Source organism: Marmota flaviventris, chromosome 12 (assembly GCF_047511675.1).
Source record: "Marmota flaviventris isolate mMarFla1 chromosome 12, mMarFla1.hap1, whole genome shotgun sequence".
In the NCBI taxonomy this organism is placed as follows: Eukaryota; Metazoa; Chordata; class Mammalia; order Rodentia; family Sciuridae; genus Marmota; species Marmota flaviventris.
In genome coordinates this window covers 20,989,706-21,115,404 of record NC_092509.1, presented here as the reverse complement: position 1 = coordinate 21,115,404, position 125,699 = coordinate 20,989,706, and the positions used below count along the sequence as shown (strand labels likewise).

Below are 125,699 nucleotides of genomic sequence, written 5' to 3'. Positions count from 1 at the left end.
TAACCTGCCGCTGCAAGGAGCCCAGAGACTCAGCACTGGTATCAAGCGCTTCTTGCAGTTTTTGTGGAAGGTCATTGGATGCCCATAGAGCATGACCTATAGCTCCACCATAGAGTCCGAGACTCACCACTGAGTTTGTTAAAGTGAGGCCTACCAGAACCAGCAGAAAGTCTCCCCTACAGGTGCGGGAAGATAGGGCCAACTGTCGGAATTTGGTGGGAGTATACAAAGACAGCTGAGGAACTACAGTATCCAAGAAACAGGTGCCAGAGACATTGGTCATTGAGGTACTTAAAGACCTGTTACACCAGAGGAAATGTCCAGGTTGCAAAAATGCAGGGCTCAATGGGGTGCTATAGCTCAAGGAACAAATGGGTAAAAGATTCCTTGTTGGCAGGTGGAAACAGATGAAAGGAAATGAAGTATTGGTGGAATAACTTTCCCATAGTGGGATACGTGCCATATGTAGGGGTTGTCCTTTCTTAGAGAAATTGTAGGTTTTTGCTGAAATATTTTCTGCTGCTAATGGGACTACTGCTAGAAGTGGATGACTAAGTGAAGCACAGAGGAAGCACTGAGAAGTAGGCACAGAAAGAGGGGTGGAGTTTAATAATCGAAGAGTTTGGTGTAACAAATTGAGCCATGTGGGAGGGGGGCCTGAGGGATTTGAAGACTCTGAATCCTCTTTGGATGGGCTAAGGATAAGATCTCGAAGTTTTGATTCTGACTCCTTGATGTGTTCGACTACCTGGATGGTTGCCTTAGGTGGCGTTATCAGGGAGCGGCCAACAATCATCCACCCTGTGGGTCTGACTGAGGTTGTCTGAGCATAGACAGCAAACTCAACCTAGTCCCAACGTTTGGCCTTGGGGTCAGGTATATCTAAAGTATACCATCCATTGTTATCAGATGAAGAGCCCTTATGCCATTTGAGGTAACTAGAAGTCCACCCTTCAGGGTAGCCAAGTGAGTGGTAAGAATAACTACCATGTTCATCATGGAGCCTACATGACCAATAGGGGCACCCATTATTTTTCTCAGGCCACCAGTGGCAATAGTCTTTGGTTTGATCAAAAAGGAAGCAAATAAAAGGCCAGTTCCAGCTACCGGGAATGAAGGTCCTGGAAGGTGACAATTTTAGGGAAACAGAGGTGCAGTTGTGGATGAAGCAAGTAGTTACATCCACTATGCGGACGTTCTGCATGCCATGTTCCGAGTATCATTCCCGAAGAGTGAATTGGTACATGGTAGGAGAGGAGGGTAAAGACCAGTCCCGACAGAGCACAGAAAACAAGCAGAGCACAAAAAACAAGCAGAGAGAGAGGACTAGGGTGTCGGGAAAGCTCATTGTGCCTTCTTTAAGAGGAATTGGGCTGCGGGGAACACTGTGTGAGCCGCAACTTAAAGGGGTGAGATTGGTGTGGAGAGCAGGAGTAAAGGGGAGGTTCAGGAGGTGACTCTTGGAGTTTCTCTGGGGTGGTCCTGTCTTCAGCAGGTGGGGCCTCTTGGTGATATAGCTTCAACCTAGAAATGTGAATCCAGGGGGTGAGATGGTTGTCTGGTAAGGAGAGTTTGGCGGCGGTGGGGGTACAGAGAATGGCAGGATAGGGGCCTTCCCATTTGGGGGCAAGAGGCCCTTTCCCCTCTGGAGTATTATAATAGACTAAACTCCTAGGTGTTAAGGGAAGAGTGTTTGGAGAGGAGTCTGGGTCCGGAAGAAGCCAGTCCTGATATTTCCAGAGTTCCGAGCGGATATGAAACAAGAGAGCCAAAGACAAATCTCGTGTGAGAGGTCCTTGTGAAATGACCAACCCAGGTGGTATAAGAGGTCTTCCATTCATTATCTCAAAGGGAGACAGTAAAGATGGTTTCTTAGGGAGAGCTCTGATCTGAAGCAAAGCCAAGGGAAGGAGTTTGACCCAGTCTAAGTTTAATTCCATTGTCAATTTGGTAAGGACTTCCTTCACAGTCCAATTTACACTTTCCACATTCCCTGAAGCCTGGGGGTGATATGGACAGTGGAAATGCCACTTGAAGGAGAGGGCTTGAGAGACCTTTTGTGTGATCCTAGAAATAAACTCAGGGCCATTGTCGGATTGTAGGGAAGTGGGCATACCAAACCTGGGGATGATGTCTGTCAGTAAGATTGAAGCTACAGTGGAAGCCTTTTTATTGGAAGTGGGAAATGCCTCAACCCAACCAGAGAAAGTGTCCAAAAAGACAATGAGGTATTTAGTGAGCCGTACTGCAGGCATGTTGGTGAAATCTACTTGCCAGTCAGCAGCAGGAATATGTCCCCGGGCTTGGTGGGAGGGAAACGGTTTAGGCCTTAAAGGAGTATGAGGGTTGGTCCGCTGACAGATCTGACAATTAGAGGCTATATTCTGTAGCATGGCTTTGTCAGAGGGGGTGAGGGAGAAGAAGCTCTGTAAAAAGAGGGTCAAAGACTGAGAATTGGAATGGAATAGAGTATGGAAGAACTCGAAAAAATCCTTGTTCTTACTGGAAGAAGTAGGGGCTTCAGATGGACAGTCTAAAGTGGCCATTATATGTCCCCCAGGGGGGTCATAATTGGAAGTGGTAGCAGCCATCCGTGCCGCCTGGTCAGCTTTGGTGTTGCCCTCAGTGATAAGAGAGCCGTCCTTCTGATGGGACCTACAGTGGACAACTCCCAACTGGATGGGTAAGTGGGAGGCCCCTATCAAATTGGTTATAAGAGCCGAATTAGTGATTGCATTACCTTTAGTGGTAAGTAGGCCTCGCTCCTTCCATATTGCAGCATGGGATAATAGAATATGGAAGACATATTTTGAGTCAGTATAAAGGGTGAGGGATTTGCCCTGTGCTAGAAGGCAGGCATGAGTGGCCACTACAAGTTCGGCCTGCTGGTTGGTACTTCCTGAAGGCAGAGCTTTGGCCTCTATAATCTCAGTGGCCAAAACTACAGCGTATTCAGAGTAATGAGTGCCATTCTGCCTAAAGGAACTGCCGTCAGTGAACCAGATAAGGTCAGGCTTGGTGAGTGGTCCCTTAGAAATGGAAGAATGACAGGGGAGGAAATCATCCAAGGTTTCCAAGCAATTATTAGCTGGTGTGTCTGGTGTGGGGAGCAGTGAGGCAGGGTTCAGTGCAGGGCAGGGGAAGAACATAATATTAGGGTTTTCCAGAAAGGAAGTGAGGAGTGACAGGACTCTGGATAGGAAGGGTTTGAAGGCCCTTATAAGCTAAAAGATCCTTCAAATGATGTGGGGAGTGGATAGTTAAAGGGGCCCCGAATGTCAGCTTAGAGGCTTCTTTGTGTAAAATTTGTCCAGCAGCCAGAGCTCTTAAGCAAGGGGCCCACCCACAGTGCTGCAGTCTGGCTGGGCACAAAATCACGAGCCACTCACAGCCTTGTAGATTCAAACAGCAATTCTTTATTCCCGAACTCACACCGGCACTCTACATGTACGTTCTGGGCAAAATCCACACTTCCACTGGGCTCTGCATCCCAAAATACTCTCTGAATCCCGGGAGAACTCAACGGGAACTCAAGGAGCTGGCGGGTGCTTGAGGCAGCAGGATACGCCCTATTCCCAGCAGGGTCCACCTTAAACCTGGAACCGCCCTAAACCCAAGGAGCGGGATACTCCCTATTCCCAGCAGGATACACCCTAAACCTGGACCCACACTAATCCATCAGGATCCTCTCCACTGCTAAAGCCTATCTTCTTAAGCTGACAAGTCATGTTCCCACCCAATATTACATTCTTGACATTTCTCTTTGTACTGGTTTAAGTTGGTTTTAGTCATTGGATAAGTGTATATACATAAAAAACAGCTATTTCTGTGGTTTTAATATCCTGTTAAAAATTTATAGATTAGCGGCCTCTTCTAAAGTAATGCAACCCACCAGACCTCAGCACCATGGTTACCTTGAAACCGATTATGCAGCATGCCCACAAGGATCCAAGCTACTAGCTGCATTGAGGTGAGGGGTGAAGGGTCTGTGCTAGGCCAAAGGCAGGGGGTGGCGATGTGGCAGAGAAGTCACTTGTGGGGAGACCTTGCTTTAAACAGGTTCTGGAAAAGCTAGGGAAAACTGGTTGCCCACTTTCCCCCTTTCCCTCCCCTCAAACACCACTTGAGATCTGGGCTTTTTCATAAGCTGCTATAAAAACAGCTATTCAAATATTAAGGTAAGCCCAGGAGCATTCTTCTGGATGCTGCATGCCAGAAGGTGTTGAGGCAAGTCCTCATTGCTAATAAAAATTAGGTTGAGGCCAAAACCACTCTTATTGACCTTAGTATAATAGCGCTTTGTTGTCTTTCTTGCCACAGGAAGGCTCCAGTTGTCCTACTTTAAGCCTTCGATGCCTTAGTGAGGGGTACCTGAAAAATCTTAAAAAAAGGCTTAGTGCCCACCTCACTCCTCCACCCCCAAGGCCAACACACAACTTGATCACATGCTACTGACTCCAGCATAAAGCTGAAGTCTGTTCAACACTGAGTCATTTACCCATAACTGATCTTTGTATGTAAAAATAGAAAAAGCTTGTTCACCTGTTGTCCTCAATTTGTCCACTGGTGAAATCAACTGGATGTTCCTTTTATAGTCTGAAGAATACTTATCATTCACCAAGGAGCTGTTCCCTCTGCATCTAGGCCATCATACTGCCGGGCTTGTTATGACTCAGTGGATGTTATCTGAAAAAAGTCTATAGAAAAAAAAAAGGTTTCCCGCCCTTCAACGAAAAGCTTTTTTTTTTTTTTTAACTCCACTAAGAAGCTTTGTCTCAATCTGCCATGTACAAATATTTTTTTCTTCTTTCTTCCTTTCTCCAGCTTTTAAAGTAAGTCTAGTTTCCTCAGAATCTTTTTAAATGGCATTTTACAACTTTTTACTTTACCACACAGAGATTATCTCATCTAGAAACATTTCTTTTTCCTTTAACCTTTTATATTAAAATATATTTCCACATCTTGAATCTTTTTATATCTCTTTTTTAACCGTTAACCCTTTTTATAAATTCACATTCTGAAAACAACTCTTATAAAATTTCTGATTTAAAATTTCTTTAAAATTTCTGATTACTCCACTTTAATAAGATGAAATACTTTCATGTTTTTTTATGGTACTATAATACTATAATTGAAACCCAAGTAAAACTTCTTATACTCTTTGTATATAAATTACACATGATAGAATTTTAACTCTTAGTAACCTTGTTTTAGCAAAGACACAGACACAAAGCAATATTAAACATTTTTTCCATTTACCAATTTATGAAAACACACATAATGTTTAAATATATTACCTTATGTAACTTAATAAGTAAAGAGTACTTGATTTTATATTTAGTGGTTGATATTTTAACACTTTAGCTTTGTAAATTAATCATATGTCTGTAAAAACCAAGATCTTAGACAAGTATAGTAAACAGAATTAGCCATCTTTTTCTGGTTGAAGAAAAATCCTTCTATAGGATACCATGATGGTCCCATTGATATACTTAATAACTTGTCTTTAAAAAGCCATAGGCTACATTTTTGTATTGTATCAACATATGCCCTTATTGTTCTTGGTCTTACTGGGGTGTCTCCTTCCTCTAACAATTTCTCTTCCTCGGGGGTAAGCAACTTTAAACCTTGAGTCAACCATTTTCCCCAGTTTGCCTGAGAAAGTTCTAGGAACAGGCAACTTGAAATAAAAACAAAATAAATCAAAACAAGAACACATTGTTTTTTGAAATGGTCACCCATTTTCTCGCCTTCCCTCAGGGGTGAGCAATTTCACTTACCTCCAAGCTTTAGATGTTCCCCGCACCAACCACCAAATGCCACAGTCTGGCTGGGCACAAAATCATGAGCCACTCACACCACAGATGGTAGGGTCTAATTGCTTGGACAAATATGCCACAGGTGCAAATGTAGGCCCATAGTTTTGACCCAAGACCCCAAGTGCTTGCCCCCCTTTTTCATGGACATATAGATGAAATGGTCTTGAAAGATCAGGAAGGTGAAGGGAGGGTGCCTTTAAGAGGAGTTGCTGAAGTCTGCGGAAGTGGTAGCGGGGAGAGGAGGCAAGAGATTCACCAGGGGGTCCCTTTGCTAGGTCATACAGGGGTTTGGCTAGAAGAGAGTAATTTGGGATCCAGGCCCTAAAATAACCTGCTGGTCCTAGGAATGATAGTATTTCGGCATTCGTATGAGGCACCGGAAGATTAGAGAGGAGTTGCCTCCTATCCAGTGTTATTTCCTTTTTCCCCATTGCAAGGCAAAAACCAAGGTAGGTTACAGTAGACTGGGAAACCTGGGCCTTGTGGGGAGACACCCTATATCCCTTATCCACTAGGAAATTGAGAATCTGGGCAGTGTGGGATTGAGAGTGTTCCAAAGAGGGACTACATAGAAGAAGGTCATCGACATATTGAAGGAGAGTAGAGTCAGGACAGGTGGGTTGGAAGGATGTGAGGTCCTGGGCAAGAACTTGGCCAAAGAGATGGGGAATATCCCAGAATCCCTGCGGGAGGACAGTCCAGGTAAGCTGACGAGAATGACGGGTGCGAGGATCAGTCCACATAAAAGCAAAGATATCCTGAGATTCTGAGGACAAGGGAATAGAAAAGAAGGCATCCTTTAAATCTAGGATTGAGAAGTGGGTAGTAGTAGCAGGGATCTGAGAGAGGAGGGTGTAGGGTTTGGGCACTAGTGGGTGGATGGGGACCACAGAGGAGTTGACGAGGCGAAGGTCTTGAACCAGTCTGTAGGACCCGTTAGGTTTCTTAACTGCCAGAATGGAGGTGTTGAAAGGAGATTGTGTAGGCCTAAGATACCCCTTCCATAATAAATCCTGGATGATGGGTTCTAATCCAAGGAGGGCTGTTGTTGTAAGTGGATATTGTGGTTGACTAATACTTCTTGAAGGGTCCCGTAAGACAATATGAATAGGACCGCATTTAGCCATAGAGAGTGTAGTTGTGTCCCAAACCCCAGGATTAACTGGTTTAGATAGTCGTGGGAGAGTGCATGATGGAGGTGCATCTGTCCCTAGGATCATCATGAGGAAATGAGAGGCGGGGGAGATGAAGGGTGATATGTGAATGGTGACCTTCAATAGTGAGAGTATGTCCCTTCCCAGAAGGGGAATGGGGAAATGGCTCATAATGAGAAAGGAGTGTGTGAAGGACAAAAGGGATCCCTGCATATAACATGATAATGGGGGGGGGGGGGTTCAAGGAAAAATCAGTTTACCTCCTACCCCGACAATAGGAGTTTTTGAGGGTGTGGTAGGACCCCAATATTCCCTCAAGACCAAAAAAGTGGCACCACTATCAAAGAGGAAGGTAATGAAGCGTCCATCCACCAGGAAGGTGACCCTAGGCTCTTGCTTCTTGATGGTAATAGTCAGGAGGGAAGGCCCAGGGTTCCGTCAATCCTACTCTGCCAAGCCCAGGAGAGGCTGGGGTTGTGGGGTGGCTGACCAACCTCCCCTCCGGGTTTTTGGGCAGTCTGCCCCCCAGTGCCCCCTTTGCTGGCATTTTGGGCAGGAGGTGGAGGGTGTCCTAGGCGAAGGACAAGCCCTGGCCCAATGTCCCTCCTTACCACATTTGAAGCAAGCTCCAGGGGGTGTCTTATTAGGACTGTGTGGTGATGAACTTTTCTGAATGACCTGGGTCAACATTTGGAATTTGGTGTTTTCAGCCCTCTGCCTATGGCGTTTGCTTTCATCCTCTCAACCATGGAAAACCTTGAAAGTGACCATGAGGATTTCGGTCTGAGGAGTAGCAGGGCCCTGTTCAAGCTTCTTAAGCTTGGCTTTAATGTCAGGGTAGCTTTGGGCCAGGAAATATGTCATTAAGACATGACAGCCATCAGGGGTTTCTGGGTCGAGGTTTGTGTACTGTTGGAGGGACTTGGTTAGTCTATCCAGGAATTCTGAAGGTGTTTCTTCCTTCTTTTGAATGACCTCCTGCACCTTTTGAAAATTAACGGCCTTGCGTGTGGCCTGCTTCAGGCCCACCAAGAGGCAGGATGCAAAAAGGTCAAGAGACTGTAAGCCTCCAGGGGTGTTGTAATCCCATAGTGGATCCTGCTCCGGGACAGCGTGTGGGCCCGTGGGGTGGTTGGGATTGGTTCTATGATTTTCATAAGCATGGGCTTGTGCTAGTTCCCAGACATTTCGCCTTTCCTCAGGGAGAAATGTATTGACTAGGAGCATGTAAATGTCGTGATGAGTGAGGCTATATGCCTGCAGGACCCACTGAAACTCCCAAATGTATGTGGTAGGGTCAGTGGTGAATGAGCCTAACTTCCTCTCTAGCTGAGTAAGGTCTGACATGGAGAAGGGCACATGTACTCTGATAATACCCTTGGGACCAGCAACCTCATGAAGGGGTGCGATTGTCATGGGGGTGGGAAGGAGTCCCTTAGACCTGGTAACAGGAGGACTGAAAGAGGCAGTCAGCGTCGGACAGGAAGAAGAGGGAGGGGAAGGGTATATCTCTGCAGAGGAGGAGGTGGAGCGGGCGGAAGAGGGCGGAGGGGAGGGGGATGAAACGGAAGGCTGAGGACCCATGGAATCGGGTGGAGGAAGAGGAGGAGATGGTGGGAGAGGAGGGGCAGATAGGGCTGGGGGATAAGGTGGGGGTTCATCTGCCGGGTTAAAGGAGAAAGAATCTGCAAAGTCTGGAGTAGAAGTAGGGGAAGGGAGGGGTTTGCAAGCAAGGAGGACTTAAGAGGGAGAACAGGAGGAACACAGAGCAGAGTGTTGTGCGAGAAGGCTAAAGCCTTCAACGTAGGGAATCTCCCTCCACTTTATCAGACTATGGCAATAGTTAAAAAGGTCCTGGAGGAGATTTGGATCTAACAAGCCTTCTGGAGGCCAATGATTGCCATTATCCACTGGATATGTAGGCCAATCTTGGGTACAGAATTTAGTCAGAAGTTTGGGTTTAATATCTGGTGTGAGAGAGAGTGTGGTCAGATTTTTTATTCGACATTTGAGGGGTGAGGTTTCAGGTATAAATGAGGAGGAAACCATGGTCACAGGGAGAGATGGAAGAGAGAGAGAGGAGAGAGAGAGAGAGAGAATAAGAGTAAGAGAGAGGGACAAAGAGAAAACCCGGGCTGGAATAGCTTCCTGGAGCTCAGGACAAATGGGGGATCAAGTGGGCGTCCCCAAAATGACCTACCGTTGTGAGGAAATACAGAGGGCACTACCTGGTCATCACCAGTGAAATGCGATCTGTGAGACCCAAATTTGGCCAGAGCCACGGGCAACCTGACGTCAGGAAAGTTTTTGACTGGAGCGAAAGGGTCAGGAATGAGAGGAAAGGAGCTCTGGCGGAATGCAGTGCCGGTGGAACGCAGCTGCAGCGGGACGTAGCTCCGGCGGAGGAGGAAGAAACCCAGAAGCCTCTCGTCCAAACCCAGAAGCCTCATGCCCCAAAGGGAAGAGGATGGCCAGAGGGTCCACTGTAGCCTGTGAAGGTCTTAGTGGGGTGGGTTGCCTCCTCCCTACCGGGTGTCAGGAGTGTGCCTGACGATCACGGTTACAGTTCCTACTGTTAGCCTGAAGACAGTTGGCGAGCCGGGGAGGGAGAACTTACCTAAGCCAGATCAGTGGTGAGTGCAGGGAGCCAGCGTCTGAAAGAGTGGACCAGGGCGGAGTGTCTTGGTGGAGCTGGGGACGGGGCCTCTTTTTAGAAAGAGCTCACCCGTATCCCGGGTTTTGGCACCAGAATGAAAGAATCCTCCATGCAAGACACTTTGCCGGGGAGAATTCCAATTTTATTGCAAAAGACTGTGTGCTTATATAGATCTAAGGAGAGATGGCAGGGCTTAGATAAATGGCAGGCCACCCGTTTATTGGCAAGTTCTTCCAGATATCAGTTCCGGAGCCCAGGAATTAGTTCTTATTGGGGCTAAGGTTCTCCGCCAGTGAGATTTGAAATTGGCTCCGGCAGGAGAGTTCACACCTGCGGGAACTATTTGTGCCAATGAAAAAAAAAAGGGGGGGAAAGTAGGAAGAGAAGGTCCTTAGGCGCCATGTTGGGGTTTTTCTCTGGGGTACGGCTGCCGTTATACTTTTCCCAACACTTGTTTCCTATTATATTTTAAGAGGTAATGATTTTCTGTTGTATTATTTCTAAATTATAGAGATCTAAATAATGTATGGTGAACTCTGGGGATTTGCATGTATATCTTATAAACAACATTCTTTCATTATCTGAATCTAACACCATATTGTGTGTGATGGGCAGTGAGCAAATAATTAATGAGTTAGTTAAATGTAAGTGAGATTGCTAACAATGTACTGTACAACTAAAATAACTTTTGTACTGGTCAATATGTGAATTTATCCTTATACTAAACATGGCATAAATGGATGTGTTTTCCTCCACAAAGTAAGTGAATCAACGTGGTACTATCTGTTTTTGCTTTCACTGAGAATTTAAAATAAGAAAGGAGTTTTTGATTTGGTAGATTGGGAGCTAAGGAGGAGCTGAGTGAATTCTTTCTCTGTCAGTTCTTTATGTTCTGTTCTTGGCAGGTGAGTAGAATTTGAATAATTTAGTTATAACTAAAAAACCATCTCCTATAAAACTACGTTCATACACGAGAAATGGCAGATTCTACAACCACTCAGGAAATATAATGGAGCTCTTCTTTATCCTTACAGAAATGGAGTCACTGAGTCTATGTTATATATTTTTCTTTCTCATTTTAGTATTTCTGACCACCTAAATTATCCATTTTCTGATGAATATTAACATGGACACATTTGAAATGACCTCTATTTGTATCCCTCACATGGATAGTGATGCAGGAGACAGCTACTGATTGGATACATCACTTCTGTTGTTAATTCATCCTTCCTATCAACTGACATTCAGCTACAGCAAAGTTGACCAGTCCAGTAAAAACAGCACTCATCAATTTTTGGAAAAAAAGTTTATTTTCTCAAGGTTCTGTATTCACTCTTTTATGTTTATGATTAGTTTTTTTTACTCATTATAAACAAAGACTAATTTGGTACCAGCTTGTAAGCTGGGGTTTGGTGATGCTAACACATTCCTGGGGTTGGAAAAGATAAGATTTCTAAGACTTTAGGAAAATACAATTGATATTTATTAGTCAATGCTTCTCTAGCCCATGGAATAATCAGAAAACACATTGCATTTAGATGATGGTTCTTAGTCTGCAAGGTGAAGCACACATGGCAGAGAGGAGCAGCAAGCCAAGGGCTCCCTTCCTGCAGCTCAAGGACCAGAGCTCCTGGAAACTGGGGAATGAGATTTTCCTTTCACTTGGTTGTGAAGAAGGCAGAGGGGATCCATCCTGGAAGGAGCATGAGGAGTCAGATTGAAGAGGATGAGTTGGGCACTTCTCTGCTTGGAACATACAAAGTTGTTTTTCTTTGTGTGTGTGAATATGATTATACATAATATTGGGATTCATGATGCCAAATTTATATATGCACATAACATTTGATCAATCTCATTCCTAAATCCTTTCCCCATTCTTTCTCTTCTCCTTCCTCAGATCTGTTTGATCTATTGTCCTGACCTTCTTTCTATTATTGTTATTTTAATTCAGATAGTCTATTTGTACATGTATATATGAGGATGATTTGATGTGTTGATTTACTGTCATATATGTGTACATGGAAATAACATAATAGGGTAGAGTTTATTTCCTAGTTACTTTCCCATGCCTTCTTTTTTCCCGCTCTTCTTCCTCTTGATTCCCTTTCTCTACTCTGCTGTTCTTCCTTCCACCAAATGTTCTTTTGATAATTACATGCTGTAGACAAAAAGGAATGTTTGAGTACTCCATAGCTGGAGTCATGATTAGCATTAAGAAAAAAAGCAGAAACAATCCTAATTACAATATATTTGTAAATATTTATGTCAATGAGGATACATTCATAGAAAAGAATCTCACAAGTCACTTGGAAATGTAGAATATAGAGTGATGTGAGAAAATGTTGGATTAGAAAATCTCTAGTTTTCCCATGGAAACATCAAAAAAATCATTGAATTTTGGTGAATTATCACTATACAAGTTGTAAAAAAAGTCAATTACCTAAAGCACCAGTGAAAGCATGCAATGGAGAAACCAGGATTCAGAATGATAGACAATTTCAGTGTGTTTTTGCCCACCATTGCAAATGTTGCCTCGCACAATTTGGTCTTGGTCCATGGGTAGTGTACAAGAACTATCAATTTCTTTCTGCAAATCAAAGTTACAGTACTAAATGTTACATCAAAAAAAAAAAAAAAAACCCCAATAACCCAATCAGTAAGTGGGCTAAGGAACTGAACAGACACTTTACAGAAGAAGAAATGTAATTGGTCAACAAATATATAAAAAAAGTTCAACATCTCTAGCAATTAGAGAAATGCACATCAATACTACACTAAGATTTCATCTTATTCCATTGAGAATGACAATCATTAAGAATATAGGCAAAAGTAATTGTTGGCCAGGATGTGGTGAAAAAGGAACTTTTCCATAGTGGATGCTTGTGGGACTGCATCCACTATGGAAAGTTGTATGGAGATTCCTCAGAAAACTTGGAATGGAACCACCATTTGACCTAGGTATCCCACTCTTCAGTTTATACCAAAAGAACTTAAACTTCAATGTTTATAGCAGCTACTGTCACAATAGCTAAATTATGGATTCAACCTAGGTGTCCCTCAATAGATGAATGGATAAAGAAAATGTGGTTTATATATTTAATGGAATATTAGTCAGCTTTAAAGAAGAATAAAATTATGGCATTTGACATTAAATGAATGGAGCTGGAGAATATCATGCTAAGCAAAATAAGCCAATCCCCCCAAATCAAAGGCAGAATGTTTTCTCTAATATGCGGATGCTAATTCAAAATCGGGGTGGGGGGCACTAGAAAAGAATAAAGTTACTTAGATTAGGTAGATGGGAGTGAAGGGAGGGGATGTGGGGATAGGAAGGATAGTAGAATGAAACAGACATTATCACTATGAATGAAACAGACATTATTACTATGTATTATTGCTATGTATTACTATATATATGACTGCATGATCAATGTAATTTAACAACATGTACACTCTGAAAAATGAGAAATTATACCCCATCAATATATGATATACCAAAGTGCATAAATAAATTCTACTGTCATATATAACTAACTAAAACAAATAAAAAATTTAAAAAGCATCACTGAATCTTATCTGGTCACAACCCTTAGAAGATACATGGTAACAAGTATGTGCTTATCATATCTAAGACACCTTGTTCATCCTCCCAGCCAGGCAGGCAGCTGAACTTCTCAGATAGTTTCAGAAATTGATGGCAGCCCTCAGCAGATCAGAGAGGCAGCTTGATACTCATAGTCCAGAAAACACCAGATTTCATGGCACATGAATAGACAGAAAATAAATTCTAGGGTACATAAAAATGATGCCATTTTGGTTAGGTGACACTTTTATTTTCCTTAGAAAATGGCATGAAATCTTTCCTTGCAATAGAAAATAGAAGTATCATTTTTTTTCTTTTAATTTTTTAAGAAAGTAGTTGAACACCAGTAGTCTTTCCTAAATCACGGAAAATAGACCATGGCTCTGGAAGAGTAGAGGAGAAAATTGAGTGCCTTTGTGAAATTGCTGCTACTTCTGTGCATACCATGGTCAGCCCTTAAAAACCAAGGGGGCTCCCTTATGCTCTATAGGAGAAATCAGCAGTTTTCAAAGATTCTGAATGGTCTTGTATGGAGACAAAATGCAGTTAGTTCAGAGGTTTCAGAGAGAAACTTGTTATCTTCAGTGGTTGCTGTCATTTGGCTACAATGGGTCATAAAATCTTTCAAAAATATCATATTGGCTGAACCTACACAGGTTTACTCCCCAAACTCAAAGCTCAGAGAAATAATGAGCTTTGGGTATAGTCCATGTGAGTCTAGAAATTATCCCATCTGCTCCTGACTCTTCTATCCTGTATGTTTTGACATCATTTGCAGCTGGGAGCAGACAGTCCAGCACAGCAGCACAATATCCAGATTAGGATGAGGAGTCAACTCTGTTAAAATAATCTTAGAAAAGAGGGATACTTACACAGAATCCCCCTGCAGTAACATTCTCATGTGGCATTGGCTAGGACTAGACCACAGCTCCTTTCTCAAAATAGGCTAAGGAACTGAACAGACACTTTACAGAAGAAGAAATGTAATTGGTCAACAAATATATAAAAAAATGTTCAACATTTTTCAGTGAAATTAACATGAATGATTACTGACCCTGACCAGCGTGGGCAGCTGAACTAAGATCTCTCATGTGAATTTGCAGGGACACAAAATAAAACACAGACACAATTTACCTTTTCATAAGCTTCAGGATAGCTTTCCTGGCTATCAGCCTCAGGCTCCCTAAAAGGGAGAGCAAGAGAAAGTCATAATAGTCTGAGAAGAGAGAGAGGGAACACATTCAGAAGTGAGCTTTTATTGTGGGGACACTTGTTCTTAGAAAGCTCTATCCAAAAAAGTCAGAAGGGGCAGAACTACAAGGGAACAGGTGAGTGTAACTCAACCCTAGGGGCATGCCCCACAAAGAGAACCGTCTTACTATCTGAGCACGGAAAAGACAGAGTCATGAGTCATGGCACTACTGGGCCAGACTACAGTGACCGTTCAGATCCCCGCGGTGCATAAGGGCTAGAAGGTGTGGTTACTCAATGTGGCTCCCCACATATTCCCCCTTCTTTCTTTGAAAAAGCAGGTGATGTATCACTATTTTGAGTCACCGAATTCTTGTTCAGAAGGCACGACATCCTACAATCACAACACAAGAGAGAGCTAGTAGCAATGAGAACAATACAAGGATATACCATGCAGAATGTTCAAGAATGTTACAGGGGTTAAAGCCATTTAACTCTGAAAGTATTTGATCAGCTAAAGAAGTAGAATCTGAAAAATCAATCTTACTTTTTTTTGGTATATCTTGGATATAATGATGTAACTCCAAAAGATACAAGCTGTTATCATTATTCTGACAAATACCTAACAAATGGTTTTTAACTCTCTCAATCCCATTGGGAAGCATTGTATTTGGCAGCAGTAATACATACATATTTATAATCAGCATGACACTTAAGTCTTTCTTTGAATTTCAAAGCTGAAAGTTCAATACCAATATTTATGACAGTAGCTTCTAAGGCATTTATTGGGAGTCAGATCTGGCATCTGGCATCTCTGGATCAGTCCTCAGTCGTTTGAATCTTGGTTTTAGGTTCTCCATGTCTGATGGCATGTTCAGGTTACACAAACAGGACAAAAAGCACCTTCTGGGAAAATACATGCATGACCTCTGTCCCACATAATCAATGGACCTGGTCCTCTCCATTGGCCAGTCTGAAAATCTTTCCCCCAAACTCGACCTAAAGTGCCTGTTGCTGTGGAAGAAATGTGTTCCTCAGCTGCAGTGTGAACTTCCGAGTCACAGTTTAGAAAATTTAAAATGAAGAGAGAATGATTGAGGTTGTTTTGGAGGATCCTATATCCCCTTTTTTTGTTCGTATAATTGTAGCTTAATAGATAAATGAGCTCATTCATCAATAAATTTACCTTGAGGGTTGTAAAGAATACCTGTTTTATGGTCAATACAAAAGTCTTTGCAAAATTGCTAAAAAGAAGAGCTAACATAAGCTAATGCATTATCAGTTTTAATCTATAAAGGACATCCTAATACCACAAAGGCAGCTAAACATATGAGAAATAACATGTTGACTATTTTTTTTTGTATGGACTGTAGCAAAGATAAATCTAGAATAAGTATCTACAATTACATGTACATAACATTGTTTACCAAATTGAGGAATGTGAGTTGCATCCATTTGCCATAATTGATTTGGTTTTAAACATCGGAATTTACCCCATATGGTAAAAATGGAGTCTGTATAACACACTGGGGGCAGTGACATAAAATTTGACAATCTTGCTCTCTAGTAATATTAAATTTTTTATGCAAACTAGAAGCATTTTGATGATGTGAAGAATGCGAACCATGCGCACAGTCATACAAGACATTTGCTGACAAACAGCAACCAATTCATCAATCTTATCATTACCTGATGTTAAAGGCCCTGGAAGATTAGTGTGGGCCAGTATGTGGCCTATAAATCATGGGTGTTGTTGCATTTGCACCGTTTTTTGCAGGATATGAAATAAATTGAATAACTCTTGTGATGATGTATACTCAATAGTTGAAGTTTCAGTATTCTTAGTAACTCCAACTACATATAAGCTGTCAAAATATATATTAATGTTCTCATTTGCAATATGACGTAAAGCACTAATGAGAGCTTGAATTTCTGCTCATTAAGCAGAAGTATATGAGGTTTGTATTACCTCTGTATGAGTGTGAGTATAAAAACCTGATTTACCTGAGCTTGAGCCATTGGTGAATACCATTAGTGCTCTACTTATTGAGCATGTACAATTTTGGAAAAATAAAAGCAGTTACCAAGGCAAATTGAATAATTCTATCATGAGGATAATGACTTTCTATCTGACCAGGAGAATTAGCAAAAGCTATTTGCCAAGTATTAGAAGTTTAGAAAAGCCAGTCATACTATTGAGCAGAAAATTGGGTTGATTATAATATTAGGTTCTGATCCAACCAGCTGTAAAACTCGTGTTCTGCCCTTGATAAATAATTGAGCAACAAAATTATGAAAAGGAGTTAATGAATTTTGAGGAGAGTGGGCTAAATGAATCTACTCAATAACTCCCAATTCTTGACATATTGTAGGAGCATAATCAGTGGGGAATATCAATAAATATATAGATTCTTGTGGATTAATTCTAGTAAGTTGAGCATTTATAATAGCAATTTCTTCTTTTCTCAAAGCTGTTCTCACTTCTGTTGTGAACTGATGAGAAGAAGTTGGAGAAGGATCTCCCTGTAATGTTTGAAATAAAGGACTTAAATCTGTGACTCAGTACTTAGATTTAAAGATGGCATCAGCCAATTTATATCACTTAATAGTTTTTGAAAATCATTAAGAGTATGCAATTCCTTGACTCTTATTTGTAAATTTTGAGGACAGATTGTGCGTCCTTCAATTACATGACCTAGATATAGAAAAGGAGATGTTCTCTGCACCTTTTCAAGTGCAATGCCTAAACCCATTGCTGAGTGAAGTCTGTAATTGGGCAAAGATTTCTAAGAGTATGTCTGGATTAGCATCAAGTAAAAGTATATCATCCATTAAATGAATAATATATGCATGAGGGTATTTTCCCCTCACAGGTGTGATGGCCTGTGCCACAAAATTTTGACATAGGGTAGGACTTTTAAGCATTCCCTGAGGCAGCACTTTCCAGGACTATCTTTTACCTGGTTCTTTAAAATTTATTGCCAGGACACTAAAGGCAAACTTTTTACAGTCGTCTGGCTTCAAAGGTATAGAAAAGAAACAATCTTTTAAAGCTATTACTATTAAATGATAATCCAAGGGGATAGCTGTAGGAGAAAGAAGCCCTGGTTGTAAGGCTCCCACAGGCTCCATAACACGATTAACTGCCCTGAGATCTTGTAATAATCTCCAGTTGCCAGATTTTTTTCTTGATTACAAAGATGGGTGTGTTCCAAGGACTGAGCTTGGGTTGTAAATGGCCAGGCTGAAGTTGTTCTTGAACTAGCATGTGGGATATTTTAAGGTTTTTCCCTGTTAAGAGCCTCTGACTAACCCAGAGTGGCTCTTCTGTGAGCCAATTAATTTTTTTCTGCTGTTCTATGGGCCGGGATAAAGTCAGGGCCCTTACCAAAATTTGGGCTGGGTGTATTAATTAATCTCTGTTGGGAAGATTGGGTTATAGGTAAATATCCTTCTTGTAAATTTCCCTCAATTAATCTAGGAATACATTTTGTTATTAAATCCTCAGATGACATGATAGAATTTGGAGTTATTAATAACAAACCTAGGCATTTAGACTATTTCAGCCCCACAAATTTCCTGGCGAAGTGTCTAAGACATAAGTCTTAAAAATCCTAGAGTTACTATCTTTATCTTCCCAGCGAAGATACTGAGCACTTTGTGCAGGCTGAGGGATCTGACCTAACCCTCCAAGTTGGCAGATGCAATATGCAAAGGGCAGCTCTTAGGCCAGAATCTTCTAGATAGAACAGATATCTATCAGCCCCAGTATCTATGATACCCCGAAAGTTATGATTGATTTTAAGATCCAGTAGAGGGCGCTCCTGCCGAACTAACTGAGGTCTGGACACTTGGTCTGGGGACCAGGAAGTTGAGCTCTCACCTGGGCGTCCTGGAGCCACAAGGCAGGAGTACCAGTTGTGCCTATACCTGTCTTGAAAGGGAGCTGAGTGGCGTGGTTGGACTGAACAATAATCTCAATTTCATCTCTAAAATTTGAATCAATCACTCCTGGTAGCATCTGAATTCCCTTTTGAAAATCACTTTGCCCCAAAATTAGACCTATGGTATTTGGAGGTAAAGGCCCACAAACCCCAGTAGGGATCTGTTGTGGCCACATTAGGCATTAGGGTTACTCCCAAGGTTGGCTGTAAGTGTACTGACTCAGTTTGTTTATCTTGAGATGGTAGATTCTTCACCTAATATTTGTCAAACATTATCCAAGTTGCAATAGTCTCAATATAATTGCTTGTAACAAAATAAAGAGCTGGGATTACATCTTACCTGAATTTATGGATGTAAATTTATATATAGAATATAGGAATAATTCACCTTCACCATGTTTATTCCAGCATATGGTTAAATTACTCTCAGTGGAGGCCTTGTGGGATATATTTTAGATACAGAATTTTTCTTTAGAATTCATCATTTGAGAATACATGAGATTTTTATGGATTAATACAATCTCTTTATATGATATGAATATTTATATATGGCCATAAGATTTTTTTCCTGTTGTAATCTAATCATTTTTCTTTTTCTGTGATAATTGTTTTTTTTTTTAATTTCTCAACAAACCGTAGGACTCTATAGATAAGTAGAGCTCACACTGGAAGTTGGGTGAGGTTGTTGACTAGTAGGTGTGGTGGATGTGGGGCAAAGGTATTCTTCCTTGTGTCCAGGACATTCAGGTAGAGTCTTGGGTACATGCTACCATGCCCAAGTAGACCCTCTTGAGGCCGGGATCAGTGCAGAGAAATATTTTGATATTTGTCTGAGAAAGAAGAGAGATGGAGACAATGTTCAGGAATTGAAACTCAGGTTAACTCAGAGATACTATAATCCAAATTTGTATTTCATGGGTTGGGATAGGCAGAATTTTGACATAAGAGGAAAAACAGGAGTGAAGAATGAGTACCCTCAGTGAGGTTTGTGCAATGAGGAACACAGTTTGAAAGAGAGTTTACAGGACTTGTTTTCTGTCAGGAAATTCCTTCCTATTTAATTTTCAGGGTTAGAAAACTTTCACGTTGTATAAGTAAACAGTTTTTTTAGATTATAAAAGTGAAATAGTAATTGTAGAGTTCTGAACAACATGCAGAAGATTTAGAAATCTCTCAGAATCCCACTTTTCAGAAAGACTTCCATTGTATTTTGTGAAATAATGTTTCTAGACCTGTCAGTCAATCACCCTTCACTAAGCAGCATGATATAGCATCTTTTATAGTTCAGATTTCTCAGGATTTCACACCTTTCAACAATGAACATTTCATTAAAAGCCAAATGAGAACACTTATAAAACATATTGCCAATGAGAATGTTATAAAGGCTATTTTTTATTTGTTCTAATTTATTGTAGTGTGACTCTGTCATATACAACTAGTGAAAGGAGATTTTTTTTTCCCAGGTTTAACCTTAGATGCTTATTGTGAGGGTCAAATTTAAAATGTGCTCAACAATCCTCTTAAATCCACTGTGTGTGCTTGCATGTGGGGTAAGATAGTTCATTTTATCAAATAATGTGTGATCAAGAAAGGGCTTGATCTCACAAAATCTAAACCACAAGTAAATAGGATTGTATATAAGGCAGAGCTTTTCAATTTATATAAGAAATGCTTTTTCAAATTCTAAAAGGGGCAAAAAAAGTGCGGGTGATTAAAAAGCATGTAGGAGATCAATGATAATCCCACTATGCAGAAAGAATGACTACTTACAGTTTGTAGTTGTCCTTTTTTATCACGTATCCTTTATGAACATATTATGTTGTGATTATAATATATTAAAACTCTTATTTCTCTCTGTAATAATTTTTATTGGTATATATTTATATTTGACTCTTAATTGCTTCAAATATTCTATTTCATCAGTGTATTAAAGTTCATACAACGATTCCAAAACTTATAATGATTTAAGATTCTTGTGGTATTTATCCTTTATGGATAATTTTGAACAAGAAAATAAATAACACAAAATGTCTTCATTTTGCATCTTACATATGGATTATTTTCTGGTAGTAATCTTACAGGTGAGAGCTATCCTAAACTTCAGCCTCTGGTTACCTAGAGTAGAAAGACTTCCCAAGGCTGTAATCATCTGTCTTCCACCTAGCAGAATGTCACAGTGCGTGCAGATGTTACTGCACAGTTGTTAGGATTGCAACCTCTTGGGACTTGGTAGTCAAATTATGGAAAATATTTTACCAATGAGAAAATTAAGAAGGCTAACTTTTTTATTTTAAACATTTGTTTATTTTTCTGAGACTCAAAAAAATGGTTCATAATCATTTTGTAAAATTCCTTTGTGTTTGTTGAATGACATATGATATATCCATCATTTCTAATAATGTATGACATAAAAGGCTTTGTCATGACAAAAAAACAAAACAACAATAAAATACCCCAGTACAAAAACCAAAGAACATGCAAAAACAACAACAATAAAAAAAAAAACAAAAACCCAGGGATGTGAGGTTTCCAGCTTAACAAATGGACAATAAGGATTCAATCTCTTATAATAACTCATGATAATATTGTAAGGGGAAAATTTATTGAAAATGAACACATTTTTATGACTATGTAGTAATCTGCTTGAAATTTTATTCCTGTATGAAAAATGTGAACTGGTTCCAGTCCTCCTCTCACATGTAGAATGTTACTTTAACCTCACTCTGCCTGAATAAGTTTGGCTAAATATGAGACAGCAAGTACATTTGTGTGGGAGTAATTCTGGGTTTGCAGCCAGCAGCTACAAGCCTTCTGAGAAACCACATTCTCAGTGACTGAGGTCAGCATTGCCACAGAACTGAAAGACAAGGGCCTCAGGGCATGATTCCCCCAACTCATAAGGCTCCTTTTCATCAGGACAATGATCCTTCCCGTCTGCCTTCCGCTGCGTAACAATATTTAGAACTTCCTCATAGTGGGGTTACATTAAGATGATTGGCTTCTAGATGTTATATAACCTGTTTGCTTATTAATGATTGGAGAACTGTGCCCTCCATCAACTGTAACCACTTCCGCATTAAATGAGCTTGCTGAAGTCTGCCACCTGCCTGCTCTCACCAGCTCCTGGTGTTTGTGTTTTGACTCCACTTGCCCCACACCCTCTGGGACTGAGATAGCTGAGTGACCCACAGCAACAGTTTTGGTTAATCATTAGACAAGCAGCTGGGACTGTGAATTTTATCTACTAACTTGTAAAGGCAGAAGGAGAAGCAGAACCTGCTTAGGCTGAGGAGTGACAGCAATGAATTCCAAACATCAGTTTGTGCAGCTCAGTGATGGTCACTTCATTCCTGGACTGGGCTTTGGCACCTATAAACCTCAAGAGGTAACAGTAGGGGGTTGGGTTGAGGGTTCAAACAAACTAGACATATGATGAATGGAATCCAATCTGAGTGGTTAAGTTACTTGCTTCCTGTGTGACTGTGGGGGCTCATGTGCTACTGTTTCTCCAGGCTAGAGCTACATCATGGACAGGAGACAAAATGGTCAGACATTGCTCTGCATCATTGTCTGATGGTGCGGTCACCTATTGAGTATTCTGGGTACTGCTCCACCACATTTTAGTCTATTTACCAACTTGGTAAAATGATGAATGTCAGCAACTGGCTTGCACTGGGATTAATTTCTCTCTTCATTTGTATACTTTGGGAACTTTTTGTGTTGCTAAAAGTACTTGAGAAGCATAAGAATAAATGATGGGAAATACTTCCTTTTCACTATGAGGAAGGTTTCAGTATCTCACAGAAAATGTTGGACCTTGGCTGAGTAGAGTTTTAATGTGCTCTCACATGGGGGAAATTCAGCTGAATGTATAATATAACATCCTGAGAAGTCGAACAGGAACTTAGGAAGTGTATTTGTCATTTTGGGGTCATTGTTCATGTGTGTTGTATTGACAAATTATAATCTAAAGTAGAGCGAGCCAAGTTCACTAGATTGGAACTAATTTTGTACTCTGGACACTTAATTGTGTGATATGAGATTAGTTTCTGAACTTTGAATATAGCATTTTTTCTTCTGCATGACTTAAGGAAAAATCCAGAGACCAACTGTAAGACACGTGAAAGGAACTGGTTACATTGTAGGGTAAAGTGGCATGAAGGAGACCACTAGGACTTCCGCTGTAGTTCACATGCCCTTACACCTGAGAAATAATGGCTAGTATTAGCAGTAAATGGTAGGGCTGAGTATTGCAATCAGTTTGATTTCATGGAAAAAGAAAGCTTCTGAAAATTGTCAGATAGAAAACAACATGTTTGATTTGCCTTTTACTCTTGAACAAATGAACTTTCAAAACATCATCCAAATTTTGTAGATGATGCAATATTTTCCATTTCACTCTATTTTATCTTCCACAGAGAGTGAGCTTCAAGGGCTAATGCTTATGTGAATAACCCCTTACAAGATGAGTATAATTTCTTCTCTGTGAGTCTATATCCTTAGAACATATATTTTTTTTTTCTGGCCAGTGTCTAGTTCTGTCATACAGACATACAAATGTGGACCAGAGGTGACACAGCATATTGCTGTTTGTTCAAGAGCCTATTATCAACCTGGTCCCTGGTTACCTCTGGAAACTTTGATTCTTCACTTTTTTATAACACACAAGGATTCCTGCTGTCCTTAAGTAATCTAAACAGTGGTGTTTATTTATATATTCTGCAGTCATGTTTATAGTCCTGATGTTCCAGGGCAGTGGCATAGATTGCCATAAGACCAGAGAAAATACCTGCAGACTGCGTACAAGGCACTAGTGCTTATTGAGGAGTCTTTATGGGGAGGGTCCAGCAGTGACCGGCTGAACCACAGCACCTGCCTTCATACTGCTTTGCTAAGCAGGGCTTCCTCCTCCTCATTACATTTTGTTCTGTGAACCCTGTTTGGATGAGTGACACTTATCTTCTCCACAGTACCCTCAGTTCTATCCTAGTTACCACAAACAGAGGGCTTTTAACCCAAGTTTTTTATTTGTTCTTCTTAATTATACATGAAACTAGAGTGGATTTTGAGATATTAATAAAAACATGGAGTATGTCTTATTCTAATTAGAATCCCAGTCTTTTAAATGTACATGATGTGGATATTCTCTGTGGTATTGAGAGGTGTCTGTTTAATTCCTTTGCTCATTAATTTGTTGGGTTTTACTTACTTTCTTTTCTTGGTGTAAGGTTTTTGATTTCTTTATATATTCTGGAAATTAACACCTTTTCTACACTGTGGATGACAAAGGTTATCTCCAGTTCTGTAGAACCAAGAATGTTAGGCTGCAGAAGCAATGACATCATCAACATTCACTTCCTTAATTTGCTTATATCACCAACATGCCAAGGAGCAACTGTCCTGGCATACAAGAAAAAAAGCATGTTTTCACAGGTAACATTACCTTGCCCTCATTTCCAATGTGCAGAAGAAAAAGTCAAGGTTCTTAGAGATAATAAATATCTGGGAGAAGAAGTCCAAGCTTGCTCTCATTATTTCATAATTTGGCTAGGATTTTGGGAACAGAAACAGATATTCAGGCAAATAGTTTTTTACCCTTTTCTTTAGGACCATATATATGTATATGTATGAACCATATATATGTATACACACACACACACACACACACATACACACATCTATATTTCTTTGAGAGAGTGGAATTGTGTTGTGTCCTAGCATAGAGTGTCAATTTAACCAGAAAAAACATCTCTTGATTCTACAGAATTAGAGATAATCTTTACCACCCACAGTGTAGATAAGACATTAATTTCAAGAATATAAAAATAAATCAAAAAACTTAATGCCAAGAAAAGAAAGTAAGTAAAACCCAATAAATTAGTGGGGAAAGGAATTAAGCAGACACTTCTCAAACAGGAGGAACAAACAGTCAACAAGTATATGAAAATCTTAGAAAATGAACTCAACATATTTTCTTGTAGGAAATATTTTCCAAGTGGTTCAAAATTCACATTATTAGGAATTTAATATAATTTGTGTATCTTTATTTAGAGATGATTCATAGAACCTTACATAATATTTTTTCTATAATCAATCTCATGCATTCTTTCCCTGTATTAATTTTCCTTAGTGATTTATCAAATAAATGATAACATGTCTATACCTGTATGCTGGGTTCTGTGAATTCTCCCAGAAACTTAAGGAACTTGAGTCACTCCTAGGGTCCTCTGATGTGAGGGTACTAGGATTTCTGTATCTGAAGGGGCTTGTGGGATGCCAGATTCTTGTATTAACTAGTAAATACCCAAAGTGATTCAGGGACATTACCCCAAATACAGAACTAACACAAGACATGGGCAAAAGTTGAGTTTCAGCAGGTCACTGTTTTGGCCCAAGATATTCAATTTTGTACTTTGGCTATTTCCTTAAGTATTATGTAAGGAAAAATGGGCATTCAAAGTTCAAGGTACTAGCACCTTATCACATAATTAGGTAGTCTGAAGAAAACATTGGGATATAAAATTCCTTCCAGTCTAGCAACCTGTCCTCTTTGCTCACTATGAGTTAACCTGTCATAATATGACTCTCAAATACTTTTGGTTGTTACTCTAGGTTCCTAATAGTAAGACAATAGAGGCCACCAAAATAGCTATAGAAGCTGGTTTCCGCCATATTGATTGTGCTTATGCATACGAAGTAGAAGAGGAGGTAGGACTGGCCATTAGAAGCAAGATTGAAGATGGCACTGTGAAGAGAGAAGACATATTTTGTACTTCAAAGGTATTGTGTATACAGTGTAAGAGGCTTATAGCATGCCATATTCTTGTATTAACTAGTGTAAAAATTATTTTAATGTGATATAAAGATGTGAAAATTATGTTGGGTTATCAGTTGTATAAAGTGATTATTTGTACAATGGGTATTTGCATAAAAATACAGTATCAAAACCAGAAAGATTATGAATTACTACTCACAATCTATAAATTTATGACTTTAAAGTTCTTAACTTTTCTGATTCTCCAATCAATGGTATGATTTTGTATTGGTAGTGGAATCAGATAGAATTATGACCAGATTATGGATTCATTATCTTCTGATTGACTTTTTAAATTTTCCTGTTATGCTGAATATCAACTTTACATTCATTATTATCAAAGAACAATTTGTAGTAAATTGTTAGCTAAATTGTCTTGTTTATTAAAATGTTAAAAATGTGTTTGCCTTCAGATCTTTAAATAAAAAATGCTAATTCTTATGTGTTGAATAGATGAGATAGTCTAGCTATAGCTTTGTAATCTCTATGAGCCCAATTTTTATCAAATGATGTTATTGTTTGATAAAAATTATATGTCTTCTATAGTTCCTTCCATAGTTCAATTGATTGACTAATAATACCAAAAATATAATCCAGTTTACATGAATAGGTCACATCAGTAGAAATCCAAGACCTGAAGAGATTATCTTCCCTGTGATCAACAGTTTCCAATGAATAGACAAATAAATGTCTCAATATGAAATTAAACAAATGTTTCAAATACTCATGATATTTTAATCCTGTATAATTTCCTTTCTTTAACATCTGTAGCTTTGGTCCACTTTTCTTCGACCAGAACTTGTCCAATCTTGTTTGGAAAGATCACTGAAAAAACTTCATCTTGATTATGTTGACCTCTACCTTATTCATTTCCCAGTAGCACTGAAGGTAGGCAATTTGCATCATCAAACCTATTTAATTTCAGCCATGACCATCATTATCATTGATGTTTGAATTGAACTTCTGTGATAAATTAATATAAACAATTTATACAAATTATAGAAGTTCTGACTATGGCTAGGTTTATGATTAGAAGGAATCCTCAGAAACGTCTCTGTTTAATAATTCATTATGTCTGCATTGCTAGAGGTTTGCTTCGTTTTTGTCCTAGCCTTTCCCCTGGTGGTACATATAACTTTGAGGTAGTTCAAGTTTCATGGTCATTAGTATATGATAGGGATTCTTCATCTTCTTGCATCAATTCAAACTTGAATTGAAACTTCCATAACCATCTTTGCTACATATACACAACCTTAGATCCACATGTGTCCAGGTAGAAAGAGACCACTCTTTAGCCTGTATCATCACTGAAATCCATCATTGCTGGAGATCAAGCCCATGCAACCAGTGACTTACACAGTGAAAGAGAGACACTTCCCTAGGGGAATATATAGGGACAGGAAAAATAACATAAGCCAACTAGAAGACCCAATCCTGAGACCTGAGATTACCTTATTTAATTATATATGAGTATATATGTATGTGTGTATAAATATATATGTAAACGTAGAGATAATTTGGTATAAGAGAATATACAAAAATGAGCATCTAAATGTACTTCTTACTCGTTCACATGTAAACACTTTCTAAATAGATGAATATAGAACAATACTCCCTTTATTTCATGGAGGTTTAGTGTCCCATCTCTTAGATATACATTTTAATCCATAAGCATGAATTCTGCAAGATTGTTGTGATGATCACTTCTATTGCAGCCAGGGGAAGAGCTTTATCCACTAGATGAAAATGGAAAAATTATATGTGATTCAGTGGATCTCTGTGCCACATGGGAGGTGAGTGCCTGAAGGAGTGACCTCACAGGAGGCCCACAGGGTGACAATCACGTCATGCTTTCTCCTGAAATTGTGGGTCTAGAAATCATGTTTAAAAGAGGTTTAATGTTAGGGTGGTGGGGAGGAACGCATTCCATCAGAGAAGGACTGAGGACACCAGCTCCTGCCTCCACGTGCAGTGGTGTCTGATTTCCCAAGGACACAGGAATTCTTTCTCTGGCTCTCAATACCTTGCCCTATTATATTTACCATTTTTCTATTGTTAATAACCAATTTGTAAGCTTTGTTGTCATTTCTTGACAGTGCTCCTCTTAACAGTTCTATCTTGCCTTTATATTGACATAGTCCATTGTACAAATGCCTCTTCCCAACCCCTTCCTCCCAAGGTCATGGAGAAGTGCAAGGACGCAGGATTGGCCAAGTCCATCGGGGTGTCCAACTTTAACCGCAGGCAGCTGGAGATGATCCTGAATAAACCAGGCCTCAAGTATAAGCCTGTCTGCAACCAGGTGAGAGCCCTGAGCCTCTTCACCATCTCTTATTCACTTCCTTGTTTCTGAACTGGTGCCAGGGGTTCATTGGTTCTGTCCCCCAGTTCATTTGCTTTGTGGAACAGAAGAGTGTAAAATCAGTGCCACTGTCTTGGAGTGTGTGGAGGATTCTCAATTGTATCTCTGCTGGTGAAAATGAGGGAAAGATCTTAGTGTTCAGTTTATGGAGACATCAGGTGATGTACAGGTGACCAAGGAGGAGGTTGGTTGTTTATCTGACTTCAGGGGCAAGGTGAACTTCTTGAGCAATGAAGGATGATCAGAGCCTGGATGGGTGAATGTGCTGTGGTGGGAATTGTGTGTAGGAAAGAAGGCCAGTACATAGAAATGGGCAGTGAGCAAGAAAAGACTGAAAATCAGAGAAGATCAGTGGTCAGGTTTTGTGTGGAGATTGGGTACCCTTGTTATCTCCCATTTCAGCTTTCTGGACCCACAGGAACACTTAACAGGAAGAGTAAAGTAGAGCTTGTTAATGGACTAGAGGAAGGTACTTGTGTATGGTGCTACTGATGGTAGATGAAATCCACATTCAGGAACTATTAGCTTCTTATACAGTTGGCCTTGTGCCTGAGCCCCTCTAAATTTCTTTCTTCCCTGCTTTCAGATATCAAATCAACTGTGTAATCATAGGTACCCTGTGCGTGGTTCTGTGCTCTAATTTAATTTTGAAGACTTTCAGTCATAAAGTAATGGGTCTCTGATTGGAACACAGCTCATAAAATTTATAAATACATATATATATATATATATATATATATATATATATATATATATATATAAAATACTCTCTATGTATATGAATGTACACATATGTATATGAATGTATATTTAGAGAAAGATCAGTATAAATTTCTAATATAAATCATGAAAATTGAATATATTTTAGAATTATTGTTACCCAAGTTTTTTAATCAGGAAAATTTTCAAACATACAAAAAAATTGAGAGCATAATACCAGACATCCATATTTTTCACCCTGTATCTAAGATTGTTCACTTTGGGATCACTATGAAATGTTGATTTATGTGGGTATATCTGCATACTTCTCTTTAATATTTTGCTGAATCTCTTCAAAGTGCATTGTAGACTGGATATTCACTTTTAGAGAGCTCAGAGAACATCTCCTAGGAACCAAGATGATCTCTCATATACCTTATTTTGAATACTATATCCAATACTAAGTTTCTCACATGATCTAAACCCAGTCTATGTTCAAGTTTCTCATTGCTTTTCTGAAATAGCTTTTATAGCTTTTCCCATTTTCCCAGATGTGACTTGGATTCACATGTTACTTTCTGTCATGTTTGTTAAGCTCTTTTAACACAGAATATTTGCCCAGTGCTTTTCCACATGACACTTTCCAGGGCTTTTTTTCCCCCAAACTGTCTTATTATGTCAGCTAACTTGCTATACATTCCCATTTTCAGTCAGTTAGGAGGTAGACTTGAATCCCTTCTTATAGATCAAGGGTCTGCCAAAGAGCCAAGGCAGACAGAGTGGTCCACAGTTACTGGGTTTTGCATCACACTAGAACAACACCAGACATGTTACTCAGAGCAACAGGCATGGGGTGATTAGGAAGCAAAAAGGTGAGACTCCCAAGATGTGCATGCTATCCCTCTCCTCTCTGTGAAGAGCGAATCTTCACAGAGAGGAGAGGGATGGCATGCACATCTTGCTTTCCAGTTTTGTTGGGTGTACCATGGAAGTTTTTAGAGTTATGCCCAGGTTCACCTCTGACAGTAGGGTTTCATCAGATTTACAAGTCTCCATTGTCACTGCCCTGTATAGGGGAGATGTTCAAGTCAGAGTCACTTTGTCCCACACTGACTGGTTCAAATTGGAACTTGTTATTACAGATTATGTTAGGGGGAATTATTCTAAGCTCCCTGAGTTCTAGAATCTGGTTTTATTGCTTTTGATGAACAAATTCACCAAAATGCCACTTATAAAATACCCACAAATGTCTTCCAAAACTGTCCTCATGAGTCTTTGTACAAATTCTTGATTGATGACACAATTTGAAATCCAACTTTCATTTTTTTAAAAAAATTCAGCTTCTTTTTATTGGCATTTTGTTTTCATTAGCATTGAGTAGAATGAGATACCTTCTATCTTGTCCACTGCAGGTAGAATGTCATGTTTATCACAACCAGAGGAAACTGCTGGACTTCTGCAAATCCAAAGACATTGTTCTGATTGCTTATAGTGCTCTGGGAACTCAACGAGAAAAACGATGGTAATGAGAACATCAGGGAGTTTACCTCAAATGCCATTGTTGATGAACTATTTATAGTCGTAAGCCTCAGATTTCAAAAGGTCACTCTCACTGACATTGGGAGAGGGGAGAATTTACATTTCTGGGAAGATCCCATAAGACACTGGTGGTGCTGGTACAGGGACTGCTTTTGAGGATCCCTGTTTAGAGTGGTCCAAAGAGACCTGAGTGTGTTTTGCAAGTAGGTGCAGTGGTGCTTGGTGTAATCCCAGGGACTTGGAATGCTGAGGCAGGAAGACTGCAACCTTGAAGCTAGCCTCAGAAACTCAGTGAGACGCTATCTCAAAATAAAAATAAAAAAGAACTAGGCTTATGGCTCTGTGGTAGAAAGCCTTTGGGTTCCATCCCCAGTAAACACATCATCCCCTAAAGAGAAATACATGACTTGGCCTTAGGGCTTCAGCATCTCTGTGTTTCCTTCCAGGGTTGACCAGAGCTCTCCAGTTCTCTTGGATGATCCCGTTCTTGGTGCCTTGGCAAAAAAGCACAAGCGATCCCCAGCCCTGATTGCCCTCCGCTACCAGCTGCAGCGTGGGGTTGTGGTTCTGGCCCAGAGTTTGAAGGAAAATGAAATAAAAGAGAACATTCAGGTAGAGAGGAGGGCTGGGAGAATATGGTTTCTTACACAGTATCCTTCACATGTGTGCTTCTTTGAAATTTGTAAGGATGTTATTGGGGTCAGTCAATAAATATTAATAAATATTAAAGATTATACTCCATGATTGTGATATGAGTTTCCCAATGTTTAGCTAGTCTTTAAATATACTGCAGTAAACTGATCCATGAAGATATTTGTATAAATTCTGATAGGTTTATTCATACAGGAATGACAATTTTGATGATATTTAAATAACATCCATTTTCATTTTGAGACTTTCCAAATGTACAGAAAAGTTCAAAGAAGGATGCAGAGAATGCTATTTATCTAATTCCTCAATTGTTAAACAATCAACATTTTACTCTTTTACCATTTCTTAAGGCAATTACCAAGATTTAAGTACCCATATGTTTAAGTTTGTTAGCAATTCATGAAAACTGTTTCTATATTTTAAATGACTCAAATTTAGACAAGGTGATTATTGGAACTAGATTCTTTGCATTTTGAAGAGGATATAATTAATACTTTAACAATTCCTGACTTAAAAATGTTGAAGAAAATCATTATCAGAGTTTTCACTCTCCACTTATAGGACATAGAAATCAGACTGTATCCTTGAAAATTATTAAATTATCTTATGTATTTCAAATTGTTGCCTCTAGATTTCTCTGGGTCTTTTCAATGCATGACACTGTAATCTTGTAGTAACATTAGTTTATTTTTCTATACCTTCTTTTTGAGGTTTGTATTTGTCCATAGTTGTATTTGCGTGTAGTTTCCACACAATATATGTCAGAAGTGATTTTTTTTTTAAATTTCACCAGATGTTTATTCATCATAACTATGTTTTTCTTGATGTGTTTAATAACTTTTGGAAACTTCTCACATATTTTAAATATTTCAGCAACAATATGATTTCATTGAATTTCCAGGATTGGAAATATGCAGTCTACATAGGCTAAAAATTCTCTACTTGTGTGATAGGTTTTTGATTTTGCATTGACCGAAGAAGACATGAAAGTCCTAGATGGCCTGAACAGAAATTTTCGATATGTTACCTTTCATCTGTAAGTAACTTTGATAGACATGTGGCCTTTGTTTGTTTATTTTCAAGTCTTTCCCTCCTTTTTAGTGCAGTTTCGATCAGAACCCAGACAGTGCAGTTGTTTGTCCAAAGGCTTCCTTTGAGCCTGTTGGGAGGACATTTGGTTTTGAATTAAAAACTATAGGTGTCTCAATGCAGAGGATAAAGTAGTTTTTGAGAAGAGAGAATCAAAAGAAGGGAAGAGTGTGCAGAAAAATACCCTGTTGAAGAGAATTGATAATCACCAGAAATCTTTACTCTTTTTGGATGCTTTATGGTAATAGAATCTGGCATTGAACATACATTAAAAGTGAGGATAAACAAGTAATATATGTCCCTTCTGTCAGAATTTTACTTCATAATAGTAATAAATGAGATGATGTTTGAAAGGGGATTAGACAATCCATGATTACATGTGCTTAAACACTGGCAGGTATAATATTATCATTACTAATATTTTTGTTAATATTGATATAAGTAAATGATGAAGTAGGAACATAATGTCGAGAGACAGTGGTAAGAAATTGGCAATTCCTGATACTTATTAAATATTTCCAGAAGTAAAGGTTTTGTGTTGTATTGTTACTAAAGGATAGAGATCTTAATAATATATGGTGAGCTCCTGGGATTTGCAGGTCTATCTTATAAACAACCTTCTTTCCACATCTGAATCTAGCACCATGCCATGTGTGATGCGTGGTGAGAAAATAATTAATGATTTAGTGATATGGAAGAGAGATGGGTAGCTATATACTGTACACCTAAAATGTTTTCTGTATTGGTCAATATCTGAACTTGTCCTTATTCTAAACATGGCAGAAATGTATGCGTCATCCTCCACAAAGTAAGTAAATAAATGTGGTACGGTTTCTGCTTTCACTAAGAATTTGAAATAAGAAAGGAGTTTTTGATTTGCTAGATTGACCAATAGAGCTAAGGAAGATGAATATGAGTCAATTCTTATCTCTGTGAGTTCTTTGTGTTCCATTCTCAGCAAGGGAATAGAATTTGAACAATTTAGTTATAACTAAAATACCATTTCCTATATGGCAATGTTTATCAAAGTAGAAAGGGTAAATTCTACAACCACTCAGGAAATATAATGGAGCTCAGTAGGTATCACTTCTTTACTCCTGTAGAAATGGAGTCACCGAGTTTATGTTATATATTTTTCTTTCTCATTTTAGTATGGTGGACGATCCGAATTATCCATTTGCTGATGAATATTAACATGGACACTTTTGTCATAACGTCGACTAGTAACCTCACTTTGATTGTGAGGCAGGAGTTAGCTCAGATGGTCCTGATTGACACATCACTTCTGTTGTTAATCCATAATTCTTAGCAACTCATATTCTGCCAAAGCAAAGTTCACCAGTCCAATAAAGAAAGCACTAATTTTCCAGCAATTTTTGAAATAAAAAAATAAAGTTGTTTACCTTAAGACTCTTACCTTCCACTGTCTCTATTACATTTATGTTTTGTTTCAATTTGACTCATGAACAAAAACTAACGTGGCTACCAGACTGTAAGCACAGGTTGGTTGTGCTAATATATTTCTGGGTGAGAATAGGGGTTCTCAGGCTCTAGGGAAGTAGCAATTAATGTTTATTAGTCAATGATTCTCTAGCCCATGGAGTAACAAGAAAATATTTTGCATATAGATTATGGTTTTTAGTCAACAAGGTGAAGCACACATGGCAAGGACGAGCAGCAAGCCAAGGGCTCTCTTCCTGCAGCTCAAGGACCAGAGGCTCCTGGAATCTGAGGAATGAGGTTTTCCTTCCAGGTGGTTGTCAAAGAGATGAGAGGATATTTGGCCTTTCCTGAGCACAAAGGGTCAGATGTGTGAGGTTTAAAAAGGGCAGAGTTGAGTACTTCTCTGCTTGGGAAATATGTTTGGAAGAAAAAAATTCTTTTTGGTGCATTATAATGAGACATGACAGCAGGATTCATAATGCCAAATTTATGCATGCTCATAACATGGATCAAGCTCATTCCTGAATAGCTTCCTTGTCCTCCTCCTTCTCATCTACTTGCTCTACATTCCTGATCTTTCTTCTATTATTGTCATTTTAATGAATGTGATATACGTACATGTAATCTATGAGAATGATTTGGTTTATTGATTTATTGTGGTATGTTTGTACATGAAAATAGCATAATAAGTAGATTTCATTCCACAGTTACCTCCCCATGTCTTTCTTTTTCTTTCCCTTCTTCCTCTTTATTCCCTTCCTCTACTCTGCCAGGCTTCCTTCTACCAAATATTCTTTTCATAATTTTATTCTGCAGACAAAAAGGAACTTTTGGCATGTTTTATCCAATGCTATAGCTGGAGTCATGATTAGTATTAAAAAGAAAAAAACTGAAACAACCTTAATTACAGTATGTCTGAAAATATTCATGTCAATTAGAATGCATTTATAGAAAGGAAATCTGTAAATCACTTGGAAATTTAGAATATAGAGTGATGTCAGAAAATGTTGGACTAGAAAAGCTCCAGTTTCTCCCATGGAAACTTCAAGAAACCATTGGAGTGTGGTGAATTAACACAATATAAGATTTGTAAACAATCAGTTGTCTAAAGCACCAATGAAAGCATGCAGTGAAGAAAAATGGGATTCCAAGTAGACAATTTCAGGGTGTTTTTACCCACCATTGCCAAAGCTGCCTTGCACAGTGTGGTCTTGTGCTGTGGGTGGTGTCAACAGAGCTATCAATTTCCTTCCTTAAAGCAAGGTAAGTGCACTGTGTGCATCTTATCTGCTCACAACATTTGGAAGATACCTGGTAACAAGGCTGTGTTTATCATCTCTAGAACACCTTGCTTCATCCTCCTGGCCAGGCAGGCAGTTTGCCCTCTTAGATAATTGCTGAAATTAGATGACAGGCCTCAGCAGATCAGTGAGGCAGCTTGATACTCTTAGTCCAGCAAACACCAGAATTCCTAGCACGTAACACGAAAAAAATAAATTCTAAGGTACATAAAAATGGCATTACTTTTGTTAGGTGTCATTTTTATGTACCTTAGAAAATGTTTGCCAGATAATTTTAGTGTATCATAGAAAATAGAAGAAATTTTATTTCTTTTTTATTCACTTTTAATTGAAAATAATTAAAATAACCACCAGCAGTCTTTTGCAGTGCATGGAGAACCAACCATGACTCAGGAAGAGTGGAGAAGAAAATTGACGCCCTTTGCGACATTGCAGCACATTCTGCACATATCATGCTTAGTCCTTAGAAACCACAGGGACTTGTGCTCTCCAGGGTGTTTGAGCAGTTTTCAGAGATTCTGAATGGTCTTGCATGTAGGCAAAATGCACTGAGGGCAGGGTTTACAGGGAGAAACTTTTATCTTCAGTGGTTGCTTTTGTTTGGCTACAATAAGGCCAAAAAAAAAAAACCTCATAAAAATATCAAATTAGCTTAATCCCATAGAGATGTTTATTTCCATAACAGAAACAGAGAATGAATGAACTCTGGATATTGTCCACATGAATCTAGAAATTCTCCATCTACTCCTGGCTCTTGCCTCTTCTTGTGTTGACATCATCTAAATAGCACAATATCCTGTTTAGGATGAGCAGTCAACTCATAAAACAAAGGGATACTTGTAGAGCAGCTCCCAGCAGGATTCTTCTCATGTGGCATTTACTAGGACTGGGTACAGTTTTTTTTCATGACCTCACGCCAATGAGTGACCCAAGGAAATAATCTGGAAGAAAAGGGATATTGGGAGACAACCATCTCAGTCATTGAAATCATAATGAATATTCAATGATTTCTTTACATTCAGTACATTCAGTGATTCCTGTCTTGCCTAGACTTTGACCTGCTGGGCAAACTTAAAACCCTATAATATTGAAAGTATCATTTTACACCAAATGAGTATGAGTCTTTGGTGTCAAGACTCAATTTTAAGAAATGGGTCATTGTAAATAGAAGTAGAGCAATAAGTTCTCGGTATAGACATGTTTCTCCTAGATAGTGGGTACAAGGACAGACAAAGAGGTGAAAATGACAGGCCTCACCCAGCATCTCACCCAGGTCTGTTTGAGGAGAAATGGGGAGACAATAAGAGGAGTGTGGCCAACTTTCACTTCCTCTTTTATTTAATGCAATGTGAATACATCAGCTTGTATGCAAACTTCACAGAGGAAAGAAGAGAGACCCAGTGACTGCAGCTCTGGTGGATCAGGAATTTGATGCATAGAGATGTAGTAGAAGCCACAGAGCAAGAGGTCTGCTTATTGGATAGTTAAAGTTAAGATTTCATCTTAGGTACCTCAAGTATAGTCTAGATATCTGTAGAAATTCTGCCAAAAAACTGGAGAGCTTCTGTTATTACTTCTGCATGAAGAATAACAGGTGATGGCAACATCACTTTGGCAAAAATTAAACTAAGGCAATGAAAAGAGTGTACCAAGAAATGGTACCAAGGTCTTTGCTCTAATCTTTATAATTGCTTATAATAAAATAAAGGAGTGGTTAAGATAACAGAGTCAAGATTGTAGCAGCCTTAAAGGACCAACTTTGAGATGTGATATTGCACCTTGGTATCTGAGATGGAAGTTTGGAGTTTCTGGGCTTTGTGATATAGTTATTCAAGGTCTCAAAAAGCAGAAACGTCTCAAATAAATGACGTAGTACTACATTTTTCTAAAATACATATATATCATAATAATATTCCTAATAGAATGATTGGGAAAGTAAGTATTAGTTTCCTCAAAGTAGTGACGAGCATCAATTTCCTCAAATTTTAACACAAGTTGAGTTGAATTTTCTTTTTCTTACAACTGAAAGGATCCTAACCTGGCATTTTTCAGTACTACAGTGTTCAGAACTCTATGTAACAGTAAAAGCAGCTTGTGCCTTTTTTGTTATTGATCTGTGTAACAGCACATGGTTCTCACCTAGATTAATAAGCCTTCATAAATTCAATATTTTTATTGTTGGATTTATAAGTTTATGATAGAAAATTTCCAGAGTTAGGAGAATAAGGGCCTGCTGGTCATCAGACTTTTCTGCAGCATAATTAAAAAGAACAACAAAGACAGAGCAATCTCTACAAAGGAAAGAATTTTTGTCTGGCCTACAGCTATGTCTAAAATGCTGGGGGGCCAAAGATGAGGGCTCTGTAGGATGAGTAAATATCCCACTGACAGCGGAGGTATTCAAATAAGTTACAAGCATTATGAAAGCAAATGTTTTGGACACAAGCATACCGAATACAAAAATTTAAAAAAAGAAAAGAAAACAGGCTTGAAACATTCCTATTTGAGGGTGCTCAAGAGGGCATGCAGGCGGGCTTTCCACTATTTAATGCCACCTCCTTTGTGACCCTCGACCTGCATTTCAAAGGTCATGAAAAGACCATTTAAAAATTAAGCATGTGTACAGCCAATAGATTGTGGACTCTATTTCCTATACAGCTTGTGTTAGTGACAGCCTCTACACAATCTCAGAACACTAGTCCTTTTCTCAACTTCTGAATAACTTTGGAATTTACAACTACCTCACCTCACCTAGTTACACACCACATTATGTGACTTGAGTTACAAATAACAAACCCTTACAACAAACAGTAAAGATATTACTGTATTCTCAGTGAATATGCTAAGCTTTGAAGTATAAATTTTACTTCTACACCAGCCCCTATAAAGACATTAGGTGTTTGAAAAAAAGTTTAAATGTGAAACACTGCATTTAGTTTTAGGAACTTGGCTATGAATGAGATCACTATTCATTTAGTAGTTCCCCAAAGGAGTTAGAAGAATATGTAAAAAGAAAGGAAGGTCCCTTGGAGACTTGAAATTCTGCAGTAGCACAATCCCATCTTCTTTGTTCAAGAAGACTGTAGTTCATTTTCAGAATTCACTCCGGAATCCAGTGATCTTGGGATGTCAGCAAACCCATCAGGGCAAGAGGTATAGGAAGAGGAACAGCACCTCGCCCAGGAGCACGAAGAGCCAAAGGTCCAGGCAGTACAAATGCTTCAGTGCTTCCGCAGCCCGTTGTTCCCGGCCTGCGGGGCCCCGTGTTGGCGCCATCCCCCGCCATTCTCTGCGCCTCTCCATCCTGCGAAGAGCTCCTGGACCATCCGTGCCTCTCGCGACCGCTCAGGAAGCCCGACAGGGGCATTGGAACGCAGCACCGTGCCTCAGCCCAGGGCTGCAAACCAGTAAACACTTTTTCAAATTATAAAAGAGACCAAAAATCTAGGTGATTAAAAAAGCATGTAGGAGACCAATGCTAGTTTCACTATGCAGAAAGAATGACTACTTACAGTTTGTAGTCTTTCCTTTTTGATCATGAATCATTTATGAACATTCGACATTGTTGATTAATATAGTTCTCTTTCAATTCAACTAAAACCTCTTATTCCTTTATGTAATAATTTTTATTAATAAATATCCATGTTTGACTCTTAATGGCTTCAAATATTCCATTAGTGTATCAAAAGTTTATACAACTATTCCAAAATACATAAATATTTTTCCAGTATTTATCTTTTATGGATAATTTTGGACATGCTAATAAATAATATAAAATGTCTTAATTTTGCATCTTACATATTGATTATTTTCTGGTAGTTACCTAACAGGTAAAAGCTATAATAAACTTTAGCCTCTGGTAGCCTGTTGTAAAAGGATTTTGCACGGTTGTAATCATTTGTCTTCCACTGAGCAGAATGTCACAGTGAGTGCAGATTTTACTACATTCTTGTCAAGACTGCATCCTCTTGGGACTGCGTAGTCAAATGATGGAAGTTTGACGTTTTACCAATGAGGAAACTAAAAAGGCTAACTTTTGTTCATTTTAACATTTGATTATTTTTCCGAGACTCCAAAATATAGTCCATAATCCTTTTTAAAAAATTCTTTGTGTTTTTGTGCATGGTGTGTAATAGTTCATCATTTCTAATAATGTATGATCAATAAGAGGCTTCATCATGACCAACAAACAGAACAAACAAACAAACAACAACAAAAACCCAGTACAAAAATAAAAGAAAATCCATAAAAACAGGGATGTGAGGTTTCCATTTTAACAAATGGCCAATAAGAGTTCAATCTCTCATAATAACGCATGACAATAATCTAAGGGGAAATTTATTAAAAACTAACACATTTTTTATGAATATGTAGTAATTTACTTGAAATGTTTTTCCATATGAAAAAAGTGATCTGGTTCCAATTCTCTTCTCACATGTGGAATATTGCTTTAACCTCACTCCATCTGTATAATATTAGCTAACTATTAGACAGCATGTAGAATTGCTTAGTCATTAGATAAGCAGTTGGGACTGTGAATTCCAGTTATTTATTAACTTCTAAAGGCATAAAGAGAAGCAAAACCTGCTTAGGCCGAAGAGTAACAACAATGAATTCCGAACATCAGTATGTGCAGCTCAGTGATGGCCACTTCATTCCTAGGCTGGGCTTTGGCACCTATAAACTGAAAGAGGTAACAGCAGAGTGATGGGTAGAGGGTTCAAAAGAAAGTAGACACAGGATTACTGGAATCCAATATGGGTTGTCAAATACTTGCTTGTATATGACTGTGGGTGGCTCACATGTTTCTGTTTGTCCAGGCTAGACCTATTCCATGGACAGGAGAGACAATGGTCAGAAATTGCTGTATATTATTGTCTAATAGCATGGTCACCTATTGACTAATCTCAGCACCCTTCCCAACCCCACATTTTAGTCTATTTACCAACTTGGTAGAACGACAAATGTCAGTAATTGGTTTGCACTGGGACTTGTTTCTCTCTTTATTTCTATACTTCAGGAATTTTTTTTTTTTCCTTCTAAGAAGGCAAGATCCAGAGACATCTGTGTTGCCAAAGGTACTTGAGAAGTACCTTTAGCAAGAAGTCATGGCTAGTATTAGCAGAAGCGGGTAGGACCCAGGATTGCATTCAGCCTGATTTCATGGAAGAAGAAAGCTTCTGAAAACTATAAAATAAAAAAAAGCATGTTTGATTTGCCTTTTTGCTCTTTATCAAATGAATTTTCAAAACATCGTCCAAATTTGTAGACCATGAAATAATGTTCAATTTCTCTCATTTTATATCTTCCACAAAAGAGAGTGAGTTAGCTTTAAGGGCTGACACTTATGCTAATAATCCCTTACAAGATGAGCACATTTTCTTATTTGTAAGTCTATATCTTTAGTATAGAAATTTTTTAACAAGCCAGTGTTCAAGTCTGTCATAGAGATTCAGCTGTGGGCCAGAGGAGACATAGCCTATTGCTCTTCACTCAGAAGGCTATTATCACTCTGGCCCCTGATTGGCATCGGGAAACTTTGATTTTTCACTTCTTTATAATTCACAAAGAGGGTGATGTTCCCTAACTGGTAAAATAGTGGAGTTTATTTATGTATTCTCCAGTGATGTTCATAGTCCACTTGTTCCAGGGCAGTGGGATAGTTTGCCAAAGACCAGAGAAAATACCTGGAGACTGCATACAAGGCAAAAGTCCTTATTGAGAAATGCCTATGGGGAGGGTCCAAAAGTGACAGGCTGAACCACAGCACCTGCCTCCCTCACACTGCTTTGCCAAGCAGGGCTTCCTCCTTCTCAGGACATTTTGTCTTGTGAATCATGGCCGAATGAATGACACTTATCCTTTCCACGGTGCCCTCAGTTCTATCCAAGTCACCATGAAAAAAGGGTTTTTTTTTTTTTTTTAATTTTTTATTGTTGGCTGTTCAAAACATTACATAGTTCTTGATATATCATATTTCACAATTTGATTCAAGTGGATTATGAGCTCCCATTTTTACCCCATATACAGATTGCAGAATCACATCAGTTACACATCCATTGATTTACATATTGCCATACTAGTGTCTGTTGTATTCTGCTGCCTTTCCTATCCTCTACTATCACCCCTCCCCTCCCCTCCCCTCCCCTCTTCTCTCTCTGCCCCCTCTACTGACATTCGTTTGTACCCCTTGTATTATTTTTCCCCTTCCCCTCACTTCCTCTTGTATGTACTTTTGTATAACTCTGAGGGTCTCCTTCAGTTTCCATGCTTTTTCCCTTCTCTCTCCCTTTCCCTCCCACCTCTCATCCCTGTTTAATGTTAATCTTCTTCTCATGCTCTTCGACCCTACTCTGTTCTTAGTTACTCTCCTTATATCAAAGAAGACATTTGGCATTTGTTTTTTAGGGATTGGCTAGTTTCACTTAGCATAATCTGCTCTAATGCCATCCATTTCCCTGTAAATTCTATGATTTTGTCATTTTTTAATGCAGAGTAATACTCCATTGTGTATAAATGCCACATTTTTTTTATCCATTCATCCATTGAAGGGCATCTAGGTTGGTTCCACAGTCTAGCTATTGTGAATTGTGCTGCTATGAACATCGATGTAGCAGTGTCCCTGTAGCATGCTCTTTTTAGGTCTTTAGGGAATAGACCGAGAAGGGGAATAGCTGGGTCAAATGGTGGCTCCATTCCCAGCTTTCCAAGAAATCTCCATACTGCTTTCCAAATTGGCTGCACCAATTTGCAGTCCCACCAGCAATGTACAAGTGTACCCTTTTCCCCACATCCTCGCCAGCACTTGTTGTTGTTTGACTTCATAATGGCTGCCAATCTAACTGGAGTGAGATGGTATCTTAGGGTGGTTTTGATTTGCATTTCTCTGACTGCTAGAGATGGTGAGCATTTTTTCATGTACTTGTTGATTGATTGTATGTCCTCCTCTGAGAAGTGTCTGTTCAGGTCCTTGGCCCATTTGTTGATTGGGTTGTTTGTTCTCTTATGGTCTAATTTTTTGAGTTCTTTGTATACTCTGGATATTAGGGCTCTATCTGAAGTGTGAGGAGTAAAGATTTGTTCCCAGGATGTAGGCTCTCTATTTACCTCTCTTATTGTATCTTTTGCTGAGAAAAAACTTTTTAGTTTGAGTAAGTCCCATTTGTTGATTCTAGTTATTAACTTTTGTGCTATGGGTGTCCTATTGAGGAATTTGGAGCCCGACCCCACCGTATGTAGATCATAGCCAACTTTTTCTTCTATCAGACGGCGTGTCTCTGATTTGATATCAAGCTCCTTGATCCATTTTGAATTAACTTTGGTGCATGGCGAGAGAAAGGGATTCAGTTTCATTTTGTTGCATATGGATTTCCAGTTTTCCCAGCACCATTTGTTGAAGATGCTATCCTTCCTCCATTGCATGCTTTTAGCCCCTTTATCAAATATAAGATAGTTGTAGTTTTGTGGATTGGTTTCTGTGTCCTCTATTCTGTACCATTGGTCCACCCGCCTGTTTTGGTACCAGTACCATGCTGTTTTTGTTACTATTGCTCTGTAATATAGTTTGAAGTCTGGTATCGCTATACCGCCTGATTCACATTTCCTGCTTAGCATTGTTTTTGCTATTCTGGGTCTTTTATTTTTCCATATGAATTTCATGATTGCTTTCTCTATTTCTACAAGAAATGCCGTTGGGATTTTGATTGGCATTGCATTAAACCTATAGAGAACTTTTGGTAATATCGCCATTTTGATGATGTTAGTTCTGCCTATCCATGAACAGGGTATATTTTTCCATCTTCTAAGATCTTCTTCTATTTCTCTCTTTAGGGTTCTGTAGTTTTCATTGTATAAGTCTTTCACCTCTTTTGTTAGGTTGATTCCCAAGTATTTTATTTTTTTTGAAGATATTGTGAATGGAGTGGTTGTCCTCATTTCCATTTCAGAGGATTTGTCGCTGATATACAGGAATGCCTTTGATTTATGCGTATTGATTTTATATCCTGCCACTTTGCTGAATTCATTTATTAGCTCTAATAGTTTCTTTGTAGAGCCTTTTGGGTCTGCTAGGTATAGAATCATATCATCTGCAAATAGTGATAATTTAAGTTCTTCTTTTCCTATTTTGATGCCTTTAATTTCTTTCGTCTAATTGCTCTGGCCAGTGTTTCGAGAACTATGTTGAACAGAAATGGTGAGAGAGGGCATCCCTGTCTTGTTCCAGATTTTAGAGGGAATGCCTTCGATTTTTCTCCATTCAGAATGATGCTAGCCTGAGGCTTAGCATAGATTGCTTTTACAATATTGAGGTATGTTCCTGTTATCCCTAGTTTTTCTAGAGTTTTGAACATAAAGGGATGCTGTACTTTGTCGAATGCTTTTTCCGCATCTATCGAGATGATCATATGGTTCTTATTTTTAAGTCTATTGATGTGGTGAATAACATTTATTGATTTCCGTATATTGAACCAGCCTTGCATCCCAGGGATGAATCCTACTTGATCATGGTGCACAATTTTTTTGATAGGTTTTTGTATCCGAGTGGCCAGAATTTTATTGAGGATTTTTGCATCTAGGTTCATTAGAGATATTGGTCTGTAGTTTTCTTTCTTTGAAGTGTCTTTGTCTGGTTTAGGTATCAGGGTGATGTTGGCCTCGTAGAATGAATTTGGAAGTTCTCCCTCTTTTTCTATTTCCCGAAGTAGCTTGAAAAGTATTGGTATTAGTTCCTCTTTAAAGGTTTTGTAAAACTCTGCTGTATACCCATCCGGTCCTGGGCTTTTCTTAGTTGGTAGTCTTTTGATGGTTTCTTCTATTTCCTCAATTGATATTGGTCTGTTTAGGTTGTCTATATCCTCCTGACTCAATCTGGGCAGATCATATGACTTAAGAAATTTATCTATGCCTTCACTATCTTCTAATTTATTGGAGTATAAGGATTCAAAATAATTTTTGATTACCTTCTGTATTTCTGAAGTGTCTGTTGTGATATTGCCTCTTTCATCCCGTATGTTAGTGATTTGAGTTCTCTCTCTTCTTCTCTTCGCTAGCATGGCTAAGGGTCTGTCGATTTTGTTTATTTTTTCAAAGAACCAACTTTTAGTTTTGTCAATTTTTTCAATTGTTTCTTTTGTTTCGATTTCATTAATTTCAGCTCTGATTTTAATTATTTCTTGCCTTCTACTTCTTTTGCTGTTGTTTTGCTCTTCTTTTTCTAGGATTTTGAGATGAAGTATGAGATCATTTATTTGTTGGTTTTTTCTTTTTTTAAGGAATGAACTCCAAGCAATGAATTTTCCTCTTAGAACTGCTTTCAATGTGTCCCATAGATTCCGATATGTTGTGTCTGTGTTTTCATTAATCTCTAAGAATTTTTTAATTTCCTCCTTGATGTCTTCTATAACCCATTGATCATTCAGTAACCTATTGTTCATTCTCCAAGTGATGTATGCTTTTTCCTTCCTTCTTTTATCATTGATTTTCAGTTCCATTCCATTATGATCAGATAGGATGCATGGCATTATCTCTACTCCTTTGTATTGTCTAAGAGTTTCCCTGTGACATAATATATGATCTATTTTTGAGAAGGATCCATGTGCTGCTGAGAAAAAAGTGTAACTGCTTGATGTTGGGTGGTATATTCTATATATGTCAATTAAGTCTAGGTTATTAATTGTGTTATTGAATTCTATAGTTTCCTTATTCAACTTTTGTTTGGAAGATCTGTCCAGTGGTGATAGAGGTGTGTTGAAGTCTCCCATGATTATTGTATGGTGGTCTATTAGACTCTTGAACTTGAGAAGAGTTTGTTTGATGAACATAGCTGCACCATTGTTTGGGGCATATATATTTATGATTGTTATGTCTTGTTGGTGTATGGTTCCCTTAAGCAGTATGTAGTGTCCCTCTTTATCCCTTTTGATTAACTTTGGCTTAAAATCTATTTTATTTGATATGAGTATGGATACTCCTGCTTGTTTCCGAAGTCCATATGAGTGATATGATTTTTCCCAACCTTTCACCTTCAGCCTATGTATGTCTTTTCCTATCAAATGCGTCTCCTGTAGGCAGCATATTGTTGGGTCTTGTTTTGTGATCCATTCTACTAGCCTGTGTCTCTTGATTGGTGAGTTTAAGCCATTAACATTTAGGGTTATTATTGAGATATGGGTTGTTCTTCCAGCCATATTTGTTTATTTATGTTACTAAACATGGTTTGTTTTCCACTTTGATTATTTTCCCCCCTTTAGTGTCCTACCTCCCACTGTTGGTTTTCATTGTTATTTTCCATTTCCTCTTCCTGTAATGTTTTGCCAAGGATGTTTTGAAGAGATGGTTTTCTAGCTGCAAATTCTTTTAACTTTTGTTTATCGTGGAAGGTTTTAATTTCATCTTCCATCCTGAAGCTTAATTTCGCTGGAAACACAATTCTTGGTTGGAACCCATTTTCTTTCAGTGTTTGAAATATGTTATTCCAGGATCTTCTAGCTTTCAGAGTCTGTGTTGAAAGATCAGCTGTTATCCTGATTGGCTTACCCCTAAATGTGATCTGCTTCCTTTCTCTTGTAGCTTTTAAAATTCTCTCCTTATTCTGTATGTTGGGCATCTTCATTATAATGTGTCTAGGTGTGGGTCTCTTATGATTTTGCACATTCGGCGTCCTGTAGGCTTCTAGGATTTGGGGTTCTGTCTCATTCTTCAAGTCTGGGAAGTTTTCTCGAATTATTTCATTGAATAGATTGCTCATTCCTTTGGTTTGAAACTCTGTTCCTTCCTGTATCCCAATGACTCTTGAATTTGGTCTCTTGATGTTATCCCATATTTCTTGGATGTTCTGCTCATGGTTTCTTAACAGTCTTGCTGAGGTGTCTATGTTCTTTTCAAGTTGAAATACTTTATCTTCATTGTCTGATGTTCTGTCTTCTAAGTGTTCTACTCTGCTGGTAGTATTCTCAATTGAGTTTTTAAGTTGGCTTATTGCTTCCTGCATTTCTAGGATTTCTGTTTGTTTGTTTTTTATAACCTCTATTTCCCTGTATAGTTGATCTTTTGCTTCTTGGATTTGTTTATGTAATTCATTGTTGAAGTGATCTTTCATTGTCTGATTTTGCTGTCTGATGTCTTCCTTGAGACTCCAGATCATCTGAAGCATGTATATCCTGAATTCTTTATCTGACATTCCATCAGCTGCAGCTATTACCTCTTCTAACGTTGAGTTGACCTGCAATGCTTGTGGTCCTTTCTTTCCTTGTCTCTTCATACTGTTCGCGTTCCTTTCTTCTTGGTGAAACTGTTGTGCTATTGAATTTTCCCCCTATATATTTATATTGGTCTTGTATAGTTGCAAAGTCTCCCTCGCAGGCGCGGGCGGCGGCTCTGCCCCTCCTCCAATTGGGGCAATGTGCCTACCACGCCGGCAGGCCACTGGGCCTGCTCTGCCAGTCGGTAGCAGGTCCGCCGACCTTGCAGGCGTGGGCGGCGGCTCTGTCCCTCTGCGGGCCGCTAGGCTTGTTCTGTCGGTGGTCGCAGTTCTGCCTACTTTGCAGGCGCAGGCAGCGGCACTGCCCCTCTGCAGGCTTCTGGGGCTGTAGTGCCAGTAGGTCGCAGGTCCGCCTACTTTGCAGGCGTGGGGGGGGGGACGGCTCTACCCTTCCTCAGGCCACTGGGCCTGTTCTGTCTCTCGGTTGCAGGTCTGACCTGTTCTGATGGTGGTCTCAGTTCCGACTACCTTGCAGGTGCGGGGGGGAGTGGGCGGCTCTGCCTCTCAGCAGGCCGCTGCTCCTCTTCTGCCGGTGGGTCGCAGGCCCGCCTACCTTGCAGGAGTGATTGGAAGCTCTGTCCCGCCGTGGGCCACTGGGCCTTTTCTGTCGGTGGTCACAGTTCCCCTACCTGGCAGGCGCGGGGGGTGGGGGGCGGCTCTGCCCCTCAGCAGGCCGCTGGGCCTGCTCTGTGTTTGGTCCCAGTTCCCTCTACTATGCCGGTGCAGGGGGAGGGGGCGGCTCAGCCTCTCAGCAGGCGGCTGCTCCTCTTCTGCCGGTGGGTCGCAGGCCCGCCTACCTTGCAGGAGTGATTGGAAGCTCTGTCCCGCCGCGGGCCACTGGGCCTTTTCTGTCGGTGGTCACCCTTCCCCTACCTGGCAGGCGAGGGGGGTGGGGGGCAGCTCTGCCCCTCAGCAGGCCGCTGGGCCTGCTCTGTGTTTGGTCCCAGTTCCCTCTACTATGCCGGCGCAGGGGGAGGGGGCGGCTCAGCCTCTCAGCAGGCGGCTGCTCCTCTTCAAAAAAAAAAGGGGTTTTAACCTGAAAATTTTATTTGTTCTTTGTAGTTATATATGACAGTAGAGTCTATTTTGACATATCTATACAAACACAGAGTATATCTTATTCTAATTAAAAAGCCAATTTGTGGGTGTACATGATGTGGAGATACACTACGGTGTATTTATATATGTCAGCCTTATCCCACTGTCTTTCTATTCCTATTTCCCCTCCCTTTTTCTAATCCTCTGACTGTTCTTCTATTCTTCCCTTCCCTTCCACCTTGTTCTGTATTAGCATCCATATATCAGAGAGAACATTCGACCTTTGGTTTCTTGGGATGGGCTTATTTCACTTATGATAGTTTCCAGATCCAGCTATTTTTTTGGCAAATGTCATAAAGTCATTTTGCTTTATGGCTGAGTTATATTCCATTATGTATGTATTTCACATTTTTGTTAACCATTTATCCTTTGTTGTGCACCTAGGTTGGTTCTCTAGCTTAGCTATTGTGAATTCTGCTCCTATAAACATTGATGTGGATGCTTCTCTGTAGTAGGTTAATTTTAACTCCTTTGGATACATACTGAGAACTGGTATAACCCAGTCCAATGGTGGTTCCATTCCTATTTTTTTTGAAAAATCACCATGCTGCTTTCCAGAATGTTCTATCAATTTGCAGTTTCCCCAGCAATATATTGTATATCTTTTTCTTTACATCCTTGCCAACATTTATTGCTATATTATTATTACTAGTAGTAGTAGTACTGGGCATTAAACTCAGGAGCACTCAAACTCCAAGCCACATTTTCAGTCCTATTTTTTGTATTTCATTTAGAGACAGGTTCTCACTGAATTGCTTAGAGTGCCTCTCTGTTGCTGAGACTGGCTTTCTCCCCATTATCCTGTCTCAGGCTGCACTGCAGAACCACTGGGATTAAAGTTGTGTGCCACCATGCCCAGCTATTACTATATTCTTTTTTAATAATTTTTTTAATATTTATTTTTTAGTTTTCGGCGGACACAACATCTTTGTTTGTATGTGGTGCTGAGGATCGAACCCCGGGCCGCACGCATGCCAGACGAGCGTGCTACCGCTTGAGCCACATCCCCAGCCCCTATTACTATATTCTTCATATCTGCCTTTCTGAATGGAGTCAGTTGAAATCTCGGTGTAGTTTAAATTTGTATTTCTTGAATTTCTAGAGATTTTGAACATTTTTTATATACTCATTGAATGTTTGTATGTTCTGTTTTGAGAAGTGTCTCTTTATTTCCTTTGCCCATTAATTGACTGTATTTTTTCCTCCTTTTATATTTGTGTGTTAAGTTTTTGGGTTCTTTGTATATTCTGGAAATTAATGCCTTATCTTCCAGGTGGGTGACAAATATTTCTAATATTCTGTAGGCTCAAGAGAGCAGTTTTAGATGTTAGACTTCAGAAGCAGTGACATCATCAATATTCACTTTCTTAATTTGCTTATATCATGAACATGCCAATGAATGACTGTTCTGGCATATAACAAAAAGCATCATGTTACAGGTGACATTAGCTTGCCCTTGTTTCCAAAGTGCAAGAGAGAAAGACAGGGGCCTTCAAGATAATGTGTATCTGAATGAACATGGCTAGGCTTGCTCTCATTATTCCATAATTTGGCAAGGTTTTAGTGAACAGAAATGGACATTCAGGGCTATGCTGCTTTACTATGCCCTTATCTTTAGAATGATATACCTAACTTTTTTTTGGAGACTGGAATTGTGTTGTATCCTAGCATAGGGTATCAATTAACCAGCCCCACTGAAAACCATAGGAAATTATCTCAACAACTTTTGTTGTAGAAAATATTTTCCATGTGGTTTCAAAATTACTTTGTTGGGAATTAATGTATTCTGTGTGTCTTCACTTGGAGAAGATTCATATGAGCTTGCATTGTATTTCTTCTGTAATAAATCACATGCCCTCTTCCCCTGTGTTAATTTTATTTAGTGACATTATCACATAAATTATAATATGACTATAACTGTATGCTGAGTCCTGTGAGTCCTTCCAGAAATTCACTAAACTCGAATTGCTCCTAGGGTCCTCTAATGACAGTGTACTGGGATTTCTGTGTCTGGAGAGGCTTCTTGGATGCCAGATACTTCTCACTAACAAGGAAATACCCAAAGTGATTTTAAGGACATTACACCAAATACAGAACTAACACAAGATATGGGCAAGAGATCAGTTTTGTGAGGTCACTGCTTCTGTGCATGACATTCAAAATAATTCTTTGGCAATTTCTTTATTTCTTACAGAAGAGAAAAATGGATATTCAAAGTTCAGGGTACTAGCACCTTATCACATAATTCAGTAGTCTTAAGAAAACATTGGGGTATAAAATTCTTCCAGTCTATTGACCTGTCCTCTTTGCTCACTATAAGTTATCTCTAATATTATGGTTCTCCAAGTACTTCTTTTGGTTGTTCCTCTAGGTTCCTAATAGTAAGACAGTAGAGGCCACCAAAATAGCTATAGAAGCTGGGTTCCGCCATATTGATTGTGCTTATGTATATCAAGTAGAAGAGGAGGTAGGACCGGCGGTTAGAAGCAAGATTGAAGATGGCACTGTGAAGAGAGAAGACATATTCTATACTTCAAAGGTATTGTGTACACAGTGTAAAAATTATTGCAATGTGATATAAAGAAGTGAAAATTACGTTGGGTGAAAAGTTGTTGGTGATCAGTTGTTGTGGAAAGTGATTATTTGTATAATGTTTATTCACATAAAAGATACAGTATCAAAAATAGGGAAAGATTATAAATTCCTACTCACTGTCTACAATTTTATGACTTTAAACTTCTTTATTTTTTCTAATTCTCCAAACAGCAGTATGATTTTGTATTAGTTATGAAATCCGATAGAATAACATGACTATAACTGTATGCTGAGTCCTGTGAGGCCTTCCAGAAATTCACTGAATTCACCAGATTAATGATTCATTATCTCCTGGTTGACTTTTTAAATTTTTCTATCATTCTGAATATCCATGTTACATTTGTCATTATCAAAGAACAATGTAGGACTTTTCTATTTGTAGTAAACTAGATATAGCTAAAGTGTCTTGATTATTAAGATGTTCAAAATGTGTTTCCCTTCAGTTTTTTAAATCAAAATATACTAATTTTGAACTGAATGCATGAGATAGACTAACAATAGCTTTGTAATATCTATGAACATTAATCATAGATTAAATAGTGTTATTATTTGATAAAAATTATATGTCTTGTGTAATTCTTTCTATAGTTCAATTGGTTGACTAATAATAGACAAAGATATAATCCAGTTTACATGAATAGGTCAGATCAATGAAAACCCAAGACCTGAAGTGAACATCTTCCCTATGATCAACAGTTTTCAAGGAATAGACAAGTAAATGTCTCAACATGAAGTTAGTCAAATCTTCCAAATATGGGTAATGTATTAATCTAGTTCCATTTCCTTTTTTATCCTCTGTAGCTATGGTCCACTTTTCATCATCCCAACCTGGTCCAATCTTGTTTGGAAAGATCACTGAAAAAACTTCGTTTTGACTATGTTGACCTCTACCTTATTCATTTCCCAATAGCAATGAAGGTAGGCAATTTGTAGCATCAAACCTACTTAATTTCAGTCATCAGCATGACTGTCATTATCATTGATGGTTAAGATTCTATTATAAATTTATATAAACTTAATTTATATGAATTATAGAAATTCCAAACTATGGTTAGATTTATGATAATAAGTTATCCTCAGAATCTTTTCTGTTTATTTATCCATTGTGTCTGCATTACTAGAGATTTGCTTGCTTTTTGCCTTAGCCTTTTCCACTGATGGTAAATATGACTTTGGGGCTGTTCAAGTTTCAGGTCATTAATATTTGATAAGGACTCTTCATCTTCCAGCATCAAATCAAATTTGAATTGAAACTTGAATGACCATCTTTGGTACACGTACATATTCTTAGATCCACATGTATCTGGGTAGATCAAGACCACTCTTCAGCCTGTGTCATCACTGAAATCCATCATTGCTGGAGATCAAGCCCATGCAACCAGTGACTTACCCAGAGAAAGAGAGACATTTCTCTAGGGCAATATATAGGGACAGGAAGAATAACATAAGCTACTAGAAGACTCCATTAGGAGACCTGAGAATATCTTAATTGATTATGTGTGTGTGTGTGTGTGTGTGTGTGTGTGAGAGAGAGAGAGAGAGAGAGAGAGAGAGAGAGAGAGAGAGAGAGAGAGCGAGCAGTTAAACATGTAGATAATTTGATGTAAGGAAATACAGGAAGCTAAGCACCTGAAGGTATTCCTTACACCTCTGCATGTAAAGAATTTGGAAATAGATGAATCTAGACTGCTGTTCCATGTGTTTCATGGAGCTTTAGTCTCCCATCCCATAGATATACCTAGCAGCCTTGTTGTGCATGGACGTATGAATTTGGCATGATTTCTCTTAGGATCACTTCTCTTGCAGCCAGGGGAAGAGCTTTATCCAAAAGATGAAAATGGAAAAATAATTTATGACTCACTGGATCTCTGTGCCACGTGGGAGGTGAGTACCTGAAGGAGTGACCACACTGGAAGTCCGGAGGACTAAAGTAAAGTTATGCTTTCTCCTGAAATTGTGGGTCTAGAAATCATTAAATTTAAAATAGATTTTTTTTTTTGTTGGGGTTGTGCGGAGTTATACATTTTTTTTTAGTTGTTGAAGGACCTTTATTTTATTCATTTATTTATGTGTAGTACTGAGATTCGGACCCAGTGCCTCACACATATGAGGCAAGTGCTCTACCTCTGAGCACAACCCCAGTCCAAGGAGGTATGCATTAATGGAATGTAACAGAGGGACAGAGAGGAGAAGAACTTATGACAATGAGGAAACGCAACTGCTGCCTCCACACGCAGTCATGTCTGATGCCCTAAAGAGGACACACGAGTTCCTTTTCTGGCTCTCAACAACTTGCCCTATTATCTTTACCATTTTTCCCTCTTTACAATCAATTCATCAGCTTTTCAGCTTTGTTGTCATTTCTCGACAGTGCTCCTCTTAACAGTTCTATCTTGCCTTTATAGTGACATAGTTGACTGTACAAATGCCTCTTCCCAACCCCTTCCTCCCAAGGCCATGGAGAAGTGCAAGGACGCAGGATTGGCCAAGTCCATCGGGGTGTCCAACTTTAACCGCAGGCAGCTGGAGATGATCCTGAATAAACCAGGCCTCAAGTATAAGCCTGTCTGCAACCAGGTGAGAGCTCTGAGCCTCACTGCCATCTCTTATTCATTTCCTTGTATCTGCACCACTTCCCAGGTGTCTGGCCTGTACTGTCCCCCTGTTCATTCACCATGGTGGAACAGAAGAGTCTAACATTATCCACTGTCTTGGAGTGTGTGGAGGATTCTCAATTGTATCTCTGCTGAATCATTAGTGAAAATGAGGGGAAGATCTTTTCCTAGTATGTGGCAGAATCTGGTGATGTAAAGGTGATCAAGTAGGAGGATGGTTATTTATTTGACTTCAGCGCAAGGTGAGCTTGTCCTTGAGCAATGAAGGAAGATCAGACATTGGATGGGTGAATGTGCTGTGGGGGGAACTGTGTGTGAAAAAGAAGGTGAGTACATAGGAATGGGCAGTGAGCAAAAAAGAATGAAAATAGATCAGTGGTCAGGGTTTGAGTGGAGTTGGGTGCCTGAGTCCCTGCTATCTCTTATTTCAGCTTCTGGATCCAGAGGAACAGTTAACAAAGAGAATAAAGCAGATCTTGTGAAATTTAAATGACTGAGAGGAAGTTACTTATTTATGGTGATACTGATGGTGGATGAAATCCACATTCAGGAACTTTTAGCTAATTATACAGTTGGCCTTGTGCCTGAGCCCTTCTTACTTGCTTTTCTTGATGCTTTCAGATATCAAATCAGCTGTGCAGTCCCATGAATTGTGTGCATGGTTCTATGCTCTAACTTACTTTTGACAAGTTTCAGACATGGTGTAATAGTCAGTGTTTGGAACAGAGCTTACAAAAACAATGAGTTCACATATAGAGACTAAGCACTATATATTTCTAATAAGAATGTTAAAAATTAAAATATTTTTAATATTAGTTTTACACCATTTTTTATCACAAAATTTTTTCAAACATACAAAAAACTTCAGAGCATGATACTGGACATCCATATTTTCCACCCTGTATCTAAAATTGTTGACTTTGTGGAACACTGTGAGATATTTATTTATGTGGGAATCTTTATAAATATGTGTGATATTTTGCTAAATATCTTCAAAGTAAATTGTGGATTCACTTTTAGAGAGCTCAGGGAACATATCCTAGGAATGAAGATGATCTCCCATGTAGCACATTTACATTACTACATCTAAAGGTAGCAGTAAGTCTCTCACATCATCTAAATCCAGTCTATGTTCAAGTGTCCCATTGCTTCTCTGAAATATCTTTTGTAGTTCTTTCCATCCTCAGGATGGGACTCAGGTTCACATATTCCTTCTCTCATGTTTCTTGACCTCTTTTCACACAGAAAGTTCAGGTTTTCCACATGATATTGAACCAGGTTTTTTTTTAACTGTCTTATATATCATTTAATTTGTTTTACATTCCCATTTTCAGTCAGTTAGGAGGCAGATTTGAGTTCCTTCTTATAGATCAAGGGCCTGCCGAGGAGCCAAGGCATCCAGTGTGGTCCTCAGTTACTGGGTTTTTGCATCACACTAGAACAGCACCCGACATGTTGCTCAGAGCAGCAGGCATGGGGTGATTAGAAAGCAAAAAGGTGAAACTCCCAAAAAGAGACTGAATCTTCACAGAGAGGAGAGGGATGGCATGCCCATCTTGCTTTCCAGTCTTGTTGGGTGTACCATGGAAGTTTTTAGATTTCTGCCCAGGTTGACCTCTTGAGTGTTGGCTGACAGTGAGATTTCTTCAGATTTTTCGAGTCTCCACTATGCATGTTACTGCCTTGCAGAGGGGAGATTTTCAGGTCAGGGTCCCTTTGTCCCACATTGGTTGGTTCAAATTGGGACTTGTTAATAGAGATTATGGTTGGGGGGAATTATTCTAAGCTCCCTGAGTTCTAGAATCTGTTTTTCTTTTTCTTTTGATGAATAAATTTACCCAAATGCCAAACTTGTTCTGTGAGTCTTTGACCAAATTCTTGATTTATGGCACAACATTAATGTCCAAATTGAATTTTTTTAAATTCAGCTTCTTTTATTTGCATTTTTGTTTTCATATTAACATTAGAACTATATACCTTCTACCTTGTCCATTGCAGGTAGAATGTCATGTTTATCACAACCAGAGGAAACTGCTGGACTTCTGCAAATCCAAAGACATTGTTCTGGTTGCCTATGGTGCTCTTGGAACTCAAAGATACAAAGAATGGTAATGAGAACCTCAGGGAGTTGACTTCAAATGCCATTAATGATGAGCTATCTATAGTCCTACAAGACTCAGAGTTCAAAAGGTCATTCTCAACTGACCCTGGAAGAGCGGAAAATTTACATTTCTGGGAAGATCCCATAAGACACTGATACTGCTGGCACAGAGACTGCATTTGAGGATCCCTGTTTAGAGTGGTCCAAAGAGACCTGAGTCTCTTTTGTGGGTGGATCAGTGGTGCTTACTGTTATCCTAGTGACTCAGAATGCTGAGGCACGAAGACTTCAAAACTTGAGGCTAGTGTCAGAAATTCAATGAGGTCCTGTCTCAAAAATAAAAGTAAAAAGGACTAGGCTTAAGGCTCTGTGGTAGAAAGCCTTTGGATTCAACCCACATCCCCCCCCAAAAGGAAATATATGAAATCCTCCTAACCAACTTGGCCTCAGGGCTTCAGCATCTCTGTGTTTCCTTCCAGTGTTGACCAGAACTCCCCAGTTCTCTTGGATGATCCCGTTCTTGGTGCCTTGGCAAAAAAGCACAAGCGATCCCCAGCCCTGATTGCCCTCCGCTACCAGCTGCAGCGTGGGGTTGTGGTTCTGGCCCAGAGTTTGAAGGAAAATGAAATAAAAGAGAACATTCAGGTAGAGAGGAGGGCTGTGGGAATGTGGGTTGTTATACAGTGTCCTTCACATGTGTGCTTCTTTGAAACTTGTAAGGATGTTATTGAGACCACTCAATATCCGCGGCATGTCCTCTGCATGTAAGATTTCATGTTTTCAGAAGTGTGTTCTTTTACTCCACAATGGGACATGCAGTATAGCCATTTAGAAATAAGATTGGATAAATCACAGAGGTTTGGTTTTCAGCATGTCTGGCCATGTATTATATAACTCTGTGCAAGACAACTTTGTATGTTCTTTTTACTTATTTTCTGAAATGAGAATTTGGATTGGGTGATTTTTATTCTATGAATTATGATTTTATTTTACATTTCCCCAATTCCTCAATGTATATTAATATTCATATATTTATTCATTTTTAGCTTTTATACTTGTCTACTGTCAGTTTATGTACTGCCGTTTAATTGGTTTTCTTTTCTTTCATTTTCAATAGGAGAACAATTTTTGAATCATCACTAGAGCAGTTACAAGAAAACCTACCCAATATTGAGATTAACCCAAAGAATAATTATTTCTAAGTTTTCTCTCTTTGCCTTGGCTCAGCCTGAACTCAGTGAATGTCTTCCAGCTACCCAGGCTACTCATGTTTTTGCAATCAACTCTGATATGCATCTGCAGGACAGTGTGGTCCCTCTGCTGTAGTCCTGCTTGCTCTGTTTTCTGGGGGTGTCTCAGCTCCTCTCCATGGTACTTTACATCCATTAGTGGACAACCCAGGCTTCACCTCATCACACAGCACTCTCCCTAGGCAATGAATGGAATCTCCCAGAGCCTTCTCATGCCTCAGCTCAGAGTAGCTTCTACCATGTTCTAATGGCCAATGAAAGTTGGCCAATGAAAAAGACAAGGCATGACTCAAGAGGTGCAGAAATAGACACCATCTCTTAGTGAAAGAAGCTTCAAATTCACATAGGAAAGAGATTGAAGACTGGAATATATGAATTATTGGGGAGAGCATTCTTGCAAACAATTGACCACATTGGTATATTCTGGATATTTTTTTTCAGGTGCAATTGTGTTGGTTGAAATACATTCTCCTACATTCTACTTGTGCTTCCATTCTCCTTTGGGTGTATTTTCATGAACAAAGTTCCTTCTCTAATTGGTGTCTTCATGCCTGGACTTTGTGGTTAATGAGTGTCATATTTTTACTTATATTGGCAAATCTAGTATTTTATTACATTTCTTTACAAAATTCTTACAGTCCTTAACTCCACATATAATTCAATATCATTTTTTAAACATTGTATGAAATAAAAATCCAAATAGACACATAATTTTTAAATGACTAACTAAAACTTCCCAGCAACAGGATTACATTTCGGACTACTTTTCTATTATAAAGAACATAGAATCGCTGTATCAATCTCTATGCAGATTGTCTCTGTTTGTTTGATACTGCATTGGATTGCTTAATAAATTCAGAGAGAAACTACTTTTTGAATTATTAAAGATTCTACTCCATGATTGTGATATGAGTTTCCAATATTTAACTAGTCTTTAAACATACTGCAGTAAACTTATCTATGAAGGCATTTGTATTAATTCTGTTATATTTATTCCTACAGTAGTGACAATTTTGATAATCTTTAAATAACATATCCATTTTCATTTTCACTTGCAACTTTCCAAATGTACAGAAAAACTCAAAGAGGAATGCTGAGAATGCTATTTATCTAATTCCTCAATTTTTAAATAATCAATATTTTCCTCTCTTACAATTTCTTAAGAAAATTACCAAGATTTATGTATCCATTCTTTTTCAGTATGATAGCAATTCCTGAAAATCTTTTCACCTATAAAATGTCTCAAATTTAGACATGGTGACATGGTGATTCTTGAAGCTAGCTCCCCCCGCCCTGTCTTTTTTTTTTTTTTTTGAAGAGGATATAATTAGTACAATTACTGACTTAAAAAATCTGATCAAAAATCATTGCTTGAGTTTTAACTGTTCATTGATGGGATATAGAAATCAAACTGTATCATTGAAATGATTAAATCATCTTACATGTTTCATGATTTGCCACTAGATTTCTCTGGGTCTCTTAACTATATGACACTGTAGTCTTGGAACAACATTATTTTGCTACAACTTCTTTTTGAAATCTCTTTTTGTCTGTAGTGGTGCAGTTTCTGTATAATACATGTCAAAAGTGATTTCTTTTCAATTTTCACCTGATATTTATTGACCATTTGAGTGTTTTGTTTGATGTCTTTAATAACTATTGGAAACTTTTGAGATATTTTAAATGTTTCTGCAACAACATTATTTCATTGGATTTTCATGATTGGCAATATGCAGTCTAAATATGCTAAAAACTTTCTACTTGTGTGATAGGTTTTTGATTTTGAGTTGACTGAAGAAGACATGAAAGTCCTAGATGGCCTGAACAGAAATTTTCGCTATGTTGCCATGCAATCGTGAGTAACTTTGATAGACATGTGGCCTTTGTTTATTTATTTTCCAGGCTTTTCCCCTTTTCAGTGCAGTTTTGATTAGAGCCCAGACATTGCAGTTGGTGTCAAAAGGCTTCCATTTGGGCTATTGGGAGGACATTTGGTTTCAAATTAAAAACTGTAGACATCTTATTGCAGAGGATAGAGTTGTTTTTGAGAAGAGAGATTCAAAAGCAAGAGAAGAGTGTGCAGAAAAAAACAACCTTGTTGAAGAGAATTAATAATCATGAGAAAAAAATCTTTACTCTTTTTGAATGTTTTGTGATTATAGAATCTGGCATTGGACATCATATATTATAAGTAAGAATAAACAAGGAATATATGTCCCTTCTGCCTGTTGGAATTTTAATTTATAATAGAAATAAATGTGATGATGTTTTAAAGGGGATTAGACAATCCATGATTACACAGGCTTAAATATTGGCAGATATACTGTTATCATTACTAACATTTTTTGTTAATATAGATATAAAGGAAGAAGTAGGAATATAATGCCAAGAGGCAGTAGCAAGCAATCGGCAATTCTTGTTACCTATTATGTTTCAAGAAGTAATGATTTTCTGTTGTATTATTTCTAAATTATAGAAATCTAAATAATAAATGCAGAGCTCCTGAGATTTGCATGTATATCTTATAAACAACATTCTTTCCATATCCAAAAAGCACCATGTTGTCTGTGATGGGCAGTGAGCAAATAATCATTAATGAATTAGTTAAATGGAAGTGAGATGGCTAGCAATGTACTGCACATCAAAAATACTTTTTGTATTGGTCAATATCTGAACTTATCCTTATACAAAACATGTGAAAGCAGAAACAGATTACGCCACATTTATTTACTTACTTTGTGGAAAAGGACACATTCTTTTTCCCCTTCACAAAGTAAGTAAATAAATGTGGTGCAATCTGTTTATGCTTTCACTGAGATAAGAAATAAGAAAGAATTTCTTTGATTTGGTAGATTGACTAATAGAGCTAAGGAAGATGAATATGAGTGAATTCTTGTCTCTGTGAGTTCATTGTGTTCTGTTCTTGGTAAGGGAGTAGAATTTGTATAATTTAGTTAGAACTAAAACACCATCTCCTATATGGCTATGTTCATGAATGTAGAAATGGCAGATTGTACAATCACTGAGGAAATATAATGAAGCTCAGTAGGTATCACTTATTTATCCTGTAAAAATGCAGTCACTGAATCTATGTTACATATTTTTCTTTTTCATTTTAGTATGTCCGACCACCCAAATTATCCATTTGCTGATGAATATTAACCTGGACACCTTTGTCATGACTTCAACTAGTATCCCCCACTTTGATTGGGATGCAGGAGGTGGCTCAGATGCTCCTGATTGGACACATCACTTCTGTTAATCCATGCTTTCTTAGCAACTCACATTCTGGCAAAGCAAAGTTCACCAGACCAGTAAAGAAGACACTAAATTCTCAACAATTTTTGAAAAAAGAAAATGAAGTTGTTTTTCTCAAGATTCTGCATTAACTCTATTTCATTTATGATTAGTTTCTTTTTGACTCATTATAAACAAAAACTAATGTGTCTTTAAGCCTGTCAGCAGGAGCTTGGTCATGCTAACCCATTCCTGGGATTGGAAAAGATAGGATTTCTAAGGCTCTGAAGAAATAGCAATTGGTATTTATGAGTCAATGCTTCTCTAACCCATGGAATAACAAGAAAATACTTTGCATGAAGATCATGGTTCACAGTCTGCAAGACGAAGCACATATGGCAAGGAGGAGCAGCAGGCCAAGGGCTCTCTTCCTGCAGCTCAAGGACCAGAGCTCCTAGAAACTGGGGGATGAGGTTTTGCTTTCAGATGATTGTCAAAGGGGTGAGAGGGCATCTGGCCTGGAGTGAGCATGAGGGTTCAGATGTGCAAAGGTAGAAGAGTTGAGCACTCCTCTGCTTGGGACATATGCTTGGGACATATGACGAAGATTTGTATGTGTGTGTGTGTGTGTGTATTATACATAATGTGGGATTCATGATGCCAAATTCATGCTTGCATATAACATTTGATCAATCTTATTCCTCATTATTTTTCCCTTTCTTGCTGTTCTCCCTCCCCCTTGTCTGCTTGCTCTACTCTCCTGACATTCCTTCTATTATTGTTATTCTAATTCAGGTGATCTCTATGTACCTATGTATATGAGGATGATTTGATTCATTGAGTTACTGTGGTGTATTTGTACATTGAATAGCATAATATGGTAGGTTCCTATCACCAGGTACTTCCCCATGCTTTCCTTTTCTCCCCTCTCTTCTTCCTCTTGTTTCCCTTCCTCTACTCTGCAGTTATTCCTTCCACCAAATGTTCTTTTGATAATTAGAGGCTGCAGACAAAAAGGAACGTTTGCAAATTTTATCCAATGCCATAGTTGGATGATTAGCCACACATGGAGAGAAGCTGAAACAACATTATTTGCAGTATGTTTGGAAATATTTATGTCAATTAAGATGCATTCATAGAAAGAAATCCCATAAATCACTTGGAAATTTAGAATAGTGATGTGAGAAAATGTTGGACTAGAAAAGCTCCAGATTCTCCCATCAAAACATCACGAAAGCATTAGTCTTGGGTGAATTAACACTACACAAATTCTATAAGCAGTCAGTGCTCTAAAGCAACAAAGAAAGCACACAATGAAGAAAAAAACAAAAAATTGTAGGCAATTTCAGGCTGTTTTTGCTCACCATTGCTAAAGCTGTCTTGCAGCATATTGTCGTGGTCTGTGGGTGGTGTCGGCAGAGCTGTCAATTTCTTTCCCCAAAGGAAAGTTAGTGTACTGAAAGTCACTGCAGCTTATCTGGTCACAACCTTTGGAAGACACCTAGTAGCAAGGCTGTGCTTGTCATCTCAAAAACACCTTGCTTCATCTTCCCGGCCAGACAAGCAGCTTAACTTCTTAGATAGTTGCTGAAATGAGATGGCATGCCTCAGCAGATCAGAGAGGCAGATTGTTACTCATAGTCCAGCAAATACCAGATTTCATGGCACATGAATATACAGAAAATAAATTCTAAGGCACATAAAAATGATACCACTTTTGTTAGGTACCGTTTTTATGTATCTTAGAAAATGTCTGCCACAAAAATCTTAGTGTATCAGAAAACAGAAGAACTTTCATTTTTATTAATTTTAAAATGAAAGTAATTAAAATAACCACCAGTGGTCTTTTTCAGTGCATGGGAAACCAACATGATTATAGAAGAGTGGGGGAGAAAATGAGGCCCTTTGTGACTTTGCAATAGCTTCTGCACATTTCATGGTCAGCCCTGAGAAATCCATGGGGCTTATGCTCCCCAGAGGCTTTGAGAAGTTGTCAGTGATTCTGAATGCCCTTGCACGTGGGCAAAATGCAGTGAAGGCAGGAATTTCAAGGAGAAACTTGTTATCTCTGGTGGTTGCTTTTGTTTGGCTACATCAAGGCAAAGAAAACTCATAAAATATTTTGTTTTGGCTTAAATCTCATAGACAAAAAGCCAAGAGAAAATAAATTGTGGATTCTGCTGCGCGACCAGCACGCTAGCTTCATACTAGAGGTCCTACGCATAGAAGTTAACTAGTGAGATCAAAAAATAAAGACACATAACTCAATTTACCTTTTTCTTGCCCAGTTCAGAGACGGCCCTTCCTGGCTCCTGCCTCGAGCCACCTGGTGGGGTAGCGAGGTTTACACAAGAGACTAGCAGGAGAGAGGGGAGAGCACGCCTGAGAGTGGCCTTTTATTGGGGAACAAGAAATTCAGGGAAAAATTCCATCCAATGAAGGTCAAGGGGGACAGCATTCCAAGGTCAGGGTCAGTGATTGATCTCAGAGTCAATGGTCAGTCACACCCCCACACGGATGGGCTCTCGCACCAAAAGAGGGTGGGGATAAGTTCTGACACAGCTGGCCAGAACGCCTCACACCCAATCAGGGAGGTACCCAATCACATGTGAGAATGGCTTCCCATAGCAGATCTTGTCCCTGTGAGTCTAGAAACACTATCATCTGCTCCTGGCTTTTCCCACTTCTGGGTGCTCAGATTGACAGCAGACCACCCAGCACAGCAGTTCAATATCCAGTGTAGGAGGAGGAGCCACTTCTTTGTATAATAAACCACTTAGAACAGAGAGATACTTACTGAGAAGCTCCCAGAAGGATTTTTCATGTGGCATTAACTAGGACTGGGTCACAGGCCCTTTTCCATAGTGACCACATGCTAATGCCAAATGAATAAGCATAAGTGACTCAAAGAAATAATTTGCAGGGAAAAGGATATTGGGGAGACAACCATCTTGGTTACTGAAGTCATAATGAAAAAGCAATGATTTTTTTTTTTTTAGATTGCCTAGATGTTGACCTGCTTGGCATGTTCTTAAAACCTTGCAATATATTAAATCTTATTACAGACCAAATGAATTTAAGTAGTACGACACAAATGAGTCTTTTGGTTGGATATTCAGTTCTAAAAGAATGGGTTCATGTAACCACAAGTATAATGATTAGTTCTCATTATAGACATGTTTCTCCATGATAGTTGGTACAAGGATAGACCAATAGGGGAAAATCACAGGACTCACCCAGTAGCAAGTCAGTTATTACAGGAGAAATGCAGAATGAGAGGAGTCTGACAAGCTTTCATTTACTCTGTTATTTGATGCAATGTGAATACATCAACTTGTATGGGAACTTCACAGAGGAAAGAAGAGACACTGCAGCTCTGTTGGATTAGGAATTTGATGCATGGAGATGTGGTAGAAGCCACAGAGCAAGAGGCCTTCTTAGCATGGAAAGGTTAAAGTTAAGATTTCATCTGAGTTAACTCAAGTTCAGTCTAGTTATATGTAGAAACGCTTAGGAGTTGAAAATGCTAAAAAACTGGAAACTCCAGTTGTGTCTATGATGAATGAGAGTGACATCAACATATCTTGGATCGGTTTAAATTAAGAGAATGAAGGAGTATACCAAAAAGTGGGTAAAGTTCCTATAGTCACAATGACAGCAGCTTTAAAGGATCATATTTTTGGGGATGTGGTTTTCACTTGGTATCTGAGAAGGATGTTTGGATTTTCTAGGCTTTATGATATAGATATTCAAGGTCTCTATCACAAAGCAGAAATATCTCGAATAAAAAACCTAGTACTGCATTTTCTTAAAATACATGTGTATGATATCAATATTCCTAAGAGAATGATTAGGAAACTAAGTGTTACTTGCCCCAAATTAGTAACCGGCATCAATTTCCTCGAATTTTAGACCAAGTTGAGTTGAATTTTCTGTTTCATACAACTGAATGCATCTGAAACTAGCATTTTTCAATATCACAATACTCAGTACTTTATGAAACATTAAAGGCACCTTTTACCTTTTTTGTTATTGATCTATATAATGTCACAGCATGGTTCTCACTTAGGGTAATAAGCCTTCAAAATTTAATATTTTTATTATTGGATATTTAAGTTTCTGACAGAAAATTTCCATGGATTGTAGAATAAGAGTCTCCTCATTATCCGGTATTTCTTCAAAATAGTTGGAACATGACCCTGTTCTTACTATTTCAGGCAAATTGTGATAAACCTTTTTTGATATTTTGTTTTTCTATATTCCAAATTAGACATTGAAATCTCAAGGTAGGAGCCATCTGTTTTCCAATTGGAGCCCTTGTTAAGTAGCTGGGCTGATCTTCATGGATGTGCACAGCAGGCCAACTGCAAGGGATCAGAAAATTTGGGAAGACTGTGTCTCAGTAGAAACGAACTAGTGACCAGAGGAGCTACCCAAGGTCTTAACTCTAATGTTTGGGATGGCCGATTTTTCTAATATTTGCCAAACAGTATCAAAATTGCAATAGTCTCAATATAACACCCTATAACAAAAAAAAAAAAAAAGAGCTGGGCCTACATCTTACCTGATTTTATGGATGCAAATTTATGTAGATAATATAGGAATATCTCAGATTTAATAACACAATGGTTTGTTCCAGGATAGAGTTAAATTTCTCCCAGTGGAGGATTGTTTGGATATATTTAGACACATAAGTTCTCTTTAGAGTTTATCATTTGAGAATCTGTAAGATTTTTATGGATTAATACAAACTCCTTATTTGATATGAATGCTTACAGATGGCCTTGATTTTTTATTCTTTGTGTAATCCCATCATTTCATCATTTCTGTGATTTAAATTGGCCTTCAAATTATCAATAGAATCCAAGACCCTATAATGAAGAGCTTTAACCATGGAAGTTTGGTGAGGTTTTAACTAGTGAGGTGTGGTTGATGCAGAGCAAAGGTTTTATGCCCTGTGTCCAGGACATCCAGATATAGTCTTGGGCACTTGCTACCATGTCCAAGTTCACTAGCTGGAGTCCAGGATCAGTACAAACAAACATTTCAAACTTAGAACAGAGATGGAGACAAGGTCCAGAAAATGCAACTCAGGTAAAATCAGGATACACAAGAATCCATGTTTCTAGACCATGGGAGGGACTAGGCAGAATTTTAGTAGTAAATGGAAAAACAGTAGTGAAGCCTGGGGGTTCTCAGTGAGGTTTGTGTTACTGACAAAAGCAGCCTGAGAGAGAGTTTATAGGGCTGGTTGTCTGCCACGAAATTCCTTTCTATTTAATTTTCAGGGTCAGAACTTTTCCTTTGGTTAGTAAACACATTTCTCAGATTACAAAAAAAAAAAAAAAAAGTGAAACATTAATTGAAGGGACTGCAGAAGATTTACCAATCACTCAAAGTCCTACTTTTCAGAAAGACTTTGGCCTGTGTTGTGTCTTGTGAAATCCGTTCCTACAGGGGAGTCACTTTTGCTTCACTGGCAACGGGCATATCACCATTTTGAGTGCACACTTCTCAGAACTGCACATCCATCAGCAGTGAACATTTTCATTAAAATGCAACAAAAGAACATCCAGAAAATATATTGGCAATGACAAAGTTAAAAGGATAACTTTTTTCAAGTTTAAATTTGATGCTATTTTTGACAGTCAGATTTTGAAAAGTGCTCAACAGTCACTTTAATTTACTCTGTGTGTGTTTGGGGGTGTGTGAGATAGTTCATTTTATTCAATAATGTGTGACTGACAAAGGGCTCATCTTAAAAAAATCAAAACCACAAGTAAAGAGGATTTGTATAAGGGGTGGGGCTTTTAAATTCATATTAGTAAATGCTTTTTCCAATTTTAAGAATGACAAAAAGGTGTAAGTGATTAAAAACCAGGAAGGAGATCAATCCTAGTCTCACTATGCAGAAGAAGTGACTACTTACAGTTTGTATTCTTTCCTTTTCTATTATGCATACTTTATGGACATATTATATCATTATTATAATAAACCCCCTTTAAACTGAGCTCTTATTCCTCTATGTAATAGAGGAATTTTTTATTGATAAATGTTCATGTCTGACTCTTTTTTTGCTTCAAATATTCCATTTCATCAGTGCATCCATGTTTTCACAATTATTCCAAAATCCATAATAATTTAAGATTTTTCCATTTTTTACCTTTTATGGACCATGTTAAGCAAGGTCATAAATATTATAAAATGCCTTCATTTTGCATCCTATTTATTGATATTTTTCTCCAGGAATTATCTAACAGGTGAAAACTGTAATAACCTTTAGCCTCTTGTTGCCTATTGCAAACTGACTTCCCGTGGCTGTAATTTTTTTGGCTTCCCCTGAGCAGAATGTCAAATGAGTGCAGTTTGTACTGCACACTTGTCAGGACTGCATCTCGTGGGACTTGGTAGTCAAACTGTGGAAAGCATTTTACCAATGGGAAAATTAAAAAGGCTAACTAACTTCTGTTGATTTTTGTATATGATTATATTTCTGAGATTTCAAAACATGGTCCATAATCCTGATTTAAAAATTCCTTGTGTTTGTGGGCATAGTGTATGATACTTCTAATAATGTATGGTCAAGAAGAGGTTCAAGAATCTGGGTGCAATGGCGTGCACTTCTGTAATCCCAGCGTCCTGAGAGGCTGAGGGAGAAGGATCGTGAGTTCAAAATCAGCCTCAGCAAAAGCAAGTTGCTAAGCAACTCAGTGAGACTCTGTTTCTAGATAAAATACAAAATAGGGCTGTGGATGTGGCTCAGTGGTCAAGTGCCCCTGAGTTTAATCCCAGGTACCTTCCCTCCAAAATTAGAAAAATAAGGAAAAAAATAAACAAACAAAAAAACAAAATCAAGAAAAAAATGCAAAATACAGGAATCTGAGGTTTCTAGCTTAACAAATGGTCAATGATCATCTAATATTATATATTAACTCTTGATAAAATATGGAGAAAATTTAGTAAAAACTAACGTTTTTTCCACTGTGTAGTAATTTACATAATTTTTTTCCATATGGAATAAGTGAACTGGTTTGAATTCTCTTCTCACATAGGGAATATTGCTTTAACCTCACTCTTCCTATAAAATATTGTCTAAACATTAGACAGTAAGTAGAATTGGATAACCATTAGACAAGCAGTTGGAGCTGTGAATTCCAGTTATTTATTTCCCTGTGAAGGCAGAAGAAGAAGAAGCAGAATTTACCCAGGCTGAGGAGTCACAGGCAATGAATTCCAAACATCAGTATGTGGAGCTCAATGATGGTCACTTCATTCCTGGACTGGGCTTTGGCACCTATAAACCTCAAGAGGTAACAGTAGGAGGTTGGGTTGAGGGTTCTAAAGAAAGTAGACATAGGATAAATGGAATCCAATCTGGGTTGTCAAGGTACTTGCTTCCTATGTGACTCTGGGGGGCTCAGGTGGTCCTGTTTCTCCAGGTGAGAGCTATTCCATAAACAGGAAAGATAGTTTTCAGACATTGCTCTACATCATTGCATGATGGTGTGGTTACCTACCGAGTGTTCTGACCACTCTAAGCCTCCACCCCCCATTTCAGTCTGTTGACCAACTTGGTAGAAAAGATGAATGTCAGCACTCTGTTTGCACTGTGAATGGTTTCTCTCTTTATTTCTATACCTCAGGAAATATATTTTCCTCCCAAGAAGGGCAAGAGCCACAGACATCTGTGTAGCAAAATGTACTTGAGATGAAAAACATAGAATAAATGATGGGGATAACTTCCTCTCCACTCTGAGGAAGGCTTCAGCATCTCTCAGAAAATGCTGCACCTTGGCAGAGGAGAATTTTTTATGTGTTCTCAACTGTGGGAAATTTACCCGAATGTATATTAGAACAACCTGATAAGTCAAATGGTGACCTAAGAAGGGTATTTGTCAATTAATCATCATTGGTTTTGTGTATTATATTGACAGATGACCCTGTGAAGTGGAGTGAGCTATGTTCACTATCCTGGAAATAATTTTATATTCCATTATCATACTCTGACCACTTAATTAGGTGGCAAGAAACTAGTTTTCCTAAAGTTTGAATTTAAAAATTTTTCTTCTGTAAGACTTAAGGAAATATCCAGTGAGCAAGTATGAAGTCTTGTGACAGGATTTGTGAAAATCTGTAGGGAAAAGTGTCATGAAGTAGGGCTTCAGTCCTACTCCAAGTGTCCTTATCCCAAAGAAACTCAGGGCTGGAATCAGCAGAGGCCAGTAAAACCTAGGATGGCATTATCTTGATCTCCTGGAAAAATAAAGCTTCCAAAAATTTTAAAACATAAAACATTGTGTTTGTTCTGCCTTTATAATCTTTAAAAAATGAACTTTTAAGCCATGCAAATTTTGTAGACCATACAATAATTGTCGACGTCACTCTTATTACATCTTCCACAATAGAGAGTGAGTCAGCTTTATGGGCTGATGTTTATGTGACTAATCCCTTATAAAATGAGTAGAATTCCTTATTTGTAACTCTGTATCATAAGAGTATACATTTTTTTCCAGCCAGTGTTTAGTTCTGTCATACAGAGATTCCATTGTATGCCAGAGTTAACACAGCATATTTCTCTTTGTTCCTGAGCCTGTCATCAACTTTCCCTTGGCTGGTATCTGATTTTTCACTTTTTTTTTAATAACACACAAGGAAACTGGCTATCCCTAAAGGGTATGAAGATTGGATTTATTTATGTATTCTGCAGTCATGTTGATAGTCCAGTTGTGCCAGAGAAGTGGAAATGGTTGCCAAAGACCTGAGAAAATATGTGGAGAGTGCTTTCAGGCATCAGTCCTTATTGAGAAATGCCTCTGGGGAGGGTCCAGCAGTGATCGGCTGAACCACAGAACCTGCCTCCCTCACACTGCTTTGCCAAGCAGGGCTCCCTCCTCCTCATGATGTTTTGTCCTGTGATCGCTGGCTGGGTGAGTGACACCCATCCTTTCCACATGCCCTCAGTTCTATCCCAGTTACCACAAACAGAGGGGTTTCATCCTAATTTTTTTTAATATCTTGATTTTATTTTTACATGACAATATAGTGTTTTTTGACATATGGATGCAAACGTGGAGTAGACCTTATATTAATTTGAAAACCAATCGTTTGGATGCACATGATTTGGGGATTCACAGTGGTCTATTTATAAATGAAGGTGGGAAAGTTAAGTCAGATCCATTCCACTGCCTTTCCCATCCATATCACTCCTTGTTTCTCTTCATTCCTCTTCTCTAGTCCTCTGAACTTTGATTCTTTCCCTTCCCTTTCCCAGTTTTTGTGTTTGCATACATATATCTACAGAACATTTGATATTTGGTTTTTTAGGACTGGCATATTTCACTTAGCATGATAGTTTTCAGATGCATCCAGTTATTGAAAAATGTCATCAATTCATTTTTTATGGCTGAGTAATATTCTACTGTGTATATAGACCACATTTTCTTTATCCATTCATCTGATGAAGGGCACCTAGGTTGGTTGCATAGTTCAGCTATTGTGAATTAAGCTGCTATAAACATTAATGTGAATTAGCATATGCACATTAGAGAAAACATTAGGCCTTTGGTTTTGTGGGATTGGTTTATTTTGCTTAGTATGATATTCTCCAACTCCAACCATTTACTGGCAAATGCCATAATTTTGCTCTTTTTTAAAGCAGAGTAATATTTCATTCAATATAAATACCACATTTTTTATCCATTCATCTATTGAGGGACACCTAGGTTGGTTCTATAGCCTAGTTATTGTGAATTGAGCTGCTATAAACATTGTTGTGGTTGCATTACTATAGCATGCTGATTTTAAGTCCTTTGGATATAAACCAAGGAGTGGGATAGCTGGGTCAAATGGTGGTTCCATTCCTGATTTTCTGAGGAATCTCCATATTGCTTTCCATAGTGGTTGCACCAATTTGCAGTCCCACCAGCAATGTATGGGTGTGCCTTTTTCACCACATCCTTGCCAACATTTATTGTTGCCTGTATTCTTACTGATTGCCATTCTGATAGGAGTGAGATGAAATCTTAGAGTGGTTTTGATTTGTATTTCTCTAATTGCTAGAGATGTTGAACACTTTTTTATATATTTGTTGATCAATTGTATTTCTTCTTCGGTGAAGTGTCTGTTCAGTTCCTTAGCCCACTTATTGATTGGGTTATTTGTTTATTTGGTGTTATGTTTTTTTGAGTTCTGTATATATTCTAGAGATCAATGCTTTATTGGAGGTGCATGTGATAAAGATTTTCTCCCAATCTGTAGGCTCTCTCCTCACGTTATTAAATGTTTCCTTTGCTGAGAAGAAGCTTTTTAATTTGAATACATCCCATTTATTAATTCTTGATTTTACTTCTTGTGCTTTTGGAATCTTGTTAAGGAAGTCAGATCCTAGGCAATGTGGTGAAGATTTGGGCCCATTTTTTTCTTCTATTAGGCTCAAGGTCTCTGTTCTAGTGCGTAAGTCAAGTCTTTGATCCATTTTGAGTTGATTTTTGTGCAGGGTGAGAAATAGAGGTTTAATTTCATTTTGCTACATATGGATTTCTAGTTTTGCCAGCGCCATTTGTTGAAGAGGCTATCTTTTCTCCATTGAATGTTTTTGGTACTCTTGTCTGAGATAACTGTATTTATGTCGGTTTTTCTCTGTGTCCTCTATTCTGTACCATTGGTCTACAAGTCTATTTTGGTGCCCCAAACCATGCCATTTTTGTTACTATAGCTCTGTAGTATAGTTTAAGGTCTGGTATTTTGATGCCTCCTGCCTCACTTTTCTTGCTAAGAATTGCTTTAGCTATTCTGGGTACCTTATCTTGTAAATAAATTTCATGATTGCTTTTTTTTATTTCTATGAAGAATGTCATTGGGATTTTAATAGAAATTGCATTAAATCTGTATAATGCTTTTTGTAATATGGCCATTTTGACAATATTAATTCTGCCTATCCAGGAGCTTGAGAGATCTTTCCATCTTCTGCACAATAAGGTGGGGGGCACTAGGGAAGAATAGCATTACTTTAGATTAGCTGGAGGGAAGTGATGGGAGGGAAGAGGAGGGAATGTGGGGATAGGAAAGATAGTAGGATGAAACAGACATTATTACTGTATGTATATATGTGACTACATGACCAATATGATTCTGCAACATTTACACTCAGAAAAATGAGAAGTTATATCCCATCTATGTATATCAAAGTGCATAAATGCATTTACTGACATGTATAACTAATTAAAACAAGTTAAATTTTTTAAAAAAATTGATGTGACTGCACCACTGTAGTATGCTGATTTGTCATCCTCTAAATATATACCTGGAAGTGGTATAACTGACTCAAATGGTTGTTCCATTCTAGTTTTTTGAGGGAGGAATCTCCATACTGCTTTCCAGAGGGGTTGCACCAATTTGCAGTCTCACCGGCAATGTGTGTGTGTGCCATTCCTCCACATCATCACCAACATTTAGTGTGACTTGTATTCTTGATAGTTACCATTCTGACAATAGTGAAGTGAGATCTCAATGTTGTAATAATTTGCATTGCAAAAATGTTGAACATTTTTCATGTACTTGTTGACTTTTTGCGTCTATTCCTTTGAGAAGTGTCTATTGTGTTCCTTTACTCCTTTATTGATTGGGCTATTTGGTTTTTTAGTGTGGAAATTTTTGATCTTTATATACTCTTGAAATTAATGACTTACCTCCAATGTGGGTTGCAAGGATTTTCTCCCTTTCAAGAGGTTCAACAGAGCAGTATTGTATGTTAGGCTGCAGAAGCAGTAACATCCTCAGCAGTATCTTACTTTATTTGCTTATGTGAACAACAAGCCAAGGAACCACTCTCCTGGAATACATGGAAAAAGAATCTTTCCACAGGTAACATTATCTTGCCCTCATTTCCGATGTACATAAGAGAAAGTCAGGGTCCTTTAAGATAATATTTATTGGGCTGAGCACAGTGGCACATGCCTGTAATCCCAGTGTCGCAGAAGGCTGAGACAGGAAGATTGTGAGTTGAAAGCCAGGCTTAGCAACTCAGCAAGGCACTAAGCAGTGCAGTAAGACCCTGTCTCTAAATAAAATACAAAATAGGGCTGGGGATGTGTGGTCAGTGGTCAAATGTCCCTGAGTTCGATCCCTGGTACTAAAAAAAAAAAGATAATACATATCTGGATGTACAGGGCCAGGCTTGCTCTCATTATTTCATAATTGGCCAGGATTTGGGGAACAGAAATGGACATTCAGGGAATTGGCATTTTACTATCCCCCCCCACTTTTTAGAATGATATATCTACCTTTCTCTAGGAGACTGGAATTGTGTTGTGTCCTAGCATAGGGTGTCAATTTAATCAGTCCCACTGAAAAACCTTAGAAAATTATCTCAATAGCTTTTCTTGCACAAATATTTCCCATGTGGTTTCAAAATTCACCATGGGGGAATTTAGTATATTCTGTGTTTCATCTTTGGGAGAAGATTTATAGAATCTTGCACAGTATTTCTTCTATAGTCATTCCATGAACTATTCACTGGCATTAACTGTACTTAGTGACTTCATCACATAAATTATAACATGGTTATTCCTGTATGCTGTGTCTTCTGAGTCCTTCCAGAAACTCAATGAACTTGAGTTGCTCCTGGGGTCCTGTGATGCCACTGGATTAGGATTTCTGTGTCTGAAGAGGCTTCCTGGATGCCAGACTCCTGTAATTAACTAGGAAAAACAGACAAAATTGGTTTGGAGTCAATACTGAACTAACCCAAAGCATGGGCAAAGTTGGCTTTTGTGAGAACACTGTTTCTGCTCATTACATTCAGAATTGCTCTTTGGCTACTTTTTTTATATAGGAGAAAAGTGGGCCCTCAAAGTTCAGGGTACCATCCCCTTATCACATTATTAAGTAGTCTGAAGACAACATTGGAATTTAAAATTTCTTCCAATCTAATGAACTGTTCACTTTTCTCATGGTGAGTTATTTCTTATACTATGATTCTCCAAAAAAAAAAAAAAAAACAAAAAAACAAAAAAAACCCTTCTGGTTATTCCTCTAGGTTTCTAAGAGTAAGACCACAGAGGCCACCAAAATAGCAATAGAAGCTGGGTTCTGCCATATTGATTGTGCTTATGCATATCAAGTAGAAGAGGAGGTAGGACTGGGCATTAGAAGCAAGATTGCAGATGGCACTGTGAAGAGAGAAGACATATTATATACTTCCAAGGTATTGTGTATACAGTGTAAAATTACTGCAATATGATGTAAAGAAGTGAAATTATGTTAGGTGATCAGTTGTTGGAATGTGATTATTTTTACAATGTTTATTCACATATAAGATCCTGTATCAAAAACAGAGATGTATTATAAATTCCTGTTTGCTGTCTACAAATGTATAACTTTAAAGTTCTTTACTTTTCTGATTCTCCCTTCAGCTCTATGGCTTTGTATTGTTTGTAGAATGAGATAGAGTTATGACCAGATTCTGGATTCATTATCTCCTGGGTGATTTTGTAAAATTTCTTATCATTCTGAATATCTACTTTTACATTTGTCATTATCAAAGAACAATGTAGGACAGTTCCATGGGTACAAAAGAAGATCCAGCTAAAGTATCTTGATTTGTGTCTCACACATATTAAATATTCAAAATGTGTTTCTTTCACTCCTGTAAACAAAAAATATTTATTCTTATCTAATGAAATGAATGGATGAGATACACTAACAATAGCTTTGCAATCTCTATGAATCACTATTCAGATATTAAATATGTTATTGTTTGCTAAAAAATATATCTCTTGATTAATTCCTTCCATAGTTCAAATGTTTTACAAATAATAACTGAAAATATAATCCAGTTCACATGAACTGGTCAGATTGGTAGAACCAAAGACTTAAAGAGATATCATTCTTGTGATCTCAAGTTTCCAAGCAAATGACAAATAAATATCTTAATATGGAGTTAAACAAATATCCAAACTATGTTTCCTTTCTTTAATCTCTGTAGCTGTGGTCCACTTTTCATCGGCCAGAGCTGGTCCAATCTTTTTTGTGAAGATCACTGAAGAAACTTCATTTTGACTATGTTGATCTCTATCTTATTCATATCCTGACTGCGATGAAGGTAGGAAATTTACATCATCAAACCTATTTAATTTCAGCAGTCAGCATGACCATCATTACCATGGATGGTTGAATTTAGCTTCAATTATAAAATTATGTAAATAATTTATATGAATTATAGAAAGTCCGAATTATGTCTAAATTCATGATTAGATGTAATCTTCAGAGACATCTCAGTTAATTCATTCATTATGTCTAGATATGGAAGTTTGCTTAGTTTTGGTCTCAGCCTTTTGCACTGGTGGTTCATACGACTTTGGGGCAGTTCAAATACCATGGTCATTAATATGAGAGAGGGTCTCTCCATCTTCCAACATCAAATCTTGAATTGAAACTTGATTGACGATCTTTGGTATACTTACTTACACCCACATGTGTTCAGGTAGATAAAGAAACTGTTTATCTTGTGTCATCACTGAAATCCATTATTGCTGAAGAACAAGCCCATGCATCCTCTGAATTTCCCAGTGAAAGACTTTTCCCCAGGACAAAATATAGGGTCAGGAAATGTAACATGAGCCAACTATGAGACCTCAGGAGAGTAACTAAGATCAGAGTAGGGACGAAGAGCAGGAGAAGAAGATTAACATTTAACAGGGATGAGAGGTGGGAGGGAAAGGGAGAGAGAAGGGAAATTGCATGGAAATGGAAGGAGACCCTCAGGGTTATACAGTGGAGGGGGTAGAGAGAGAGGAGGGGAGGGGAGGGGAGAGGTGGGGAGGGGGGAGGGTGGAGGATGGGAAAGGCAGCGGAGCACAACAGACACTAGTATGGCAATTTGTAAATCAATGGATGTGTAACTGATGTGATTCTGCAATCTGTGTATGGGGTGAAGGTGGGAGTTCATAACCCACTTGAATCAAAGTGTGGAATATGATATGTCAAAAAATTTGTAATGTTTTGAACAACCCACAATAAAAAATTAAAAAATAAAAAAAAATTAAAAATTAAAATTAAAAAAAAAAAAGAAGATTATACTGGATTGTCTAGTGTAATCACAGCAAAAAAAAGAAAATCATATAGAATTATAAATATAAGTATATATATGTAATTACCTATATGTAATATAGATATACATAGATGTATGTAAAATTGAACATATAGATAATTTGATGTAAGAGAAGAATATAGGAAGCTAAGCACTGAAAGGTATTCCTTACACATTCACATGTAAACACTTTATAAACAGATGAATATAGAGTGATGCTTTACTTATTTCAAGAAGGATTAGTGTCCCTCCCCCTGGATATACCTAGCAGCATTACTGTATGTGGACATATGAATTCAGCAAAGTTACTGTTATGATCACTTCTGTTTCAGCCAGGGGAAGAGCTTTACCCAAAAGATGAAAATGGAAAAATACTATATGACTCAGTGGATCTCTGTGCCACATGGGAGGTGAGTGCCTGAAGGAGTGACCCCACAGGAAGCCAAGAAGGTGACAGTTCATGCCAGCTTCTGTAATTATGGATCTAGAAATCATCATGTTTAAAAGAGGATTTTTGCTAGGGTGGTGGGGAGGAACACATTCCTGGTATGTAACGGAGAGAAATAGAGGAGGAGGACTGATGACAATGAGGACACAACCCTCCTGCCTCCATGTGCAGTCATGTCTGATGCCTGAAGAGGACACAGAGGAATTCTTTTACTGGCTCTCAACACCTTCCCATATAATCTTTACCATTTTTCTCCTCTTCATAATCAATTCATCAGCTTTGTTGTCATTTCTTGACAGTGCTCCTCTTAACAGTTCTATCTTGCCTTTATACTGACATAGTCCATTGTACAAATGCCTCTTCCCAACCCCTTCCTCCCAAGGCCATGGAGAAGTGCAAGGACGCAGGATTGGCCAGGTCCATCGGGGTGTCCAACTTTAACCGCAGGCAGCTGGAGATGATCCTGAATAAACCAGGCCTCAAGTATAAGCCTGTCTGCAACCAGGTGAGAGCCCTGAGCCTCACTGCCATCTCTTATAACACTTCCTTGTTTCTGTATCACTGTCAGGTGTCCATTGGTCCTGTCCTTCTGTTCATTCATATTTGTTGAACAGAAGAGTCTAGATTTAGTGCCACTATCTTGGAGGGTGTGGAGGATTCTCAATTGTACCTGTGCTGGGTGAATCCTTAGTGAAAATGAGGGGAAGAGCTTAGTGCCCAGGTTATGGAAGAATCAGGTGATCAAGGAGGGTGGTTGTTTATCTGACTTCAGGGGCAAGGTGAGCTTGTCCTTGAGCAATGAAGGATGACCAGATCCTGGATGGGTGAATGTGCTGTGGGGGGAACTGTGTGTAGGAAAGAAGGTTAGTACATAGGAATAGGCAGTGAGTAAGAAAAGAGTGAACCTAGGAGATCAGTGAACAGGCTCTGTGTGGATGTTGGGCGCCTGAGTCCTTGTTATTTCTTATTTAGGTTCATGAATCCAGAGGCATATATATATAGCAAAAGTAAATCAGAGCTTGTGAAAGTTAAAGGCCTGGGAGGAATGAACTTGTTAATGATGGTACTGAAGTGGATGAAATCTATTTTCATATTAACGTTAGCATTTAGAATATACAGTTGACATCATGCCTGAGCCATTCTTACCTGCTTTCTTCCATGTTTTCTGATATCAAATCAACTGTGCCATCACATGTATTCTGTACATGTTTCTGTCCTCTCACTTATTATTTCACAACTTTCAGTCATGGATTATTGGTCTTTGGTTGGAAAACAGACCATATAAAATTCATAAATTTCATGTAAGTTGATTGATTAGTATAAATTTCTAATATCAATGTTAAAAAATAGAAAATAATTTTAGTATTAATTTTACCCCAATTTTTTAATCATGAAATTTTTTAAACAGAAAATGTGAGAACATGGCACAGGACATCCATATTTTTTAATTTTTATCTAATATTTTTGACATATGAGTTCACTGTAAAATGTTTATTTCTGTGGGTTTATCAGCGTACTTATGTGTAATATCTAAATCTCTTCAAGGTCAATTATACACTAGACTATTCACTTTTAGAAACTTCAGAGAATGTCTCCTAGGAATGAAGATGATCTCTCACATAGCACATTTTCATTATTATATCTAAAGTTAATAGTAAGTCTCTCACATCATCTAAATGCAATCTACATTCAAATTTCCCATGGTTTTCTGAAATATCTTTTATAGTTCTTCCCTTTTCCAGAATACAACTTTGGTTTACATGTTTTTTTTTCCTATCATGTTTCTTAAGTTCTTTTCACATAGAATGTTCACCTGGAACATTTTCACATAATATTGAACTAGGATTTTTTTAAAACTTTATCATATGAGTTAACTTGTTTTTAGATTTCCATTTTCTGTCAGTTAGGAGTTGGATTTGAATTCCTTATGACAAATCAACACCTTGGCAGTGGAGTCCTCATTATTGGGTTTGCATTACAGTAGAAAAAATTTAAACATATGGCTCAGTGTTGCAAGAATGAATTTATTAGAGTAAGAAAAGGTAAAAGATGAAACTCTCAAAGATGAGAGCGAGTCTTCACAGAGAGGAGAGGGATGTAATTCCCATCCTCCTTGCCAGTTTTATTGGGAGTCACATGGAAGATTTCAGAGTCCCACCTAGTTTCATCTCTTGACTGTTGACTGACAGTGGGGTTGCCTCAGAATTCCAAATCTCCATTGTGCATATTCTTGCCCTGTAGAAGGGGATTTTCCAGTCAGTGTCACTTTGTCCTACACTGACTGGTTCTAACTGGATCTTGGTCTTAGAGACCATGGTTAGGGGGAATTATTCTAAGCTCCCTGAGTTCTGGAATCTGGTTTTATTGGTTTTGATGAACAAATTTATCCAATGTCACATGCAGAATATCTATCAAATGTCTTTCAAACATGTCCTCATGAGTCTTTGACCAAATTTTTGATTTCTGGCACAATTAGAAGTCCAGGTTTCCATTTTTTTTTTTAAGTTAGCTTTTTAAAAAACATTTTCTTTTCATATTAACATTAGCATTTACTAGACTCAGAAACCTTCTATCTTGTCCACTGCAGGTAGAATGTCATGTTTATCACAATCAGAAGAAACTGCTGGACTTCTGCAAATCAAAAGACATTGTTCTGGTGGCTTTTCGTGCTCTGGGAACTCAACGAGAAAAACGATGGTAATGAGAGCTTGAGGGAATTTACCTAAAATGCTACTGTTTATGAACTACACTTAGTCCTACAAGACTCAGTTTTTACAATATAACTCTCAATTGATTCTGGTAGAGGGAAAATTTTTCATTTCTGAGAAAATCCCATAAGACACTAATGCTGCTGCTCCAGGGACTGAATTTGAGGATCCCTATTTGGAGTGGTCCCAACAGACCTGTTTTGTGAGTGGGTCCAGTGGTGCTTTCCTGTAAACCCAATAATTTGGGAGGTGAAACAGGATTAGGCATATGGATCAATGGTAGAATACCTTTGGAGTCAATCCACAGTAAACTGCACCCTCCAAAAAAGAGAAACAAATGAAACCTCCTAACTAACTGAGCCTCAGCACTTAAGCACCTCTGTCTTTCCTTCCAGGGTTGACCAGAGCTCCCCAGTTCTCTTGGACGACCCAGTTCTTGGTGCCTTGGCAAAAAAGCACAAGCGATCCCCAGCCCTGATTGCCCTCCGCTACCAGCTGCAATGTGGGGTTGTAGTTCCGGCCAAGAGTTTCAATGAGAACAGGATCAAAGAGAACATTCAGGTATAGAGGAGGGCTGCAGGCATTGAGGTTGTTATGCAGTATTCTTCACAATTATGCTTCATTGGAAACATATAAGGATGTTTTGGGGCAAAGTCAATATCACCAGCTCGTCTTCTGCATGGAAGATTTCAGGTTCTTTCAGAAGTGTGTTCTCTTACTCTACAATGAGACAGGCAATGTAGTTGGATAGAATAGGATAAAACACATAGATTTGTTTTTCAGACCTGCTAGCCATGTGTTGTTGTTATGGTTTGAATGTGAGGTGTCCCCCAAAAGCTCACAAGCGAGACAATGCAAGAAGGTTCAGAAGAGAAATGATTGGATTGTGAGAGTCTTAACCCAATCGGTGAATTAATCCCTTTGTAGGGATTAACTGAATGGTAACTATAGTTTTAGGGTGTTTCTGGAGGAGGTGGGAATTGGGGTGTGGCTACGGTGTACATATTTGTATCTGGCAAGTGGAGACATCTATGTCCTTCTGTTCACCATGTGAGCTGTTTCCCCCTGCCACACTCTTCTGTCATGGTATTCTCCTTTGCCCCTGAGGAAGGAAGCTGGTCTCCCATGGACTACGAGCTCTGAAACCCTGAGCCCTCAAATAAACTTTCCCTCCTCCACAATTGTTCTGGTTGGGTCCTTGAGTCACAGCAGAGAGAAAAGCTGTCTAAAACAATTGGGTAACCCTTGCAAGTGGCATCTTTGTATTTGTTTTTATTTTCTGAAATGGGAATTCGGATCAGGTGATTTTTATTTCATACGTGATGATTTTATTTTACACTTCCCCCAATCCTCAATATATTTTAATATTCATATATTTATTCACTTTGAGTTTTTTCACTTGTTGACTATCAGTATATGCATTGTCCATTTAAATGGGTTGTTTATGTTTTCATTTTCAAGTAGGAGTACTTTTTTGAACTATTACTTAGAGCAATTTCAAAACAAACCACCCTTAATATTGAGGTTAGTTCAAAGAGCATTTGTTTATCTCATGATTCTTTGGTTTGACTCTTTGCCTTGGCTCAGCCTGAACTCACGAATGTCTTCCAGCTACACTGGCTGCTCCTGTTCTGTAATGAACTCTCCTATGCATCTGCAGAACAGTGTGCTCCCTCTGCTTCAGTCCTGCTTGCTCTGTTCTCTGGGGTGTTTGAGCTCCCCTCCATAGAACTTCACATCTCCCTGTTGACAACCCTGACTTCACCTCATCACATAATACTGTTCCTAGGCAGTGAATGGATCCTTGCAGAGCCTCCTCATGCCTATGCTCAGAGTGGGCACATCATTGCTTCTGCCAAGTCCTAATGGCCACTGTAAGTTATAGACAATGCAAGACTAAAGAGATGAGGAAATAGACACGGCCTCTTAGTGAAAGCAGCTGCAAATTCACATAGGAAAGATTTTTGGAAACTGGGAGTTGTTAATTATTGGGCAAACAATTTTGCAAATTGACCACTTTTATATATTTTGGATATTGTTTTTCAGATTCAGATGTATTTGTTGAAATATGTTGTCCCACATTCTGCTTGTGCCTTCATTCTCCTTTTGATATATTTTCATGAACAAACTTCCTTCTCTTATTGTTGTCTTCATGCCTTGACTTTGTGGTTGATGAGTGTCATGTTTTATCTTATAATGGGAATTCAACATTATTCCTTTTCTTTCCTTGTTTTTTGGTACCAGGGATTGAACCCAGGGCCTTAACAATTTAAACATATCCCAGGCTCTTTTTAATATTTTTAATATATTATTTAGGGATAGGGTCTTGCTGAATCACTTAGAATCTCACTAAGCTGCTGAGGCTGGCTTTGAACTCATGATCCTCCTGCCTGAGCCTCCCAAGCTGCTGAGATTACAGGCATGTGCCACAGTACCCAGCAGGAACTCAATGTTATTCTATTATATTACTTTACAAATGGTTACAATCTTTAATTCTAAATTTAATTCAATTGCAGTATTTTTAAAAAACATTATATGAAACAAGGATCCAGATACACATATAGTGTTTAAATAACTAGCCGAACTTCCCAGCAACAGGTATTACATTTCTGACTACATTTCTGTCATCACTTGTCTTATTTGCTCCTTCCCATTGTCTTAATTATCTTGGAAAATCAGTCTGTCTCTCAAACACTGCAAAGCATTCCCTTAGCTCTCATTCCTTTAACAATATCTTGGCTATTCTAGTTTGATCTATTATAATGAACATTTGATCTATTATAAAGAATTTAGAATCACATTATCTGTCTCTATAAAGATTGTCTTTGTTTGCTTAATGTTGCATTATTGACCTCTCAGTGAATTCAGAGATAAATTACTTTTGAAATATTAAGGATTCTAATCCATGATTTTGACACGAGTCCAGAAATTTAGCCTGTCTTTTAAAATATTGCATTTAGCTGATCTATGAAGGCATTTGTATAAGTTCTGTTAGATTTATTCATACAGAAGTGATAATTGTGATAATCTTTAGATAACATATTCCTTTTTGAGAATTTCCAAATGTACAGAAAAGTTTAAAGAATAAAGCAGTGAATCCTATTTATCTAATTCATTTATTGTGAAATGATCAACATTTTATTCTTTCACCATTTCTTTTAGTTGTAGATGGACACAATATCTTTATTTATTTATTTTTATGTGGTGCTGATGATCGATCCCAGTGCCTCATACACGTGAAGCAGGGGCTCTACCATTGAGCCACAGCCCCAGTCCCTCTCTTGCTATTTTTTAAGGAAATTACTAAAGATTTAATTATCCATTTGTTTCAGAATGTGAGCAATTTGTGAAAATTGTTTCCGTGTTTAAAATGTCTCAAATTTACTCCAGGTGATTCTCTTTGAGCTAGGTCCTTTGCCGTTTGTACAGGATATAATTAGTACTTTAACAATTCCTGACTTAAAAATGTTGAATAAAAATCATTTGTTGGAGTTTTGACTGTTCATTGATGGAATACAGAAATCAATTGTATCCTTAAAAATTATTGAATTATTTTACACAGTTCAAAATGTTTCCTGTAGATTTTTTTGGGTCCTTTACATACCTGACACTTGTCTTGGAATAACATTACTTTTATTTTGCTACAGCTTCTTTTTAACATTCTCTTTGACTCTAGTTGGTGCAGTTTCCATACATTACATATCAAAAATGAAATTTTTTATATTTTCAACTTACATTTATTGACCATGAGTGTTTTGTTTGATGTCTTTAATAACTACTGGAACCTTTTCAAATATTTTAAATGTTTCTGCAACAGTTTGATTTCATTGGATTTCCAGGATTGGCAAAGTGCAGTCTACATAGGCTAAAAACTTTCTATTTGTGCGATAGGTTTTTGATTTTACGTTGACTGCAGAAGACATGAAAGACCTAGATGGCCTGAACAGAAATTTTCAATATATTGCCTGGCCATTGTAAGTAACTTTGGCAGAGGTGTGGCCTTTGTTTATTTTCAAGTTTTTCCCTCTTTTTCAGTGCAGTTTCTATCAGAACCCAGACATGGCATTTCACTATCAAAGGTTTTCCTTTGAGGCTGTCAAAACATTTGGTTTTGAGTTTGAAAATGTAGACATCTCAATGCAGAGGGAAAAAATAGTTTTTGTGAAGAGATCAAAACCAAGGGAAGAATGTGCAGATAAAACATTCTTATTGAAGAGAATTTATTGTCATCCAAAAATTTGTACTCTTTATTGATGCATTATAGTTATAGAGTCTGAAATTGAACAAATAATATAAATGAGGGTAAACAAGGAATATATGTTCTTCTGCCTGTGGGAATGTTAATTCATAATACAAATAAATATGATGTTTGAAAGGGGATTAGATAGTCCATAATTGCATGTTCTTAAAGAGTTACAGGTATATTGTTATCATTACTAATTTTTTATTAGTATATATGAAAGACGAAGTAGGAACATAATGTGAAGAACAGTAGCAAGCAACTGGCAATTCTTGCTAGCTATAAAAAATTTCAAGATGCAACAATTTTCTGTTGTATTGTTTCTAAAGGAAAATTGTAAAATTTGCACGGTGAGCTCCTGGGATTTGCAGGTCTCTCTTAAAAACAATATTCTTTCCATATCTGAATTTAGCAGCATGACATGTGTGATGGGCCATGAGCAAATAATGAATAAATTAGTGAAATTACTAGCAATATACCGTACACCTAAAATACTTTTTGTATTGGTCAATATCTGAGCTTGTGCTTACATTAAACATGGCATAAATGGAAGTGTCTTCTCCACAAAGTAAGTAAATAAACATGATGCAAATCTGTTTCTGCTTCACTGACAGTAAGGAAGAAGAAAGGATTTCTTTGCTTTGGTAGATTGACTGATAGTGCTAAGTAAAAGAGAGAAATATAAGGGAATTCTGGTGTCTGTGAGTTCTGTTCTTGGCAGGGGAATAGACATTTCCAATAAAACTAGGTTCATGAAAGTAGGAACAGCAGAGTCTACAGCCACTCCGGAAATATAATGGAGCTCCATAGGTATCACTTCTTCACCCCTGTAGAAATGGAGTCTCTGAGTCTATGTTGCACATTTTTCTTTCTTATTTTAGGATGACCGACCACCCAGAGTATCCATTTGATGATGAATACTAACATGGACACCATTTCATGATTTCTACAAGGATCCCCCACATTGATAATCATGCGGGAGACAGCTCAATTGATGCTGATTGGAGAAATCATTTCTGTTAATACATATTTCTTAGCTTCTCACTTTTTGCTATAGCAAAATTCACCAGTTTGGTAAAGGAGGCACTAAATATCCATCAATTTTTTGAAAATAAAGTTTTTTCCCTCAAGTTTCTTACCTTCAGTGTCTCTGTTATATATATGATTAGTTTATTTTTGATTCATTTTGAGCAAAAATTAACATTACCTTTCTGGAGTGGGAGTAGATAGGAGTTCTCAGGCTCTAGGGAAGTAGCGATTGATACTTACCAGTCACTGCTTCTCTAGCCCATGGAGTAACAAGAAAACACTGCATTTAGATCATGGCTTTTGGTCCATAAGATGAAGTACCCATGGCAAGGATGAGCCCTGGAACCTGGGGAATGAGGTTTTCCTTTCAAATGGTTGTCAAGGATGTGAGAGGGGAATGGGCCAGGAAGGAGTATGAGGAGAATATGTTTCAAAGTTTTTTTTTTGTGTGTGTGGGGGTGCATTATAGTGATATATAAGAGTGGGATTTATGATGCCAAATTCATACATGCATATAACATTTGATCAATTTCAAACTTCAATACCTCCCCCTTCCTTGTTCTCCTCCCTCCCCTTGATCTGCTTGCTCTACTCTTCTGACCTTCCATTATTGTTATTTTAATTACTGTGATATATATGTACATGAATATATGTAGATGATTGATTTATTGTTTTAATGTGTAATATGCATACACGGAAATAGCATAATAAGTAGATTTCATTCCTTAGTTACTTCCCAATGTCTTCCCTTTTCCCTCCCTCTTGATTCCCTTTCTGTATTCTGCAAGTCTTCCTCCCACCAAATGCTCTTTTGATAATTATATTCTGCAGACAGAAAAGAACATTTTGTATACTTTATCCAATGCCATTACTGGAGTCACGATTAGCATCAAGAAGAAAAGCTGAACCAACCTTATTTACAATATGTTTGGAAATATTTCTGTCAATTAAGATGCATTCATAGAAAGGAATCTCATAAATCACCTGGAAATTTAGAATACAGAGTGATGTGAGAAAATGTTGGACTAGCAAAGCTCTAGTTTAAATCTCATAGACAGGAAAGGAAGGTATTGAAGTTTGAAATTGATCAAATGTTATGTGAATGTATGAATTTGGCATCATGAATCCCACTCAGATATCACCATAATGAACCCCCCCACAAAAACAAACAAACAAAAAAAAAACTTTGAAACGTATTCTCCCATGGAAACATCAAGAAAGCACTGGAGTTGGTGAATGAGCAGTATACAAAATCTATAAATAGTCAATTGTGTAAATGAAATAAAAGCATGCAATGAAGATAAACGGGATTCCAGATGGTAGGCAATTTCAGAGTGTTTTTGCCCACCATTGCCAAAGCTGCCTTGCACAGTGTGGTCTTGGTCTGTGGGTGGTGTCAACAGAGCTATCAATTTCTTTCCCCCAAAACAAAGTTAGTGTACTGAAAGTCACTGTGTCATATTTTGTCACAGACTTTGGGAGACACGAGGTAACATGGCTGTGCTTATCATCTCTAGAACACCTTGCTTCATCCTCCTAGCCAGGCAGCAGCTTAATCTCTTAGATAGTTGTGGAGATTAAATAGCATGCCTCAGCAGATCAGAGAGGCAGCTTGATACTCATAGTCCAGAAAACACCAGATTTCATGGCATGAGATGCAAAAAATAAATTCTAAGGTACATAAATGGCACCACTTTTGTTAGGTGCCATTTTCATGTACCTTAGAAAATGTCTGCAACAAAATCTTAGTGTATCCTAGAAAATAGAAGAAATTTCATTTTTTTCTTTTCATTTTTAAATGAAAATAATTAAAATAACCACCAGTAGTCTCTTCTACTGACCATGATTCTAGAAGAGTAGAGAAGAAAATGAGGCCCTTTGAGACTTTGCTACAGCTTCTGCACATTCCATGGTCAACTCTTAGAAGGGATGGGAGGGGCAGGGAGGGGATAGGGGGATTATCAAGGATGGTGGGATGTGGTGGACATCATTATCCAAAGTACATGTATGAAGACACGAATTGGTGTCAACATACTTTATATACAACCAGAGATATGAAAAATTGTGCTAATAAGAATTGTGATGCATTCTGCTATAATTTTTTCTTAAAAAATCAATTAAAAATTACAAAAAAGGATGGAGACAAACAAAACAAAACAAAAAAGAAAGAAAGAAACCTATGGGGCTTATGTCTCCAGAGGCTTTGAGAAGTTCTCAGTGATTCTGAATGCTCTTGCATGTGGGCAAAATGCAATGAAGACTAGGGGTTTCAAGGAGAAACTTGTTATCTCTGGTGGTTGCTTTTGTTTGGCTACATCAAGGCAAAAAAAGCTTACAAAAATATCATTTTGGCTTAAACCTCATAGACAGATTTATTTCTATAACAAAAAACCCAAAGAAAGAATAAGTTTTGGATCTTGTTCATGAGTGTCCAGAAATTCTCCCGTCTGCTCCTGGCTCTTCCATTTCTGGGGGTTGACATCATTCTCAGGTTGAGGTTTCTAGTTGCCTAGATTTTGACCTGCTTAGCACGTTCTTAAAACCTTGTAATAACTTAAGCTTTATTACAGACCAAATGAGTCTTTTGGTTGGATACTCAGTTCTAAAAGAATGGATTCATGTAAGCACAAGTAGAACAATTACTTCTCATTATAGACATGTTTCTCCTAGGTAGTTGGTACAAGGACAGACCAATAGGGGGAAATGACAGGCCTCACCCAGAAGCAGGTCAGTTACAGGAGAAATGCAGAATGAGAGGAGTCTTACCAGTTTTCATTTACTCTATTATTCAATGCAATGTGAATACATTGGCTTGTATGGGAACTTCACAGGGGAAAGAAGAGAGACCCAATGACTGCAGCTCTGGTGGATCAGGAATTTGATGCATGGAGATGTGGTAGAAGCCACAGAGCAAGAGAATTGCTTATGGAATGGTTAAAGTTAAGATTTCATCTTATTTACTTCAAGCATAGTTTAGGTATGAGCAGAAATTCCTAGGGGTTGAAAACATCAAATTCTAGAAGTTGAAAATGCCCCAAATCTGGAAACTCAGTTGTATCTAGGATGAATGAGGGTAATATCAACATATCTTGGGCAGAAATTTAAACTAAGAGAATGAAAGCAGTGTACCAAGAAGTGGGTAAAGTTAACAGTCACAATAACAGCAGCCTTAAAGGACCAAATTTTTAAAGACAGTTTCCTCTTGGGATCTGAGAGGGATGTTTGGAGTCTATAGGCCTCTGCCACCACTGATCCACATTCCAGGTGTCCATTGCTTACTTTACCCTGCACATCACCAGCCACCTGACATCTACCTGCCGAGCATCCGACGTTTGCCTGCAGAGTACCCCAGACTGACCATGGAGTGCCTGCTGCTGCTTGGAAATCCATTGTCAGGGTACCCGCAGGTTTGGCTGCACATGGCAGCTGCCATTTTGGGACACCAGCCAGGGTCTGGGGGTCCAGAGCCAAGGGGCCTGCAGGTTTGCTGCAGCTACTTCCACTATCTCAGGGTGCAGCTGCCTCAGTCTGGGGACACTGTCCAGGTTTGTATAATATATTGTTGGGGTACCTGAAGGTCTGGTTGCACCTGAGGTCTTCCTGCTGGGTGTGCTAGTGGCCGCCATCTGATGGCCTCTTTGCAGGATTGCTCCTTTGTATGAGTGTATCCCTGGTGGTTTTTCTGCAAGTTGGAAGAGCTCAGAGATCGCAGTACTGCAGCAAGTCTGAGCCTGGGGAAGCTGAAGCCCAGGTCCATCAGATTGCAGCAGGGTCTGTGTGTGCCAGTCTGGGCCTGAGAAGCCTGTGGAAAGACAGAGACTGGAGGAAATTCTCTGGGGGGGCGGGGCACAGGTTGGAGAAACTTGAGAAAACTGGGCTCTCATCTGCTTAGTAAAAGTCCTGAAGTGAGCCGTGATCACAGGCCCTGGCTACAATGGGTGGGAAGACTGGAAGAGGGTGTGAGAGAATCTTGCTATCTGCTGGCACTGCCAATTGGTGTGACACCCACCAGACTAGAGCTACTATCAAACTTCAGACAGTCCCGACCTACCAGTAGAGAAGGAAAGCTGAGAAAATTTTTGAAAGCCAATGAATGCAATTGGCAATTTCCCATAGAGACTTTTCTTTCTTTTCTTTTTTTTTTCTTTCCCCTCTCTCTCACATCTCTACTATCTCAGAATTAAAACATTTTTTACACATCAATTTATTGAAGAGTGGGAAGTCAAATAGTATATTATGGTTTAGTTGTATATTCTTATATTTTTGACTTTAAAAAAATCTGTATATATTTTTTCTCTCTCTAATACGTCTCCTTATATTTTCTTTCTCATTTCTCTCATGCTAACAGCTAACCTCTACTAATTCCTCCTTAGTCCTTACTATAAATTTTTACCTCTATCCTCTCTCCTCCCTCATAACATCACGTCCTACACTACTTCTGTTCCATCTTTGTCCATCATTTGAAATGGTAAATGCTTTTAACAAACTTACTGTTTATATTGCAGATAATGATTGAACACATAATTTCTGTCTATTGAGATAGAACTGTAGATGCCTTAACAGGAGCTATTAAGTTTAAGTTTGTATATTATTTGCATTGGTGCTGTTAATATTGGTCTCCCTCTTAATGGTGAGGTACTGGTAGCCTTCATGACACTATAAGATTACAGGGTAGAAACAGTACTGCCTCAGATCCATACCACTAGATGGGAAGACACACATGAAACGCCCCCCCCCCAAAAAAAAAAAACCCAAGAGAACAAAGCACCTCAAACAAACCAAGATGTTCCAACAATAGAATCCATAGACGGCATAGTAGAAGAAATGTCAGAGAAAGATTTTATAATGTACATAGTTAAGCTGATCTGTGAAATACAGGATAGTATAAGGAGTGAAATCAAAGAGAATTCAGGAAGTGAAAGATCACTTCAATAAAGAGAGATTGTGGAAGAAAAATGAAAGAAGCAGAAATCCTCAAAATGAAGAAATCAATAAAACAAATTATAAATTCAGTAGAAAACATCACCAATAGAACTTGGAAGACCACTCGGAAGACAGAACCTCAGACAATGAAGACAAAACATATACTCTTGAAAATAAAGTTGACTGCACAGAGAAGATGATAAGAAATCATGAACAGAACTTCCAAGAAATATGGGATAACATGAAAAGACCATATTTAAATTTATCAGAGTAGACAAAGACATGGAGATACAAACCAAAGAAATGCACAATTTTCAATGACATAATATCAGAAAATTTCCCAAATCTAAAGAACGAAATGGAAAATCAACTAAAGGACCCCAAATGTACAAAATTACAACAGACCCACACCAAGGTACATTTTAATGAGAGTGACTACCATCCAGAATAAGGGTAGAATTTTAAAGGCTACAAGAGAAAAATATCAGATTACCTTTGGGGGGGAATGAATTTAGGTTTCAGCTGATTTATCAATCCAGACCCTCAATGCTGCTTTTGTTCTTCACACAAGTGTGACCTCATGAATCTTATGGGAAATTCTTGCTTTTTGTCAAAATTTGATTGAGGCTCAAAAATTCCCTTTTCTATCTCATATCTGGAATTTTCTATGTCTCCTTTAGGGGATAAAAGTATTATTAAATGCTTGGTTTAAAGTGTCTTGCTCTAAGTCATCTTTTTTTAACAGGTTATCAAAGTTGCCATTTAAAACAAGATCATTAATGTTGACATTTTAAATTCATATTTAATATGGCATACTTGTATCTTAAGTTTTTAATAGTTTTCTTTTTCCAAAAGTGTTATTTTTTATTTTTTCCTTTTTAAAATTAGAGCTTTATAGTTATATATTGTAGTTAAGTTCATCCCAGCAAAATCATACATGCATGGAAACTGATTTCGGTCATGATACCCCTTTTCCCCTCCCATCCTCCCTCCCCTCTCCCATTCTCTCCTTTCTCTCCTCTACTTGACTTGCTTTCACTCATGGAGTAATTTGTATTTGATTGGTTCTTTATGTTATCCTATCTCTCCCTTTTTCTTTCCTTTATTTAACACCAGCTTCCACATATGAGAGAAATTTGACCATTGAGTTTCTGAGTTTGGCTAATTTCATTTAGCATAATATTCTCCATTTCCAGCCATCTACCAGATAATGCCATAATTTCATTCTTTTTATGGCTCAGTAGAACACCATTGTGTGTGTTTGTGTGTGTATAATATATATATATATATATATATATATATATATATATATATATATATATATATATGCCACAATTTTCTTAATCCGTTCAACTATTGATGGTTGTATTCATTAAGTCCTCAATTTAGCTATTCTGAATTGTGCTGCTATAAACATTGAGGTGACTATCACAGTAGTATACCAATTTTAAATCTTTTGAGAAAATATCAAGGAGAGGGATAACTGGACCATGTGGTGGTTTCATCTCTAATTTTTTCGGGAAACTCCATTCTGCTGTCCAGAGTGGTTGTGCTAGTCTGTAGTCCCACCAACAATGTACAAGTGCACCTTTCCCCCCATAACCTTGCCAGCATTTACTGTTGCTTGTATTCTTGATCATTGCCATTCTGACTGGAGTGAAATTAAATCTTAGTGAAGTTTTAATTTGCATTTCTCTGACTCCCAGAGATATTGAATAGTTTTTCATTTATTTGTTGGGACCATTTGTGTTTCTTTTTTTGAAAAGTTTCTGTTTAGTTCTTTTGCCCATTTATTGATTGGGTTATTTGTGGGGTTTTTGGTGTTATTTCAGTCCTTTTATGTTATGGATATTAATTCCTTATCAGAGGGGTAACTAGCCAAGATTGTCTCCCATTCTCCCATTTTGTAGATTATCTCTTCATACTCTTAACCATTCCTTTTCTATGCCTAAGCATTTTATTTTATTTTATTATTTTGATTCTTGGTTTTATTTCTCGCACTTTGAGGATTTTGTTAAGAAAGTTGGTGCCAGTGTATTTATGATAGAGTATTGACCCTGTTTTCTTCTGGGTATTGACCCATTTCAATTTGAGTTTTGTGCAGGGTGAGATAGGGGTCTATTTCATCATTCTACATATGGCTATCCAGTTTTCTCAGCACCATTTGTTAAAAAGGCTGTCTTTTCTCCAAGATATATTTTTGACACCTGTGTCAAATATCAGTTATGTGCATTTGACTGTGTCTTCTATTCTATTCCATTGGTCTTTATGTTTACTTTGATGGTAATACAATGCTATTTTTGTTACTATAGCTGTATAGTATAATTTCAGATCAGGCATTGTGATGCCTCCTGCTTTTCTTTACTTACTAAATATTGTTTTGGGTATTCTGCGTCTCTTACTCTAAATGAATTTAAGAATTGTTTTTTTTTCTAATTATTGTTTGGGGTTCTATATGGAATTTAATGCCATGGAGTATTTTCTCCATGTAATTGGATATATTGATTTTTGGGGAATAAATATTATCATGATATCTTGTTGGATTGTTCCCTTTACTAAGGTGTAGTGGATTTCTTTGTCACTTCTGATTCATTTTTGCTTGAAATCTGTTTTGTCAGATATGAGAATAGCTACTTCTGCTTGTTTCCTTGGACAATTTGTTTGGAATATTTTTTGCCATACTTTCAGCTTCAGCCTGGGCATGTCTTTGCCTATGAGTCTCTTGTAAACAGCATATAGTTTAATCTTGCTTTTTGATCCATTCTGCCAATCCTTTTCTTTTAAATGGGGAGTTGAGACCATTAACATTCAGTGTTAGTATGGATATGTGTTTGTGGTTTCCTGCCATTTTGGTTTTTTTGCTACATTCTATCCCATTTTGATTGTCTTTTGTTGGATTATTCTATCAAACTTTTGTTTGTGACCTTTGAGAATCATTTTGTAGTTCCTCTGTGTAAAGTTTATCTTTGAGTATTCATTGTAGTACTGGATTGGTGCTCATTAATTATTTTAGCTTATTCTTGTCGTAGGAAATTCTTATTTCCCCCTCAAATTTGAAAGTAAGCTTTGCTGGGTGTACATAGTAACACTGGCTGGAAGTTTATTTTTTATTTTTATTTTTTATTTTTTTGTTTACGGCTTTGAATATCTCATTCCAGGCCTTCCTTGATTTTAGGGTCTGGACTGAGAAATGAGTCTAAGCCTTATTAGTTTGCCTCTAAATGTGACCTGTTGTTTCTCTCTTGTAGCTTTTAATATTCTTTCCTTATTTTCTGTTAGGTATTTTGATTATGATCTGTCTCTGTGAGCTTCTTATTTGACTTGGTCTATATGGGGTCCTATAAGTCTCTTGTAAGGGGGTATCTATTTTATTTCTGATATGGAAAAAGTTTTCTGTTACTATATCACTGAAAATGTTCTTTATGCCTTCAGTTTGTATCTCCATGTTCTCTTTCATCCCAATGATTCTCAGGTTTTGTCTTTTAAAGTTTTGCCAGAATTATTGTATATTTTGGTCACAATATATAATTTTTTTCCTGTTATTAACTTCTGTGTACTCAAGATCATATGGCCTGTCTTCAATCCCTGAAGTTCTGTCTTCAAGGGCCAAGGTTCTATTTTCTATGCAGTCTCATCTGTTAGTGACAACTTCAAGTGAGTTTCTGATTAATTGTGTCTCTCTTTTTAGGAGTTCTGCTTTTGTCTTTTTACTATTTCTATTTCTTTATTAAAGTGGTCTTTCATGTTCTGTAATTGTTCTTTTAATTTCTTTTTAGATATCTTTTTAGTTCATTAAATATTTAAATAATCAGTTTTTTTAATAGTCTTTCTCTGGGTTTTCATGCACCTCACTTTCAGTGGGATCTTTTGTTGGACATGTGGATTTTGGGGGGATATTTTTTTTGCCTGTTTTCTCATGTTTTCTGAGGTCTTGGATTTGCACATTAATTAAGGTGCATTACTCTACCTCTTTTTTGCATGTGTCCTCAGTGTGTAATTATCTTATTTATTCTCTGACTTCTCCCTACTTTTGATGTATGAATAGATAGCAAGTGTTAAGAAGGGGGACCTAGTTTCCTCTGGGGCTTTTGTCTCTTCACTTCTTTGAGTTGAACAAATGTTAGGGAATGTTTACTTCAGCACCAGTCTCTCTAAACTGTGAACTTTTAGTGTCTCTGTAGGTTTCCAGCACTTCACAGAATGAAGCAAAATAAACAATGGTAACAACCATTGCAAACAACAAACAGTAAACAGTGTTCAGTGCCCCATTCCTATTATGGCACTTTTAACATTAATTGCCACTCATTAAGAGGAATGGTGGGTTCAGCCATTGTCAAGATTAAAACCATAACCAGGAAGTAGATCTGGCTTTAAAGCAGACAACAGGCATCAACTATATCATCCTCAGCACTAAGGATTGTATTAGCACTAATGTTGGAGGCAGGGGTTATAGAAACCAATTAATTCTTAAAGATGGTAAAAATACAGCTAGTTAAGGGAAAAGAAAATGTGTTAAGAAGTTAGAAAAGACTTTGCAATTTCAAAAAGTGAACAGAAAGAATGCAGATATAGTAGGTGATATTTATTCAGAAGGAGGGGAAAAATAGAAGCAGCAAGGTATTGGGGCAAAGGAAGAGAAAAAAACAGAATTTTGCCATTAGCCTGAAAAGATAAGAAGAGAAACTGTTAGACCAGGATGCAAAGAAAAGACCATCAACTCCAATTAAAATCAAATTAAAGCAAGCTTATTATTTCCACCAGCTGGGCTGCCTCTCCCAACAAAAACCGCAGGAATAAGACAGCCCAGAAGCTTTCTAGAAGCACAGCTTTATAGCCCAGAAAGTTATACAAAGAGGGTTATAGATAACAAAACTCTGACCATAACACAAAGGATAGTTTATATTTTTGCTGGCCCTGACATCAGAATTTATGAAGGTCATTAGAGCCTCAGAGAGGGTTGTTATCTGGTCAGGGAAAGCCAGGCATGGGTGAGTTCAAGGCATGGACAGGCATGCCAAGTAAGTTTAGAATTTGCAGTAATTTATAGTAAAGCCGAAATTAGCTTTTTATGCCTTTGTGGCAAGATGGCTCCCAATTTTATGAGGGAATCAGGCTGGGTTTATCAAAACAAGAGAAGTAAACAAATAAAAGTAATAGAAAACCAATCCAAATACACAATCCCCAAAACTCAAACCCTCAGAAGAAGACATAATTTCATGAAAAATTGTTTGACAAGGAAAAAAAATAATTACATTGATAAATACTAAAAATGAGAGAAAAAGAGACAAGTGTTTGTATATATGTCCCTGAGCCAATCAGCACAGCCAGATTCACATACTCTCCCCATACCCAACACACACAGAAGAATAAATTAAAATAATGATTTTTTTTTTTAAATTAAAATTCAAAATCTGAAGGAAACTTCTCCACTGAAGTGGTGAAAATACTGAAGCCAGAATTAAAGAGAGGCAGTGTAGATAGATGATCAGGTGGGATTGAGAAAACACAGGCCAGTTTGAGTCCCAATTTGAGACCAGCCCTGAGGAATTGAAATGTTGATGCCTTCAGAGCATTTTCTCCACCCTTATCTAGATAACCTGCCCCTGCTCAAATCTGTTGCTAAGGTTACCTGACCTAGGGATTGTCCCTCCCTATAGAGAGTTGTAAAAGTTGTTAATTAATGCACCCTGGGCCCCCTTTCTGCCAGGATCACACCACCTTGACCCCTCCAGTCCATCTGCTTCTCAGCTTTTCCCACTGAGCATTTCCTGGGCCTAGTCATGTAAGCAGGAAGGAAAGAGATAAGGGGGAAGAGAGCAGGAGACTAAAGGAAGCTTACGACATTTGAAAAGGCAGAACACCTCACTTCTTGTGATACCAGGATACTAGGATACCAGCTATGGGCCCCCCTCTCCCTCCCAGGAGACATCTGTATTACCCCTTTTAAATAAACCCTGCTTTATATGCTTGCCTTGGCGTGCTTTAATGTTATACTTCAACACGTGAGGAAGCAGGACTCCTCACTGGTAACTGGCACTATCAATATTTGGCCAGTTTGGGTGGTCACTATCTATGTCCAATAGTCTTTCTTTCCAATTCCTCTTGATTTACATACTGATAGAGCAAGGGGTGGGGGTAGTTAACCCTTTCCTGTTTTTATGTTGCTTTCTGAATTACCAGTTGAAGAACTTCAAGTTTGAAGCTGTTTGATATAAGATTCTGCTTCCCCTCTTACCAGGGCTGGGTTAGGGCACACTATCAGTGTTTAGAATTAAGATGTGGCTTATTTCTAATCAGGGGTTTTGTTGGGTGGGAGCTTCTTTGGAGAGACTAGATTGACCTGCCCCTAGGGATAGACAATAGCCAGTCTCTTCTGCTGGTCTGGTCCTCAGGAGCCTCCCAAGAAATCCAGTCCTGGAACAGAGGGGGCCTATCCTCCACCATTGCTGCCAAGGAACAACCTTCCCAGGCTTAGTCTGAGTGTATTCACCTCTGCCTTCTTAGACTCTTCCCTTGCTTTAGCTGGTAAGAGCCACCAAAAACACAAAGGAGAAGTGAGTTTGGCTCTCCTTAGCCCTTCTTTTACCTTTTTTCATCACCTAAATTATCTATTTTTCATTTTTTGATATTATCAACCAAATCGGAGTTTGTATCAAAGTTATTTAGGTTGATGAATAGAGAATACCTTAAGAATGAGGAGGTGTCTAGTTTATTTGATATTTCTAAGCCTGCTCAGAGAAACTACTTTTGATTTATTATGAAGAACTAGCTTATGTGTGTTGAGGGCCATCCGTGGGCTGTGTGTGGACTTTGTTGGCATTGCAGCCTAATGAATAGGGACCTCTGGTGTCTGAGAACTTGCAGTGGACATTTCCTCTGTGTAAGACTGCCTAGAGACATTGTGAATTCCTATTCTGCTCTGCCATATCCCACACAGCACCCAAGATGGGGTGACCTGCTGTAGCTGCACAGCCTGAGATGGGTGTGACCAGCCAAGATGCCAATCAACCTACTGACTACAAGACATCAGGAAGCAAGACTCCGTCCTTGAAACCTTACCCCTGCCTTTGCTGTACCCTCTCAAATAAATCACTGGAGCCATTTTCCTTGTCTAGCTTCAGCTCCCATGTGGACCAAACCTATCAGGACTCTGCTTTTGAAAATGTCTTTCTCTTTGTCTTTTGTTCTTCACTAATTATTCTAGACTTTAATTTCTCAGGTGGCTTACACAGTCCTCGGCAGGAAGAAGAACCCCTAACAAGGCATTAGCTATCTCCTCATATAGGTGGTATTATAGAGGCCAAGAAATACCACAATCTATTTGTAAAAGCTTTAATTTCTTTTGTGAGCGTTTTGTAACAATTTTTTTTTTATTTTGAAAAAGTCCAATTCATAAATTTTCCCATTTATGGGATGATGATTTTGGTTTCAAATCTAAAAATTCCTTCCCTATTCCTATACCCTCCCAATTTTTCTACTTGGTTCTTTAAAGTTTGACTTAGTCTTTGTGTTAAAGGCATGACACGTTAGCCAAGGTTCATTTTCCCCTCTGTGGATGGTCAATTTTTCCAGCATAATTTGTTGAAAAGGCTCTTTCCTTCTTGAGTTGTTCCTGTACCTCTGTGAAAATTGGTTGGAGTTACTGTATAGGTCTGTTGCTGGGTGTTCTGTTTGTTCCTTTAATCTATGAGTTTACTCCTCCATCCATACTACAGCGTTCTGACTCCTGTAGCTACAGGATGCTCTTGACATTAGGAAGACTGATTTCCATAACTTTATCCTTATTTGAAGACAAATCATTCACATGCAGAAAAATATTAAATAAACAAATGATACATATCACAAAAAAATTGAAAAAGGTCTTTGTTAGCATGTATTAGACTTCATAATTATTATTTAAATTTTTCACTCAAGAGCACTACCTGCTTCTACAGAAGCAGGACCAATTTTTATTCTGGAGATACACACCTGTAGATTTTGAAGAACTTACTGATAGAAGAGCAGTCCTGGGTGGAAACAAGACCAAATGTTCCCCACAATTTGGGTCAGAAGGAGGGATCTATCTATTGGTTAAGACAAAAGGGACTTTAAGCTAAAATGTACCCTGCTTAACTTAAACCGATACCAAAGAGAAGGAGGCATTGCTGGAGCCAGAGTCCTGTGCCCAGCTCTGCACAGCTCTGCCAGTCTGTCTATCTAGAGTTTGCTGGGCACACTGCATTCCCATGAGAGCACTCTGCCATTTCCCAATGTGTGTTGCTACTCTTTAGAGACTCTCTGTCATTTAGGCTGGCATATCTGGTGTCTGGAGTGAAATCTTTGGCGAGGTTCTCTGAGGGTACCTGGTCTCTGAGGGTCCTGGAGCTGAGTGTGGCTCTGACATTCGCCTCAGCCTTCTCCATTGCTGCACCTTGGTCTTTTGGGCTTGGTGAGTCTTATTTCAGGTCATGCTCTGCCCTCCTTCTGGTAAACCTGGTAGGTGCTCCCTGTTGACTCCTTGGCATTGGCTTTAAATAAGGTAACCTTAAGAAAAAGACTTTGCCTCTCTTTGGGGGACAAAAGGTATCTTCTGTCTTTTATGACAAGCTCTCTCAGGTGCAAGGGCACCATCTGGGTGAGTACTCAGATTTCACAGAACTCACATTCTGAGTACGTCTTTGTCTTCTGGTGAGTTCTCTTTTGGTTCTGTGTGCCTAGTTCAATATATATATAATTTGAATGCCTAATTGAAAAGTTTTCTTGTTTTTGTGAACACTTTAATTTTGGTTTCATTTTTGGTTAGTAATGTGCATCAACAATTGATTTAGCTTACTATTTTTCTCCCTACTTGTTTCTGAAAATCTTCTGAGAGCAAAAATAAGTATTCGAAATGGTGAACATGGGACATCAAATTAAGAGCCACTAAGGTCACCATCACCATCTATTAAAGACTGTACACTTTGAAGATAGTCTCCTGGTCACAGACAGGCATGGTTGACACTAGGGTACCTGCCAGGGACAAGACAATTTCCATGCAAGTAAAGAAAGTTTGGTCACAGATTGGACAAACTAAGGCAAAGGCTATCTGCCAAGTTAAAAAAACAAAGATCCTGTGCCCAGATATACCTGTCAAAGCAAAACATTGATGATTCTGTGACAGGACTTGAAGTACTTTTCTTTACTCTCCAGAGATTGATATGAAACAAAATGGGATCTCAAAATTTTAAAGCATATAAGGAAGATGTGAATACCTAATTGAAAGTGCCTCAAGTGGCTGTTCTTTGCATTCTTATGCAGGTATTGTTTTCAGTTTTAATTCATGGGAAAGGATAATTCTTACACTGCAACTATCGGGCAGACATGTAAAGGATGTTTAGCTCCTTGGACCGCTGCTCTGTGTTGGTCAGCATTTTGTCACTGTGATCAAAATACCTAACATGAGCAACTTAGAGAAGGGAAGATTTATTTTGGCTTCGGTTTTAGAGATTTCAGTCCATGGTGTGCTGGCTGCAAGGCAGACATGAGGCAGAGGGTGTGGTGGGGAAATCTGCTCAGCTCAAGGCAGCTGGGATGGGTGGAGAGACAGGAAGCACCCAGGGGAAGATATAAACCCCAAGGCCACACTGCCCCAGCCAGTAGTATTCACCACCTCCCAGTAGGTGGAGTCAAATTATAATCCACTAGAGAGATCCAGTCATTTGCCCTCTGAACATGCTACAATGCCTAACACATGAGCTTTTGGGGACACTCCAGATCTAAACCACAACATTCTCCCTTTATCTGACATCCTAAATTCTAAAGAAAAGCTGCACCTAAATGATCTAGATGTTACTGGCTAAATAATCTTTCTTCAGATTTACAGACCCCAGAACATGGGGTGCACTTTTGGATAACATCAGAATGTAGAACACCCTTTCTTATGCTGCAATCCTGAGCATCAACTAGCACACAATCCATAAACTGTTGAGATGTTTAACTTTCAGAAAAGTAACATATTTGTGTAAATAACTGAACAAACTAGCCTAAGGTGGTCAAGGTCAATTGTGGTGTCCTAGCCAGAAAGAATAAAAGAAAAAAAAAAGAGAGAGAAGGAAAGACACACCACGGTGATGAAGACCCCATCCAACAGCCTTCCTGCCTGTTGTCCCACTGCTGCACCTCCTTTCCTACCCTATAAAAGCCCTGGGACATACCTAGGTTCTCTAAAATGGTCTTTTGGGGGCAGGTGCTGCCCTTGATGAAACCTGATTTCCTCTGCACCAATTCTCCTCTCCTAAATATTGGCTTTCAAGCAGTGAGCAGGTTAAGAATTGACTCCAATAATACCTCTCTCTTTTTTCTCTGTTTTATATTTTCTTTCTTTTTTTCTTCTATTAAAATAAATACAAATTGAAACACAAATCCACTTAAAAGTTTTTCTCTTGGCATTTCAGCTAAGATCGGAAAAGGAAAAAGAAAAAAAAAAAAAAACTTCCAATGAATGGGTTTTGCCCAGTTGCATGGCATCCTAAACACCTAACAGTTATATTTTAAGTTTGCCTGGCTGATTATTGCTTAGGGTAATAAAATGGTTCTATCTGTCTTCATAACTACTCTTATGCCTTGGTCAAAATTTTCATGGATCTGGAAAAATTTTTAAAGTGCATGGATGTGGAGCAGGGAAGGAGTAGTTAGACACTGCCTGAGAATATGCAGGTGGTAGGAGACTCCCAAATATCCCTCCACTCCCCAGGGTCTTTAAAGATAGCCTTTTTATTAAACTTTTCCTTGGAGATTTGGTCAATCCATACAGAACTGACCCCAAATTCTACCTCTGCCATGATTATTCTCACATGAGGCTGTTGTATTAGTAATAGATGTCTTTTTGTAGCAAAACCCTCTCTTGGGGCCCAGAGCCAGGATATTCCTACCTCTAGGAGACAATCTATATGAGCAATAGCCTGCTCTTATTTAACAGATGCAGAAACTGAGGCTCTGGAAAGCAAACTCATTTGCTCAGTATCATAGAGCTTGAAAGTCACCATTTCTGACTACAGAACCTACTCTCCTAACTCAGTTGGCCCAATAGGGATAAGATGGGAATGGAAACAGACATGGAGGGAAGCCATCCCTATCCAGCTCCTATAGCCGCTGGGACATCACACCCTGCCTACCCTGAGTCTTGCACCAGAAATGCTGACAGGCTCATACTAAGATGGAAGTGGAGACACGTGAAGGGGGAGAGGCCATAAGGAGCACTGTGGGGCAGACAATGGACATTCTTTCTTCTTAACTTCCCTGGCTAGGAGCCTGAGGTCAGTGACAGAAGTTCTATCCCCTAGGGTCCCCAGAGAGTTGGTATGGAACTGAGTGTAGAACGAGGCCAGATACTCTGAGGGATGAGCAAGGCAGCACTCAGTGCCTCACACTCGGCTCACCTGGGAGGCCGCTTCCTGCCGGAGGATAGGCTACACCAGGGGGTATGGGGGGCAGGAGCCATATTTCCTCTCTGATTTGGGGTTTCCACAGGAATAATTTGACTTACCAGAAGACCTTATTTAAAAATAGTATTAAAAATTAAAATTTAGATTTTAAAATAAGAAAAAAAATCTCTGTTTTGACGAAGATGGAGCTCTAGATTTACCAGTTTCCTTTCCATACAGGTAAGGATTTTGCTTTAAGATCACATAGAGGGTGTGCTGCTACCTCTCCATCTAGGAAGCAGGATGTCTTTTTTTAGAGCTTAGAAGCCACATGGACTAACTGGCATTACATGATCCTTCAGAACTGTGGGGATTCCCTGGACAGTTCCCAAGTCCTCAGGGAACTACACTCTTTCCGTTACTTAGATGACACTTAGTTCTTTGAATTTCTCGGAGAAGCAGGCTCTGCTCCAGGCAAGCATCCCCTGACACTCACTCTGTTGTCCCATCCCTGGCTAACGCTGGTCTATGGCAACTGCAGAGCCTTGCAGAGGTGGCTCAATGGTGCCAACCTTCCGATTTGTGTGAGCAGAGCAGCAGCCAGAAGAGATGCTCTCTCAGAAATCTATGTGGAAAGGATAGTCTTTGTGGCTTTCAGTTCTGAAAAACAGAAAAGTGAATAAAAAATAGAAACAAAGAATTATTATTTTTAAGAGAAACATTTGAAATGACATAATTATGTATTTTTAATGTTCTAGGATATAAATTAGTCTTTGAGTTCATTTGGTGGCCCATTTTCAAACAAGGAAGAATTATGGTAAGAAGGGTTAATTAACCTAGAATTTATGTTGTAAGTAACTCTGAGTCAACCATCCAATTGGAATATTTCTCTGTTTATTTTACAAAGGAGTAAAAGAGGCATATTTACGTGGGGAATGTGGCCAATCGAAGGTTCCTGTTAAGACTCATGATTTCATCCATGTGATTCTCTGTTAATTCAAAATCGAACACCTGGAAATAAAATTTTTAAAGGATTTCAGCTCATTCATATTTAATTTGCATACTACTTACAAAGCACTGTAATACACCTGCAAGGGACAAGAGGATGGGAAAGAAATACTTCATCAGGACTCTGGAACTTGCCCTGCATCACAGCTGACCTGGCCGAAATGCACTTTGATTTGAATCCCTTGGTTGGAGTTGGCTTACCCTTGGCTACTTTAGGAAACCTTGAAAAGACAGGACACATGTTGCTTTTATCTTTTGGAAGTAAAGAACATATGGAAACAGTCAAAAGGTGCAGCAAAAAGTTTTTTTCCATTGACCCACCTTCTCCCCTGCAAAAGACGAAGCCATTTGTTCCATATAACCCCACCAACTAGGGAGCCACCTGCCCCTGAAACTGTTCACTATCAGCATCCGTGTCACAGAACCATTCTTCTGAGTAATCTTTTTTTGTTTTTTTGTTTTGTTTTGTTTTGTTTCTTCTGGAATAGTATTCTTGCCCCCTCCCATCCTCATTCACACTTGAGGATGATGACAGTGACCCACTCCCACAACAACAGTGCTTCATGAGTGTCACCCACCAGTGTGGAGGGGCTGATCAGAGAAGGGCACGAAGGCCCAGCAAGTGATTCCAATATACCCTGGTGGGTGAGAGGCCTGTGGGAGGCCAGCCTCTACCCCAGGAGATGACCATCCTGAAGCCATGAGAAATTGGTTACACACAGTGTGGGAATTCTGATCGGAGGAGCAGATATGCTGGTGGAGTAGTTTGGGTTAAGGAGAGAAGGAAACAGCTTTAGAGAGTCCCTAAGGTCAGGCGGTTGTCTCTGGCTGGCCCAGGGACAGCATCTTCCCCAGTGGGTGGCTGACCTAATGCAAAGGAACAGGGCACCCTGACTGTGCCCCAAAGTCCTAGAGTCAAATCCATTGCCACAAGGGGCCATGCCAATCCAAGGCACTGAGAGCTACTACAGGTGAACTGAAGGGCAGTGTGGCTCTTCTAGCATCTGCCAAACCTTTGTGCAGCTATGAACCATCATGGGTTGGAGGTCCTCAGATTCAGAGAGTCAGATGATCTTCTTGAGTATCTGACCTTCCAGCAGCAATCCTGGCTGCCCTGTGGGGGCTGAGAGCACCATAGCTGGGCCCAGGTAGGAGTCAATGTCAGCTACTGTATGCCAAATTCTAACCTCTGGCCCAAGACTGGGCCTAGTTCCCAGAGGCTTGTCAGAAGCCATCCAAGAGAGAACTTTTACTTGCTACAACTCTCACACTCCTCAGGTATGAGAGTTGGCTGGTCACCTTTAGCTGATTTGAACTGTTTAAAACCAGGATGCCCCAGGAAGGATGAAGGGTAGTGCACAGGTGGCAGGTGGGAAAGGGAACCTGTGCCCCACAGGCAAGGGCCTAGTCGGGAGAGGACTGAGTACTGCAAGGTTCTCTGCCCCATTCTCAAGGTCTCCCCTTGAGAATGTATCCTCATGGATACCCTGCCTCCACTTCTGAGAATGCACTCTTGCCAACAAAGAGGCTGTTCCCAAACCAATCAGCCTGACACACATAGTGAGCCCAAAGGCATCGGCACTGCCCCAAATAGGTCAGTCAGTGGGTACATTAGGGAATGCACGCTTTGTGCTAGCTGTTGTACTGAGCCCCGAGAATCCAGCAGTGCCTCACACAGGAGACGGGAAGCCCAAAGAATGACACAATCTCTGGGCAGAGAACTATGTCTACTGCAGATCCAGGTAACTAGCAACCCCTAGCACACACAGGTCTACACTGTACTCACGTGACTAATGAGTGTGGGCTACATGAGAGATTTCCCATGATGATGACTGGCAGCTAATGCCAGGCACTTTCCTACCCCAGGCACTATGCCAATCACTATTTACATTATGTTTAACTCTACAGCATCCTGTAAGATGCACCTGATGGGAACCAAGTTAGAGAGGACCCACGGCTGCTAAGTGGTGAGTAGGCCTGTCAGATCCTAAGTCCGAGATCTTAACTACTGTGCTATGGAGTGTGCTCTGGGTTGAAGGCACATCTAGTAAAAAAATAAACTTCACATACTTCCGTTATTCTTGGTTGAGGTTCAAAATGCTGTCCTTACAAGAACCATAGTCTTTCATGTTTTATACATATTCTGGTAAATAAAGATACCTACCCATTGGTTTTTCACTCCTACCTCTCTAGTCTCTAGATGAGAGTCAGGGCTAAATCCTTCAACCAACACCACTCAAGGTCCATGCCCTCCTGCGACCAGTGAGCATGCCTCCATGTGGCAGATGGATGAGGTGCTACCAACCTTCTTCACCTTCTTCCTCCTCCTCATGACTATGTGGCTGGACAACATCCAGCCTCCCTTGAGGGTCAGTGTGGCCCCATCATCATGTCAGTCCACTGAATGTGAAAGGAAGTGAGGTGCACTCCAAAGTCTTGGCCTCCCCCAATTTCTCCCATCAGATGCTTTTCCCTCCTTCCCATGGTGGGCTGCATGGCAAAGAAACCAAGCTCTGGTGGACAGGGGAGCTCTGAGATGGAAGGAGCCCAGGGCCTTGGGTCACTGAGAGAAAGATTGATTGCCAAGACAGTGCAGAGGAATAGACAGCAGATGTGTCAAGGCCACAGGATGCTGGGCCTGTTTGTTATGGTAGCTAGCCCACCCTAACTAATATAAATTCCCAAACCCTCTAGCATCAAAGAAAGAAAATACCTACCTGGATGTTTTCTTGAATCCGCTTTGGGTTGGTAGACTTGGGAATCACTATCAAATTCCTCTGGATCTGAAACCTGATCAGAATCTGCAGAGGAGAACTGACATCACACAGTGGTATTCTCATGAAGTCAAACCTAAGTCATTTCCCTAACAGCTTGAGCCTTACTATAGAGCAAGAGTCCACAAGTCTCCTTCCTGCTAAATCCTTGAGAAATCTCACTGGCATTTTCCAAACAGTTCTCTCGGTACGTCTGTAGTAACTGCCATTGGCCCAAGGAAAGGTCAAGGACCTGCTCACACCTTAATGGGATTTCCTTAACATGTGTCCAGTCTCCAGAGAAATCAGGGCAAGAACAAGCCATTGTAATAAAGGACTCTTCTGTTCCCTTTTGCACTAGCTTCCCATGCAGATGGTGGGGCAGAGGGGACTGCCTGTGAACTCCTCCTGAGTCCTGGCAGGGGAGGGGGGCAGGAGCGCAAGCTTGAATCAATGGGACTATGAGGCAACAATTCACTTTCCACACTGGGAAGTTCTGATGAGTCCTGGACTCATCCAGGTGAGCTAACCCTTTCCTAGAAACTGACAAGCCTTTTAATTCAGGAGGGAGAGGATGTGGGAAAGTAATTCCCAGGTGTGACAGCCCTCCCCAGTACCTGAGCACATGACTTGTTATAGTGATTTGCAATTCTCCGAATCGTGGGGTTATTCAGCAAGTCCGTTCCCTCCCTAGAGAGACACAGCGCAGAGGGTAAGCCAGCACAGATGTTTCTTTCTTTAAAATAAAACCTTTCCCCCAAATGAAAGGTTCAGTATTTTCTTATCACAATATACACTCACTGTTGGAAATTTGAAGGATGCAGAAAAGCACATCACCCCAAATACTTGTCTGGAGAAAATCACGGATAAAATTTTGGTGATATCTACATATCATCCCTTTTTCATGGCATTTTGAACTTCTTATCAAGAACCAGGTGGCAACAAAAACCACCATGCAGTGGGCTCTCCATGCTGTGGCAGGCCCAATGACATACAGACCCTCTAATGCCTCGGCTGTCTCCTATCAGACCTAGCAGAGGTCTCCAGCACTGCCAGGCAATCTTGTGGTGACGGTGAGAATCTCAGAAAAGTACATCTCCAATACCATGAAAAGGTGGACACTGAACACATGAAAACTTCACTACAAGAACTTTTGAAAGACTATGATACATCTGTTGGAACCATTTTTTCAAGAGCCATTTATTATGATTTATTAAGTAGTTACTGTGCTTCAAGCACTGGGCTAGTTAGAGTCCTCAAAGGGTCCCTAAGGTAGCAAATATGGCCCAATTTACTTTCCAAAGACCCATGTTGTATCCCCTCCTTTACTGGCTCTCCCACTCATCCATCAGAGGCCCTTCTATCCCAAAGTTCAGCTTTGATATATGACCAGCCTTCCAGATATTCCTTGGCTGCTACCAAGTTCAAATACATATGCCCCATTTCATATGGAAAACATGCAAGTGATAAAATTCAAATAATTTCAGCCTGTCCAGGATCCTAATATGATCTAGGCACTGAGCTAAGTTCTGAGAGCAGAAGAATGAATAAGATACAGTCCCTGCATTCAGGGGACTTTACCCAGTGGGACAAAGTAAGAATAAAATAGTGACAAGATGGGGTGGCATGGACCGTGTGAAGGAGGGCTTCCTGGAGGAGGTATAATGCTGGATTGAACTTCATTTAGAAACAGGAGGGCACAAATTGAGAAAACATAGATTTGTGGGTAAAAAGATCAGTATAAGCAAAGGCACAGAGAGTAGAAACACCCTTTTCTATCCAAGGAACTACTGGTAGTTCCGTGTGGTTGATGCAGTAAAGTTCGGCAGCAAGGGGAGGGAGGAGGCTAGAGGCACCCAGAGACCAGGCCACCTGCAGCTCAGGGGCCAGCCAAGACCTGAAGAATTTTTGAGCAGGAAAGTGACATGATTATATGAAAACAGCTACTTCAGTACTCCTGAGCAGTACACTGGAATGGGATGGCTCTGGGAAGGAGCTAAGGTGCTCCTCATAGAACCTGAGGGAATCCTTGCTTCACCCAAGTAGAGATGGTGACAACAGAGATCAAAAGACATCTGAGTTCTCTTGGCACCATAATCAATAAGTCTTGGTGGGGGATTAGACCATGGGAATGGGAAAGATGATTTCCATAGTTCTGGCTTAGGTGGCTAAGTGGGTGGTGGTAGCTGATAAAGGGAGCACAGTACAAATTCAAGGCTAGGGGGAAGATAACACATGGAATTAACATTATCTAATGAGTAAGAGGTCTGTGAAAAGTCCCGGTAAAGAAGTCAGTAGCTGACTGATTTACTACTGGGGAGCTCAGCAAAAGGGGTCACTTGAGGCTGGTTATGTAAATTAAGAAGGGAAAAATGACTCTAGCTCCCAGTAACAGTTCCCTATCTCCAGCCCAGGGGCTTGGGAGGTGTGACTGCCCTTTGCGACCCCCCACATCCTGCCCATCCTTCTTGATGGGAGTCCTTCCATCAGATGAAAGGGGAGGGTGGTATCTATTGCTGCCAGGACTCCAAATAACACAGTCACTGACTCATCCTTACCTCGAGCCACCAAGAGGACGGTAAGCAGTCACAGACACATCTTTGGCTTTGCAAAAGCGAATCAAATTCTTCTGAGTAAGATATGGATGGCACTCAATCTATAAACAGAATCACAGCATACCACACAATTCAGATAACAGCATGCTAAGAAAGTTCTAAAAGACAGACCGACACTGGTGTCTTGGTTACCGTTGATTAGCTGCAGGCCCCAGGCCAAGGCCTAAATATCCTCATCTGCGTGTGAGCAGGCTGGGCCATGCCAGGGCCATGATGCCAGGTCCTATAGAGGCCTATAAGTCTGCAGCCTCATAAACACCCACTTGCTGTAGTGTCACCTGCTTGGTGTGGCCTTCCTCAGTCACTCAGAGAAAAGCTGCTTCATTCTGCGGCTCCTACCTCTCTCCTGTCCTTTATTTTTATCTATAGTATCTACAATTATCTGACACACCCTATATATTTCATTATTTTTGTCTGTTGTCACCAGGATTTAAGTTACATGAAAATAAGGATTTTTGTCTCAACTGGTTTCGTTCATGGGTGTACCCCAACACTGAGAGCAATGGAGACATAGAGAAGGTGCTCAGCAAATATTTGTTGAATAAATAAATGAAATAAAGGCATTACATATGACAAATACACACTAGAGGTGATGCTGGTGAACATTTTGAGAAACTTGAGAGCAGGGTTGTAGTCCCTTCCATATGCTCTGAATTCTCCTGGCCATTCCAGATTATAAGTGGACTTAAAATAAGTGTTTGTTCAGATGGAATTAGAAAGAACTATGCCTGTCCTCTCAGGATCGTGTGTGTCCAGCAAGGTAAGCTTTTGGGAAAACTTAGAAAAGGTGGCCTTCTAGAACTTTCTGGTATTGTGCTCCTGGTTGCTCACAACCCTGACAAGGCAACAACCATTCTTAGGTATTTAAAATGCTGCTCAAGAAAAAATCCTGACTCAAAACAGAAGCTGACATGCATATAAGTAGATTGTGTGCACGTGAGGTCTTAGAAAAGGCTGCACTGTCTTAGAAATCAGGTAGGTGGCTGCTCTTTGTGGTGGGAACTAGCACAGGACATAGAGTTTACAGAAGGCTGAGGATCACGTTTCTTGTTCTGGGTGCTGAACACTGGAATATGTTCACTAGTGAACACTCCTGGAGCTATACTCTTTATGACTCACACACCTTCTTTATGTATGTTATATATCACATTTTTGAAGAAAAAAGCTAATTTATTGAGAAAAAGGAAAGAAAAAGAAGAAAGTGATACTCTATTCTTAATTTTTGCAAACTGGAAGCTACTAAGTGCCCACCCAGGGGCCAACACCAGTAAAATGGGCAAGTTCACCATCTGCACAGTGGAATTCTACACAGAAATGAGAAGGAAAACTGTACTCCCACGTGCACGTGGAGGGAACTGACAAACAACGCTGTGGGCAAGAACCCTGACACGAGAACTGATGGCATGTTACTATCTCAACTATAAATGTCAATGTCACTGGACATCAGAACAGTGGCTACCCCTGCAGGACAGGGATACAGAGTGGAAAGGAGAAGCAGTGTAGAGTGCTGGGATACTGGATGCAGGTTGGGGAGCTATGCTCAGTTTAAAAAATGTACCAAGCTCCACTCACAGGTGTGCGCGTTTCTGTCTATGTAAATGAAAAGTTTAAGAAAATAAAGTGCGGCAAAAACGCTCTTTGGACATTCAAAGCCAGTCAGTCAGATTAGCAAACACAATAGTCCTTTGCTCCCAAGTCTTTTCTCTGCATTAAGAAAAAAATATGTACCTTTACCTCTGCAGCCTGAGGGGCTGGGCTGAAGATATTGGGTCATCTGTCCCTTTCTTGCTGCCAGTCTGCAAGGGCCAGGAGAGGCAGTGGGAAGGGTTGCTTTCCTCTGATGAGGAGGGACCTGCCAGGACCTCCCCTTCTGAATACATCCGAGGATATGCCTATAGGTGTGCATAGAGAATCAAGCTCCAGATCACACCCTACAGGTCAATGGCGCTGTCCAATCATATAAGGCTTTAAGATAGCCGCTTGCCTGCTCACCCTGTGACATTGCCTAACTGCTAACTTAAGTTATAATTTTGACAAACATGGGAGAAAAACACCTCCTTTGTGATTCATGCATTCTGCCATTTCCAGCATGGCCAAACAGAGGTAACAGCTGGGCAGCCAACTACCCTACTTAAGCCCTCCCCATCCTCCTACCAGCTCACCTGGTTAGTTATTGGCTTGAACTTCAAATCAGGCTTATTCAAAAGTCTCTCAAGCTGTTCATGATTGAAGTTTGACACACCAATGTCCTTCACGAGTCCTTTAATCACCAAGTCTTCCATGGCCTAAAAGAACAAAGGACTTTGCTGTGTGTACAAGCTCTGTCTATTTTTCTGATAAACGCCCTCTCTCACCAACTCTGCATGGACTTCTAAAACTGGATCCACCCCAAACTGTAAAATATTTTACTTGAAACTTCAAAACCACTGTTGAATGTAAGGTCTAGTCCCAGTTCCATCTTTTAATACCTTTATTTTATGTATGTATGTATGTATGTATGTATGTGGTGCTAAGGATCAAACCCCGTGCCTCACATGTGTGAGGCAGGTGCTCTACCATTGAGCTACAACCCCAGTCCCCAGTTCCATCTCTTAATAGCAGGAGACACTGGGAAAATTACATGACCTTGATAAGCCTAAACTTCCTCAGTCACAAAATGAGGACAATATTGTCTACACATATCAGAGAGTTGTTTCAAGGCTACATGAAATGATGTACAAAAAAGCATTTAGATAATGCTGGCATTGAGCAAACCCAGCACATTTTAAGTACTAATATTTCTATTACCTTCAATAATTGTTGATCTGGTGTTTGGCAATGTGGGCCCTGTTGGTTTCATTTTTCCACTTTCCTTTTCACCTATGTGACCATCTTTTTAAAGGACAATGGTGCACCGTCACTCTCCTATTCCACCTTAGCCATTTAGCATTTTAAAGAACTCACGAGCAGAGCAACCTGAAGCCAAGAGCTGCCACTGACCACAAGCCAGCCTGCCTCTTTCTTCAGAAGTGCACGGCCTTCCTGTCAGTGTGGATGGTCAGGAGTAAGTCCTACCAGGTCACGAAGACAGTGACTGATGAGCTTAAGTGCACCATTGCTGCTGTGCTGCTGCAAACACCAGAACCTTGCTTGTGCTACATGAAAAACCTAGAGTTTACCCCAGATCTTTAAAGAGAGGCACCCCAATGTGACAGGAAGGACAGGAACCCCTGGGCACTGCTCCTGACACCTGAGACACATGGTAGCACGTCTCCACATTCCACTTATTCATAAGAGGAGAGGACAGTGGTGCTCAGCCCAGTGGTGTCCTGTCATTTCCCTCATGTCTCTAACTGGGTGACCTCAGGCTCCCTCCTGGCTTCACCTTGCAGCCTCATACTAGTGGCTCCAGATGTCATCTCCTGAATTTAAGCTCTGCCCTGAATTCAGCAAGTGCATTTTCTTCCTGGGCTTCAAACATGACCAGGCTCTGTCCCGCACTGGGCCAGCTCTGCTAGAGCCCTCAGGGAATCTTACTAGGCTCTCCCTGCACCAGCCTGCCAGTTGGCATCCACACACTCAAATCCACCACTTCCCTGGTTTCCCTCACCACTGTCTTGGGCCCTCACGACCTGTCTGTCATCTGGACCCTGAAAACAGGCTTGGTACTTGTTGACTCTCTCTCCATTCGATTCTCCCACCTCCCCATTGTGAGCTGTACCATGCTTCCAACATTAGAGTCCTAAAATGCTTAAAAGAGAACTAAAAGGAACTATAACGTACTACTAGTGGCTATCATGGTGTAACAGGAACATGGAGTTTTGAATTTTATTTTTTATATTCTTCTGTATTTTCTGAAACAAACGTGTGATAATTCTAATTAAAAATAAGTAAACTTTGGGTGGGAACAAAGGAGGTCTGTATTAATTATTCCTAAAATAATATTTCAGAGAGACATGCCACCATAAGCGAAAGGTAATAAGAAAGTCATGTGAGGTCTCCGAGTTCTTCAGGTCTTCTTTCCTAATTTACACTGCAAACACTGTGTCTCAAGTAGACAACTCAGGGTCTGAACATAAGGTGTTCAAGTCTCATACCCATTCCTATCTGGAGGTGTATCACCAGGGATGATGTTGCCAGAGGAGGTGTCTCAGCTTACCTCCCATGTTTCCAAGAAGCTTGTATCACTAGGTATAACTACACCGCTGAGATCCAAAGGGACATCTTCTTCTCCAGGCTGTGAGAACCAGAAGAAAGGAGCTTACTGGGGCTTGTGATCCTCCCTGATTAGAAACTAGGGGGACAGGGAATCCAGATATTGGGAAGAGCTCTGTTGTGAGATATCCATCTAAGCCTTGGCCTTGTCCTAAGCAGTACTAGCCTAGCTTGACCACTTCTGTTCTGTAGGCCTCAGCCTCCACTTTGATGAAATCAAGGATTGTGAAGACTGAGTGGTCAGCAAAGTCTATGCCAGCCTTGACTTTGTTCACTGTTCACTTCTCACAAGGTAAGAAATAAAGATCTTGGTTCCCTGCTTATTGTTAAAAGTTTAATAACTTCAGGCTAGGAATGGGGTATTAATGGGGATCTCCTTCAAGTCTTAAGAGCAAGTCTTAAGTCTTCTTGTGACTCCATTACTAGGATCTTTCCTTTTCTTAGAACCACCATCACAATGATAGATAATGAAGTGAGAATCCAAAGGTTACAGGAAGTGAAGGGTAGAGAAAGATACCCTAAAGTCTCGAAATCTAGAGTTACCCTTAGAGCAACTGTAGATATTGCTTTGTTATCTGACCCTTGTTCATTTACAATCCTACCTCACTAACATTGTCACAGGGCAAGTGGCAGAAAATACATATCCATTTATTAATCCTTAAGCATTAAAAATTTTGAAAGTTCTGGCCTGATCCATATTTTGGAGGCATTTTCTGTGTTAATGAGAAGTAATTGTTTACTTCGCAGCTATCTCCCATCTTGATATTTTTTTAAACATCCACATAAGTCTAACCACTTACTGAGCAGTACCTGGAAGCCCATTGGCCAGTGCATCAGGTACAGATCCAAGTAATCCAGCTTCAAGGCCTTCAGACTCTTTTTGCATGCCATTTTCACCAAGGACGGCTCATGATAGGTGCACCACAGCTACAGGGAGAAGGGAGACCACAGTCACACAGCTGCCATCCAGAGCCAACACAGCATCTGCTCCATATTCCTACAGAGCTACTCTCTGGGAGACCAAAACATTCAAGTTGAGATGACAACAAATACAACAGGGGAGGTTCTCAGGAGAGGACAGTGGCAGCACCCTTAGCAAAATTCCCCAGGAGTCTACACACAGGGCTTTGCTACCTCCCTCCTACTCAGGGGACATTCAGGACACCAGAAGACATTTGGTGGGAGGGCTGATGGTTATTTGGATTGACTGAAACCAATACAAGAAAAAGAAAACCATGCTGTTTGGCAGAAAAGATAGGAGTAACAATCAAACGTTATGTTTCCAATACAAATTGGCTTTATGATCAAGGTTCTCCGTTACTAAGGTAGATAATCATATGGGTTAAACCAGATGAGTTAACATATGTTGCCTTATATTAATGTAGATATTTCCATCTCACTTCTAGGAAGTAGGAAAATTTATGATTGCTTTTCTCCTCATTACTTTTCCTCCTATATTTTTATTAATTGTGACAGAAGCTGACCTGAAGGCTCTGTCATAGCAAGTGAAAAAAAAAACTCATAAGATAAAGTAAAAGAAAGGAGATTAAATGAAATCAAATGACAAGTATAGTGTATTAACAGAAATTGGGGGACAGACAAAAATAAAATGCAAACACACCACACTGTTAACAGTAGTTGCTTCTAGGCAGTAAGTATATTGACAGAATTACATTTTTTATGACTTTTTGAAATCCCCAAGTTCCTGCTGCTGGCTGTGATCCACTCAGAAGTAACCCATCGTCAGACTACAGGGCAAGACTCAGAAATCCCATTACCCATCTCACTACCTTGATATTCAAAAGTCTCCTTCCTTGGCCAAGCATACACCAAGGCTTCTCCTTTAGCCTCTGCCCAGCTAAGACAGCAACAATGAATGATAAAACTTAACTGTATTTCAGTAAAACAGAAAGGCAAACTCCCTATAGAGAGTTCCCTAAATCTCAGAATTATGGGAGTTTAGATTTGGAATTCATTCAGAAGAATGAACAACTTAATATTCACACTTCCTGAATGACAGCTAGAACTTGGACCCATGACTTCTGGTCTCCTGGTTTTAACATTTGCTTCAAGGTAAAAAAAAAAGGAATTCATTAATTCTGTACTACTTAGTCTACCTCCTATACTGTTTAGAAGGCTTACCTTTTTAAATATCCTTCACACTCATTCCCCTCCTCTGCATCCTTCTCTCGCTGAAGTTTAGGCCTTCATCACTTACCACCTACACTGCTCTTTACTGGTCTCTTGCCTGTCTCAAATGCGTGCTCCTTTCAGCTTCTACAATATCCAACACACAACACAAATATCGCTTACCTATAATACACACTGCCTGACTTAAAGACCTCTTGGTTTTACTTTGTCTCCAGGAAAAAGTACAGGCTTCTTGAATAGCATACCAAAATCTTCACAGCCTGGCCCAGCCTCATTTCTCATCACCCTGCCACCTCTCACTGTGTAATCCACAAACACCAAGCTTCTTACAAATCCCTGCATCTGCATTCCCTGTGTCTATGTGCAATCTGCTCCCTTGGTTTGCAATTCCATCCCAAATCTTCTTTACCTGCACTACTCCCAGAGCTACTTATTCAGCAGATCTGCTGGGGAACTTGGAATCTGCATTTTTCCAATCACTCCAGGTAATTCTGAGCTTGGGAATTTCTGTGTAGACAGAGTTCATGAAGGTTGGAACTTTGTCCTACTCACCACTGGAGCCAAAGTGCCTATTACTCAATCAATTTTAAGAATGCACCTAAATGAAATAATAATAATGGAAGGGAGATCAGTAGAGATCAGCAAGTGAATTATGAGGAGGGGAGGAAAAAGGAAGGTATTGAGAAATGATAATGTTCAAATTATGTAATATGCATGTATTAATATGGCATAGTGAATTATACTAATATGTATAATTATAAAATGCACAATAAAAAATAAAAATATATGTTAGCAAAAAAGATGGAGCAAGAGAACTTAATAATAATAAGTGAAAAAAAAGCAGGCTGTAGAATAATGTGTTTGGTGTAGTTCTGCTCCTGAAAAAGCAAACAAACCAATACCCTGCATATGAGCACATGCACTGCATGAGCCAGAGAAAGTGCAGAAGACTGTTCACATGAATCAGTCAGAAAGATGAAGACACAGAATTTGGAATGTAGTCAGGGAAGAGGAAAATTATTAACTCTGTTTTTAGACATCTTGGTATTGTGATAAATTATTATACAAGAAAAAAAGAATGTTTTACCAATTGGGGGATCTCTGCACTCCTACCTGAGTGATTAAATGCATAATATGAAGCAAAGAAAGCTACATACAATATAACTTAGCATGTTTATTAAACTGTGATACTTCTTGTTAGTTTTGGTTCAAGCAGAAAACAAAGCCATCTCTTCCCATCAGGAGACTGGTGAGTGCTCCAAGCAAGGCAAGTTCAGCTCTTCCATTGCCTAAGAGTACAGTGGCTGGGACTCCACTGTCCCTGCAGCTAAAAAGCCTACCTTACTGACAACAAACAGGTCCTCTCGTCTCACGACACCCTCCTTGATCTTGTGTCGAATTCCTGCTCCTATCTCATTCTCGTTGTGGTATAAGTAAGCGCAGTCAAAGTGCCGGTACCCCGCATCAATGGCCACCTTCACTGCCTCAGCAGCTTCTCCTGGAGAAGCCTGCAAAATCAGCAGAAAAGAAGTGTTCCATCAAAGTCAGAGAAATGCAACCTCCAGTTCTCTCTGTCCACCTGAGAATAGAGAAGCAAATGATACATACTTACATAAAGGCAATCTACCACACAAATGAGCATAGACCCAAATCCACATAAGTAGTCTGGATCCCACAGCAATAGAAAAATTCAGAAAAGAAGGCAGTTACTGCAAATTGAGCTCTATCAAGGCAAGGGACTGGAACTATGGGAAGATTGTGGGAGAAAGTTTACAGTCTCAGCAAACTGGGGATTCTTATATCCTCAGTTGAAGGGTAATTGACAAACATCCTCTGCACTTCAACTATAAAGTATAGCAGTATAATTGTCTTCATTTAACAAGCAATAGATTCAGAGTGGCTGAAAGCTAGTAAATCAAACATCCATCTTAAGTTGAAAAGAGAAAATAAAAATAAAAATGTTGTTAATGAACTTGGAAACAAAGATGTAATAGAGAAGACCAGAAAAGCTAGAAATCAGTTATTTGAAAAACCTTAACATGATAGACAAAACTTCTGGCAAGATTAGTCAAAATAACATCAATTTTAAAAAATAAAATGACATGAATGAAAAGCAGGATATGAATATAAAATAGATTTAAAAGAACATATGCCAACAATTTGGAAAAATGACAGCAAATAGAAGAAACTCCAGAAAAATTTAACTCAAAAAGAAATAAAATTTGAAAAGTTTTGTAATTATTAAAGAAATGAAGCCACTAGAAATAAAAGAAAACCACCATTTACAGAGTTCTAGAAAATTTCCAAGAAGAATAATCCCAATTTATCATGAAATCTTTCACATAACAGAAAAAAAAGAAATACTCTCAACTTGTTCTACTAAAAATAACAGTTTAATCCATCAAGGATGGCTACCAAATATCACACTCCCGGCTAGATGCTGAGAACCAATATGAACAAAGCATATCCTTGACCTTCAAAAGCTGATTGGCAGATGGGAGAAATAATTTAAACATTGAACTAGCAGGGGCTGAGTATTCTAAACCTGACTCAATCAATAACTCCCATGTGACTTCTCATATGAACATCTTTTTATCAAGGACTAAATTTATTTTTTAAGAGCACATTGGTAGTCAGTGCTGTCTTTCAAATCACAGGCAGGGATTACAAAGTTCAGGCAGGGAAAGGTCCAAACTGCTAGTACTATCAGCCACTAAGGGGGTTGTTTCTAGATAGGGAAATTGAAGTTCCAAAGTTTATTTTTAAAACCAAGTTGGCAATTCTAAACTTTCCTCATCTTTTCAATAGAGATAACCTTCCCGGTCTTCTAGTCTTCTGCCTTACACAAGCCTAACAGCCTCTCCTCTTGGCTTCCCCAAACATAACATCTTAAGGATTATTGACTTGGCCTGGATCTCACCAACCATTCTGAAATACCTAGCTGCACTCGCCATTTTCAGATAAGTGTTTGCCAAAATATCCCATCATTTACACAAAGGGATAATTCTACATTACAAAAATAAACCAGACTCAGAAAGACAATTATTGAATATTTTCTCTCAAACGAGGAAGGAATGGAGGGAGGGGAGGGGAGGGGAGGGGAGGGGGGGAGGGGAGGGGAGGGGAGGGGGGGAGGGGAGAAAAGGAACATAAAGCAGGCTACTATTAAGGAAGGGGAAGGAGAACAGGAGGAGGGACAGAGGAAAGAAAGGGCAGTAGGGAGGGTGGATATGATCAACGCACTTTTTGTGAATATATGAAACTGTCATAACGAACCCCGTTATTTTGAACAATTATCAGAACAATTATAATTTTAAAAGAAAAAAAAAAGATTTTGTTTTGGAAAGTTTGGGCCCGCCCGATTTCGCAGCAGGCGGGCACCTAGGCCCAGCATCAGGTTTCAGAAGGCGGGAGGGGAGGCAGGCCGCCCTTCCTTCCCCTCCCGTGGAGCACGAATGACAGCGGGATGCCGCGGGACCGCCAGACCCCAGCGGAGAGGACAGCGTGCCTGGTGGGGCCTGGAGGAGTCTGGAGCCTCGTCTCGGGCCGCCCCTCCGGCCCGACAGGCCGCCTCACCTTCCAGGTGCCCAGGCCCACTGCGGGGATCTTCGCTATGGTTCCCACTGCCGGGACCTTCTCCATGGTTCCCGCCGCGGTTCCAGACCTTCGCCTTGGACCGGCCCCGGCGAGTCTCCGCGGCCGCGACCAGAGGCGACCGGAGTGAGGCGCGGAGAACTCCCTGATTGGCTGGAGCTGCGACGGGCTGAAATCTGCTCCCCGATTGGTTGGCGGCGCTGAGGCAGCAGGGCCAATGGGCCAAAGGGTTCTCTGATTGGCTGGCGGTGCTGCCCGCCTCCTATGGGCCTGACAACCTGTGCTCAGGTGCGCTTCTCTGCTCCCACACGTGGCGTCTCCTCTGGTTTCCTAGCAACGTGGCTGAAGCTTAGAATGGATGTTGGGGAAGGGGACCCCAAGATTCCCAGGCACTTTCCAAGCCCAGAGCCATCCCCAGACTACTTTTGGCTAACAGCCTGCCTGGGATCCTCCTCTATCCACCCCTCTACACCTGGGTCTAGGGTAAGCCTCTCACCCCAGGGGAAAGAACCTAACAGAAGGAAATAGGAGAGGCAGTGGGACAAACCTGCGGAGGGGGTCCAACCTCTGCTGGGACCAGTCCTCTACATACAGCCTAGGGAAGTGTGGGGGGAGGCAGTAATTTTTGTGGTTCTGTCTTTGTCAGAAGACAGATTTGTCAGGGAAGAGTTTTTGTGGTTACTGTCATTCTTTGTGGTGGTCACTGTTCCATGTTGAACAGGCTGTTTCTCAAGGTATCAGCCCCGGTTAGCAGTTCTCCTTACAGGGTACTGTCTGGGGTTTAGGTCAGGCTGACTGTCTTGCTGGGCCTGAGTGACCATAGAGTGACTCTTGTCCTACGGTGGAAGATAATGTTTCAGGATGCTGTTGCCTGATTCAAGTTCATCCTAACAATTACCACCCGCTGTGTGGAGCTGGTAGTATGGGATACAGGAGAGATAGTCTTGCTTTTTTCTTTACAATTGGGATGCTTGGAGCAGATGACCCTGAAGGTCCTACAGGCTTGAGGAGGTGTTAGCTTTAATACTCCATAATGATACACGGTGTATTGAATCCTTGAAAAATGCCTTCTTCCCCAGGGGTCCTTCAGAGCAGACAGCTGCCGGGGGAGTTATGAGAGGAGGACTTGAAGTGGTATAGAAAGTGGCAGATCCCAGGACCACTCATACAGGGCCTAGGGACAAGAATGTTGGGCTCGATGTGATTCTGCAATCTGTGTATGGGGTGAAGGTGGGAGTTCATAACCCACTTGAATCAAAGTGTGGAATATGATATGTCAAGAAATTTGTAATGTTTTGAACAACCAACAATAAAAAAATTAAATTAAAAAAAAAAAGAATGTTGGGCTCTTAAGGATCTCATTGGAATAGCAGCTGAAGTCATGCTCAGGTTCTGGTGAAGAGCCTGCTGAGTGAGCTGGACACCCCAGAGCCAGTAGAGGGAGAAACCAGACAAGGGGGTTTTCCAAGGTCCCTTCATTACTCCTCTAGCTTGCATTTGAGCCCCTGGAGACATCCAAAGACAAGTCAAAGTTTCGTTTCTGGTTTTCCCTGCTTGGGGCTGCAGTGCCAGAGAAGACCACCAAGGAAGAACAGTGCCCCCTGTGCTCAGTAGAACAAGTGGAGCTTGGGTAGAGGCCCCACAGTGTCATTCTGGGTGTCCTGCCAACTGCCACCCAACTTGCACTTTACTTTGCTAGCATTCAGAGCCTCATGTATGCTGCCCAGAGATTGGAAAAGGGGCTCAGATCTCGCATTACTCACCCAAGCAACCATGCTCTGAGACTCCCTTTTTCAAGGGTAGTTATAGGACCTGGTGAGACTCTGGAAAGTATCGATGCAGGCTCTACACTTCAGGAGCTCATAGTCTAGAGGACAGGTGGACTGAGTCACCGAGACAAAATCCATGTGAGAGAGAAGAGTAATTGCCATTGAGAAATGAAGCAGGATGCTGTGAGGGAGAGTCAGCAAGGGAGAATCCTGAAAGCCTCACTGAGGTGACATTTATGCTGCCATCAGAAAGAAAAGAGGAGCCAGCTTTGTAGCAGGATGGGAACAGTGTATATGGGGAAGGCTCCACTGTGCAGAGATGTGGAGGTAGAAGTGAATTTAGCCAGAGAGGAGATTAGAAAGGAGGCCAGTGTAGCTGGAAAGAGTTTGGGAGGAGAGGAGGGGAAGGAAGGAAGAGGACAGGTCCAGACACTGAGATCTAGAAAATTGTACAGGATTTCTATTGCTGTGTCACAGCATTACCCCAGACCTAGTGGCTCATAACAGGCATTTATTGTCTTGAGTTTCTGTGGTCTATCAGCAGGCTTAACTGGGACAGGATCCACTTCTGAGCTCATTTACAAATAAGATTCAATTTGCAGTGAGATCTTTTCCTTCTTTTAGTTGGGACCCTCCCTCAGGTTTTTGAAATGGGGGCCTCTCCAGATGGCGCATATTATATCTCAGCTTGTTTCACTAGGGCAGGGTTGAGGGTGCGAGGAAGAATACTGGACAGAGGATCCAGACAGAGATGTAATTAATCTTAGAAGGAACATCCAATCACTTCTGCTACATTCTTTTGGTTAGAAATTAGAGACTAAATCAACCCTCGGGAATGTGGGGATTGCCTAATGAAATATATGCGAGGAGGTGGAGTTTGATGGAGCCACTGTAGGGACTACCAGGAATGGGCCAAAGTGAGACACTTGTGTCTAAATATAAGTAGAAAGGGAGGCCCTTGGAAAGTTTAATGCCAGAGGGGATATCCAAATTTCATTTTATTTCAACCCTGGTCTTTGATCCCAACAGCAATAATTTTTAACAGTACAGTTTCCTAGAATGTGCCCAGTAGACTCAGGAAGTTTGGTAGGGTATTCAGGAACTTCAATCTAGAAGATTTCTAAAGGAACTGTTTTTTTTTTTTTTTTAAATGGTCTTCTTGACAGATGCACTTGTACATAACAGCATTAGCTTCACACTTGAAGTACTCTTGTTGCCTGTTAACAGCATTCTGCTACAGCTGCTTTGGATGGTGCTGTTTAAGAAATTCTGCTTATAAGCAGTTGTTACTTCATTCTCAGGCATTGTCTTTCTCCTTTGGTTTGTCTTCAGTGAAAGCTGACATTTGCTTACTGTGGTTATTGTCTTGGTGATTGGCTTTCTGTGTGCTACACTTCAGATATGTGAGTAGCTATTGTGTATCAGGTGGTTGGGAAGGAAGTAGTAATATGTAGGAGGGCCCCCATGAAAGCAGATAAAGGTTTTGTCCTTTTGGGAGATGAAATTTCATTAGGAATTATAGTTAAACTAGAAAAGTAGCACGGAATAAGATTATATTATAATTGAAGTTTAATGGAACTCAAAAAGGAAGGAATGATGCTAAATTGTAAAGCAATGAACAATTGAGATAAGCCTTGAAGGACAGATGAATGGAAATGGTGATTGAACAGCTCCATTTAAAGATTCTCAGCTTATAAAGCTTATTATTAAGGGAAAAAGGAGAATGAAGCAGAAATGCACCATGAATGTACTTTTAAAATTATACTTTGGGGATTATTCATATTACTATTCATAGATGGTTTATTCTTTAAAATGAAGGAAGTTAGAAAAAAAGTGGCTGAATAATTCAGATTGGATGCAGCAGTTCCCTTGTCCTGTGGCCTCTTTGGCTATTGTTCACACAATATTAACAATAGGAAAGAGTCTCTGGGGCATCACCTGCACTGTGTTCTACATTCTCTGGTATTGGAGGTAATAGCCCAGATCTGCTACAGCCCATGTGCTTGTCCCTGGATGTTTGTCCCTGTTCACATAACCTCTGTACCATCTCCTCAGCAAACCTGTGACTTTTGAGCTGGATACTTCCAGACAACCAGATGTGATTTCACTGTGCACATCTGATTTTGAAAGATGACAAGAGGGAGGCAAAGTGCTGAAGCAGTGTTCCAGTGCAGCTGGGCAGACAGGCTCACTCAAGAAAGGGAAAGTGGGTCATCTGGGGCTGGACAGCTGGAAGGAAGCCACACAACAGAAATGCAATCACCTAGTGGAGCTTCAAATAAACCAAAGCCAACCCCTGTTCTGCTGGTGGCAGCTACACCAAGCCCACACTGACACTCAGGTTTTCACATACAACCAAGCACTGTGCCTTTCAATTATTGTTTTAAGTCATTTGTTTTAATAACACCATTAACTTGGAAAAGTATACACTTGATTCTGTTTGAAAAGAAAGAAGCATGAAGGCAAAAAATATTACTTCAAACAAGGTCTTTGCAAATGCCTTTGCTGCCAATAATGGTTTTACTTGACACACATCCCTTCCCCCATTGCCCAGCAGCCAGGGGACCCATCCTTTGCAGAGGACGCAGAGAAAACAATCAGTCATCTAAGACAAAATCAACTTCTTTCATGTTCTTCCAAGAACAGGTTTGATGTTGTGAATTATGTAAGTATCTAACAAAGTGAACAACTTTAGAAATCATGAGACTGTTTAAAGCCAGGGATTTAAAAATGTTCAAAAGGGGAAAGACTACATAAAGAGAACATAAGATTTATGACGCTGAGAGATAGCATTTTGCTGAGCTGATGAAGTCAAGATTAAGTAGGGCATCATGGAACGCTGCACAAACCATGCACTGGGCCAATGTGGACAGGAAATGTGATTCATTTGGTCATTCAGCAGTGCTTTAAAAGCAGTGTTTTGTTTAATGATAAGCATAGGAAGGCCAAATTCATCTAGAAGGAAATGTCATGACCTGTTTTGCAACTATAGTAGGTTATGCAATCTGGACAGTCTTTAGCTGCCATAAGGGATGGGGCTTAAAAAGGAATGTGTGAAGACTTCATCTTAAGCATGCTCTTTGAAGTGACCCAAGGAACACTGTGCCAGGTGAACAAACAAAAATGTATCACATTTTTCAGTTAGAAATGGATTATGATCCAAACTAACAAAAAAAAACCTCATCACAGTAGCTTTTTATTTAGTCTAAATTTCATCTTGAAGTAGATTCATTTTAGACTGATCAGTCTGGGAAACCTTTTGGACTAGAAGAAAAAAAAAACAAAGACAGTAAATAATTGCTTTGAAAATAACAATAATGTTATTAAATAATCACTAAAATTTATCGATAGTTTGCTGTGTACCAGAAATGTGCGAGGACTTTCACATGCTTTACATCTTTTACCAAGGATTTGGTAGAATCTAGCAATTAGAAATTGTTACTAGTATCAGTAATTAAACCAAGAATTTGTATTATCCAGTGCTAACTTATAAATTGGATACATTTATTTCAGTTTTTCAGGTTTTTTTCAGTGTCTTTTTGGCAGATACACTCCAGACTGGGAAGTCCACATCTCCACCCTATTTCTCTTTAACTTCAGCTAACTTTGTCCTTCCTTTATTTATTTCTCCTCGTCCATTTGATTTGTTTAAATTTTGATGAGTACCCTGTACTTTAGAACCATAAGGTAATTTTTTTGTAATATTTTTTTTTTTTGTTTTAACCCTAAGAAACTTTTCTTTAGGGGATAATACAGAAACATCCTTTTTTGATGTTGATATCTGATGTCAGATATTGAATGATATTGACACTGTATTATTGACTTTCATATACAATTTAATTTTGGGTATTTATAATAACTTTGTCCCTTTTAAAATGATTTGTATCATTTTGTATAATGTTAGTTTGAACTAGCCATTTATGTCTTCTTTATCTAAGCCAGATCAGAATTTAGGATGAACATTTGGGCAGAAGGAGATTTTTTTGAGCTGGGAAGAAGTGGGTTAGAGCCTGTCAGTGTCTCTTGTAATGGGTAAGATGATTGATCTTTCCACTAGGTGGGGGGGCTACTTTGTCCCCTGGTGTGTGACTGGGAGGAAGGGTTCTCAGCCTGCAGGAGGACTTCCTACCCAAGATGGGGCACAGAAACAGCTGAAACATAATTCATCATTAGCAAGGGCCAGTGATAAGACCAACTTCTTTATCAGCCTCATTGGAATGCAGTTGCTATGCAGAAAATGTTTTTTAAAATGCATTTGAATTTTTATACTGGAATTTGTTTTGCTATAAATTGAAGGGTTAGACACTAATTGAATGAGCAATAGAATCTGTAGAACGAAATATTCTCCTACTTCTGAAATCCACATGATGAATCTATACATGCTAATAGGGAAAACATCCAGGGTTCCATGTTTCTCAAGAAAGCAAGACAAATCATACACACACACACACACACAGACACAGAAATATCTACACATATACACATATGTATATACATTCACAGACACATACACATATGCACATGTATACACAAACATACCCCCTTATATCTGTCTGTTTATATGCTCAATATGCCTAGAGCATTTTATAGCATATGAGAAACTTACCAATGATTATATGTGGAGTAGAGTAATAAAGTATAGGATAATTTCAAGAAATTTGGATATTTTTAGATTAGTTTAACAATGTACTCATAATTTTATAGTTTCCTAATCTATTATATAAAATGAAAAAAAGCATTTTTTATGTTTAATTGAACATTCTAAAATGTGGTGTTAACATGTATTTTGATAAACGATTTTAGAAATCATTACTTTATTGTTAATTATGTTTAAATATCAAAAATTCACAAAGTATACATCAAGTGGATTACTATTTAGAATGTGCTTCATCTGAGCTTTGGAAATATTTTGTTATTCAGTAGGATGAGTTCATTTATAAAATATAAATTGAGAAAAAAATAATTTTGATAAAAATATTTGCCTAAATATTAGTGGAGAATATCCCTTCTGATACACTGTACTTCAGTCTTATTGAAATGCACATGGACTTCATAAGTTGGTTCTTCCTGCCCTCTGGTGGTCATTCCTCAAAATGCAGACCAAGCTGTATGAAAGTGAAACATTTAAAATTATTGACAACTTTATGAAATGTGTGGATGACAACTTGATTTTTAGAGATTTGAAGAGTCCGAGAAATCATCTTATTTAATTTTTTCCACTTAATTTTGCAACATAATCATGAAGCTAGGTTTCATAGTCTTACTTGTGATTACTCACATAAAATTGAATTCTGGAATTTCTTGACTATTTCACTACATATTAAATTATCCAAAGCTGAAGTGATTTTATGTAGAACCTTCACATGTGTAGTATAATCTTAGGCCTTATAACTATCTCATCAGGGGAATTATGCAAATTAATAAGTGAATGAAATACTTTTAAATGTACTTACTCTTGTTTCCTACTATTAAGTCCTTAAATACCTGAGTTTTTACTTTTTATAACCACTCTGTACAAGGTGTGAGGTAGGCTCTCTTTTTTTATGCAGACTTCACACAGAAATAGAGTTACAAGGCTGGAGGCTGATAAAACTTAGTGTAAGTCCAAGGTTAAAAAGCAATCAGATTTCTAAGTTTTTTCTTAATTAAAAATATATATATATCAATTCAGTGAAATAATTGTAAATTGATTTCACAATTAAACCAGAGAAAATTGGTAGTCTGCAGCTTGTCAAAGGTTCTATTATTTTTGTTTCAAGCAACAATTGTTGACCATATTTTCGCATGTGCTAATGTGCTTCCATTTCAAAGACCTTAGCTCTTCCATCAATCTCAAGAACCATGTTCCATGGGTTAATGGAAGGCAATTTTAAAAGAATATATTAAAAAGGGGTTATCTTTTCTGAAGAATTTTAAGAATTAAAAAACAGTAACTAGCATTAAGTATCCTCTCTGTGGTAGGGGCTAAATGGATGCTTATGGGCAAGGAAAAGTGCACACTGACTTCCCACAGTCAGTACAATAGGAACAATGGAGTAAACCCTAGGAACAAAAGAGATAAAACCAACCTGTAAGGATTAAACACATACACCCTTGCATCTTGGACTAAGTCAGAGGCCTGCAAGGCAACCAGAGATGCATTATTCTCAGGAGCACTTGGAACATTTACCAAGAGAGAACATATTATGGACCACAAAGAGAGTTTAGGTGTGCTTAAAAGAATTGGAGTCCTATAACATTTGCACTTCTAGCTTCACAGTCCCTCTGAGTGCTGGTGGAAAGAATTTGGAAGGGACAAACATGCAGCGAATGATTGCAATTATATGGGCTGAACTACATAGTGTCAAAGAGCAGGTAGAAGAGGGGCAGACTGAAAGATGTGGCGGGGAATCATCATTAGGACTAACACACTGCAGAAATTGTTGGGAGAAAGAGTTGCATATCAGTCAGGAACCATTCCTGGATTTCTATCAAAGAAAACCATTTGGAGAAGGATTCACTTTACCAAGAATAAAAGTATAAGACAAAAGGAAAGATTTGGAAGGAATCAGAGTGACTGTGTCATTGTATATGTAATTAGTTTAGTTTTTCTGTTTTGTCAGACCAGGAGAATATCAGTTTGGACAAAGGTAAAATATCTCCTAGAAAAATGGACTTCAAAATCAAGAGCAAACATGTAGTAAAAGGTCTAAAATTCTTAGTGAAAAGTTGATAGGATGAAAATACATTGAGAAAAGCCCTGAAAAACTCCCTCCTTCTTTCTTTATTAACCTTCTATCCTGTCAAATATACACATGCATACACAGAAAACTGAGCTGATTAAGTCCCCAAATAAGCAGAGACTGAACATGGCAAAACTGATATTGAACATGGCAAAATATCATCTTTGATGATTTGTGAAACAAGGGGAAATTAATCATGGACAATCCAGATATTCAAGGGTTTGGCTAATTAACTTTCTTTACAAATAATATAATTTTCAACTGGGTTTTCTGAAACCTAAATTCCAAGATATCCTGACTTTTATGAGTAGTGTTACAAGCACCCAACTGAAAAATTTCTTAAAGGAAGAGAAAATAGGTCAACAGCAAGTTCACTGGTGATGTCCACACGCACAGTGTCAGCGTAATCCATGTGAATGCAGGATAAAGTGCAGTATATTCAAGGGAGAATGGAAAGTGAGAAGGCAGAACACAAAAGTTTCTATTCCCTACAGAATTTTGACTGTGAATGAAAAGATTGGATAAGAGCTAGATGCTTTGTTTTCAGATTTAAATTTCCTTTGCCACTGTTATTTTTTCTTGGTTGCATATTTGTAAATAGGGTATTTGTGTATGTTCAGATGCTGAGGAGAAAATTTCACTAGGAAAATACTTGACATAAACAAAAGATGGGATAGAATCAGTGGGGTGGAAACAGGGAGAAAGAGTACACAAGGTGAGGTGGAAGAACAGGCCTTATGTCATCATAAATTCACATTTGGACTATCTCCTTCCACAATGGAGTCTTCATGCATTTACTCCTAAGTATTCCTCATAATAATGCATTGTTTTCCTCAAGGGAATAATGGCTTTTGCTTATATTAATTCTCTATTCTGATCTATGCCATTTAAGTCATTGGAGGACCACTAAACTTCTCATAATAATATTTGGATTATCAGCGTCTCACAAACCATAGAGGACACCTCTGCAGTTCTTCTTCTGTAATCCCTGACCAACAGTCTCCATCCAAGACCCTCTGGGCCCATTCCAATCTTCCTCTTTCATGTCCCTTCATTTATGTCCACTTATGTCTGTCTCTCCTTCCTGGATTTCTTAGACTTATTGGACACTTGTATTCCTATTGAATGATTGAAAATGAAAAGCTTATAAACATATTGAAGAAGAAATGGAGATCAATAGTTCTATGAACCTCTATGGAATTTAAAATTTGGTCTGTATATGCACAGATAGATTTATTTGTAATAAAGTTTTAAGTTAATTGTATATTTAAGGTGATCCGTTAGTCAAAAAAAGTATAAGAAACAATAAAAGAAGAACCCCAAAGAGGATCACCTCATGTGTACTTCCTCATGGCTAATGTCAGCACGTAGTTCAAGGGTAAGGCTGATGAAATACAAATTATGGTCACATCTCTCCTCAAGAATCAACTCACCCTAGGGCTAGTTATCCCAGAATAGTTCAACAAATATCATTGGGTGTTTATTTTGTATCCAAATACTGGGCTAAAGGCATATTGATCATAAAAATATAAATATAATCCCATCTTCATTGGTCTCTAGTAGCTCAGTCTTATAAGAAGGACACATTTTTATTAAAATAACTTTGATATATTTGTATATGAATATGTCTACACAGATAAAGTAAACATTTGAGTTAACTATTATAATGTGGTATAAATAAAGGAGGAGAAGTTGCCTCTTCTGTCATGATACCGAGGTCAAAGAGTACTGACAAGTACTGACTACTCTTTACCCAGGCCATTTTCAGGGTTTGGTCAGTAATTAGCAACCATGAGGGATGAGGTAAAATCTTCCTCTCACTATGAAAGCAGTGAGTTCATTGAGTTCAGATTCCTCTTTCATAATATGACCCACTGGGTGTGGAGGTATCTGTTGTGGGTGGACCCCTTAAGTCATCCTTGTTGGACTTGGGAGATTATAGAGAATCAATGCTAGTGGATGTGAAACCCTGGCTATTTTTTTTTTTTGCCATGACTTACAATTCCCTTTGTCTCTGATCTCAGTTTCATGTCTTATACCTACATCCACGAAACAAACTATTTTAATACTTTGCAATAGAGTAACATTACAGAGCTTGCACATTTCTTAGATGGTTTCAGTGATGAAGATGGGATTGTAACAGAGTCGTGATTTTCTAGAAGACAGAAAAAAAAAAGTAAGGGAATAACTTTAATGGGCAAGCTAAGAGGCTATGAGATGACTCCTGGGGATTCAGTAGAGAATGCTGTTGTGCAATCATGGTCTGGAAGGAGGAGTCAGGGTCCCACTGTTCTCTCCATTCTGGAACATCTGGAGGCTGAGCAGCAAGAGGTAGTTCTGAAACCAATTTCAAAATTGTCTTTTGGTGTTGGGTCACTTTTTTGAGAGGAAGGGACACAATCATAGCAACATGCAGCAAGCCCTGGGACAGTAGATACAAGGCATTAGGGCTGTGACTGCCGAGTCAGGGGTCTCTAACACTGAAATGAACAATCCATAAAAGGACAAAGTCTTTGGAAACAAGTTTGTTCATTAAGCTGAACAAGCAGCCTCTGGAAACTGAAAGTACATGCGAAGGCTTGCTTACTGTAGCTACCTTCTCCCCAGCAGCCACTCATGCCCTCACTCCAGAGCCCTGCCACAGCTGATTAGGAACAAGGCCAGCAAACTGGGAA

The 125,699-nt window shown here is 39.1% G+C and overlaps 3 protein-coding genes and 1 pseudogene across 4 annotated transcripts; 3 read left to right on the top strand and 1 right to left on the bottom strand.

Annotated features, from left to right (window-relative positions):
* Positions 1–21,431: 21,431 nt before the first annotated feature.
* On the top strand, positions 21,432–32,917 carry LOC114106175 (aldo-keto reductase family 1 member C1-like). Its single transcript, XM_071619884.1, has 9 exons — positions 21,432–21,732; positions 24,960–25,127; positions 25,933–26,049; positions 26,877–26,954; positions 27,341–27,463; positions 29,635–29,744; positions 30,208–30,373; positions 31,366–31,448; positions 32,653–32,917. The coding sequence occupies exons 1-9, from the start codon at positions 21,649–21,651 to the stop codon at positions 32,693–32,695; spliced, it is 972 nt and encodes a 323-aa protein (XP_071475985.1). The 5' UTR covers positions 21,432–21,648; the 3' UTR covers positions 32,696–32,917.
* A 5,937-nt stretch (positions 32,918–38,854) lies between these two features.
* On the top strand, positions 38,855–58,356 carry LOC114106173 (aldo-keto reductase family 1 member C4-like). Of its 2 annotated transcripts, XM_027953011.2 has the most exons (9): positions 38,855–38,938; positions 48,975–49,142; positions 50,000–50,116; positions 51,005–51,082; positions 51,653–51,775; positions 53,812–53,921; positions 54,394–54,559; positions 56,937–57,019; positions 58,284–58,356. In XM_027953011.2, the coding sequence occupies exons 1-9, from the start codon at positions 38,855–38,857 to the stop codon at positions 58,324–58,326; spliced, it is 972 nt and encodes a 323-aa protein (XP_027808812.2). In that variant the 3' UTR covers positions 58,327–58,356. The 2 variants fall into 2 exon arrangements, with proteins under 2 accessions (XP_027808812.2, XP_071475799.1); XM_071619698.1 differs by lacking the exon at positions 51,005–51,082 and having other exon boundaries at positions 58,284–58,352.
* A 7,271-nt stretch (positions 58,357–65,627) lies between these two features.
* LOC114106174 (aldo-keto reductase family 1 member C3-like) lies at positions 65,628–81,809 on the top strand (annotated as a pseudogene).
* Positions 81,810–96,262: 14,453 nt separating this feature from the next.
* On the bottom strand, positions 96,263–114,655 carry Akr1e2 (aldo-keto reductase family 1 member E2). Its single transcript, XM_071619883.1, has 10 exons — positions 114,516–114,655; positions 112,280–112,447; positions 109,599–109,715; positions 108,733–108,810; positions 106,757–106,879; positions 104,538–104,635; positions 102,597–102,669; positions 101,944–102,027; positions 99,147–99,229; positions 96,263–98,878 (listed from the first exon to the last, which is right to left on the bottom strand). The coding sequence occupies exons 1-10, from the start codon at positions 114,579–114,581 to the stop codon at positions 98,836–98,838; spliced, it is 933 nt and encodes a 310-aa protein (XP_071475984.1). The 5' UTR covers positions 114,582–114,655; the 3' UTR covers positions 96,263–98,835.
* Positions 114,656–125,699: the final 11,044 nt, after the last annotated feature.

What these genes read in the sequence shown, in the direction of transcription:
- Akr1e2 (XM_071619883.1), bottom strand. Translation starts at nt 114,581, where the DNA reads ATGGAGAAGGTCCCGGCAGTGGGAACCATAGCGAAGATCCCCGCAGTG. An exon ending in GCTTCTTGGAAACATGGGAG is followed by an intron (nt 106,880 to 108,732) that starts GTAAGCTGAGAC and finishes TTGTTCTTTTAG; the next exon opens with GCCATGGAAGACTTGGTGAT. An exon ending in ATAACAAGTCATGTGCTCAG is followed by an intron (nt 102,028 to 102,596) that starts GTACTGGGGAGG and finishes TCTCCTCTGCAG; the next exon opens with ATTCTGATCAGGTTTCAGAT.
- LOC114106175 (XM_071619884.1), top strand. Translation starts at nt 21,649, where the DNA reads ATGAATTCCAAACATCAGTTTGTGCAGCTCAGTGATGGTCACTTCATT. An exon ending in ATTTCCCAGTAGCACTGAAG is followed by an intron (nt 26,050 to 26,876) that starts GTAGGCAATTTG and finishes CTTCTATTGCAG; the next exon opens with CCAGGGGAAGAGCTTTATCC. An exon ending in ACTCAACGAGAAAAACGATG is followed by an intron (nt 29,745 to 30,207) that starts GTAATGAGAACA and finishes GTTTCCTTCCAG; the next exon opens with GGTTGACCAGAGCTCTCCAG.
- LOC114106173 (XM_027953011.2), top strand. Translation starts at nt 38,855, where the DNA reads ATGAATTCCGAACATCAGTATGTGCAGCTCAGTGATGGCCACTTCATT. An exon ending in ATCTCTGTGCCACGTGGGAG is followed by an intron (nt 51,083 to 51,652) that starts GTGAGTACCTGA and finishes CTTCCTCCCAAG; the next exon opens with GCCATGGAGAAGTGCAAGGA. An exon ending in CGCTATGTTGCCATGCAATC is followed by an intron (nt 57,020 to 58,283) that starts GTGAGTAACTTT and finishes TTTTCATTTTAG; the next exon opens with TATGTCCGACCACCCAAATT.